We start from the raw sequence: 144,179 nt of genomic DNA, 5'->3' as shown, positions 1-144,179 counted from the left end.
GCACCTGGCCTTCAAATAACTGAGGATTTGGAAATCAGAATTCTTGTTCAGCCACCAGGGCCAACATACTCAGATGCAGCCTGGGATTCTGACAGCTCTGAGCCCCTACTCCTCAAAGAATTTGGAGATGTGAGCCTGACCCCCAGGCTTTCATGATCTGGATAAATGCTGTTTCTCTTCCCTCCTTTGTCCAAATCTTATTCATGATCCCGAAGGAATTAGGTTTGATGTGGAAAGGCATGCTTTCAAACCCTGATTTTGGTCACTCGTAATATATATGAGGCCTTGGCTGCTGCACTGAACCCCTCAGATCCTCAGTTTCCATATCTGTAAAATGAAGCTAGTGATATGACTTCTCTCCTTGGTTTAGTGTGAGGAGTCATTGAGACAGCTTCTAGAAAGTTCCCTGGGCTCAGGGAATGCGTTCAATCAATGAGAGAGTGGGGGATTCCCTCCTCTCTGTACCTGAGAGACCCCGTTATTTCTTCAACTAGTCCAAAATGTACTTCTCTTTCATCTCTTCGCCAAATCCTTGATGCTGATTTCATGTCTGGAGTCCAGCCTCTTTTGCTTTCCATTGGTCCAAACCACTGCTACTAACGGAGAAGGCAATGGCACCCCACTCCAGTACTCTTGCCTGGAAAATCCCATGGATGGAGGAGCCTAGTGGGCTACAGTCCATGGGGTCGCGAAGAGTTGGACACGACTGAGCGACTTCACTTTCACTTTTCACTTTCATGCCTTGGAGAAGGAAATGGCAACCCACTCCAGTGTTCTTGCCTGGAGAATCCCAGGGACCGGGGAGCCTGGTGGGCTGCTGTCTATGGGGTCACACAGAGTCGGACACGACTGAAGCGACTTAGCAGCAGCAGCAGCTGCTACTAAACCGGGTACATCTTTCTCCCACCTGCGGCTAGGACCTGGCTCCACTGTATAGCCCCTCCCAAACTCATGCCTGACTTCCCTGTCCTTTCCTTTCCATGGAGAACTTTCATTCACTTCGCCATTTCTCCTTTAACATCATTACTGGGACAACCTCCCAGTTTCTATTCACTAAGCCATCTTTCTTCATTTAAATCCCACTCACTTCAGAAGGCTTGCTTAAAAAATAAAACCAGAAAAAAACCTAGTAATCAAACTCAAGCGGATTCTTTACCGGCTGAGCCAGGAGGGAAGTCCAGTCAAACTCAAGGGGTAAGGAAGAAAGTGTTTTTTCCTCTCACTGTCAATCAGAGCATAGTTACCCTGAAAAAAAAAAATCAACATTTTTTTAAAAAGCTGATAGCCTGTGCTGGGAAGGGTGTGATGAAAAAACATTATCACGTGCTGTAGGTCAGAGTATATTATCAGCTCAACCCTTTGGAAAGCAACTGCGCAAGATTTATGGAACCATAAACATGTTCCTGCTCGTTAACCCCGTATTTCAATTTCTAGGAGATGACTTTAAGGAAATAGTAAGAAATTTGAGTGAAAAGGCGCTACACTAATATATATTCATTTCAGTGTTAGTTAAGATAGACTAATGTTGGAAACCACCTAAGGGGCCAACAAGAAAAGTGTAAAGGAAGTGACACGGAATCCCCCAGGTGTATTCCACAGGTATTAAAATAATAATTATGAAGTATCTACCTAGAAAAGTGTATAGTATGAAAAGCAAAGTACAACAAAGTGTGTGTGTAGAAATAAATAGGGAAAGATTTAAAATTTAAAAAACAAAATAGGAAAGTACTACCAGTGTCTGCGTTGAAGTTATTAATACTGAATAGGGAGGGATTTTCTTTTTCTCTGCTTTTCAAAGGTTCTGTCATGTGGTTATATTACTATTATAAATATATAAAAATTACATTATGTTACTTTATATGTTACATTATATTTATAATATATAGCTGAAGCTTCCCTGGAATTAAGGCGTTCAGAACCAGAAGTTCCCAAAAAAGGACCACCACAAACAAACCCGAGCCAGGTTGGTCAAACCACCAAGAAACCAGCCCCCCAAGGGACCCTATTTTGGGCTCCACTAAATCGCAAAGTCAGAGCCTGGAAGATGAGCTAGGTCTGTGCTTTCCTCAACGGGAAACACTTGCTACATCTTGGGCTTTGCAAACAGACACCTGGAGGACGGGGAATAGGAGGCCGAGAGGAGCTCAGCCCCGGGGCTGTCCCTTCCCCGCCCCCTTCCCAACGCCTGGGGGCAGGGAATTCCAAGTGGAGTCAGAGAAGAAAAAGCGGTGACTCCACACTCTTAAGAGATGGTGAATTGGGGCAAATACTTCCCAGGAAGAAAGTTTTAGTGGCCATTTGTAAAACTGAAAGAAGCAATTCAGGTGTGTGTGCTCCCGCAGTGATTGGGAATTAGGGCTTTTTCCAAGCCATGGACTGGATTTGGAAGACAAAGGAACTGGATCGGAGCCAGAGTGTTTTAGGGCTGGAAGGGACTTATGCCAGAAAGGAACAAAAGTTTCCTGAATGCTGGCTACTATGTGCCAGACACTTTAAAAACAGTATCTCTTGAATCCTCAGGATAGCTCAGTCAGGAAGCTATTATGGTCCTTGAGTTTCCAGGCAAGGGAACTGAGGCTCAGAGAATGTCCAAGGTTAGGCATCGGCCAGTGGCCAAGCCAAGAGGAGACCTGCAGCTGTCTGACTCCAGAGCCGTGCCCTTTCCTCTAGGTCTAGGCCAACCCCTTTCTTTTGAAGATGAGGAACCTGAAAGTCAGGGAGGGAAAGTGATTATACCTTGTTGGAGAGCTCATCAGAAGGAGAGCAGGACTTGAAGCCCAGTCTTGTGATCCCCGGCTGGCCGGGCACTCTCCACTCCCCCACCCAGGGCTGCCACCCACCTCTGCCCTTAGGCTTCTGCCCAACCTGCTACTTCTATCCACTTCCCCTTTCCAGGACAATTCCTCCTTGATTGGGAAGCCCAGGTTGACACAATCTCTGGGATCTTTGCAATTTGGGACTTATTAACATTACTATTATTTTTATTTCATTTGATTGTCCACTTCTGTATTTTCTCCTGAGTCGGGAGTATTTGTGGCAAAACATTATCTGAGAAGTAAAGAACATGTAACTGAATACAGAAAAGCTGTTTGCCCTGGGGCTTTATGTTTGAAACCAAAGGCAGCACGACCATTGAGTGTATTATCTGGATGATATCTAATACCACTGCTTTAGAGTGTGAGAATGAACCCTTTTCTTAACAGAAAAAAAAATCAGAAAAGAATATTGACCTTCCTAATGTTTCCCAGCACAAAGAAATCCATCTACTGTAGATTCCAAGACAGACCAGACCAATATGTCGACATGCTGGGCTCAGATTTCATTCCTGAAAATCTGGAACCTTATGCTGTATAAATAACATGATCTTTTCCTTCGTTCGAATCACGGGGGAAAACAATTGCTGGCAGATCTCAGAGTTCGCCCTCCCCGCTAACTGTCCCCACAAGTCCTAACTTGCTACCCGCAAGTCATGACTCGCATATTTTCATTTGAAGAGTTTTGAAACGTTCTGGAAACCATAGGGGGAAAGAGAACCAAATCCTCCTGAGACATAGAGTAAGGGGCAAATTTTTTTAAGAAAAAAAAAAACATAAAAGGAAATGTCTTGCATATATAAGGGTATATTAAAACAGTTCATGGGACTTTATGGTACATTTTCTGGCATTGCCTGGTCAGATACAGAAGCACTGTTAGATCTGTCCTTATTTTCCAGAAGAACAAACTGGTGTGCAGAGAGGGGATATGTCCAAAGAACTGGCTAACTTTGACTTCTGGTCACATTCTCAGTTCTCTGTGCCAATCAGAAGAGCTAAATACCATATTTTAGTCTTTGTAGAAGAAATTTCTGCCTAAACCAGTATCATTTCCTGGTTAAAGATTTTTATATTACCAAAGTGATTATTAGAAGTTGTTATCACTCTAAACCTATTTACATGTCTCAGTGTTACATTTGTTCCTGTTTGAATTACAGCCATGGGGATTCCCTGGTGATCCAGTGCTTCCAAAGCAGGTGGCACAAGTTGGATCCCTGGCTGAGGAAATAAAGTCCCACATGCCGTTGGGCATGGCCAAAAGTAAAATAAAATAATAACAAAATAAATTAAAAGTTACAGTCAAACCCTCTGACAAATTTCTAGATTATTCAAATAGCAGAAGAGTTGAGGGGCACTGGCCATGTCTTATTCTTCTCTATAGTCCCAGAGTGCTTAAATAAGGCTTAGTACTGTGCCTTGCACTTCGGGTCATTCATAAAAAATCAGTTGAATGAATGGAAATTAGCTTATTGGCCCATTCCTAGGCTGTTACCTGTGGTACATTTTCAGAGACTATGGAATATACTGTAGAGAGAGAATTTGGTTGGAAGCTGAGTGACCCTGAGTGAGCGATTCCAATAAATATCTTGGGAGTGGAAGCAAGGTCTTTGACGCTCTACTGATTTATTCCATGCACACTTACTCCCCTCTAGTCCATTCTCACCAGTATGTCTTCCAGTGTGTTCCCCTGGTCATCAAGTCCAGACTCCTAAGGTGCTCTGTGGCCTATCATGACAAGTCCATCACCCAGGTGATGGGTCACCCAACTCCTGCCCACCTCTGCCCTGTGCTGAAGCCACAGCTAACTGCTTTTAGTCTTTTCTCCCCTACCCCCACCATCCAAGGCCAGACTTTTCAACGCCTCAATGCTTCTCCCCTAAACACCCAACTCTCCACTGTTCTTAGCTAGCGAACTTCTACTCATCCTTTATTTCTTGTGTCATCTCCAGGAATCTCCCCTTATGTCTGCATTCAAAGTGCAGCATTCCCTTTCCTGTACTCTCATAGCACCTGCCCACTGACTTGAAATACACTGTTTAGATGTCTGTTGCCCCTGTGAAAGTATGATTTTTTGAGGGCAGAGACCAGATCTTGCTCATTTCTGAGTCCTTGGTGCCTAGCACATGAACCTGGTCAGAGGAGCTTGGACCATTTAATGATGTCTAAACTTGCCTGAGGAGTTTTAGTGGGTGAGACCTCAGCAAGAGTGCAGTAAGGGAGGGAAAAGAGTAGCATTTCTGGGGCCTCCCCATCTCCTTATAAGGACGATATTTTAATTTTCTTGAAGTGTTAAGACAATAGTCAAATGTCACTGTGCCATTTGGTCCATGGGAACTGAGTTCTCAGACCAAGGATTGAACCTGGCCCATAGCAATGAAAGCCTGGAATCCTAACCATTAGGCCACCAGGGAACTCCCTAAGGCCTAGTTTTCTGTGAGGTGTGAGGGCAATAACTAGCTTTTAAAATCTTATCAGACATTTCAAGATCTGGGATGGGAGACCTCATCTGTCCTACAAAACCTCAGATGGACCAGTTGTCTTATTGAATGATGGGGGAAGCTGGATCTTTCCATGAGTCATGGTCAGTTACTACCTTAAAAGTGGTAAGAGCATGCTTTCAGGAAATAAAACCTATTACTTTTGACCAGATAGTAACAGTAAGAAAGCGTTCCCCAAAGAGGATAGGTTCCCCGTTTTAAATGAAAAGAAGGAAGTAAAGTGAAACAATCAGGTTACCATAAGCAAAGGATTCTAAGTAGGTGCTTTCAAGACATTTGGTCTCTTTAGTAGGGCTGGGTACCATTAGCACACATTGGATATGACTTTGACTTTCAACCGTATTTTCATAGATGTTCCAAAGCAGCACTATCCAGTAGAACTTTCAGAAATGATGGGAATATTCTATATTTGTCCAAAATGGCAGTCACTAGCACAAGTGGCTGCTAGGCACTTGAAACGTGGCTGGTGCAACTAAACTGAATTTTAAATTTTTCTTAATTCCAATTAATTTTATTTCTAAATAACTATGCTTAACTAGTGGGTAGCATATTGGACAGTACAATTCCAAAGTAAATCTCAGCCCAATGAAGGCCCCAATCACCTTGCCACCTGTAGATCAAGATCAGTTTGCTTCTGGCAAACTTACTTTTAACAAAGCAATTTTTATTTTTATTTTTTTGGCTGTGCCACACAGCTTGTGGGATCTTAGTTCCCACAAGGGGTTTAACCCGGGCCCAGGCAGTGAAAGCACTGAGTCCTAACCACTGGACACCAGGGAATTTCTGTAACAAAGCAATTTTTAGAACCATTAATATAAACGCTTTCCTGAAAATTTAGAAAATAAGGAAAAGGGGAAAACTTCTTATCCCTAATCTCAGCATTTTGGTACATATTTTTCCCACTTTGCCCAGCTTGCTCATTAGCACCTTGAGCCTTTTGGCAGTCAGAAGGTGTGCTCTTCCGTGGAACCTAGGGACCCTTGGGGGCAGCCATGACTGGTAGCCTCACACAAGTACTTCCGGAGGGGTAAGCAGAGGGGCCACGGCTGTTGCCTGTGGCAGCAGCAACCATCATGGTGTCCTGGTTTTGACTCTCCAGGTAGGAAGGTCTTCTGTGTGTTCCAGACTCATGTTCTGTCCTATCCAGGTAAACACTGGAATATTGGAGCTTCAAGGCAATGGCGAGCCACTCCAGTACTCTTGCCTAGAAAATCCCATGGATGGAGGAGCCTGGTGGGCTGCATTCCATGGGGTCACTACCAGTCGGTTGCGACTGAGCGACTTCACTTTCACTTTTCACTTTCACACAACGGAGAAGGAAATGGCAACCCACTCCAGTGTTCTTGCCTGGAGAATCCCAGGGACGGCGGAGGCTGGTGGGCTGCTGTCTATGGGGTCGCACAGAGTCGGACACGACTGAAGCGACTTAGCAGCAGCAAGGTCCCTAGCAATTAGCTAGTCCAACCTATTTAGAGTGTAGATAAAATAGACACAGGACAGAGACTGAAAGAGATTGGATCCCTGACTCTTGATTCCAGTCCAGTGTTCCTTCCTCTCAATCGCCAGTCTTTACAGCAGCTTCCCAAGTCCAGTGACCAGGGCCTCCTCCTCCTCCTCCTGGTACTGCCTTACCACAGCTGCTGAGGAGAAGCAGGAGAAAAACTGAATGTGAGGCACTTGTCTTCTCCCAGATCTCCTCTGTTTTCATTTGCTTGGCAAAGTAGGAGGAATTGCCTGTAACGACACCTGGCCTCTGTCCTTTGGGTAGCCCCAATCAGATAGCAAGGCCACCGTCACATCTCCTCCAGGCCTGCCGTCATTGCCATCATGAAATAAAGCCTTGGTCGCCTGTTCCCACCATCCCCTTCTCTCCAGGCCTTCTCAGAATGGCCTGCTTGAAACCTGAGCCCAGTTCTTTCCCACACAGGAAAGAAAGGTTCCCACGACGGAGGCCATCTTTTCCAAGACTTCCCTGGCACAGCAGAGGAAGGGCCACATTCCTCCAGAAGGCCAGTCCTGGCCTCAGGGAGGGTGATTTGCAGGAGTTGTCCTGCCTCTTAGGGGGAGTCCGTGAAGCTAAGGCACACATTCACCACTCTCTCTATGCCCTCAGAGTTTCTCCACGAGCCCTGGCCATCATGCAGCCTCTAGTAGCTTGGAAGTCGGGACCCCATTGCTACCTTCCAAATCCCCTAGCCCCATTTGCTCCCAGTAAATTTAAACAACTGCATGAGTGGGTCTAAACTCCCCTTTGTGCTATAATTAGGCTGGAACAAGGCTCACCCCAGGACAGAAATACTGTATGGGGCAGGTTATAGACTGCTGCTGGTCCCCACAGTAGGGAAGGAGCGACCTTCTGAATAGGAGGATTAACACATTAGCACATAGATTCCTGCTTCCGGGGAGGGTTGAATTCTAGGATAAGAGCTCCAGTTTGTAGAGAGGGGGAGGGGAAGGGGAAGACAGCACACTACAGACTGTGTGTTTCCTTCTCGGGGTACCTGGGGAGTCGGCTCAGGAATAGACCGACAGGCACCAGTCAGAGGAGCAGAGCCTCCCCAGGTCCTCCCCAGTTCGGGGTTGCACCTGGAAAATGCAGAAATCCAGGAGAGAAAAGTCTTTCCTGCCAGTGCCCCTTTCTCCTTCCCTGTCAGGTAGTGCTGGGGCAGCTGGAAGGCTGTAGAGAAGCTGAGAAAACAGGCACACTGAAGCTAGCCACACAGGAGTACTCGGAGGAGCAGCTGTGTGGTGGAGGAGCAGCTGTGTGGTCTCGGGCAGGTGCGGCACCCATCTGGGCATCGTTTCTTCATCCACACAAAAGGGGATATTAACATTCATCTCACAAGGTTGTTAGGAAGATTACATGAGATAACATAAGAAAGCACCTAGAAATGAATAAGTAACACCTAGCAGGCCCTCAACAAATGATAAGGGCTCCCTCTCCAACATCCTCTCTGCCACCCACATGGGCAAGAATTTCCTCAGCAGATTTCCCACTGAGTCTTCTGTTTGACTCAGTTTTCAGCTATGCCCCAAGACAATCGTCCCATGCCTGTCCCCTCTCTTTGCCCATGAGTGCACAGGGCAGAGTAGAGGTGGTCGTGTCCACCCTCATAGCTCTCCTTCAAAGGGCTCAGCCCTGGAACATGGTCAGCCCAAGTTGGTGATAAGCTCTGCCTTGCTTCTCTTCACAAGAACTCATAGAAAGGAAGCTCTTGATATCTTCAAGGGCCATAAGGGAGGTGATGGTAGCTGGGAGGGCCCACAGAGTGTCTACAGCCATTTATGACAATGCATTGAAGTGGGCTCCAAGCCAGCAACAGACAAAACCAACAATCAAGGAGCCTTAAAAAAAGTAAAATAATTTTTTTAAATTAAAAATATTTAAAAAAAAAAAAAAACAAATAATCAAGGGGCCTAGGTAACAGGTTCATTTAAATGAGAGAGAAGTTGGGACATTACCAGCTTTCCACTTGTCCCTCTTAAGAAAGATGGAAAAAATAAGAGAAAAAAACTTAAAAAAAAAAAAAAAAAAAAAGCTCTGGAAAACTTTTGAAAACCAGAGAACCTGCTAATGAAGTTTTTCTCAAATCTAACAAAAACAGCAAAGAAACTTGGCAAAGAAATGCCTAGGTTGTTGAGTTACTAAAATAATGAAAAGCTTTTCCTTTACCTCTAGTGTAAGATTTGAAGGGAGCTAAAGATGTTTCTGTCCCCAGACCTGCTGGACAGCCACAACTCTGCAGCTTAGATGTAAAGGAAGGTGCAGAACAGCATAAAGGTTGGTAACAAAGCACCACTTGCCTGCAGAAGATTTGCCTTCCCCAGAACAGCACGGGGTCAGTACATTTTCATGGCTTCTGCTTGCCCTGCTTAGCTCAAGACTGAGATGGTTGGATGGCACCACTGACTTGATGGACATGAGTTTGAGCAAGCTTTGGGAGTTGGCGATGGACTGGGAAGCCTGGCGTGCTGCAGTCCATGGGGTTGCAAAGTGTCACAAAGAGTCAGACATGACTGAAAGGAACTGACTGGCAGATGAGGCCAGAGAATAACCCACTTAATGTCTGTAAGTCTCAGTTTCCTCATCTGTAACTGAGAGTGGGTGACCCTAATCTACCTTTACCCCAGTGGAGCTCTGACATCCAAGTTTTCATCTGAGATCTTAACATTCAGGGAGTGCATATGTTCCTGTGGTAGGCTGAGGCTTTGAAGTCCAGGAAATGAAATGTTTTGTAAACTATAAATTAATACCCACACCCCCCGCTTCCCCCATAAAGTATCATGATTGAAAATAGTACTCAAGAGTCTTGAATGCTTTCTTTAAACTGAATATTCATGTAAGGGCTGAATACACTTAAAACTTAGATGGAACTCAACATACAGGCTCTAAATCTGCCTCTCCGAGTGCACATCTCCAGATTGAGTCTATCAGGCCTGAATGGCTGAATTCTGCCTGTGAAAAACCACTCTTTCAGAGAATGATGATTTGTGTAGGATCAAAGGTCAAGAATGCTAATTTCACATCTTTTACTCTTAGAGTACCTTTAAGGCATTGGCAAACTGGTGGAAAATGGTTTGGAGTTTGTAAACATCTTGTATTTACTTGCCAAGCTTGCTTGGTGGTAGCTCTTCATTGGGACAGAAGAATGGACTTGGCTTGGAGAGCGACTGAACAGGTGGGATGCTAGAGCCAGAGGGCCTGCCTGGCGCCCAGAAAGCCCAATAACAGAAGGAAGGTCCAACACCTGGAGGGCCCAGCTCCCTGAGGGTCAAAGCAGGAGCATCTCAACTCACTCCAGGAAGTATTAATACTTGGTCTAGAGCCATGCCCCCTACAGGAGGCAGACTTGGGGGACCCTATTTACATTTCTAAGGGAAGAAATCCTCATTTTACCAGCTGGCACTGGCATTGGCCCTGGACTCAACAGCCACCAAAGTCAGCATGCCAAGATCTCATCTTTAGTCACTTTGAATCATGGGCAGTTAGGGCTTTGGTTTTGCAAATTTGGGCAGAGAAGCAGGATATGTGGTTAGGAGGACTAAATCAGAAACTTAAACACTTACCCACATGGAGAACTCATTACCTTAGCAGGCAACCCATTTAGATTTTAACAGCTCTAGTGGGTTAGAAATCTCTTCCTTATATAGCATTGAAATCTGCATCCTTGTAACTTCCACCCTTTGTTCCCAGTTTCTCATTCAGAAACCACATGGACTAAATCTGTTCTCTTCCCCCAAGAGGCCTTAAGAACATTGTTCCTTGACTCTCAGATTTAGCTGGGCATTGGCTATAGTGATAGGCAGTTGGTTAGATAGATGCCTTTCCATCCTTATGATTCTATGTGGGAAGGAAATAAGGAAATTGATCCTAAAAGGAGACATGACAGTTCCTAAGTTACAAAATTTCTCAGTGGTTTCACTAGGAATCCTTCCTGACTCCAGGTATGCACTCCTCTACACCCACCCCTCCCCACCCACAATAAAAAGGCTCCCCTGAATTTCTATTATCAACCAGAATGTCCTGCTCTGGCTAGTATGATCAATGACTCCTTAGCCAACAGAAGCAAATATCACACAAATCCCTTTACTGTGGTGGAAGTAGTAGCAGGCAGAAGATATCCGAAGTTTACAGTATTAAACATACCTTAAAAAGTCAGGCTTTTCAATATAGACATCCCAGTCTCCCTACCCCTACCCCTCCTTCCCCTTTCCCACTCCCTTTTGCTTTACCATTTTTTAAATTTTTTAATTTTCTTTTTAATTAGAGGATAATTACAATATTTTGATGGTTTCCATCATACATCAACATGAATCAGCCTTAGATATACAGACTTTTAATAGGCAATTTGGAGACTTCCAAATGGAAGTGGTCCACCGGTTTTAAGACTTGGTGCTTCCACTTCAAAGAGGTGTGGTTTCGATCCTTGGTTGGGGAACCAAGATCCTGGATGCCACACGGTGTGGCCAAAAGTCAAAAATAAATAAATAAAACTTAATTTTAAAAAAATAGGCAGTTTGCTGTCAAAGACTCAATTCCACAGAAGGTAATCTGGGCTCATGTTGGAGAAGTAAGCATATACAATCTACTGAAGGAGATGACTGAGCCATCACGCTGTGCCGCACACTGACCCCCGCTCCCGCCCATCTGCTCATAGGCTGGCTTTCTGAACCAGATTGCCCTTGGCATACTTGCACTTTGTGGTTCCTTGTGCCTTGTCTGAGCCAGCCAGGGTCACCAGTGAATGCCACTTAACACTACTTTCGCTGGGGCTTCTAACTAGCGTGTTGATCAAGTCCCCAAAGTCAGACAGTCAGTAACTTCTATTGAGCCTCTGCCCTTTGCTGAGTACAGTTCTAGTCGCCTTGAGAGGGAAACAAAAGAAGTAAAAGCCAGGGCCCTTGTCTCGGATGGATTTACAGGCCCATTAGCGACTCTCTTGAGAAGAGACTTAAGGACACTTAAAATACAACATACAAATGGGTATAATAGGGACGAGAGTGAGCCAAGCAGAGATTCTAAGTTCCTTGAGGGAAGGGCTCTGCCTTTGTGTCCCCCCAGGAAGGGCCTCTCCACTTCCTCATTAACCTTTTGTTTGGAGCAATTAAATAGACCTCAAGGCTGGTCAGCCTCCACTTTCTCTCTGGTCTCAGGTTCAATGATCAAGTTAATAACACTGGGACTTCACTGACTTCAGATGGGGGTATTTCAATATCTTGGTGAGATGGCTGAATAGGCCTTTGGTGTCTTGTATATCCACGTGGATCTTGGCATTCCATCGAGGAGAGGAATGATAAAGCTTTCCCCTGGAGTATCTTCCCCTACTGGCTCCTGCTTTATAATAGCAGCTGCTAATTATTGAATACCTACCCTATCCCACTTTACATATGATATTTCATTTAATACAATAGAAAGGATTATTATTAAGTTTAATGAAAGCAGTACTATCAGTATTTCACTTGTTCAGAAATATTAATCTGCAAAAATAAGAAAGCCTGGGTCCAACCTGGAGTTCTTACGCAGAGCAGTGAAAAATAAATCTGAAGAGGACACAGAAAAAAAAACTAACCACAGAAATAAAACATGCTGAGTATACAGATAAGATTCTCCTATAAAATAAGTCATCCCAGCCACATTTCCCTGTAGCAAAGTGCTGGTTAAAACTCTAGGCAGTGGTACATTTATTAAAGTAATATTTAGATCAACAGAAATTGACATAGATCTTTCATGTTGTTTTGAAATGGATTTGTAAAAAATCGATATGGCGCACTGATGTAAAAACTGAAGGGAGCTAATACTTGTCATCTGTATATTATGTTCAAGACACTTTCAAGCTTCACAACCTTTCTTTGAGGAATGCCTCATTTTTATTCCCATTTTTCAGATGAGGAAACTGAAGCCCAAAAGATTAAATATCTCTTCTGAGATCATGTATGAACAAAATGGCAGAGCAAGGATTCAAACACAAGTTTACCTAATCCCAAAAATATCAATAGGATTCTTACCTCTACATCATGTTGCTTCCTAGCAATGAATGAGTTAACCCAGATAATGAGACAACAGGAGAAGAAACTCAGTTGCATCCATCCAGCCCCAGGCTAAGTGCTAAGTGGCTCTCTGCCTCCCTTCAGTCCAAGAAGTGCCCCTAGCCCTGAACTGCAGCCAGAGGGATGGCCCATCTCTGAGTCTCACCCCACTGAAAGGCAAGTGATTGAATGTCCAGGCTTCGGTTGGGGCTGAAAAGGAAGCCAGGAAAGCCACCAGGCTCCCTGTGGCCTCTGTGTGGGCCAGGCCCGCCCTTCCTCCAGGCCTCTGCCCCCTGCAGCCCCTGCCACTAGCCACAGACCAGGGCACGGGGACGCCCTCCTCCCTGTTGGGTCTGGGAAGCACTTCCTTCCTGTCAGGCCAGTTCACCTCTGTGCCAGGTGCCCAGCTGTGCTGGTGGCCTCTCTCTGGACACCTGTTGTCACCTGTCAGGGTGGTCCAGTCCCAGACAGCAGGCCTGGCAGCAGGCCCTGGTGGACAGGGCTTCCTGGGACGGAATGGATGGATACGAGCCCAGGAGGCGGTGCTGGAGGATTGGTGCAGCCAGAACAGAGGGGCACCGTCTATACTGCATCTCTTTATGCCTAATGGATCATAATTATAATACTTGGAATGTATGTGGGGCCTGCTTTCCAGAAGCGCAAAGCCCAGTAGAGTACTTTCCTTTCCCAGTCAGTCTCTCACACACAGAGGCAGGCATGCAAGCACACTTTAAAGAGCAGGCCAAAAAGTGTTATAAATAAAATTCTAGAACATGAGTGGGAGGAATAAACAGGAAAATTTCACTGTAAGAGATGAGAACGCACCAACTACTTGTAGGATGGCTTTGCTCCAACAGCCCACAATTGTGCTGTTAACCAGAAAGCAGGAGAGATCTCTCTCGTTGCTTTGCTCAGGTTTTTTCTCCTTCTCCTTGTCAATACACATTAGAGATGGTGTAAATATCATTGTTCTTCAGGGTTAAGCTAACAGTAAGAAAAAGAAGGCAGTCTTCATTGGTGCGGTGACAGAACAGAACCTGATGGGTCACACTGACATTACAGAGCATCCTTCCCACCCAGCCAGTCTGGACTCCTGGCTGCCAACCCCATGGGCTCAGCTCCCTTGCTCCTCTCCACCTGTATCCACTCTTCCCGCAAGCTGAAATGTCCCTCACAGCCCTCCCTCTGCTCATTCCCAAAGCCTCCACATCCTCTAGCCCTTTGTTCAGGATATTCTGATGATGTGACAAGCCTTCCCCCATCTTTCCATCCCTTTAGGGGTCTTGCTGGTGTGGATAACTAAATCCAGCCCTGGAAGGCCCAGCCACCTGACCCCTCCTCTGACCATGAGGACCACAGGCTATCTGGATCTAATACATGGCCTGTTTTGTGAGTTAATAGCTCAGTCCTCACCAAAAGTGGATGCTCCCAGAGGCCAGGCCAGGGCTGTGGCTTATTCCCTCTTCATAATATATACTTGACTTTTTTCAAAACTTGAAAAACAGAGAAGTTGTCCAGGGCATGGTCCCTATTTTGATCTCTTTCATCAAAGCATAACTTACTAAATGGCTGCATATATGATTCATAACTCTCCTGACAATTCCTCTATCAGTTCATTCTTCTCTTGCTCACAAAACCCCTCCTCTGCCCCAACCCTGGCCTTTGGCTCAGTGGTTGTGATGGGCCAGTAGTTCATATTTTTCAGGCCAGGGTAGTATTTTCAAAATAACACAAGAGCCAGCTCCATAGCACTAGAACTTCTTTCAATTCTTATATTGTACAAGCCCAGGAAATACACATACGGAGGTTGCTAGGAAGTAAGAGAGATTTTTTTTTCCTTTGGGCCTCCATGAATTAGAAATAAAAGAGCCCATGGGGAAAGACGGGTTCTGGAAGGCTCAGAAGAACTTTTAGAAAATCTGCTAAATAATATTTCTGTCTGCTGTTTGTAGACGTGACTCGCTTTGAAACCATCTGTCATGCAGTCCTTTGGAGAGAGCTGAGAAGTATTTAAATCTGTGAAAATGAGTATATTTTGGTATATACCAAAGCAGTGTTTTAATGGGTGCCTGCTGCACATTGTCCAGTGCATTCTTTCAAATGTGCTTTTTATCCAGTTGTCAAGTAACATTTAGAAGAGAGTTGAAAGAAGGGAGAGGGCAAGGAACGGCCAGGTCGCAGGGCAGTCTATAGCTGTGCTTCTTTGCGGAATGGGCGGAGAGGCTGCCATGCAGGTGGGAGAGCCATATTCCTCAGGGGTCTGGGGTGGAGCTAGAGTGTTCACTGCTTTTCCTTCTGCTTAGTGAAGGGGGAGGGCTATGGTCAGCTGCTCCTCTTTCCTAGTAAAGGGTTAGCTTTGTGCAGCCAGAATGGGGCATGCTGACAGCCCAGCACTTCAACCTTTGTAACATTTCTGTTTTCACTGCTGCCCTTGGTCCCTCTGGGTAATATCCCAACTTAGAAGTACCCAAGATGTCTAAATTTCTGGCAGCAGCAGCAGCAGCTGTTGCAATTAAAAAAATATTAATAATTGAAAATCATTATTAATGATTTTAATTAATCATTAAAAGGTTTCTTCATGTTGAGTGGAGAAGGTAGATGGAAATAAAACTCCTTTCTCCCAACACCAGGAAGAGTAATTCTTAGTGTTTCACATATGCTGTGGCCTTGTTTGCCCAGTTAAATTGAAAATTTCTTGGGGGCTAGAATCTTGTTTAGAGCAAAAATCAAGCATCAGAACCAGAAGGAACTCCAGAGCTCACATATCAGAGATGAGAAAATTGAAGTTAAAAAAGTGGGCAGTGGATTTCCCTGGCGGTCCAGTGGCTAAGACTCTGCATTCCCAATGCAGGGGCACAGGTGTGATCCCTGATCAGGGAGCTAGACCCCACATGCCACAACTAAAGATCCTACATACCACAGTGAAGACCAAAGAGCCCATGTGCCACAACTAAGACCCTGAACAGCCAAATAAATAAATAAATTCTTTTTTAAAAACGGGGCAAAACTGACATAAAAAAAGAAAGTGGGAAGTAGCAAGTTAGGACTTATCAGAGATGTCCAGATTCACGGTGCAATGGCTTCTTACTGTGGCATTCTCCAAAATCTGCCAAATACAGACTCCTCAACTGCTGTGCCACAGAGGGCAGCAGGCTAGAAACTTCTCTTATAATAGCTGGATACAATCCATGATAAAGAAAGTATGTCAATACCCCAAAGAATTGGAAATTGGTATTCAAATACATGTGTGTGCATGTTCATAGCAAAGGATGAATGGATTAACAAATTGCAGTACATATACACAATGGTGCTGCTAAGTTGCTTCAGTCGTGTCTGACTCTATGCGACCCCATAGACGGCAGCCCACCAGGCTCCCCCGTCCCTGGGATTCTCCAGGCAAAAACACTGGAGTGGGTTGCCATTTCCTTCCCCAATGCATGAAAGTGAAAAGAGAAAGTGAAGTCGCTCAGTTGTGTCCGACTCTAGCAACCCCATGGACTGCAGCCTACCAGGCTCCTCCGTCCATGGGATTTTCTAGGCAAAAGTACTGGAGTGGGGTGCCATTGCCTTCTCCAATATACACAATAAATACCCTTATAAAAATCTCTTTATGCATCTCCCTGGTTATTTATTTAGAATAAATACCTGGGCATGCAAAAATAAATAAAATGTGCATATTCATATGATGGAATATTATTCAGCCATAAAAAAGGAATGAAATACTGACACATGCTACAGCATGCATAAACCTCAAAAAAATTATGCTAAATTAAATGAGCCAGATAAAAGAACCAATATTGTATGGTCCCATTTATATGAACTGTGGGGGTCACAAAGAGTTGGACATGACTTAGGGACTGAACAACAGCTTATATGAAATGTCCAGAATAGGAAAATTAATAGAGGGAGTAGATGAGAAGTTATTAGGGCCTAGCAGGAGGGAGAGATGAGGAGTTATTACTTAATGGGTAAAGAGTTTCTTTGTGGGGTGATGAAAAGGACTGGACCTAATTAGAGGTGGTCCTTGTACAACACTGTGAATGCACCATGTCACTCAGCTCTTCACTTTAAAATGGTTAATTTGGGGCTCCCCTGGTGGTCCAGTGGTTAAGAATCTGCCTTGCAATCAAGGTCCACTGATTTGATCCCTGGTCTGGGAAGATCCCATAGGCAATTAAGCTCATGTGCTACAACTTCTGAGCCCGAGCTCTAAAGACTGAAAGCCTCAACTACTGACCCACTCGCTGCAGCTACTGAAGCCCACATGCCTAGAGCCTGTGCTCTGCAGTAAGAGAAAGCACCACAATGAAGTCCATGCACCACAATGAAGAGTAGCCCCCGCTTGCCGCCAACTAGAAAAAGTCCACACGCAGCAACAAAGACCCACCACAGTCAAAAAATAATCATAAAATAATAATAATAGATGGATAATTTTATGTTACGTGAATTCCAAGTCAGTTGAAACAAAAAAGGAGGGGGGAAAAAAGCATGTCAGCATCTTAGCTCATAAGTCTAGGCCATGTCTGACTGCTGGCTGCCCCCAGCACTGCACATGGTCTCACTGCTATGTAAATAATTTTGTAAGGATAGCCTGGCAGTCAAGGGCAGGGCTTTACTATCAGAATCAGGTATAGTTCTCAGCTCTGCCACAGGCCATCTGGGTGCCCTCGGGCAAGTGATTTAATCTCCCTGAGCCTTAGTTTACTTATATGTAAAATGAAGATTCAGAACCTACCTCATGGAGTTGCCACAAAGTCTAAATAACACAGAGCAGGTGCTCAAAAGGTGGTAAATTATATTTTTATGGAGGCTGTAGAGATGAGAAGAGTTCAATAAAGAGTAGCTGTTAGCTAGGGTAGGACAGTAACCTCTTCCACCAGCCTGAAAGAAACAACAAAGGAGCCAAATGAGTATTGGATCTTAAAAGTGCAACATCTAACAGTATTCAGCTCAGAGGATGTGACCATCCTAATATATGTTTAATATTTTTGAGACTGTAAAAGTCACACATATTTACTGTAAAATAAGGAGAAGTTTCCAAATTTTATGTATACACACACACACACCTCAACCCATCCACTGAAAAAAATTATAGTTGTGGCTTGTATTCCCCTCTTGCATAACATACATCTGCAATGTATATATAGCCTGATGAATTTTTACATGTATATACACTCATGTAATCAGCACATGGATCAAGATATAGAACATTCTGGCACTCCCAGGTTTTCTTGAAACCCTTTTTTCATAAATACTGCCTGTGATGCCTGCTCAGTTGCTTCAGTTGTGTCTGACTCTTTGGGACCCTATGGACTGCAGTCCACCAGGCTCCTGTGGCATGAGATTCTCCAGGCAAGAATTCTCTTGGAGTGGGTTGGCATACTCTCCTTCAGGGGATCTTCCTGACCCAGGGATCGAACCCATGTTTCCTGCATCTCCTGAGTTGCAGGTGGATCCTTTACTGCTGAGCCACTGGGGCGGGGAAGTCCCAAATATTGGCTAACACCAGCAAATTTTAAAAACCATATCATTTGCATATATGTATTAAAAGTAAAAACATGTACAAATCCATCTCCTTGTGAACCGTATGTCATGTTTACTTGGACCTGAGGGAGGAAAAATCCATTAAATGTATTCTATTCTTGTATACATTAAAATATAAACACATGCTCGAACATAAATACACACATATAGTATAGACAGAGGTCTATGTATTTTAAAAGCATGTACTGTCCTTCATCTCATTTCTGTTTTATAATAAAGAAACTTATAAAATATAAAAAAAAAATAAAAGTGGACAATGAATCTGTACTTCAAAGGAAGTAAAGTTAGGAGTCAGAGACATGAGAGCATTTATTTGTAAGTAAATTATTTATTTATTTACTTATCTTTGGCTGTGCTGGGTTTTCATGACTGCGTGTGGGCTTTTCTCTAGTTGAGGCAAGCCGGGGCTACTCTCTAGTTGCGGTGCTCAGGCTTCTCATTATGGTGGCTTCTCTTATGGCAGAGCAACGGCTCTGGACACATGGGCTTCAACAGTTGCAGCTCCCGGGCTATAGAGCACAGGCTCAATAGTTGTGGTGCACGGGCTTAGTTGGTCCACGGCATGTGAGATCTTCTAGGACCAGGGATTGAACCCATGTCCCCTGCACTGGCAGGCAGATTCTTAACCACTGGATCACCAGGGAAGTCCCACGTGAGTGCATTTAAATTGGAGATTTGACATGAAAATAAATTTCTCTTGATACATTGTGTAGCTGCCTCCTTACCTTGACCCTGAAGAGTCAAGGGCAGAAAGGACAGGTTCTCTTGGAGGCAGTGGAAGTGGAAGTGCAGGCAAGGGCCTCTTTATCATTTCTACCAGTTCCTGTGCGTCCTCCCCCGACCCCCACCCACCAAGCTGCATGCATGCTGTGTACTCGGAGAATTAAGAAAACGGCCTGGCCGTCTGAATTCTGGAAAGTCAGTCTGGGTGAGGGAAGATGTCAGCAGAGAGGGACATGGGAAAGGCCAACCCCCTGCGCTGCCTGTGCAGCCTGGATTCAGCGAGGGGCTCGGAATGTCTGTCCAGGTTTAATGGTTTCCTTGCTCATTTGAATGCGTTATTGTTAGAGCAGCAGCAACAGCAGCCGTTCTGTAGACTTTACCCATCACTGGTTAGAAAATGACAAATGTCAAACTATGTCTGACCCTGACTCTCTTCAGCTCTTTTTATCTGTGGTATCTCTTTGGAATAAAAATGCCTGCTCCCTGCTGGGTCTTCTTAAAAATGCACATTGTCTCTTCACATAAAAGCAGGGATGATGGTGCTAGGGAAAAAGAAGAGGAGGAGAAAAAAAAAAAGAAAGAAAAGAAAAGGCATTCATTCAGACTTCTCAGGTTTGAAGTGCAAGTCCAAAAACCTGTTGGGCTAAACTGACACTTCATTAAGAATTTCCTTCTGTCCCTTTAAAACATTCTGCAGCTTTCTAATGGGGCCTTGGTTTTGTCGCTCAGTGTCCTGATCCTCACACAGAAGGAACTGGTTTTAGAATGTTCAGGGCCAGCATTGGGGAGAGTGCCCTTCAGCACCAGATGCCCTCTCTGTTTCTCCAAACAAGGTGGAGAATGAATATAAAATGCACTAGGCAGGGTCACATGTCCCTGGGTGTCCTTCTCGCCACGCTGAGCCACAGTGTTCCCTATACCTAGGAGCCTGTGTTCTCAGGTGAATCCTGAGTAGAAGCAGGCAGCTTGGACAAACATCATTACTATGACCGCTGTTCTAGTCAGAACCTTTGTTTTTGCCTCTGACAGTCTGTTGCTGGCTTGAAACTTCAAACCCAAAAGGAAAGGTCAAGTTTGAGGTGGATTGACTAAACAAATGCCAAGGTCCCTTCCAGATCTCACAGTCTAGAAGCCTCTGCTCAGCCGAGAAGCCTCTGCTGGTTTCCTGCTTCCACGCTACCTTTTTGTCTGTGCAATTTTCTCATCAGCTAGGTGAGATGTGGAAGTTATAGAAACAATTTTGAAAAACAAATGTTTCAGAATGCTTTCACAATCTAAGTACCAAACACCGAGTTATTAGTATTTTTATTTAATCAAAGCGATATGAAGAAATAATTTTCTTTCCATGTATGAACCATTTATGTCCAGTGAGTAAATTAGAGACATAACTCTCCCAATTATATTGAAATACACATTTTATATCTAAAGCTGTAGGTCAACTCATGGTCAACAAGCTAGAGTAATGATTATCTATGGCAACAATTTTGCCATCACATGGAAATGTACCCACTGAAAAATGTACCCACATTTCCCCCAGTAATTAGAAATCCCCTTTATAAATTAGACTATAAACAAGAGCTTAGGTGTACAGAACACCAATACCAGAGACCAAAGATCTCTTTCCCATACAACTCCTGGTTTTTGTTCTTCTACAAGCATGAGACATTAGTTGGAATTTATACAGAAGCTACAGACTTTATGAAACTTTTGCCCCAGTAATAAAGTATGAGAAAATATCAATACCAGTGAATATGTGATTATTGCCTAAAAATGTCCATGTTACTCTCTGGGCCTCAGTTGTCTCATCAGGAAAATGGGAATAAGAAGAAACATCTTCCCTATAGTGAGAGGGTACTGTATGAAAGTAACTCAGATCCCTCTCTGCTCTACAACTTGTATAATTCAATGCTAATTATGGACCAGTACAGTGGTAATTCATGTGTCACAATACTAAATTATTAGACCAATTTATTGCCATGCTAAACAACATTCAATGCTGATAGGGCTGGATCAGAGCAAACTGTGAAGCAGATGGAATTTATAATAACCATTGGGCTTCCCAGGTGACTCAGTGGTAAAGAATCTGCCTGCCAATGCAGAAGACACAGGTTCGAAGCCTGGGTCAGGAAGATCCCCTGGAGAAGGAAATGGCAACCCACTCCAATATTCTTGCCTGGGAAATCCCATGGACAGAGGAGCCTATTGGGCGGTAGTCCATAGGGTCGCAAAGAGTCAGACATGAGTGACTGAGCAAACACATAATAACCATAATAACAACAATATTAGCTCATGTTGATTGAGCCCCAACTTTTAGGCTCCATGAGAGAAGAGATGCTGTTTTATTCAAAAAAAATATTCCCCAAGACTTAGTGTTGATCTTCTAAAAATGGGTTGAATGAAGGAATGACTGAATGGACAAATAAACAAACGCTTTATACCAGGCTATGCTAAGTGCTTTCTGATTACTTCAATATATTTGTATTTTATCCTTCATGCCTGGAGCTGAGGGCACTGAAAGGAATCCGACATGCTCCAGGCCAAGAGGAATGCTTTTCATATGTTTTGGTGTTTTTTTTTTTTTTTTTTGTACTCATATGTTTTACTGGCTTTATTCATAATCACCAAAACCTGGAAACAATCTAAATGTCAACTAGGGAATAGGTTAACAAACTGCGGTACATCTACACAAAGGAAGAGTACTCAGCTCTACAAAGGAACACATGATGGTTACGGGCAACTGCATGGAGGCATCCCAAATGCAGTTTCCCGCTGTAATCCTCACAGAGTAGGCGTGACACATGAGAAAAGGGAGCCCTGAAGAGGGTAAGTTACTTATCTAGGGACACACAAACAGGCGATAGCAGAGCCAGGATTTAGCTCTCGGGCTGCCTGAACCTTTAGCCTCACCTTCTTCACTGGGCAACACTATCTTTCTTCTGTCTTATATTTCTTTTCTGCCCTTCATACAGAATACCCAGATGAGAATTGTTGGGACTTCATCACTTGGTTGAAAAGACTGCCAGGGCCTAACCTGCCTTTTTTCAGTCCATTCTATGCCTCCTCACTTCCTCATTTCAGTCTTTTGAATGCACTACTTGAACCTTTTGACTCAACTTACATTATCTTTTCCCAGGGTATTGTGCCGCCATTATCTGGCACTGTATTTCATGACAGTCATTCAGATGAGCCTGTACTTGGTCAAAATGTTGTCATCACTGGCCTCAAAATTCCCACTCCTGGGCTTCCCTGGTGGTCCAGTGGTTAAGAGTCCACCTTGCAATGCAGGGGACACCGGTTTGATCCCTGGTTCAGGAAGATCCCACGTGCCACCAGGCAACTAAGCACTGCAACAAAGACCAAACAGAGCCCCCCAAATAAAAATAAATAAATCTTAAAAAAAAAAAAATTCCCACTCCTCTCTGCCTAGTGATTCTTCCCCATCCTTCATGGTCCAAAGGGAGGCCTACCTTCTCTACTCATTTGCACATCAGCCTTGCACTGTCTTGGAAGTTTTCCTGGGCATATTTTGGGCTTGGGGCATAGTGAGAAGTGACTGTGTCATTGAACATGGACTCAGAGGGCCTTGATTGAATACTCAGAACCAGTTTCCTCACCCATAAATTATGGAAAATAATGCAGGCTTCACAATAGAGTTCAATATCTGAACTCTGCTGCATTAAACAAATGTGTTATTAGCATGAGATTGCCTTCCCATGGAATTCTTTTTTCACCAAAGAGTGTGACACTTGGAAATCATGCTATAGGAAGGTTAATTTTGTGATAGTCCCTGGATGGATGGAGGGAGGGAGAGGTTGGAGATCTCTTAGGCATTGGCTCTACAGTGCAGACAAGACGTAATGGAACTTGGACAAGAGTTGATGGAGCCTGACTGGAAAGCAAGACTCAGTTTGGGTTTTTAATGAAGAGAGAAAAAGTGTGGCAACTATGGCCCTGGGATAACAGTAGGCAACACTGGCACAAACAGGGAAGTATGGAGAGGTACCTGGAGCTGGTGATTCAATCTGTAAACACAAATGAGCTCTCAGAGAGAAGACAGACTAAGGCGAACTTCAGAGAAGGCAATGGCATCCCACTCCAGTACTCTTGCCTGGAAAATCCCATGGACAGAGGGGCCTGGTGGGCTGCAGTCCATGGGGTCGCTAAGAGTCGGACACGACTGAGTGACTTCACTTTCACTTTTCACTTTCATGCATTGGAGAAGGAAATGGCAACCCACTCCAGTGTTCTTGCCTGGAGAATCCCAGGGACGGGGGAGCCTGGTGGGCTGCCGTCTGTGGGGTCACACAGAGTTGGACACAACTGAAGCGACTTAGCAGCAGTAGCAGCAGCAAGGCGAACTTCAGGCACTAGAGAAAGAATACCGAAGGGAGGTAAGGAATAAGGAGACAGGAACAGAGCACACCCATCAGCTTCTTCAAAGTCACTGATCCTTCTATTGCTGGCACTTCTGTAAATTTGCAGAGGGACCAAGAGGAAGAGTGGCATCCATGGAACAAACAGCAAACTGGGATGAGTGTCCTAAGGGCTGTGCGTTGTCTTGTGTGTTTTTTGTTAGTGTCTTTCTCCACATGGATATGGATCCTACCTCCCCAAGCAGGGTGCTAGCTTCACAAAAGTCTCTGGTCTTTGGAGTTTCTAGGGCCTTTGCAGAACCAACTTTTGCACACAGGAAGTAGTCAGAATACAGACCTCGGTTGGCTGCTTTCTTTTTTTCTTCAAGTTTTCATTCTTTTTAAAAAATTAATTAATTTATTTATGACTGTGCTGGGTCTTTGCTGCTGAAGGGGCTCTTCTCTAGTTGCAGCACATGGACTCAGCTGCTCCACGGTACGTGGGGTCTTCTCAGATCAGGGATTGAACCTGTGTCTCCTGCACTGCAGGCAGATTCTTTACCACTGAGCCACCCAGGAAGTCCACTTGGTTGCTTGAAAAGGGGCAAGGGAGGAAAGTTTCCTGGTGAGATCTAGGCTGAGGACAGGCTTAATTTGTCTAGTAAACTTTTAAGAGTTCTGAAGTAATCATTAACATTTAAGCAACAGGAGATTTCTGGAAATTCCCTAGTGGGAATCCCTAGTGGTCCAGCAGTTAGGATCTGACACTTTCACTGCCGTGGCCCAGATTCAATCCCTGGTCAGGGAACTGAGATACTGCAAGCTGCACTATGTGCCCAAAAACAAAAAATAAGATTTCAGATACAATTCTAGGTCTCTTTTCCCCCTGGAAAACTGCCCATCGGGCAAGAGGCATTCAAATGAAAAGCCTAAAGACCTTTTGGAGGCTGCTGGGGGTGGGGTCAAAGAATCCTGAGAGAAATCAGGACCTCTGCTAAGGCGCAAGTGTGGTAGTCATTTTGTATAGACAGGGCTCTGGAAGCCTAGAAGCAGGAGCCATCAGCTCTTTTGTGTGGGGGGATGCAGATCCATGAAGGTTTTCCAAGAAGAGGTGCTATCTCAGCTGAGTTCTGTTTTTATTTTTTAATATTTATTTGGTTGCACCGGGTCTCAGTTGCTGCATGCGGGATCTTTAGTTGTGGCATGCGAACTCTTAAGTTTTGGCATGTGGGATCTAGTTCCCTGACCAGGAATTGAACCTGGACTCCCTGCATTGGGAGTGAGGAGTCTTAGCCACTGGACCATCAGGGAAGTCTCCTCAGCTGAATTTTTTTTCTTAGCTGAATTTTGATGGAAAATTATGAACGACTTTCCAAGGAATGGAGGGGAATGAAAAGTATTCCCAGCAGGGGCAGGGTGAAGATGCAGGCATGATGGAGAATGGTGATGCATTCTTGTGGGGCCAAGCACTAGATACAGGGTAGGGAAAGGCCAGTGAGAAAGCTGGTAATGGAGACTCTGGCCCAATAGCAAAAATCCAGAGCTGTTGAGTGACTTGGCAATTGATCTGGAAAGCAATACGGTACCGATGGGGGGAGAGGTGCAAGGTTAAGCAGGGGAGGGACATTGTTCAAGTGATGTGAAAGGCTCACTGTGATGGCTGTGGGATGGCTGGGTATGGTAGGGGAGAAACTGGAGGGCTGCAGGACAATCAAGTATTAAGGAAGGAAGCCACATCCTACTCCTTATCCGCATATTTGGCAACCAAAGCAGCTCCTCAGCGGGCCATCTCTTGGCCATCTCATCCCAAAGCTGAGAGAGTGAACGGGGTTTGTGTAGTTTCTGGCTTGGAAGCCAGCAGCAGTGAGCATATACTTTGTTCTCTCTGCCTGCCAGCGAGCGACCCCAGTGCCACCTCAGGAGAAATGCCTCACCTGGAAAAACCAACTCTACCAAATACAAGCCAAAACATTTTGGCTTGTATATCTCTCCTCCCTCTCAGGCTGGGTAGCATCTGGCATGTAGTAGGTGCTCAATGAGCATTTATTAATCTGAAATAGGAACATTCATATGGGATTCGGGCTTCCCAGGTGACGCTAGTGGGAAAAAACCCATCTGCCAACACAGGAGACATAAGAGATAAGGATTCAATCCCTGGGTCAAGAAGATCCCCTGGGGTAGGGAATGGCAACCCACTCCAGTACTCTTGCCTGGAGAATCCCAAGGACAGAGGAGCCTGGTGGGCTACTGTCCATAGGGTTGCAAAGAGTCAGACATGACTGAAGCGACTTAGCATGCACGCACGCATATGACTATAAAAGCTGGCTTAAAACCCAACATTAAAAAAACTAAGATCATTGCATCCAGTCCCATCGCTTCATGGCAAATAGATGGGGAAACAGTGGAAACAGTGGCAAACTTTATTTTCTGGGGCTCCAAAATCACTGCAGATGGTGACTGCAGCCATGAAATTAAAAGATGCTTGCTCCTTGGAAGAAAAGCTATGAACAACCTGGAGAGCATGTTAAAAAGCAGAGACATTACTTTGCCGACAAAGGTCCGTCTAGTCAAAGCTATGGTTTTTCCAGTAGTCATGTATGGATGTGAGAGTTGGACTAAAAAGAAAGCTGAGCACTGAAGAACTGATGTTTTTGAACTGTGGTGTTAGAGAAGACTCTTGAGTCCCTTGGACAGCAAGGAGATCAAACCAGTCAATCCCAAAGAAAATCAGTCCTGAATATTCATTGGAAGGACTGATGCTGAAGCTCTAATACTTGTGGCCACCTGATACAAAGAACTGACTCATTGGGAAAGATCCTGATGCTGGGAAAGATTGAAGGCAGGAGAAGGGGACGACAGAGGATGAGATGGTTGGATGACATCACTGACTCGATGGACATGAGTTTGCGCCAGGAGTTGATGATGATCCGGGAGTTGATGATGGACAGGGAAGCCTGCCATGTTCATGGGGTCGCAAAGAGTCAGACACGACTGAGTGACTGAACTGAACACACATGGGATTCAGTCAAAGGCCTTACATTTTTTTCAGTCTTGGTTCAGCTACTTAAGAGCTCTGCGGCTGTGGATAAGCCACATAACTTCAGTGAGACTTAGTTTGCTGATCTATTTTCAAAATCACTAAAATTTTCTATGAGAGTGTGCCTAGAAGCACTTTGCAAACTCTGAAGTACTCTATGACCCAAAGTTGGAGAAGGCAATGGCAATCCACTCCAGTACTCTTGCCTGGAAAATCCCATGGACGGAGGAGCCTGGTAGGCTGCAGTCCATGGGGTCGCTAGGAGTTGGACACGACTGAGTGACTTCACTTTCACTTTTCACTTTCATGCACTGAAGAAGGAAATGGCAACCCACTCCAGTGTTCTTGCCTGGAGAATCCCAGGGACGGCGGAGCCTGCTGGGCTGCCACCTATGGGGTCACACAGAGTCGGACACGACTGAAGCGAAAGTGGTGTATCCATAAAATGGGGTACTATCCATCCACAAAAAGGAAATGCTGACACATGCCACTACATGGGTGGATCTTAAAAAAAAAAAGCATAATGCTAGACACAAATGGCCACATATGACATGATTCCTTTTATGCAAAATGTCCAGAATTGGCAAATCTATAGAGACAGAAAGAAGATGAGTGGTTGCTAGGGGTTAGGGGGGAGAAGTGAATGGACTTTAATTGCTTAATGTGTTTTCTTTTGAGATGCTGAAAATATTCTGGAACTAGTTAGTGGTGATGGCTGCACACCATGGTGAATGAATTAAATGCCACCATTTTGTACACCTTTTTTTTTGGCCACACTAGGTGACTTGCAGGATCATATTTGCCTGACCTGGGATGGAACCCAGCCCCATGAGTAAAAGCAAAAGTCCTAATCACTGGACCACCAGGCAATTCCTGGTTAGTGTATTTTATCTCAATTTAAAAACCAAACCCAAAAGGCAATATGAAAGTTGATCATCCTGAGAAGTTGTTGATTCCTGCGCTCTACCTGCAGCCCCCAGTCCATTTTTTGGCATTCAGAGAACTTACAGAGTAGGTGCATCTCCACTAAGGAGTGCAGAAAAACTGGAATGAGAGTGAGGGGGATGGGGAGGAGGAGAGCTACAGGCCATCAGAAAAGGGAAGCTAGATGGTATTTGTTTCACAGATTGCCAGTTGTTCACCCTGTTTGTATTTAAATGAAAGGAGGCTTTGAAGTGGGAGCTGCCTCTGAGCAGGGTTTGGGGTTCCTGACTTGTGTGGTAAAGTTCAGACTTGTCCAGATTCGTTTCTAGCCAGAGGTTACTGTTTCTGGTGGAAAAGGCTCAGGTTTTGGTTAATAATATATGAACAGGAAGAGCTGGAGTAAAATGGGGGACAAGGAATGAGTTCACCCTGTACTTGATGTGAAAGGAAGTTTTCTCTGATTTGGGCTGCATAGTTTGGGAGTATCTTTTTCTCATTTAAGGAGGTTGGGTTTCATTTTATTATTAACGTTGGTCCCATCTCAGATCGTATTCTCTTTGGGAAAGAACATCTTTAAGCAAATGCATCAGTGAATGAAAGTTAAAATTGCTGGGCTAAGTTCTAGCAATGCCTTGAGGACCTGATGATTATCAGTTTAAGGAAAACCTGGACCATTTGAAAGTCCCTCGAAAATGGCAGGAAATTCATTTGTACTGGAGTTTGCATGTTTAGAAAGAGTCCTCTCACAGTTGCAGAGTTAACCATTCTGCCAACCCACAGAAACTGAAGTCCCACTTACAGATGGGTCACAATCCGTCTGTTTATGCTGATGATCTCCAAGAGTTAATAAAATGTAGAAGAGTCTATAGTGAGCTTTCAAAACAACAGCTAGCTACTTTCTACAGCTCCTCACAGCCAACCACATCAACCAGGTTTACAAACAACAGTGTGTGTGTGGGGGGGAGTCTCAACAAACCCTATGAGGGTGATAATTGTAATGATGGTTCATATCTTCACCCTATGTAATTTTATGGGAATTGAGAGTCTAGCCAAATAATAAGTTCCAGCCCCTTTTATCTGCCCAGTTCCCAGCACACTCCCGAGGTGTCTGAGGCACTTCTCACCCTAACCTCTTACAGCAGATTGTAACAATAACAAGGGTAATGACAAGTTCCCAATCTGCACAATTCCCTTCATTAAGGAGCCCTGGGAGCTTCAAAAACATTCATTAATGGAATCTGACGAAGCTTAGAAGGTGGGAAGACTCACCCATTTCCAGTTTTCAGGTGGCTACGTGGAGACGGGGTCCTAGAGAGGTCTGAGTTTCTGTCAAGAGGCTTAGGGGGTCCTTGGCTACCTTTATTCCATGTGACCTGGGAGTTATCTCTGGATCTGGGGGCACCCCCCAGCCGCATGCCAAGTGACTGTCCTTCTCTGGGCCTCAGTTTCCCTTTGTGCAGAAGGAGATTTGGGGCCAGAAAGTGAGTTTGGGCCAGAAGATTTCCAAGGTCAACCCTGAATCTGCCAGCGCGCCCCTCCCCCGCCCCGCCCACGCGGCAGTTGGGGCTGGGGGGGGGGTCCAGAACCTTCCGGTTTAGGGTTTGATTAGACTTGTAGCAGAACCAGCTTGGGGGTGTGGGGGTGTGGGTGGGCTGAGAATGCCTGCCACGTTTCCAAACAGGTGAGCACCGTTTGATGGAAAGCAGGTCTGAGGAGGCCAGGTGAGGCTCTAGGGCCAGCTCGTACTCTGCCTGCAGCAAACAATGAGATTAATGCCAGCGTTTTCCATTCCCAGCCCAGGAGCTGGGCGGTGAGGAGCGTCCTCTTGGCTGCGGGGCGGCAGCGGCAGGGGTGGGGTAGGGGGGATGGATTGCCGGGGTAGGTATCGAGACCAGAGGGCTCCGTCCGGCTTTGGCCCGCGGGCAGCGGGTCAGGGGGCGGCGCGCAGAAGGCCTAGGACTCGGACGTGGGTTTCAAGTCCCAGCCTCCCGGCCCGGTCCCCAGGGACTTGGGCCTTTCAAGCCGGAGAAGTTAGCCGGTCCTCTCCGGGTGGGGGGCGGCGGGCAGGCTCCCCGCCTCCCGGGAGGAGGGGAGGAGGGAGGAGTCCTGTGGGGCGTGTCGCGCGAGGGAGCGCCGCGCGCCCGGTGCGGCCCCCTAGGAAGTGGATTTGGTTGCTCCGGATCCAACCCCGCTTCCAGGTTTTCTCCCGTCCCGGCCCTGCGTGCTCCCGCCCGTCTCCGGCACCCCCCCCCACCCCGCCGCCCGCCCCCCGCCCCCTCCCCCTGAGTGCCGCCCGCTGGGCCAAGTTTGTCGAGCGTCGCCGCGCACGCCGGCCAGTCAATCAGCGGTAAAGCTGAAGAGGGCACAGCCGCGCGGCCGAGGGCAGAGCGAGCCGAGCCGAGTCGAGCCAGCGGAGCGGACCAGCGCCGGGCAGCCCGAGCCGCGCGCCGCGAGCGCCCGCCGCCGCCCACGCCCTCCTCGGCCCCCGCGGCGCCTGCCACCTTCCCCTCCTTCCCCGCGCCCCTGTCCCGCCGCCGAGCAGCTCGCCCGGGTCGCTGCCCCCGCGGAGCCCGGAGGTCACCGGCCCGCGCCTCCGCTCCCTCTGGGCCGCGCAGCGCCTCCACGCATTCCTCCTCCTCCTGCTCCCCGGGCCGGGCTCCTGGCACCGGGGACCGTTGCCTGACGCGCGAGGCCCAGCTCCACTTTTCGCCCCGCGTCTCCTCCTCCTGTTCTCCTTCTCCAACTCCTCCAACTCCTTCGCCCTCTGGCTCCGCTCTCGAGCCCCTGTCTCCGAGCCCGCCCGCCCGCCACTTTCCGTCCGGTCCTAAAGGTGGGAGCGCGTCCGCCCCGGCCCGCACCATGGCACGGTTCGGCTTGCCCGCGCTGTTCTGCACCCTGGCCGCGCTCAGCGCCGCACTGCTGGCTGCCGAGCCCAAGTCGAAAAGTTGCTCGGAAGTGCGACGTCTCTACGTGTCCAAAGGCTTCGACAAGAACGATGCCCCCATGCACGAGATCAACGGTAGGTGGGAACCCCCGGGAGGCGAGCTCCAAGACGGGCACCCCGGAGAAGGGGCCGCGGCAGCTCCCTTGCCCCGCCGGTCTCCGCGCTGCCGGACGCAGGTAGCCGAGACGGAGAAATGGACGGGCGCGCTGGAGCGAGCCCCGGCGCAGAGCGTGCCCTGCGGCGCGGCGGCCCCCGGTGCGCCGCGGGCGGAGGGGCATCCCGGAGTTGTCCGGTGTCACTTTCGCGCTCTGCTTTCATCCCCCAACCCCCTCCCACGGTCTCCCGGGTCCCAGGAAGCCCCAGAGGACTCTGGCCCGCAAAGTGCGTGTCACCGGCTCCCTCGCCTTTTCCGGGTTGAACTCCTTACTGGGCTCCCCGCTTTGTTGTCGGGGTGACTAGAGGTCGGGTGGGGGTGGGGGCCGCCAGTGAGGGGGTTTCTAGAACTTGCCAGATTCCCGGGGGCGCGAAACGTGGAATTTGAGTTGATGTTTCATTGATTTTCTTTAAAATCTCCCCGCCTCTCTCCACTCTCCGCCTCTCCCACCCCTGACATGGATTAGGACTTTTAGTAGCTCCAGCGGCTTTAGAAGTGGCCTTTAAAAAGAAAAACGACTCTCCAGCCCTCCAAACCCTGACTTTTGGGAACTCTCCTGCTTTCCGGAAGGTGTTGGACAAGAAGGGTATCCCCCCCCCCTTTCTTTTTTTCTCACCTCATTTTAAGGGTTAATTGCACTTTCAATTACAAACCTTTGAAAGGACTGATTACAGGAAACCTGAATCTCAGTTTGGATATGGTTATGCAAATAGAGACGGTTTAGCCGGTGAAAAAGTTACCCGGATTTCGGCGCTGGGGATGAGTGGGGTGTTTGTGAAAGCCCGTCTCCGAGCGCCGGGGAGGCAGCTTTGCGTCGGGTGCCCTTCGGCCCTCCTCGCCAGGCGAGCGGCGGTGGCCGGGCCGGTCCCCTCTGGGTGGCACTCAAGCATTCGCAGAGAGGCCAACTGTTCCGCGCAGCCCCGCGGGCCGCGCCGGGGCAGGTAGCCTGTTCGCCCTGAGGATTCAGAAAGAATCACGAATCTAGCTGGCCGATGGCCAGCTTAACCTAACGGAGAAGTGAGCGATTCGAGCCCCGGGGGCCAAGCTCCATTCCGAACCTTTCATGGAAGTGAGCAGAGCGCGCCTTTGCCTCGCGGTGTTGGTCACACGGGTGGGGCGTGCAGGGGGGCGGCAGCCCCAGAGGAAATACTGTAATTTCAACCAGGCGCTTCCAAAGGCTTAGGAAGACTCGGGGGTCATTTTTTGGAAAGGGCTATTAATACCCTTGGAGATTAAGTGCAGTCATCAATTACACATAAATTACAAAGGTAATTGAGGGAAGTTGCTGGGCACTTTTTAAGAGTGTGACCGGCATCTATCTAGAAATAGAACCCAAGAAATCGGTGGAGCAGCCTAGGAGCCCACGGCACCTGGGCAGTTATCAAGTAACTCGCACATTACTGATTAGAGACTGTTTGCCCTTGAGCTGCTTGTCTTTGGGGGAGGTCAAGTCGGTCTTCTTAGCGGCACGAGTTTATTGGCTGGAGTGTCCTAAAAAAGCCCTCTTTCTTTCCCCTCTCCCTTCCGCCCCTCCTGAAAAAGTAAAGTTAAGCCAGCAGCCACTGAAGCTGGGAGGCTCCACAGGTCAGACCTAGGGTCTTTGTGCCCTGCGCGGTTTGGGCCCCGGGGCCCAGCGGAGATGATTGGCGTGAAGGTTACAGTTGTCATTCCCACGTTTTGAAGGGATAGATGCAGCGATGCACTTAATGGGAATGTGACAAGTTTTCATCTTCTGCCCATGCAAAACAGTATGTGCCTTTGAGGTGCACTGGAGGCGTTGGGGGAGTGGGTGCTGAAATTGCCCTCCCCACCTTCTCCAGCTTTGCTCTGTGCAGCCTTGCCAGGGAGGGACATCTTTCCCAGCCAGCATCTCAGGAAAAAGGACGTTTTCAGGGTGCTCAAGGACAGTGCTAGGTGTTCCCTTCGATTGTCATGGTCCCCAGAAAACACCTGAGGAATATTTTTGCATAAATGTTCCTCTGGACATATCCCCCCCTAAAGATAGGAGCGTTATTAGTGACCAGCAGCAGGAAATGGAAGCTAATGTGCTCACACCCAAAACATTTTATTCTTTTTGTCTTGTCCTTCATCTCCCTCCCAGGGCTGCTGCTTTTATTTCCCCTTTTGAATGACCTACTGGACTGCATTCTCCCGAGGAACAAAGGAAGTGCCTTTTTAGCTGGAATCCTTGGAAGACCACCAAGGACTTTAGCTCATGCAGTGCAATTTCGCACCACTTTCAACAATAACAAAAATGCATGACTGAATGGCTCAAAAATGTGGAGTGTTAGAGGCATTCATTTGAGTCTAGGACACTGTCACAACACAGACAGACCCAAGTAAATACCTTTAGATGGTCAGTATAGAAACAGGGGTAATCTTTACTATCACCCTGGCCTCTCCAGATGCCTACATTGTCCTTGTGTCCCCTATGCTCCACTCAGATAATTTTGGTCATTTGGGAGAGCATAGTCAATGGGGTGATTTGAATGAATTAATTGCCAGGCACTTTCCTTGGTTGAGGCGGGAGGTGTGTGTATTTTCTGAAGCGCAAAAAGTCCGCGATTGTTTTCCAGGCAAAGGGTCACGGCGTCTGAGTGCCTAGCCCCAGGCTTAGCCCAAGTTGAAGGTTTGATTCCCAACGGCCTTGCACTTGCCTTCTAGAGGTTTGAACAGGCTTTGAGACTACTCCACGTTCTTAAGGACTCTCAGTCTTTTAAGATCATAATTAAGATAATTTGATGTGCTCTCAAGGGTGTCAGGGAATACACCAGGCTGACAGGGCCTCCAACCGAGGTCTTTCTTGCACTGCCTATCCACTTGACCCCTGTACTTACCAAATAATGGGCAGCTCAGATGCCATGATCAAAAGGCATCTTTAACACAAAATATAGATTTTTACTCAGCTTTCAATGGGCATACCTTCTGGAACACGTAGTATGTGCAATTTTCCTGGAGGCACTCAGCATCGTGGAGGCAGCAAAGAGGACAGGAGGGCTCTGCCACTAGGAACTTACCAGGTAATAGGGAGATAAGCTGTGTATACACATGATGGGAATACAACATGGTGTGTGATAAGTACCATATGAGTGGTGCAGGTGAGGAGAAAGGAGGGCCTGGGGAGTTCAGGGGAGAAGGGATTTGGGACTAGGGTATTAACTCACTAATGGTAGTTCAATAGTTAAAAAAGAAAATAATATTTATGGTGAAAAATTGTAAAATCTTAGCATTCTCATTGTGCCTCCCTCCAGAAGGACAGGATAAAGGACATGCAACAGTTGGCATTTTATTACTCATCTAATCTTTGCTTCAAATTATCTTGAGGAGTGAGCCAGTTTGGTTAGAAACCTTAAGCTTGCCAAGGTGAGATGGAAGGCTACCAAGGAGAACTTGGCATCATAGTTGTGATTTGGGAGTTTGTTTTCCTGTTCCCATTTACGTTTATGACCAGTGCACCTGTGAGTGTGCTTGCACACTCATGTGTATATCTCCAAGGGAATCGCATAAGCTATGCTAGGATTACATGGGAGAATGTGTGTGGGAGAAGTAGGAATACTTTCTGCTATTGCATTGATTATTACATGTAAGACACACAGCATGTCTTCAAGGTTGTATTCCCTCTTACATACTTTAACTCTGTGGGTTAGATTTTGCTGAGAACTTGTGATTTTTCTCACCTGTCAGTATAGAAATTGTCCCAAGTTTCCTGGACATGCTCAGAAAAGAATTTAGGAAAAGTTCTAGCTTACGCAGCCCAGTCTCTAGTTAGAACATACAAATATAAAATGTTTGATTCAGCATAATTACTATTTTCCTTTTTGATTTGACTCACATTGGGTTGCATGCAATTTCAGGATTAGCTGGAGACTAGACTGAGGAATGAAAAAGGAAGTTTTCTTTTGTTGTCTCAACAAGGGAAACAGCATCAGTGTTCATCTAAGTCAGTTGGCTCCTGAATAACATCATCTGTTTTAGCACTGAATTGTTTGGCAGTATATGTTTTCCAAAAATGCATTTTGGTCTCAGTGAAAGATGGGTGGCTATTAAGTGCTTTCTCTGGGCCTGGTCCTAAACATGATCATCCCAACTCCCATAGAGGGCTGGTTTTGGAAACATAGGCTATGAGAGAACCTGTACTTGTGCACTCAGTGGTGTTTAACTCTCTGTGACCCCATGGGCTGTAGCCCACTAGGCTCCTCTGTCCATGAGATTATCCCAGCAAGAATACTGAAGTGGGTTTCCGTGCCCCCCTCCAGGATATCTTCCTGATCCAGGGATCAAACCTGTGTCTCCTGCATTGGCAGGCAGATTCTTTACCCCTGAACCACCTGGGAAGCCCATGAAAGAACCAGTAACTAACTAAAGACCATCATCACAGCACTATGCTGATGCTGTACCCTAATGGAGACAATCTAATGTTAACTGTAAATTGTATTTCCTGGGCCATGGGGAGCCAAAGATAGCTTCTGAGGAGGGGAATGTTATTAGTCATACTGTTTCTGGAAGATAACTAGTGGCGCACTGGGAGTTCAGGGTTGGTGAGGCAAGGGGGATAAAGGTAGGTAGGCTGTTTTAAATAGTTCTTAACTGGTCTACCTGCCTCTTGTCTGTCCCCCTTCCCCATTCCATCCTGAGTATCACCAGCTTCCTTTCCCTTCAGCAGTGCTGTGAGTGGAGTCATTCCTCCGCTTTGAGCTTCCCTGGCTTCAAGCATCTCAAATGATAGTTTCATTGAGTCACTCCTGAACCCCCCCAGGGTTATGTGCCTCCTTCTGAAACCCAGGCTTGAATCAGATCCATGGTCTTTGCACCCAGCTGTCTTGTATCATAGTTCATCGTGTGCGCAGGCACACGTGTGTCGTCTTGCCTCAGCTGTAAGTAAACCGAGGGCACGAGCTCCTGGTGTGTTGCGTGCCCAGTGGTCCCAGGTACAGGAGCGCAGTGCAGTATTTGTTAAACGTGTGTGTATGGTGGGAGGGGGAAGGAGTCACACAGACAATTAGATCACGTTGTCTGGCAGGACACCAGTGCTATCTCGGATTATGCTGCCTTGATAATAGATCGTCATCCCATGGTCTCTTGCTCTTCTGGGAAACTTTTAGGTCTAAACATTCTGAAAAGCAGTAAATTTAGAGTAAACCTCCTAGAAATGTTATTATAACTTGGAGACTGTTTTTATTCTTTGATGGGACTACTCGTCTTTACCACTTCATTAATAACTGAGTGTCATACGAATTTTTCAGAAGGATTTGGAATTCTGATTTTCTTCCTGGTTTCTTTAAGAAACAAACCATTGAGACTTTTGTGATTAGGCAATTTAAAGCAAATGGAGAAGAGTAACACCTTAGATTTCAGCATATAGAGCTGTTTGATGTACATCAAGGACCTTTTAAAAAAATCTTGTTTGTTGTCTTTACCAAGGTGAACAACACAGGCTTCAGGATATCGCTAGTTTATATAAGCAGGGACTTCCCTGGCGGGCCAGTGGTTAGGACTCCATGCTTTCATTGCCAAGGGCCTGGGTTCAATCCCTGGTCAGGGCACTAAGATCCCACAAGCAATGCAGTGTGACCCCCCCCCAAAAAATGTTTTTTTATATAAGCAGACACACTAAAATGTGAACAGGTAAAAACTAGCATTTTCAATTCCACTTGGTTAAACATCTGTTTCTTACTATAGAGAACATGAAAGTGCAGAAAATTCATGAAGCGATTCCATCCTGGAGGTAATTTGAAATATTATATTTAATTTCTGATGCATTTAATTCAGCAATCTGGTGGGAGAGAAAAATCAAAGAGATCCATCAGCCAGGTATTCAACTTTTGAAAAAGAAACTCTAACAAATGTTAGAAATTAGGGAAAAAATTGAATGGAAGAGTTAAAAAAAAAAGTCAATAACCTCCAGGAAGCCTGGAAACTATGTAAAAACATCTTATTGGAAGCCCAGATAAATGTGTGCCAAACATCAAAAAGACCAGCTGCTTGGGGGAAGAAAAAAAGAACCCGGCATGACTAACTGGCAGAGTAAAAGAGGCTGCTTCAGGGAAAAAGGCATCTTTCACAAAATGGGAAGAGTTTAGGAAGTCCGTGAGGTATAGCAGGGCAGGTACAAACTAGAAATTAAGTGAGCCGAAAGAGAATCGGAGGTGAGCCTTGCCAGGGACTTGAAAGAGGGCCCAGGTGATGGTAATGGTGAAAAGGGTGGGCTTGGTGAGTCCAGCCTCTCCGAGGAAAAGCAATATGGCTTCTTTAAGGGGCAGCCATGCCTGATTAACCTCCCAGAGTTCTTTGAGAGAAAAGAACCAAGTGCATACAGGGAAACAGACCTCGTTTAGACTGTCAAGAATTAGGCAATGGGATTCCAAGGCAGAGTATATTCAGGAAATTCATTTACTTTGGGATAGGTGAGAATGTTTGTTTATTGCAGAAAGGAAAAGGGAAGGGAGGGGGAGAGGGAAGAAACCCCACTGTCCTAGGTGGAGTAGTTGACATGGAAAGACCATGGTTTCTTAGAAAGAGCGGGTCTAGCCCAGCTCTGTGACAAAGTAGTTATTTGATCCCTTTGGTCAGGTTCTTTCACCTCCATTTGAAAAATGGGTGTGGGGTTGTTAGAAGACTGGATTACATCAGGGATTCTCAACCCTGGCCATGCTTTAGAACCACCTGGAGAGCTTTTAAAATCTACTAGTGCCTGGGGTACTACCCCCCAGGCCAATTAAATCATACTTTTTGGCAGTAGGGCTAGGTAAGTTTTCAATTTTTCTTTTCTTTTCTTCCTTTGGCCATGCTGCCCGGCACGTGGGATCTTAGTTCCCCTACCAGGGGTTGAACCCTCACCCCCTGCGTTTGAAGTCCCTTGTAATTTTTTCAAAGCTCCTCAGTGGTTCTGATGAGCAGCCATGGTTGAGAAACAGTGCCCTAGATGATCTGAGGTCCCTTTCACCTCAGATTCTGTGATACTGAATAAATAAATTTCATCACAAACTTATCTCAGAAGAATGCTTTGATTGAGATCCAGTGCATGCTTGTTTTGATTTTGGTTAACTTGGTTTTAAGAGAAGGATCTGTTAAACTTGGGAAAAATATTTTGTAGTCAAGATGCAAGTACATGCCATCACCAGTGATGCTTTGCTGATGGTTGAGAAATAAAGACTAGGACACTGAAAGTACTTTGGAGAGATTTAGACAGGAATCCAGCCTTGCTGTTGTTTATTGATTAAGTGTCAGTGTGCTGGGTGATACTTCTTCCCTTTATCTTTATTGGTAAAATAAAAAAAAATCTCTTTATCCCTTACTTTAATGTCCTCTTTGCCATGTGTTTATTCTCTTCAAGTATCTTATCAAGAAATAGAAGTACAGTAAATCCCTAGGCTTCTGGCCGGCATAGTCATCCAGAACGCAGCTGGGAATGTGGAAGTAAGCAGAAAAGCTAAATGATGGAAACAGCTGTCATAAAGCCAATGCATTCTACTTGGAGAAAAAGGCCTTCGGAAATTTATCATCCCCAATCATTGATTGAATGCCTTTTGTATCAAGCAGAATGCTAGGTGCTTGGAATTCAAAGATTTTGTTCAAAACCAGAATCCAGCTTTTTGGAGGCTGCTGCTGCTGCTAAGTCACTTCAGTCGTGTCCGACTCTGTGTGACCCCATAGACGGCAGCCCACCAGGCTCCCCTGTCCCTGGGATCCTCCAGGCAAGAACACTGCAGTGGGTTGCCATTTCCTTCTCCAATGCATGAAAGTGAAAAGTGAAAGTGAAGTTGCTCAGTCGTGTCCGACTCTTAGAGACCCCATGGATGGAGGCCCACCAGGCTCCTCCGTGCATGGGATTTTCCAGGCAAGAGTACTGGAGTGGGGTGCCATTGCCTTCTCCATTTTTGGAGGCACTTATATTCAAATTTGGTAGATAGGGTTTATAGGTAAGAAGATAAAAACCTTAAGTCACCTGGCTTCCCAGTCCAAAACTGACTAGGAGTAGGCATAGGAGTAGCCAGTAGTGCCGGTTGGAGAATGGATGGATCAGAGGAACGGGTAGATTCAGAGGCTTGACATCTGGGAGGAGTGAGAGATGATTGTGAAACAGGTTGGGTGGCCGGAGGCTGAATAGTAGACCCAGAACTTGCTGATCATTGGCAGTTGGAGCCCTATTAGGATGGGTGAATACTCAGAGACACCTCTCTAACCATTGAGGGCACTGGTATATTTCAGGGCAGTATTAAATAATTGTGTTTGGAATATTCTGATTTAAAGCTTAAGAAAGTGTGTGTGTGTGTGTGTGTGTGTGTGTGTGTGTGTGTGTGTGTGTTTGACTATACCGCATAGCTTATGGAATCTTAGTTACCTGACCAGGGATCGAACCCACATCTCCCTGCAGTAAAAGCACAGTCTTAATCACTGGACTGCCAAAAAAGTCCCAGAAAGTAGATTTTAGAAAAAGTGGACGCCTTCAAAATACAGACATTGCCCTTGAAGGCATATTGCCTTTTTAGAGCACCTAGTTTCCCAACAGTGCTGGGTCAATAAGGAGTCAATTCTGTGTGTCACTTTGTCGTTTTCTAGGGGGGGAAAAAAAGTTAAAGGCTGTGTATCTTTCTGACCCAGGGATCAAACCTGGGTCTTCTGCATGGCACACAGATTCTTTACCATCTCAGCCACCAGGGAAGCCCATTAATAATTCAGGGGTTTACTCATGGTCAGAACTTTTGGTTGGTGATTTTGTTGCTCTGAACTTTGTCTTATAAGCTCCCTAGAACGTCCCAGGTAGATTTTGTTCTTATACTCTCACCACCTGCTAAACTCACCTTGGGAAACTGACATTCTGACCTGAAGTCATCAAAGGCAAGGGTTGGTTTTGAGTTAGAGGTGACAGGTTTTTGTTTTTTTTTTTTAATTGAGTGTGATATTCCTTTTTCATCAGTCAGGTTTTCTTTCTTTCTTTTAACAGATTTATTCTTATTTATTTATTTTTGGCTGCGCTGGGTCTTCATTGCTGCACAGACTTTCTGTAGTTGGGGCGATCGGGGGCTACTCTTTAGTTGTGGAGTTCAGGCTCCAGGGCACGTAGGCTTCTGTAGTTGTGACACACCAGCTTAGTTGCCCCCATGGCATATAAGATCTTCCCAGACCAGGGATCGAGCTCACGTCCCCTGCATTGGCAGGTGGATTCTTAACCACTGGACCACCAAGGAAACCCGTGACAGGTTTAAATATGTGTATGTTGGTTTCCCTTGAAAACATTTACCAAACTAAGTAAATGGATAATCATATATAAAGACACAGTAGAAGTTAAGGACAGGGGTACTGTATTAAAAGTGAGGACACATTTGAGGATTCCCATCTCTGATGAGGTGGCTGTTTGAACCTTTAAAGAAAAAGAAGCCATTCTTGACAGCTCACACATGCTCTGAGAGGCTGTGTAGCTCCAGGTTCTATCACACTGCCTGGCACATGATAGGTGTTAGAAATGTTTGTGGTTGACGAATAAGTTCAAGCATGATTTGTGACTTTGGTAAATTCCTTCGAGGAATGAATATTTCTATTTATCCATCCCTTTTAATTCAATAAATTTTAACTATAAAATTTCAAATATATTCAGTACTAGATGCTTAAGTTAGAAAAATAACCTTTTTTTAAAAAAAACAAAAACCAACTTGTAGTGTTTATTTTTCAGTTTGTCCAGAGATGGGAGCTAAGTATTTCACGTGCTTTGTCTTCATCCTGGTGAACAAATGGTTGCTGCTTCTTACATTGTCTGTTTCAGACGTTAACAGCAACTCCACTGTACCTGCTGAGGTGCTTCTAGAGAAAAAGAACCATTGCTCCTGTTCCTTGCTTTGGCTTCTCAGCCTGGTGTTGATGTCCTTCCCCTTCTTCAGGCAGCTCAGGTTGGGCCCCAGGCAGGATCGCCTGTCTTTGTCTAGTCTAGCTCAAGGTCACCTGGTTCCCGCCAACCCCGCGGCCATTCTTTTCATGCCGGTCCTTTCTCCTCCCAGCTACTTTGTCCGTTGGCTTTTGCAAGCCTCTTTAAGCCTGGCTTCTTCTTGATGTTGGGCTTCTGTCTACAGGAGCAGCCTAGGAAGTGGTTTCTCTTGGACTGCAAAGGTTTCCTTAGTTCTCCAAACCCTTGACGTCGGCATCCCAGCAAGCATTAAGCCACAGAAAAAATTTTTTCCCTTCAGTTATTGTTTCTATTCCACCACCCGGGTTTGTCTCCATTGAGTTTTCAGTCTGGTGTTTGGTTAGAGATGAAAACAAAGCACTGTGTCCTTGCAAACTGCAGTGTGAAGCATGTGGTTAACAGTTACTACTTGCAATGGTCCAGCCTGAGTGGGAGTATCGTTTTTCTTGGCAGTCACTTCACAGAAAGTCCTGCCTCTTTGGTGCCAGAATAAGCAGTCATTACATTCCTTACAATTTATAGTCAAATTATTATCTACTATTGTTAAAATTGCCTTAATTATAGAATATTTCCCCATGCAAAGATTTTAAAAAGCAATGCAAGACAACTTTTCACTGGTGTACTTCAGAAATGGTCCTTAAAAATCACTCGCTGACTAGGATGTCAGAAGCTATGATGAGGAATAGTTTTTTTGTGTGTTTATAGGGAGACATTTTTTTTAAGGGGAGGTGTGTGGTGGGTTCATTTTAAACTGAATCTGAGCTAAATGCCCCCAGCTGGCTGGTTTGTTAATATTCTGCCTTGTTTATCCTCAGTTTGGAACTAATTTTTTTTTCCCCCTGCCCCTTCAGGTCCCATGGGCCTGAATACATTCTGGGAAGAAGGCTCTACTGGTGGGAGGTGGATTTATCATTAAGCCGTGTGGTGATGGGAGAAGATGGTCTTGTATCTTTCAGTTCGGAGGGCAAATGAAGAAACCAGAACCTTCCAAAATAAGAGACTGTCCATTTTCTTGTGATCAGCACACAGATTGAGATGACTGTGGGAAATGTTTGTTTAGATTCTTCCAGAAGCTCTGCCTTTGGGCTCTGCTTTCAAGATGTATCCAAGAATCTGTCTTCCTCTTTACCACCCCGATAACTACAGTCCTGATCTCATCCCCCATCACTTCTTCCCTGGATTATCACAGTTGGCTCTGACACATCTCTGCTCTGGCTCTCACTCCCTCCTCTTCCCCATCAGTGTATTCCCAGCACATCAGCCAGTGTGATACTATTCTGTTAAACCTCACTGGGATCTTATCACTTTTGCTCAAAGAGCTCCAGTGACTCCCCTTGCCACCCAGACGGAAAGCCAGAGCTTAGGGAGCCTTACAGGGTCTGCCTCTTGCCCCCTCCCATGCCAGATGGTACTGTCTTCTTTATGTTTTTTATTGTTGTCTCCACATGCTGGTCTATCTTCCTTCTGGGTTTTGCTTACCTGTCACCTTCATGGGGAAGTCTTTCCTGACTTCTGTGTGAACTAGAATGCCCACCTCCACATAAACTTTGTCTCTCTCCCTCACTGCTCTATTCGGATCTCACAATCTGACCCGAGGGCAGGGACTTTGCCTCTTTAGTCACTGTCCTATCTACACCTGGTGTCTAGCGCATTGCCTGGTACTCGGGTGTTCACTGAATGAATGAATGCATGAGTGAGTACTCCTGGCAAGTAGCATGTGGTTTACCCTCCAAAAGCCTTTTCCTAAGAACATCCTACTTGTCAGTGTGAGGCTACATACCTTACCCTCCCTCTGTAGAAAGAGGGTGCCTAGGCTGAAGGTTTATTTAGCAACTGTTTACCAAGTGCCTCTGAATTGAGGGGCATCATCCTGGGCACTGGGGGTAAGGCAGCCTTACTAGTGCCTTATACAGGCCTGGCCTCAACATGCATGGGGCTTACGGTCTCAATGAGGAGACTGATACTGACTTGACAAATCTCCAAATCAGTATTTAGTGACAGCTGTGATAACTTCTTCCAAGGAGAAGCCCTTGAGCTTGGGTGAATGATAATCAGAGTGAAGCACGGTGTTTTGGGACTTTAGAACCTGTACTTAGGCCCATAGGGCTCTTCTCACTTCCTAGGAGGTGTGCGTTTTACACCATCACACCCCGCCCCCCACATACACTTGAATGGCAGGGTCTTGAAATGTAAGTCTGCAGCACTTGGGGCAGCACAGGGGAGATGGGCCTGCATTAGCACTCTTCTCTCGTTTTGTCCCTTGGCCATCACTTTAGAGTCGGGGCTTCCGTAGGCACCGGGAAATGCAGAGAACTCTTGTTGTCACTTTGCAGCATTGTCTTCTGTCCTCGGAGTGCTCTGCAGAGGAACCACTAGACACTCTTGAGTCCTGAACCCTCCAGGTTTCTGTGAAAGCTCAATGTCCATTCTTAATCCTGTAGAGACCACAGAAGTGCAAGTTAAAAACATTTATTGAAGTATAGTTGATTTACAATGTTGTATTTAATTTGTGTTGTGCGGCAAAGTGACTCAGTTATACATATTCTTTCCCAGTATGGATTATCACAGGATGTTGAATCTAGTTCCCTGTGCTATACAGTAGGACCTTGTTGTTTATCCATCCTACATATAATAGTTTGCATCTTGTTTTTGTGGTTCAGTCTCTCAGTTGTGTCCGACTCTGACTCCGTGTACTCCACCACACCAGGCTTCCCTGTCCTTCACCATCACCCAGAGTTTGCTCAAACTCATGTCCATTGAGTCAGTGATGGTATGTAACCACCTCATCCTCTGTCGTCCCCTTCTCCTCCTGCCTTCAATCTTTCCCAGCATCAGGGTCTTTCCCAATAAGTTGGCTCTTCACATCAGGTGGCCAAAGTATTGGAGCTTCAGCCTCAGTCTTTCTAATGAATATTCAGGGTTGGCTTCCTTTAGGATTGACTGGTTTGATATTATCTAAGCTTTTTTGACATTATCTGTGTCTCATTGTGCCTCCATCACGTCTGACTCTTTGCGACCCCATGGACTGCAGCTTGCCAGGATTCCCTGTCCTTCACTATCAGAGTTTTCTCAGATTCATGTCCATTGAGTCAATGATGCCATCCAACCATCTGCTAATCCCCAACTCCCAATTCTTCCCTCAGCCATCCCTCCTCCTCGACTCCCAATTCTTCCCTCAGAAACCCCTCCCCGCTGACAAGTCTATTCTCTATATTTGTGTTTGCTTTTGTTTTGCATATATGTTCGTTTGTGTTGTACTTTAGATTCTACATGTAAGTGATATCTTATGGTATTTGTCTTTGTCTGGCTTATCTCAGTATGATAACCTCTAGGTCCGTCCATGTTGCTGCCAATGGCATTATTTCATTCTTTTTAATGGTTGAGAAATATTCTGTGTGTGTGTGGGCAGGGGGGGTGGTGCTTCCCTCGTGGTTCAGTTGGTAAAGAATCCTTCTGCCAAGCAGGAGACGTAGGTTTGATCCCTGGGTCAGGAAGATTCCCTGGAGAAAGAAATGGCAATCCACTCCAGTATTCTTGCCTGGGAAATTCCATGGACAGAGGGACCTGGTGGGCTACAGTCCATGGGGTTGCAAAAGAGTTGGACATGACTTAACTAAAGCAACAACAAATGTGTGTATGTGTGTACATGTATGTGTATACAGCACATCTTCTTTATCCATTCATCTCTTGATGGACGTTTAGGTTGGTTAGATATCTTGGCTATTGTAAATGGTGCTGCAGTGAATATAGGGGTACATGTATCTTTTCAAATTAGTATACTGTTGTCTGGGTATATGCCCAGGCATGGCATTATAGGATTATATGGCAACTCTGGGGCTTCCCTGGTAGCTTAGATGGTAAAGAACCTGCCTACAATGTGAGAGACCCAGGTTCGATCCCTAGGTCGGGAAGATCTCCTGGAGAAGAAAATGGCAGCCCACCCCAGTATTCTCGCCTGAAGAATTCCATGGACTGGCCATGGGATTGCAAAGAGTCAGACACCACTGAGCGACTAACACTTTTCACTTTTTCATGGCAACTCTACTAATTTAAGGAACCTCCAGACTGTTTTTCCATAGTGGCTGCACCAATTTACATTCCAGTCAACAGTGTATGTGGGTTCCCTTTTTTCCACATCCTCCCCAGTATTTATTATTTGTAGACTTTTAAATGATGGCCATTCTGGCTGGTGTGAGGTGGTGCCTCATTTTAGTTTTGAATTGCCTTTCTGTAGTAATTGAAATGCTAGGGGTTTTTTTTGACCAAGTGGCTCAGAACAAAGCCCTCTGGCCCTGTGGTGACTGTTCCAGTAGAATTCTGGTTCAGCAGAAATGGATCTGATGCTCCTGCCAGTCGGCAGCAGGATTCCTTACCTCTCCAAGCTTTTATGAATGGCAACCAAGTGTGCATGTCTCCCTGGCTGTGTGTGTGTGTGTGGAGGGGGGGCGGTGAGCATGGAGGCTGGCCAGGAAGATGGGATTGTAAGCAAATGCAATCTGAGTGATAAGTGTTCCCGCAGTTATCAAGGGAACAGAATGGGAAAGAGCCTTTCCTGCCATACACTGTGCCCCTCAGAACAGGGTTGACTCCATTTCAGAGTTTGATACTATTTTATTTTTTAAAAAATTGCAATAGGATTGATAGTTTTCAGAATTTTGGATGAGTGCTCTGGATAAAAATAGGGCCTTATTTTTGTTAGTATGTTCAGAAATTCCAGGCTCTAATGAGCGACCCTGAGGCTGAATTATGCATAGGCACCACCTTGCATGCTTGGCAGTTTTACATACTGGTACACAAGTAGTCATGAGATCCCAGGATTGCCAGTGCTTTGCAGTGTTGAAGGCTGAAGTCCCAAGTTCTTGATTTAATGCAGTGAACTGACTGCATCTGTAGTAAATAGGTTGTATGCAAGGACTAAATCTTGTTTAGATATGCAGATTTACGTGTGCCCTAATTTATATATGGATTAAAATGGGAAGCTTTTGGTATATGTCCTATTTTAAATAATATAGGCTTGCACTGTCATTGTATAAGGATAAGTTGCCTGATTAAAAATAAACATAAGCGTTTTGTTTCTTGTTGTCCAAACAAGCAAATGGTTCATATGCTATGAAGTACTCATGGTGAGGACTAAGATATGTAGGTTCATGCTGAGGCAAACCAATCATTAGCTCTCTAAGCATAGCTTTACCTTTAGAGAGAAGTGATTAATTGTCTCTGCTTTTATTTTAAAACAGACACAGCATGGACCGTTTTCGCCAATAACCTAGTGTTTCTCTTGGAGCCCGGAGATTTTCTCTTCGTTCCTTCTAAGTTTTAGAATGAGAGATTCTGGGATGAAGGAAGCTGAGGCTAAGCTTGTTTATCTCTGCTGGGTCTGTAATAAAAGGGTTTGCTAAGCAAATGAATAAGTACATTAGGAGATGTTTGACACCTGCATAGGGGAAGGGAGTTATCACCAAACACCTCAAGGACAGCCATTTTGATTGAGACCATTGTGTTCATTACAAATATGTCTGTTTATTGAAGTAGGTCTCTAAATTGCTTTAAAACTTTGGCGGGGGGTGTGGGGAGAAGTCACTTTGTGTTTAAAAAGTGATAAGCCTGCGTTTCTTTAAAATATTGTATAATTCAACCCATATTCCCTCCAATTAGTCAAATTTATAGAAGGCATTTCTATAATTGACCATAGCAACATGAGTGACTAATGGCAGTTCTGCTGTTAGGGTAGGATATTTGTTTTCTTTCTTGAAATCCCAGCAGCTGTTGTATCCTCAGAGTTTGCAGGAGGGAAAAACAGCCCCCCAAATTGAGATGTGTTTTTCATGTGAGAGGAATGCAAGCTGATCACTAAGAATAAAGGGAAATGATTGCATTGGCATAGTTATTAATTTCAGAAATGTCTTTGAATCTGTGCTATATGCTGGAGTGCTATGCCAGTGCTTTGTGGCTTCCTGGGGTGACATTTCAGAAATGTAAGACTTAGATTGTGTATCTTGCCAAAAAAAAATTGCCTCTAATATTAAGTGTTTTTCTTAACAAAAATTGGTTGTAAAGGAATTTTTCACCGTTTTCAATTTACTTAATGTGTGATCAAACCCTCAATTTTCATCATAGTGTATATTTAGTACTGGACACTCTTGTGGGAGAAAGAATGCCAACTGTAGACAGCCTCCTTAAGGTGTGTCACTTAGGAGAGTCATTCTTGGAAATGAAGGACAGTCTTGATTGTTAATTTTAAAAAGGAAGAATAGGGACTGCCCTGGTAGTCCAGTGGTTAGGACTTTGCTTCTGCTGCAGGGGGCATGGGTTCAATCCCTGGTTGGGAAACTAAGATCCTGCAATGCTGCACAGAGTGGCCAAATAAATAAATAAAAACTTTAAAAAAAGGAAGTATAGGGCATTTTACTCCAGCTAAATGTAAAATGCTGTCAGTTTCTTTAGATACCACATCACTCTAGTATGTTTCTCGGTTATATTGGATTCTGTCCACTGAAGCAGTTGGCTTTGTGCTTTTGTTCCTTTTTAAACAGTTTATTATAACCTTGATGGGACCTTTCTGACCTCCTTTCTCTTCTCTTCCTTTCCTAATATTTGTTTTGTTTAATCAGTCAATATTGATATATTTTTCCCATTAAAAAAAAAAAAAAAAACAGCCGAGAAGAGGCTAACATGATTTCATCAGCTTTCTAATTGCTTTACTAATGGGAATCTGTTGGTCCCTTCAGCATCAAGGGTGCAGTTTTAAAAGGAGCTGGTGACCGATTCTTCAGCATATGTCTTTAATTTTTAAAAATCTGGCAGGGCCTGAAATTTTGAGAAGTCACGTCATTTTCTTCCAAGGCTTTAAAATTTTAATTGTAAAATAAACCCTACCTACTTAAGATCATTAATCCATATTCAGTAAGATTCCTACAAGCATAGTGATCATTATTATTTTAGTTACAATAGATAGCATATACTGAGTACTCGCCTTGGGTCTTTTTGGAAAGCATTATGTAGAGTAACCCATTTTATATAAACAAAATAAAAAGACACATGGAAGGAGAGGGGAATGAGGAATTCTAAAAGAGAGGCTTATGCCAGTGAATGGGCAAGCCAGTAGGCTTTCTAGGTAGCTTTTATCAGCCAATGGGAATTTGCTGTATGACTCAGGGAGCTGAAACCCGGGCTCTGTGACAACTTAGAGGAGTGGGATGGGGTGGGAGGTGGGAAGGAGATTCAAGAGGGAGGGGACAGATGTATACCTATGGCTGATTCATGTTGATGTGTGGCAGAAACCAACACACATTACGAAGCAATTGTCCTGCAATTAAAAATAAATAAATTAAAAACAAGAAAAGAAAAAATATAAATCAAATCACATTGAAAAAAAGAAACCTGACAGTTCTTAAGATAAGACATTTCCTTGTTACTAAACCTAGAAAGAATTTATGATATAGGTTCTTAAGTAAAAGACATCAAACAGTGTAATAATCAATGTCGTCAACATGATTTCATTTCTTGTACTGATCTCCCATAAAACCCCAAGAAACAGCATTTGAGAAATTCAGTCTGGCTTTTGATCCATGGGATTATCTTTAGTCGAAAGAATTCAACTCTTCTATCATTCTAGATAACTGCTTCCTTTTCGTGTATGAATTGATATCTCTTGGTTTCTGAGTCAGAGCTCTCCTGTAATGGCCCCCTGATAGCAGCCATTACAGCCACCTGCAATGTTCAGAAAACCAGGAAGAGTTACACACCAAGGGAAGTGAGAGCCTGTGGGCTGAAGCCACTTTAGATCTAGGGATTGAAACCATTTGAGGGAAGCTGGACAGCATCTTTGATTCTTCAGCCATTTTCCTTCTCCCTGTCCTGATTAACTCTGCTCTCAGGACTTTGTACCTGGCCCTCAGAATTGTCACAGTGTCATTTGGTCTCCAGAAGTGAAAGTGGTAGTCACTCAGATGTGACTGACTCTTTGTGACACCATGGACTGTAGCCTGCCAGGCTTCCCCTGTCCATAGGCTTCTCCAGGCAAGAATACTGGAGTGGGTTGCCATGCCCTCCTCCTCCAGGGAATCTTCCCAACCCAGGGATTGAACCCAGGTCTCCCTCATTGCGGGCAGATTCTTTACTGTCTGAGCCACCATGGAAGCCCGTTGGTCTCCAGAGATACTGTTTATAGTAGGCTAAATTTTTTCCAATTGAAAAGATGATATGACAATAATAAAGAGTAACTTTTATGTCCTTTTCACATCATAGTTCAAACCCTATTCACATGAACACATTTTTATGTGATTGAAATTATAGTGCTTAGTGTATCTGCTGTTTTTCTTCCAGTTTTATTGAGGTATCTTTGACATACAGCATAATGATGTGATTTACATATACCATGAAGTGATTATCACAAGTTTAGTGAACATTCATCATCTCATGTAGATATAACATTAAAGAAATAGAAAAGAACTTTTTCTTATAATGAGAACACTTAGGATTCACTCTTTTAACAACTTTTATATATAACATACAGCTATCATGCTGTATTACATCTTTAGTACTTACCTTATAACTGGACATTTGTACATTTTGACCACCTTCATCCAATTCCTCCTGTATCTGCTATTTGAAACAGAACGTGAAGAGTGCTTCTGTAGTTCTGTACAGTGCAGATTTTCTAATGGCCACATAGATGTCTGAAGTTGATGCACTAGAATCTATTTTACCTATGCCATATGACTGTGTAGTTACTTTTGGTGGTTTGTGGATGCACGTGTTTATGTGTGTTGGGTACTACATTGAGCGCAACAGTGATCATCTACACACCTATGTGTTTGGCTTCTGTCGAAGAACTTCCTTCAGTTCAATTTTATGTAAATCTGTTTTTTAAAAAAAAAACTTTCAGAAAGCTTGGGGGAAAAAACCCCGACACATTCCTCTGGTGTTTAAAGCCTATTGGCGGCACACACCAGACTCCTCTGTTTCAGGTGTGCAGGGAACAGAGAGGAAATCTGAGGTTTAACCTAGGGACTTGGTCAGCTCTAAGAGTTCAGTTTTTTCCAGCATTTCCCACATGCACTCTCTCTCAGCTCTTGCCAGGAACCTACATGTACTTTGCTTCCTAAGAACGTAGTTCAGCAATATTTTGAGAAACAGCTCAAATGTTGGCTGGTGGGGGGATGGCGATTAAACCTGAAGGAGAGTATGGATTTTTTGCTTGCAGGGCCTTTTTCTGTGGTTCTTATGCCTTTTGGAGGAAAGTTTCCCACATGTTTGTGTGTCCTATTTAAAAAAAAAGGTGTGTGTGGGGGAACCCGAACAAAACATGTCCTAAAAACATTTGTCATCTAAACAGAACTTCCTAGAAAGCAGTGCCATTGTTTCTCAAAGGAGGGGCTCGTAATAACCCTCCTTCTCACTCCTCTCTGTTTTTGACAATGAAAAGATTTTATGACTATTAGTTGTGAAATGGCTTAATTCAGCTTCTTATTCTTTATGGAAAATAACTTTGCTATGCCTAGTGTCTGTCTCTGGTCAAAGGGCGTTTCCTCTGTCATTGGCTTCCACGGTTTGTCTGCTTTCAGCTTTGTGATCGGGAGGGTACAGTCTCGCCTTTTAAATTGTCCGCTTCATCTTTTATCTTTCAACAGGTCCTGGAAGAAAAATCATCCAATGGCTTCTTTCCAGGGTCAGTTTTTGAAAGATCCGGGGCTTGCTTTATTTTGACAGGTGGCTGGTGAAAGAGGCGCTTACAGGGTGGGGTAAAGAAGGAGGGACATCTGAGTGCAGGAAGAGGAGAATGGTTGGCTGTTGCTTCTGGGGCTTTCTGACACAACGGCAAGTAATTATGATGCTCTTTCTCCTCAATGGGGTGTTGAAGGAGGAGTTTGCCAACAAGTCCTCCAGTTGGAAGATAGCTGTACCCTTTTTAGAACCATTTTGGGGTTTTGGGGAACAGAATTAAGATCTGTAGAAGATGCAACTGTGTAGATTAATTGGCTGCAATGATGCACAGGAGTGATGAATCATTCAAAAGGTGTCCTTCTCCCAAGGACCTGTCACTTTGGATCAGTCCCAGAGGCCAGGCCAGCGTGGTATCTCAGGTGGTCTCAACGACCCTGGTGTTCTAGGATATCTTCCAGCAGTCCTGACTTGCTTTAGCCATGGTTGCTTTAGTTTATAGCACCCCTGGGGATGGCTAATTACTGACTGCCTACTGGATAAGGTAGTTCCTCTTTGTTATAACTGAAGCAACTCTCGAGGTCATTTAAATTTGGGTTATTTTTAGCTTCCAGAGATTGCCACTTGTAGGGTTCATGGGTCTTTGTGATGTTTGAAGCGTTAGAACAACATGTGGATTCCTTACATCTTCTCTCCTGTACCAGACTGCCCTCACCCCTCTTCCCACTCTACATCCGACTCTTTATCACTTCAGCTTCTCTTTCCTGAGCTGTTGGTTCAGTTTATGTCTTGTTTCATTCGCACAACTCAGAATTATACAACAATATTCCAGGTGGTTGGAAGAAAAGGAGGAGAATATTTTCTTTTTTGATTCCTACAGCCTCCCTTAGGTTCAGGAAGTTTTATTTATGGTGTTTTTGACTACATTTAATAGATTAAGTCCTGTTAATAATTAAGAACAAGATGTAAGATGTAAACCGGTCTAAAAAATTTACTAGTAAAACAAGTGAAGCTCAGACAGTTCAGAACTGAAAGGATTCCAGATCCAGGAGGTTCTTTTTCAGACCCCCTTTTCTTGCTCTAGGCCAGTTCGGGCTTCCAAGTGCCTTCGTGGGAGGATACAGAGTGATCAGTTAGGGTGAAAGCAGGGGGCAGAAGATGGTCCGTGTTGCCTTTTTGTACTAGAATACTGTGATAACAAAGGCCTCTTGGAAAGAGGGCCATCTGCTGAGGCAGCACAAGCCTTCTATCATGAAGGAGGATGCTTGTTACCTGGGGTTTTAGGAATTCACTGTAAATTAAAGAGCCTTGATAGCAAAGAAGATGGCTCAGTTTCCTAAGTGAAGGCAGGTGCTGGCAACAGTAATTTATTAATTTTTTTATGGAGGGGTTTCAAGAAACTTGACAGTATGCTTTTAATAGCTTTTAATTCCTTTGCTGATCTTTTCCGAAGTTCTGAGGTATTTCATTATGCTATTCAATTTCAATGTTTACATTAGGCTTTAAGCCAATTTGTTTGGTTTGGTTTTTCCCCTAAGTGGACACAAGCTATAACATAAGCACAGAAATATAGCACTGCCAGGCAGGAGAGAGCCTTCCTTGGACCATGTGTGACTCAGGAAGCCTGGGTCCTGTGCCCTGTTTGGCCCCTGACCAGCAGGGTGATGGGCATTCAATAACTCATCATATCAGGGCCTTGTTTGTCCCTGGTGTTCATTAAAGGAGGGCATTTAACTAGATCATCCCTAAGATCCTTTCCAGCTCTGATACTCTATATTTCACTGCAAATGTGTTGAGAGCTGATGAGATGATCTGGAAAGATGAGAGGAATATGAGGAAAGCCCTTTCCTCATTGCATATGTATTCTTGAGTACAATAAAACCTTGAAATGAGCAGTTCTGGGTAACTGAGCTTTCTGAATGGTTTTTGTCTCCTTGCTCGCTGTCAGCTGTCATTCTGTACCGTTGTCAGCATGCCTGCTTTTAGCAACTCCTGTCCATCCCCCCCCCCACCCACCCCAACCCCCGTCTTGGCTGCTTCCCTTGTGGTCTTAGGAACCGTAGCATTATGCTCATCAGGACTCTGTGCCAAGTAAGCATACAGAAGCCATGGGGGGAGGGCCTCTCCTATGACCCTTTGGCCGATCAGAGCCTTTGGAGGCTTATTTTTAGGTTCCAGATAGGCTGTGTGTCACTCTATCCCTGTTTGTCTCAGGCTAGACATTAGTGTAGTTAATAATAAGCACATTGCTTCTCTAAGCTAACTAGTAAGAGTAGGTGGATGAGAGGAGGCTAGGATGCACTGAGACTGGAAAGGGGCTGGGAAGGCACTGTGTATCCCAGGGCCTAGCCAGACAGCTCATCTTGTAAAAGATCAAGAAAGTGGTTTGGAGAGTGAAGTAAGTCACAAAGAGAAAAATAAATTGTGTATATAAACACATATATATGGAATCTAGAAAAATAGTACTGATAAACCTGTTTACAGGGCAGGAATAGAGACGCAGACGTCGAGAACTGACTTGTGGCAAGACACACAGCAGGGGAAGGAGAGGGTGGGACGAACTGAGAGATTAGCAGTGATATATATATATACTACAATGTGTAAAATAGATAGCTGCTATATAGGTTGGAAGTTGCTGTATAGTGCTCTGTGATGACCTGGGGTGGGGGCGATGGAGAGGTAGGAAGGAGGCTCAAAAGGGAGGGTATATATGTATGTGTGAGTGTGTGCTAAGTTGCTTCAGTTGCGTCTGCCTCTGTGACCCTATGGACTGTAGCTTGCCAGGCTCCACTGTGCATTGATATTCTCCAGGCAAGGATTCTGGAGTGGGTTGCCGTGCTCTCCTCCAGGGGACCTTCCTGACCCAGGGATTGAACACTGTATATCCTGCAGCTCCTGCATTGCAGGCAGATTCTTTACTGCTGATTCACTGGGAAGCCCTGTAAAGTAATTACCCTCCAATTAAAAAACTTAAAAAATTTTTTTAAAAGACAAAAAAAGTGGTTTGGGGTGAAGAGCTAGGCTAAGGAGCTATTTGAGAAAGTTGGAGTCGCATTGTAGCTTGGATGCTTGGATTCTAAAGAGAAACGTGCCCCGGGCGTGCCTCTCTGCTTGAAGCAGGATGCTGGCAAGCGCAGGCTGCCCCAGCAGATGTGTGTGTTCAGGGTTTGCTTGTCTGGTTGGTGCCTGGAATGTTTCATGCGAGCTTCTGAAAGGCCACAGATATCTTGCTCCCTGTGACTCAGGGCGTAGTCCCAGAGTGGGAATTTGAATCAAGTTAACCCTTCAGCAAGGGAGAAGGAAATGGCAACCCACTCCAGTGTTCTTGCCTGGAGAATCCCATGGACGGAGAAACCTGGTAGGCTGCAGTCCATGGGGTCGTACAGAGTCGGACACGACTGAAGCGACTTAGCAGCAACCCTTCAGCAAGTTCAATGGCTAGGCATTAACATCCCGATATGCTTCCTTATTCTGAAGTCAAAGGATTCATCATTATGGCACAGTAGTCTCTGGCCATCAGGCCAATAAGCAGTACATAACCAACAGTCGAGGGCGCTGGCCACACAGTGTATTTTGTGGTCACTGTTTCTGCCCAATGAAGTCTCTGCATCTCTCTCAGACCTTTGCATCCATTTTCTCTGATACCCACAGTTGGACAGCTCTTCTGCTTACCCGTAGCATTTTGCGAGGAAGGAATAGAAGGACGAATGAGTGGACATTAGAATAATGAATATTCATTCACTTATTCTGTGTTTATGCAACATCATCTATGTGCCCAACTAAGTGGCAGTTACTAGGAATATAAAAAGACCCTGTCTCAGTCCTCAAGGAAATAATCCTCACCTATTAAAACTGGCTATCAGTTTTATTACTTCTCCAGGTCTGGAAGCTCCTTGAAGTCAGACACCCTGTCTTGCTCAGGTCTGTAATCCCCCACATCATGCCTTGCACACAGTACAGGGGCTCCATAAGTGTTTATTAGCTTGATCTGAAAAACACCCAACTTTCTGCCCATGAAAAAAAAAAAAAAAAAAACAGGCTTACATTCCCAGAAGCTTTTTCCAGACCATCATCTTTGGCTCGAAGCTTTCTTTGATCTAACAACAGCAGGCATGTTAGTCTTTGAAGCATGCACTGCCCTCGACATCAAGTGGACTGAAAACGCTGGTCACTGTCGGCCAGGTACTGAAAGGGTCTTCTTTTTATTGTGAAGCCTTCAAAGAAAGGACTTGTGCCCATTCGTACTCCTGGATAAGTGCACATTCCAGCCCACCACCAATCTTGTTATGCCCAGAGTTTCTAAAGTGCTTTAGCTACAAATATGTGCATCTATTGAAAAGATTTGATGCCATCTACTCAGCTGTAGGAAAGCCCAGCAGAAGATTTGTCCCAGGAAGAATAAGGCTTTTAGACCACACAGCAGTGTTGGAAAAAACAACGTCTAATCATCTAGTTCTTGAGCTTAAGTCTAGCGTGAAAATAATATAGCTAGGGATAATTTATGCTGAGGGTAAATGGGTGTTCAGAGTTAGCAACTGAAGAACTTACTGGGGGAATTCAGTTCAAGCACTGGAGCCCTTTAATTCAAGCATAAGTGCTGCATGGAATTTGAAGGGCTGCTACCTCACAGGTCACATGATTAATAATCAGCAAGCCTTTCGAAGTACAACGATAAAATTAAATCCAGCTCTCATTTACAGGAAATGCTGCCTCTAGTACAGATTATAGACTTATTAGGTTTATCTGGCAAGGCCTGTCCTTTAAGTGCTATATAATTATTCCTAAACCTTTCAGGAAAGAATTTGAGAAATAATATTTGAAACCCATAAGCTATAATTCACTAACAAGGTGGAAATTTCATTTAGTCGTCTGTGCTTGCTTGCTTATTTATTTATTTTATTGTTCAAAAATTAACCTTTACTCACCAGAATTGCTTCCAGTTCTCTGCTGTTTCCATTCTGGCAGACAACTATAAATAACACAGAATTAATATCATTACAAAATGCTTTATTCGCAGCATATAATTGAAACCCACTGCTGTTTGCACAGGGCATGACTGCAATAACAGGAAATGCTGGGAGACCAAAGGAGACATGCTCAGCCCACCCCAAGGATAACTGGTGGCCTTCTCCCATAAAGCTACTTGGCCCTCGTGAATGGAGGCCGGTGTGTTTTGGCCAAGGATGATTTAGCAGACATCTGTGCAAACAGGCTCCTGTCAGGACACAGTTGGTCAGAAGTCACATAGCAGACTGGAACAGCCCTTTGGCCAGCCGCGCAGGTATCTGCCTTTGTGGGCTGCAGGTCCCAACCTCTGCTACCACTAGCAGGCCGGGGTGCATGAAATTTCTTGATTGAGCCCTCAGAGGGAGGCGCTGGGGTCTTCTGGCTGCTGCCCCCCTTCAAGGCTTACAACAGAATCTGCTCTCTAATCGCCATGAGAATTAGCTTGGGGTCCAGAAGCACCGGGTGTGAGTTCTTTCTTCCTAAAATCAAATTTCTGCATAAAACGAGCCCTCCTCTGAAACACATAAACTAAACGGAGTAGAAACTGGGCGGGGGGGCGGGGGGTGTCCTTTGTACTCAGAGAATAGGTACTTTTACTTCAAATGTGTCAGCGTGAATTAGCACTATTAATGCTTTCACAACTCAGCTAGTTATTGAGCCGGCCCTTAAAACAAGGGAGGCGAGGGGGATTTGAATAGACAGATCTCTGACTTAATAGCCACTTCTCAGGTTGTTCTTTAGGCTCTGAGCATGTGCACCTGCCTCCCATTTCCATTAACGTCATTAAGAGCTGCGTATCGTGTGTAATACAGGACCATCAGGGTTCTTTATGGCTGTTCTTTGAAAGGGAATAAAATCATGTTCTTTTCATTCTCCCTAAAACATGACGTGTTAAAATTAAGAGCCGTGGTGCTTTTGCCCAATTACTTTTGCAGATAAAGTTTCTTGATAATCGCCTAGAAGTGAATTTTAATTTAAACAAGCAAGTTGTGTATTCTTTGGTTAAACATTTTCCAATTCCATTTGTGTCCCTGGTAGAATCCTCTGAAAGAACTGCTGAGATTTAGGGGGAAAAAAAAAATTTAAAGAACACCCCTCCACCACCAAACACAAGTAAAATGGATGCCGGTGCCCTTACTGCTGTTTCACAGCCCACTACCTCCCCATGGGGCCCCCATATCGAAAAGCTGCTGCACAAAGCTGAAACCCCCATCCTATCCCCTCTGCCCAACTATTATTTTAGAAATAGCCCTTAATTTTAGCATTAGCTTAATAAGATAAGCCAGCCACAAATCAAACATGAGGGAGTTTTGGTTCCCTCACTTTTGGACATGTAGGTCAGAGCAGCAGCAGGACCTCAGCAGTTAAATGACCTGCATTATGACTAGTACTGAGCACCTGTTCTGGGATAAGCTTCAGGAAATCTTTCATCAACTTCATAAGCATCTTAGAAGATGATTATTTTTTTCTTCATTTTTCTGATCAGAAACTGAGCCTCAGTTTTTCTAACTGTAAAATAGGATACTACTTTCAGGGCTTCTGGTGATGACAGAATAAAACAATATATGGAAAGATGCTTCAAGAACCATATGAACCATACCAGGCGCCATTATTGAGACAGCTACTTCTGATTACGCATAGGTGCTTGGAGTAAAAAATGAAGCAGGGCAAAGGCTAACAGTTTTTTCAAGAGAACACACTGGTTATAGCAAAACCCTCTTCCAACAACACAAGAGATGACTCTGTACATGGACATCTCCAGATGGTCAATACCAAAATCAGATTGATTATATTCTTTGCAGCCAAAGATGGAGAAGCTCTATACAGTCAGCAAAAAACAAGACCAGGAGCTGACTGTGGCTCAGACCATGAGCTCTTTATTGCCAAATTCAGACTTAAATTGAAGAAAGTAGGGGAACCACTAGGCCATTCAGGTATGACTTTAGGATTATACAGTGGAGGTGACAAATAGATTCAAGGGATTATATCTGGTAGATAGAATACCTGAAGAACTATGGACAGAGGTTTGTAGCATTGTATGGAAGACAGGGACCAAAACTATCCCAAAGCAAAAGGCAAGATGGCAAAGTGGTTGTCTAAAGAGGAAAATAGCTGAGGAAAGAGGAAAGGCAAGGGAGGAAGGAAAGACATGCTTAACTGAATGCAGAGTTCCAGAGATTAGCAGGGAGAGATGTGGTTGAGTTGCTAAGTTATGTATGACTCTTGCAACCCCATGGACCATAGCCTGCCAGGCTCCTCTGTCCATGGGATTTCCCAGACAGGAATACTGGAGTGAGTTGCCATTTCCTCAAGGAGAGATAAGAAAACCTTATTAAGTGAACAATGCAAAGAAATAGAGGAAAACAATAGAATGGGAAAGACTAGAGATCCCTTTAAGAAAATGGGAGATACCAAGGAAACATTTCATGTAAGGATGGGCATGATAAAGGACAGAAATGGTAAGGACAGAAGTTGAAGAGATTAAAGAAGAGGCGGCAAGAATACACAGAAGAACTATACAGAAAAGGTCTTAATGTCCTGGAGAACCATGATGGTGTCCCATTACTTTATGGCAATAGAAAGGGACAAAAGTGGAAGCAGTGACAGATTTTATTTTCTTGGGCTCCAGAATCACTAGGGACGGTTGGTGACAGCAGCCATGAAATTAAAAGACACTTGCTCCTTGGAAGGAAAGCTATGACAAACCTAGACAGCGTATTAAAAAGCAGTGACATCACTTTGCCAACAAAGGTCCATATAGTCAAAGCTATGGTTTTTCCAGTAATCATGCAGGGATGTGAGAATTGGACCTTCAAGAAGACTGAGCGCTGAAGAATTGGTGGTTTTGAAGTGTGGTGCTCGAGAAGACTTTCAGAGTCCCTTGGACTGCAAAGAGATCAAACCAGCCAATCCTAAAGGAAATCAACCCTGAATATTCATTGGAAGGACTGATGCTGAAGCTCTAATACTTTGGCCAACTGATGTGAAGAGCTGACTCATTGGAAAAGACCCTGATCCTGGGAAAGATTGTGGGCAGGAGAAGGGGACAACAGAGGATGAGGTGGTTAGATAGCATCACTGACTCAGTGGAGATGAATCTGAGCAAACTGTGGGAGGTAGTGAGGGACAGAGGAGCCTGGCGTGCTACAGTTCATGGAGTCACAAAGAGTCGGACATGACTTAGCAGCTGAACAGCAACTTTCAAGTAAAAGGTCACAACCAAATGAGCCCAATCTTTTGACTGTTTCTGATATTTAACAACAGAATTAAATTTTTTAAATCATTTCTGACATTTCTCCTAAGACCACCTTGATTACATTTTTAGACTCCTTTTCCCCAACCTGCCACCCCAGAAAAATTGATTTGTAAATGTCACTGCAGGTCACCCTATTTGTGAGCAATATTGAGTCCTTAAATGAAATGCTCTACTACAAAGTCAAAAAGGACATATTCCTGTGAGGCAGAGGTTGTGTCACCCCTAAATACATTTTGTTTATTCACTTACAAGTTGGAAAGGTGCAGGGACTTGGTAAGGAAGTAATCCTAGGCTCTTGGAGGCATCAAATTACCTGTATTAAGGTACATTCTGATACTGTTTTGCACACAGATGTGCATCTGTTATGAGTCCTGGCTTAGGGTTCTTTGGCCCTGATCTGGGTTCAGAAGGGCGGCTAAGGGGATCCTCAAGGGCAGTGCCTCCCAAGAGGCTCTTAGAGACTAGAGAGAGAGGGACTTAGTCTTTTCAAGCTGGATCCAGTTAGTCTTCCTGTTGGGGTTATACCCCTGTGCCCAAGATCTGACATCTGTGCTAGGAGCTTCTTAAAATGAAAGTGAAACTCGCTCAGTCATGTCCAACTCCTTGCGAGATCATGGGCTATACAGTCCATGGAATTTTCCAGGCCAGAATACTGGAGTGGGTAGCCTATCCCTTCTCCAGCTGATCTTCCTGACCCAGGAATCGAACCAGGGTCTCCTGCATTGTAGGTGGATTCTTTCCCAGCTGAGCTACCAGGGAATCCCAGGATCTTCTTAGGGCTCCTGGTTACTGGTAAGGTCTTTGATGACACCCCCGGGGAGTGATGTCTGACCTAGGACCTTTCAAGGTTCCTGCTTGTACATGTAGCCCAAGGTCTCAAGCCTTCCAGAAACGCTTTACATGTGCCAAAGACAAGGGCCAGAGTCTGCTGTTGGCTTGGGCTCTCCCTCCCACTCAGGTAATTGTGCATCCTTAAGTAACCTTTCAAACTGAACACTGAGACATTTATAGCAACCCTAAAGTTCCTCTCATCTCATCCTCTGTCTTTCCCCTTTCAAAGTTTGAACTTTGAGATCCAGGGTAGGGGTGGGGTTGTGTGTGTGTGTGTGTGTGTGTTTTTAAGAAATGAGTTTAATTCACTGAAGATTTAACAACTTGGTATGGCTCTGCTCCCAGCTTCAGCTGAAGGACATGGCCTTTGTTTGACAAAGATCCTTAAGACTTATTAACTTGTAAAAAACTGATAGCATGATCCCTTCCAGGAAAAAGGAGAAAGATTGTATGGGTCCTTCTCATAAAGGAGTCAGAATTGTCCCAATCAGTTAGGGCTTTTTTATTTTGTGCATGGCCATTTGCTGTAGGTGGTGGGTTCCTATGGACACATTAAAGTGCAATTCTTTGTGCATTTTTAGTTCTCTGAAGAAAATTCTCATGTTGCATGATCACAATAATAAGCTACATGTTTTTGAAAGGGCTTTTTAACTTTAAGAGCACCTCATAATATTTTTAATGGACTTTGTTTTTTAGAGCAAGTTTAGAGCAAATTTGAGCACAGAGTACAAAGAGTTCCCATATAGCTCCTGCCTGCCCACATGCCCACCTCCCCCACTATCAACATCTTGCACCAGGGTCATGCATCTGTTGCAGTCTGAACCTACGTTGCTATATCAGTGAGCCTGCATCATCAGCCAAAGCCCATCCTTTCTTTACATTAGGGTTCTCTGGTACATTCTGTGGGTTTTTGACAAATGTATAATGACAGGGATCCACCGTTACAATATCACATGGAATAGTGTCACTGCCCTAAAAATCCTCTGTGCTCTGCGTATTCATCCTTCCCTCCTCCCGGCCACCCACCTACCCCACCCACCATCTCCTGGCAAGCCCTGATCTTCCAGCTGTCTCCATAGTTTCGCTTTTTCCAGAATGTCCTATAATTGGCATCAGATAGTATGTGGTCTTTTGAGATTGGCTTCTTTCAGTTAGTAACATGCATTTAAGCTTCCTTCATGTCTTTTCATGGCTTGATAGCTCATTTCTTTTTAGCACTGAGTAATATTTCGTTGTCTGGATGGACCACAGTTTGCTTATCCGTCCACCTACCAAAGGATGTGTTGGCTACTTCTAGATTTTGGTAATCATGAATAAATCTATAAATGTCCTTGTGCAGGCTTTTGAGTGGACATAGTTTCCAGCTCACGGATAAATACCATCTAGCATGTTTAGTTTTATAGGAAACGTCCAAACTGTTCCCGAGTGACTGTGCTGTTCTGTATTCCTATCAGCAATGAATGAGTTATTTTTGTTCCACATCCTCACCAGCATTTGGTGTTGTCAGCGTTTTGGATTTTAGCCATTCTATTAGGTGTGTAGTGGTATCTCATTGTTGTTTTAATTTGCAGTTCTCCAGTGATGACATGGAACATTTTTTCAAATGTGTTTTCGCCATCTGTGTGCCTTTGGTGAGGTGTCTTCTTAGGTCTCATGTTTTGAATCAGGTTGTTCATTTTCTGATTAATATTTTTTCATCCTATGATGTTCATTTGTTCTCTTCTAACTGTCAGCTGGGCATTTTGATTTTGGTTACATATCTCACCTAAGATATGTAGATTTTAAGGCAGATCATGCCTGGTAAATGTTCCCCCTGGGTTTGCTGAAGGATTCACTTTTATTACCACGAATCTGGTGAAAGGGCAAGTAAAAAGTTAGTGATCAACTCAGTGTGCAGCTGGCAGTTAACCTGTTGAATGTATAAACTTGTTGAATGTATAAGCCCAGTTGGTTCTGCTATATATAACACAATGTATTCCTCCTTAAAAATCACTGTGCTATGCAAAATCGTGCAGTAAAACCAGAGGCCTTAATGGGAATATTGGGGTTAGGGTATAACACTAAGTATCTTCACCAGTGGCACATTTAAATGGCAAGAAACCTAATAAAAACAATAACCTAGTTTTGTACATTCTAAGTGGTCTAAAAATATATTACAAACTACAATAAATATGACACTTTAAAGAACCACCTCAAGTTTGCATGGGGGTTCAGAAGGGTTCAGCCTGTGAGTTATGGTAAAGTGGTGAATGGAAGGTTATCTGAAATCAGATGGTAAATGAATGTGAATGGGTGTGACTCAGCACAGTGAACTGAGGGAACGGGTCGATGTTTGTGTGTTTATGTGTGTGCTTCCATACACGTTTTGTGGATTCCTACATGATTTGTTTCAGCTGGTGGAATTGTTTGCTTTCTTTTGTTTTTTTTTTTACCTAGGGTTTCTTGATGAAATCACCAGTGAAGGAACCATGTGGGAGCTGTGAAATTCACATTATGCCCAAATTGTTTCCTAATATAACAGTGGCAGTAGAAGAAATGTACATTTTCAAAATAAGCATTGTGCCCTATTAGACTAGTCAGTTTCTTGAACAGGGTGTGTGTGGGGGGTTAATTTCATCCTCAGAGTAACTGCTCACATATGACCTTCTTTGTCCAGCTGCTCTTGAGGGCCCACCGACCAGGGCTCTTATCACCAGTCAGTCCCTCCATGAGGGGCCTCTTGTGCTGCCTGGGGAAGCTGGTTAGCATGCAAAGAGTGATTTCTGGTTTTATATTGATTGGAGAATGCTAGGTTGTTTAAGACCTCTAGCTTACTCAAATTGCTGGTGTGGATGAGGCATTGGCCAGCACTGAGTGGCGAACAGGCTTTGCTGGAGCTGGTCTAAGTAAGGCTGGCTGCATATTTGATCCCTCAAATGGACTGTCTTCCTAGAGTAATTAAAAGCATATTGAAAGTTGGTCTTCTTTGCAGTCTCTGGCATGGATTGTAACAGGACTGAATTCCAAGTGTCTTTTTTCTGTGCACTGTCCCTCTTATGGATTATAGAAACCATCTCTTGCTAAGCAGAACTTTCAGTCATGTCAAAACCTCGTTTTCCAAGGGAAAACAACACCGTAGAGAGGAATTTATTTTCAAAAATAGACATTCACTTTGCATATAGACAAGTGCTCTAACAACAACACCATGTTGCCCTTCTGTTCTGGGGAATAAATACATTATTGTTAGTTTGGAGGGAGGGATTCTCCACAAAAGACAGATGCTCTGCTCTATGTATATTTCCAATGATCCCCCTCACTAAAGATGCCATGGCTCTATCATTCTTGGGAAGCTTTGGGGTTTCCTGTACATTGGCTGAGACAGATAGGTCCATAGCCTTAAAACTTCTTGCTACCTGGGATCTACATCAGAGGTATGGCACTGCTCTGCTTGATTGGGAATGGGTCCTTGGAATTAGGAGCTAACATTTTAAAAAGGTTTTGTGAACAAAATTCAGGACCATCCCATCTCCGGGTCAAAGCTATGTAGTTCTCCTGGAGCCCCATATTTCTCTGTTATTACTTGCTCTTTAGAACCACTCTCTTCTCTACAGAAGCTCCATTTCAGCATTGCTTTTCATGTGTTTCTCCTTTCATCCTCACAAAACATTGTAAAGTTACTCTTCTCTCCACAATTTTCCACTTATGGGACTTAGCTCCAGGTCCCTTGCACTGGATCAAGCAACATGCAGTTTGAACCCCAAACTTTTGTTTTTAACTCTTTGTTGTTGTTGTGTTAGATTTCATATAATAGAGAATCTACTATTTTTCACCCATTTCCTTCTTTTTTTCTATTTTGGCCATACCACGAGGCTTGTGGGATTTTAGTTCCCTAACCAGGGATCATGGAGAAGGCAATGGCAACCCACTCCAGTACTCTTGCCTGGAGAATCCCATGGACGGACGACCCTGGTAGGCTGCAGTCCGTGGGGTCGCTAAGAGTCGGACACGACTGAGCGACTTCACTTTCACTTTTCACTTTCATGCATTGGAGAAGGAAATGGCAACCCACTCCAGTGTTCTTGCCTAGAGAATCCCAGAGACGGGGGAGCCTGGTGGGCTGCCATCTCTGGGATCACACAGAGTCAGACACGACTGAAGTGACTTAGCAGCAGAAACCAGGGATCAAACCCACACCCTCAGCAATAAAAACGCAGAGTTCTAACCACTTCACCATTTTAAAATGTCACAGTTCAGTGACATTTAGTACATTCCACAATGTCGTGCAACAGTCAACACTCTAATTCTTTTCTCACGTCAAAAATTCTTCATCTGCCGGGTGCCCCCCAACCCTTGGCAGTCATTAATCTGCCTTCTGTCTGTAAGCATCTTGTCTATTCTGGATATTTCCTATAAATGAAGTCATACAGTGTTGGAACTTTTGTGTCCAACTTCTTCACTTAGCAAAGTTTATCCACACGGTTGCATCTATTGGTATTTTGTTCTTTATACAGCCAAATAATAGTCCGTTGTACAGACGTACCACATTTGTAATCCATTCCTCGTTTGATAGATGACCTGTGGGTTTATTGTACCTGTGGGTTTATTGTACCTTTTGGCAATTTCAATAGTGTTACTGTGAACATTCATGTACATGTTTCTGTCTGAACACCTGTTTTCATTTTTCTTGAGTCTATATGGAGGAGTGGAGTTTCAGGTCATATGGTAATTCTATGTTTCACTTTTTGTGGAGCTGCCAAACTTTTCCACAGTGGCTGCGTTGTTTCACACTCCCACCAGCAGGTGTGAGGTGCATGCAGGTCTTTCTGAAGCCGGAGGCTGTGTTCATTTTCTTAGGCCATACCATCTCATAATAAGTCCCCAAAGGTTCCAGCAGCCCCTTGCCAGGTGTCCCCTCCAGCCAACAACAGAAGCAGGTTTCAGGAGGTCTTGTGTTGTGAGGGGAAGTTGTTGGTAATTACAGCTTGGGCTTGGGGAAAAGAACAGGTGTTTGCCATCCTCCTCTTCCTCCGTGTCAGATAGTGAAGAGTGTAGGTGCTGGAACCACACACTGTGTGAGCTGCCAGGGAAGCCCAAGAAATACCCAGAATGGGCAAATCAGTTACTACCTAGGATTTAGGGAGTGATAACTGTGGTATCTTCCCTGGTGGCTTAGATGGTAAAGAATCTTCCTGTAATGTGGGAGACCCGAGTTCAGTCCCTGGGTGGGGAAGATCCCCTGGAGAGGGAAATAGCAACCCACTCCAGTATTCTTGCCTAGAGAACTCCATGGACTGAGGAGCCTGGTGGGCTACAGTCCATGGGATCACAGAGAGTCAGACACGACTGAGCGACTAACTAACTGAGTGACAACAGTTGTATGGAGTTTTTAGGAGTCACAAAAATATTTTAATCTTGGCTGTGCTGATGGTTGCAGTAATTATACTAAAAACCATTGTGTTTCCTGGCTATTATAAACAGTACTGCGATGAACATTGGGGTACATGTGTCTCTTTCAATTCTGGTTTCCTTGGCGTGTATGCCCAGCAGTGGGATTGCTGGGTCATAAGGCAGTTCTATGGAGAAGGCAATGGCACCCCACTCCAGTACTGTTGCCCAGAAAATCCCATGGATGGAGGAGCCTGGTGGGCTGCAGTCCATGGGGTCGCTGGGAGTGGACATGACTGAGCGACTTCACTTTCACTTTCCACTTTCATGCATTGGAGAAGGAAATGGCAACCCGCTCCAGTGTTCTTGCCTGGAGAATCCCATGGATGGAGAAGCCTGGTGGGCTGTAGTCCATGGGGTCACACACAGTCGGACACGACTGAAGCGACTTAGTAGTAGTAGTAGTAGTAGTAGTAGTAGTAGTAAGGCAGTTCTATTTCCAGTTTTTTAAGGAATCTCCACAAAACGAATCGCCAGTCCAGGTTTGATGCAGGATACAGGATGCTTGGGGCTGGTGCACTGGGATGACCCAGAGGGATGGTGCGGGGAGGGAGGTGGGAGGGGGGTTCAGGATGGGGAGCATGTGTACACCCGTGGCGGATGCATGTTGATGTATGGCAAAACCAATACAATATTATAAAGTAATTAACCTCCAATTAAAATAAATAAATTTAATTAAAAAAGCAAAAAAAAAAAAAAAAAAACCCAAAACCATTGTGTGGTATATATTTTTTTTTTGCCACACTATTCAGCTTGGTTCCCTGAGCAGGGATTGAACCTGCATTCACAGCAGTGAAAGCACTGGACCACCAGCGAATTCCCTGTGTTTTACTTTAAATGGATACATATTATATTAACATCTCATTAAAACATTAAAAACCAGAGTTGGCTCTGGAGCCTTACTGCTGCTTATTAGCTCTGGCCTGGGACAAGTTCATTAGTGCCTCTGTTCCAGGGTTCATATGTGTAAAAGGTGGTAAAATAATAGGTTGTACCTACCTCATAGAGTTGTGAAGATCAAAGAGGCTAATATACATAATACAGTGCTTGGCATGGTGCCTGACACATAACCAGTGCTCGGTGCATGCTGGTAATTATTAATATTAGCATCATAAAATAGTTTCTGAAGATCCAACTGATAGATGGTGTTCATGATGGGACAATGAGGACAGGAAATAGGTAAAATTCCTCTTAAAATTTGAATTCTTAGTTCAACCCTACTGCTGAGGGCAATCAGCAACACAGGACCGTGTAATGAGGCAATAATTCGGATAGTAATGGGAGATGAGGTCATGTGGCAGGGGGTGTTGGGTAGACCTAAGGGCTAGAAAAAGAATATTGGTACTGATGTGGGAGAGGAAATTGTATTAAAAAGGCTGCTCTGCCTTCACTGACAACAGATGTTGGGAGGTCTCGGGCTCTGGGCTCCAGGGCCTCTGACCCCCTTGGAATTCTCTCCAGTTCCTTTGGAGGTCACAATCTGATAGTTGGAGGAGTCGTCGTGTGGAGGAGTCATGGTATAGAGTAGCTCCCTTGGATAGGTTTTCCTCTTGCTTCGCCTAATGTATCCCATCCCCAGGAACCTAGCAAAGAAAGCAGCCACTTTTCAAGAGCAACGGAGGAAAAGGCTGGAATGGGATGGAAGGCAGGCACCTAAAGGATAGAGAAGGACCTGTGAGTGAAAAAGAAAGCTGAACAAAATGCCGAGCTGCTCCTGCTGGTCCAGTTGCTCTCAGGCTGAAGGGCCTCCAGAGAGAGCCGAGCCATCATCTGTGTTCACACACGCAGACTCCATGCATGGGACAGCCTCCCGCAGGAGGGGCACACAAGAGCCAAGACAGCCACCCTCCCCCCAGTACTTGAGAGAGACTCAGAGTAAAGGGACTGAAGATCATGTCCAGAAAACAAGCTCACAAGTGCCACAGGCTGGCCGTAACCGAGTGTATCAAGTGCCCAGAGAGCCAGTATGGTTGTGTTTAGGTTCACTGGGTGCTTTTCTTCTATTTCTGTGCCTCCTTTCCATAACCCGGTGTCCTACATGGACTGATCATGTTTTACAGCTGGGAACACCCTGGGTTCCCGACCCGCCAAGTGATTTGTCACCAAGAGATGGTTCAGCATTGCTGTCTGCTTCTGCGAGGGTATTTGTGTTGGATTCCATCATCGGGGTAGATTGCCTCTGCCAGCTGAAGCCACACACGCACACACCGTGCCCGAGCCCAGGCCCTGGGCTGTCACGGCAGCTACATTGCCAGGATGCCGGCAAGTGTGAAATGCCATTGGCAAGGACCAGGGGCTGGAGCGTGCAGCCCTGTTCCCCTGGGGGAGGTGGTTGTGGGCTCAGATGTACAGCTTCTTCCTGCCTGCTCGCCAGCCCCTCCCCAGTCTGCTGTCTGTCCGTCAGCTGCAGGACCGCCAGCCGGTGCCCGCGGGCTGTTCCTTGGCACCAAGCCAGTGGCGAGCTAGGAGCCTGTGACTTTGAGACTTGGCCCTTTTCAGTTCTCTTTGTTCCGAAAGAAGTTTCATCCTGGCTCTCTTCAGTGGCTGCAGAGGATTAGGAGAACCCCGGGGAGACTTGGCTATAGGACAGCTCTCAATGCTGTGCTGGGAAATTTGAAGAGGGGCCATCTCTCTCTGTCTTAGTTCAAGTGACATTCTTCTCTACTTTCCTAAATGGGTTTTTACTGTTGCAAACCCTATAGCATAATCCCCGCGTGTACTTTTGTGATTTTGCAGCTATGGAGGGGATTAGACCAGTATCTGGACCAGTAAAATATGGTAAGGACTGTTGAAATGGACAATATGAAGGAAAATTAAAATCTCAGTACTTGTTTTTATTTAACAGTTGGACTAGTAAGAATCAGTGCTAACTTTTCCAGGTTAGGATTTCTCTCTCTTTTTTTTTTAAAGAAAACAAGAAGTCTGCTTTTCAGTGCCTTGATAAAAGAAGGGAGGTTTTGCTCCTCTGAACAGAGCTTGACAATCGGATCACTAAATGGCCAAAGGCTATGGTATCCCCAAGTACAAGTGGGCCATTTTCCAGAATGTGTAACTACTTGTACTTTTCCCGGTTTAATATTCGTAAGAAATGAAAATAGCCTCAGTTGTAAAGAGGTTTCGTATTAAGCTTTTTTATTAGTGTTAATGGCTTTTAGCTTTTTTAAAAAAAATGCTATTTACTCCATGACTATGAATAACTTGTTTTCTGAGCATCTGATTATTAAAATAGATGGACAGATCTTTCCATTTTCCATAAACTGCCCTTTGGTGTAAATATGAGATAAATGCCTCTATCCATCTTATTAACCATGTTTCTTTTGGTATCTTGGGGAGAACTTAACTGTGAGCTGCTTCTGTTAGATTTATTACCTTGAGGACACATTAACAAATCAAAAAGCTATAACCGACTGCATATATACATACCAGAGGTGTGGAGTTCAGTTTCTGTAATCCCACAATACACAAATGTTGGCAGAATTTCCATGATTGTATTAATCCTGTGAGCTACTCTGTCATGCATGGTAGCTGATATTTACAAATTGAGGTCTGGAATGGTCAGAAGCTTTGAAGATGTTTTATTATGCAGTATGTGAAAGTGGAAGTGTTTTAGACTCTATTGGCTAACCGGGCAGCAAAAAATACAGCCTCCTAATAGGCTGCAGCAATCTCCTAACAAACCTGAAGGCTCCTGGAGAGTTTTTATAGCCTAAACCAACAATGTTTTGTCAAAGGTTTCACCAAGGTCTTACTCCCTGTGGATGGGTTTTTGATATCTGCTGTGAAATGTTAGTTCATTTCTGTCATCCACCTACCTGTTGACTGACTTGCTTAGTCAGTTTCTGTATTGTGGAATAGGATAGCCCTGCTACAAGGAGCTCCTGGGTCTTTAAGGGCTCCTCTTGATTAATGGGAGAGGATTTGAGCATAATTAGGAATCACATTGTGTTTGAAGACTGGAAGTGGAAGCCCAAGAAGGGTCACTGATTTGTCCTCAAGGTCATAGAGTTAGATTGAGTCAGCCTTGCTTCCTTGCAACATATGTAACAGTCTGTATAGAAGTTGCTTTTGCCCGCGGCCTTTCACCCTTTTGAAGGTTTCTGTGATCAAAGAACGCCTTGGCTCACCCTGGCCACCTTCTTTGTGACTTCCCACATTTCTCTTTCCTCCATTCACCTTCCACCAGTTGTCTTTTTCTCCCATCTGCCTTCTCCCTTCTTGTTCCTTTCATTTTGTTGTTGTTGCCCTTCTCTAGAAAGTCTCTGGGTAGTGTTCAGTAGTTTCAGAACAGCAGATGATATTCCAGGAACAAATGAATTACCCTTTGGTTTGTCTAAAGAGTAGGACTTTCTTTTTCCTTTGGTGGCTATGAGGGGAGTGTTTGTTTTGGTTTCTCAAAGCCTTCCCCAACCACAGCAGTCTCATGGATTAGAGTATTTTTCCCCAGCTCTACTAGTCATACTATGAAAGTCACCATGTTAGAGTGTGCAATTCAGTGGATTTTAATATAGTCACAGAGTTGTGCGACCATCACTAACTATTTTAGAACATTTTTGTCACCCTCCCCAAAGAAACCCCTTTAGCAATCAGTCTCCCTTTAGCCCCTGCTTAGTCCTAGGTAACCACACATCTGCTTTCTGTGGACAGAGCGGCGTCCTGAGAGCCCTGTCTCCGGTCCTTTCCCTGTGCTGAGAGGAGTCGTGGACAGTGGCCTTCCTGATTTTTGCCCGTTTTCCCTCAATAACTTCGAGATGAGTGTGCTCTGTATTCCAATTCCTATTCTATAGGCTCCACAGTTGGACTTTGCAGAGCCTCCCTTTCTGATGTCTGACTTCCTGCAATCTTGTTGTCAGATGATGGCGTCCCCTTTGCCTCGGAGCCCTGGTAATGGGAAAGCCCAAGACTGGAAGCTTCCTTAAGGCAGGGACTTCCCCGGCTCTGAGCCCAGTGCATGCCTGCCACATGGGAGATGCTCAGTGTTGGCTGAATAAGTGAACATGGCACCCCACTCCAGTACTCTTGCCTGGAAAATCCCATGGACCGAGGAGCCTGGTAGGCTGCAGTCCATGGTGTCGCTAGAGTCGGACACGACTGAGCGACTTCCCTTTCACTTTTCACTTTCATGCACTGGAGAAGGAAATGGCAACCCACTCCAGTGTTCTTGCTTGGAGAACCCCAGGGATGGGGGAGCCTGGTGGGCTGCCGTCTATGGGATCGCACAGAGTCGGACACGACTGAAGTGACTTAGCATGCGCTGATATTAATGAAGATGAATGCCATTGTGTGTGTGTGTGTTTTCTTTAAATAACCCAATTTTGGAATAATTTTTAAAATAGCATGTAAAGCTGTTGTCAGAACAAATTTGAAATGTATCTCATTTTGTGTATTAGTGAGACATGGGTGCTTTTCTCTCAGCCATTTTGTGTATTGTTGTGAGTCTGGTGCTCTGTCTGTCTGAAGGGGAAAAACAGAAGGTTTAGAGGATACAGTCAGACTAGTGCTATAGACATACTCCATGTAGCTAGTGCTATACTCCATGTAGCTGCTTTGGTTCCTTTTAGCATTGTTCTCCTTTATCTGAGGAAGAGCATCTGGTAAGGAATGCTTTTACTTGCCATTGAGGACATGCATGTTGTGCATTCAGAAAATAAGTGGTATTCAGAGATTCTATCTCAAATTCCTTTGAGTACCGTAACAGGGGGCCTGGCGTCCAAGTTGGGGCGTCGATAAAACATTACTGGGGAGAGTGCAGGAGTTCAGGGCATTTTGAAGCTCAGCACATGTTCACATCCCTCTACAATTGGTGAAGACTCCAAAGTGAAACCTGTAGGATCATGTGGTTTTAATGTTGTCCTGCAATAAGATAGGAAAAGCCACACACTACGGAGCACAATATTGAAAATTGCTTTGAACTTGCAAACCCTGCTATCTCAGCTGTCCCAGCAGCTTTCAAAACGTGATAAGCAGGAATGTAGCAGTTCCAAAGACATGTGCTTGCTCTTAAGCAAACGCCTCAAATGCTCCTAATTTGTACCAGAGACCTTATCAAAGGCCTTGGCAAAACTTCCAGTTTTGCAATTATGAGTATTAGTTGAGCTTAACCTCTGAGGCGTGGGGTAAGGGTGGGGAATGAGCATTTCATGTAACTCTCATCAAATCAGGTGGACAGAGAGTGGAAAAGAAGTTGAGAAGCATAGGGGCAGGAATTTGAGAGGACCCTCTTTTTTGAGCCACCAGAACTTTCCCTCCAAGAGCACTGTCCCCACCGGGCAGGCTGTGAGAACTCATAATTTATGAATAACAATGTTAACCCCATCGGTGAACACTTGGCTTCATGTTAAGCTTTGGATTGTTGCTGCTCCACCTTTAGGCTCCATTTAGGAGCCTGATAACGCTAGGAATCAAGCCTTTCTAAAGAAATTGCTTTCATTGTTCATTCTTATTAAAGACTTTTTAACAGTCCAGAAGACAAATTTTGTGTTAGGAAAATAAATGACGCATATCTGGGTGTCTGTGACCTTGAAGTAATGACTGGTTTTCCTAGAATTAGGATCTGTATTTCTTGAGAAGCTTTTAAGTAGATTGTAAAAGAGCAGGTCAGAGGATATTTTTAGAGATGCGAAGTATCTATAACTTTGCAAATACAATGGTCAGCAACAAGAATTTTGAAATAACTCCATCTTCCTCAGGAAGGCTGAACAAATAGTGTTTATCAGTAAATGGAGGCCACAGCTGTTTTTCTCTAACATGTGATGGGGAATAAAAATCTTTTACTATATTTTGGCATTTAGGAAAATGTTATAATTTGCTTTTTGGGGGAGTGTGTGTGTGTGCATGTGTGTGTGTGAGGAGGGGGAACACATTTTCCTTTATATACCGTGTGTTTCAATCTTTATTCATTTTCAGAAAATGCAAGAAACGGGAAGAATTTTGAAGGAACTAGTAAGTTAGGTGTTACTATTGAACCAGAAACCACATTTGCTGATATTTTCTCCATGAACATCTGAGAGTTTTGGTTGTCAGGAGTAGTCCTGAAGCTGGCTGACTCTTGGTGGGGGGACAGGTCATTGGTCATAAGTAGGGGTAGATGACTTGGAAGAGAGGGGCCCGAGTGTTAAGCTTGAGAATGGTTCAGGAGGTTTCGTTCCAGAAAATGAACACCAGCATGTTATGATTGCCCTTAATTTATACCCTTAGGGCTTCCTTAAAAAACAAAAAGACATAAATTGAAAAGCCAAAGTTGGGCTTCGTGGAGACGCCTCAAACTGTTGAGCCAGGGTCTGGGTGGAGTGGCTTGGTATTGGCCTTGGGTGTTGAAGGAATGGAGGTGCTTATTTAGGGTAGGTGGCCTCATTCATTGCTTTGAAAACACAGAATGACTTTTAGAATGTCCTAGAAAGCAAATTATCTTGCAGCCTCAGTTTCTGTTGGGTCGGTGAATTGCCTCTCCCTGTGAGAAACCTTGTAACTCATATAATGGCCTAAAGGTTTTCTTATATTTATATGAACCAATTTGGAAAAAGAGAAATCAACTCAAGCTTGGTTTTTTTTCTATCAAAGAAAGGGTATGCCCATTAAAGACAAGCTTTGTGTATGAAGATGGCTTTATTTATATTTAGAAATGATGGCTACAGGCTTCTCTTTGAGTTTATTTAGATTCCAAAACCTGAGCATGTTTCAGAACTGGGGTAGGGAGGACACTGACACTTCCCCGCAAAAGACAGTAGTGATTTGAGTAAAGCAGAAGTTTGAGTAGTGTGTGTGTGTGTGTGAGAGAGAGAGAGAGTTTTTAGTCCTGCAACTGAAAGTTATTTAAAATAATGAACACCGTGATTCAAAGGACTGCATATTTGCCTTAAGAATATCAGTGAGTATGAGTTGCTTCTTAGCAATTTTTGTAGTTCTGCCCTGTCTTGTTTGTTGTGGGGGTCATGATAGACTCTGAGAGAAGAAATATCGAGGCTAGTTTAGGCCTGGAAGTCAAGAATAAAGTAGGCTTTTAATGAACAGTTTCAAAATTTGCCATAGTTTCCAATTACATTTATTATTTGAACATGAAGATGGCTTAGGACTTTTAAGAAAAATGATGTTCATAAAACACACTGAAGGGGAACTTGCTGAAAGATTAATTTCATATATGTGTGTACACACACAGCAGCTAAATTGGGATGCCACAGCTTGATGAATTTTTCAAATATTTTAGCAAAGGTTTCAGAGCACTCATGAAACAAGCTAAGGATTGCTTGTCATAGCTAATAAAGTTTGCTTGGATCTCACTTAATTTTTCTGCTTGACTTCACAAAGTAATTGAAACTTCCTTTTTGCTTCGAAACCCCCGCCCCCCGCCCCAAGAGCTAGTCTTAAAAGAACCTCTCTTTTGGTTAGCAATTCTGTGGAGTTTTTCTGAATGTAGGACTAGGTCCTTAAATAGTTACTGAGCTAGTGGTCATTCAGTCCTCAAAAGGGAAATTAGTTGAATCTGTACGTGGCTTCTGGAGGCTGAAGAACATCCGAGGAGGAAAGAATGGCTTATTACAACTGGAGCATTTAAAGCATCTCTTGGGGAAGACTGGAAGTATGACCCAAGTCGAAAAGTGGAGAAGGAACTGTCCACCTGGAACAATGAAGGTATGAAGAAGGATCTCCAAGCAACCTGAAGAACTTAGGTGTGGGAACTCTGAATTGATGCAGATGAGTCCAGATGATGAGCTTTCCCAATGTTCCAGCGTCTGCTTGTTGGCGTCTTTATTTCAAGTGGTTCTCTAGAAAATTGCTTTTTTCCATCAAATAAACCAACCCAGAACCCTTAGCCAACTCTTGCAAAATAGCTTCTCCCTCCCTCCCTTCCACCCATGGTTTGTTTTGGGTTGACCGTAAAAGACAAGACAGACTGTTAACTTTACCAGAAAATTGGGCCGGGGGGAGCACTGCAGACAGGTTTTGCTGCTGTAGCTGTGAGGTGAACAAAAACCTCAGATTGCATGTCCCATATTCTCAGGGCAAAAACACTTATTTTGGGAGCAATGTGGGTGGGTTTTGAGGCACTTTTCTGTTTTTGTTTTAAAGCATTTGGTAAGAAGACACTTGACTTTGAAATTTTATTTTCATATGTACTGGCTTGAGAACTCTGACCTCCCACCTCTGCTCAATCCACCGTGTCAGCTTTCATTTTTAACTAAGTAATCAACTGGTCGACATAACTTGCTTATTTTAAAAGCAATCATATGGGAGTAATTTGGCCTTTTTTTTTTTTTTTATCAAGTCGAGTGTTAATTATTTTGATCTGCCTCTTGAATGGTGGGTTGTTAATAGTAATATTAGTCACAGCTGGGCTGTGAGTGCTTGATTCCAGATTCCTTGGTTGAATGTTTCATAGGTCACTAAACAATTTTATGATGAAAATGATTTATTTAAAGCCTAATTCTTGACCTCTCTTTTCCCCCAGTGCCTCAGGATAATTAAATGCTCAGTACTGTACCTCTAGTTACTTGCTGTTCAAGAATTCCTCATTTCAGTGTTCATATCATATGCAGAAAGAATTATGTATCCTGGAAGGAAAGCTTTGTAAATACTGGGGTGTTTAATTCAATTTAAATTCATTTAGGAGAGACTAGTACCATGGATGGAGTGACTGCATTATAATTCACCATGCAAACGAAGCATTTGAAAAAAATTGACATTCTTGACTAGGTTTCTTGTCATTCATACTAGTATATTCGGTTTCTTAGCTTAGCTCCAATGGTCTAATGTGTATACATTTAATATCGTTTAAGACAGACTCTGGTTATCTCATGTAAGTGACAGTGGCTCTGTGAGAACTATAACTTCACAGAAATATAAGAAAAAAACAGGAACTAGGGTCAGAAGCCCCACAGGGTATAAAAAGGTCATAACCTTTCTCAGAGGAGGCAAACGTGACTGATACACTAGTGTGTTTTTTGTTTTTTTTTTTTTTTGATACACTAGTTTTTGAAGAGCACTTTATTGCATGAAGGAATGTAGTAACAGGGCTGAAAGCAAACATGGCAGTAGTGAAGGTGAAATCAGCTGTGTGTCCTGCTTTGGGGGGAGATTAAAGGATGCAGATTTATGTAAAATTATTGAATTATAAGTAGGCTAAAAATGTCCTGTTTTTGCATATCAAAAGGTACAGATCTTCTCAATCTAGTTGAAAATGGATTGAGTGCACCTAACCTACAGAGCATCATAGCTTAGCCTAGTCTTAACACGCTCAGAACACTTAAAAATAGCCTGTAGCTGGGCAAAATCATCTAGCACAAAGCCTATTTTATGATAGTGCTGGAAAAATCATGTAGTTTATTAAATACTGTCCCCAAAGTGGAAAAGAGAATGGTGGTCTGGGTACAGTGGTGTATGGATGGTTTCCCTCGTGAATGCCTGGCTGACAGAGCTTCAGTGGCAGCCACCGCCCAGCATTACCTTCCACATATCCCTAGCCCAGGAAAAGATCAACATTTGAAGTTTGAAGTGTGGTTTCAAGTGGAAGAATGGTAAGTTGAACCACTGTCAGTTGGGAACGGTCTTTACTGTATTTGATGACATCTTGCACGTATACATCTATGTATAAGTAGGATTTGGGCTTCCCTGGTAGCTTCTCAAGGAAGAAGAAAGGACAAGCTTTTTTTCTTTCTCCACATTCCTTAAGATTATATAACAATAATGTATCCTGCCTAAGGACAGTCTCTGGATTAAACCTTCTGTTATCTTAAAATGTAAATTACGGGAGTAGACCTGGTCTTTACAAGGATGTGGAGAAGGCAATGGCACCCCACTCCAGTACTCTTGCCTGGAAAATCCCATAGATGGAGGAGCCCGGTGGGCTGCCGTCCGTGGGGTCGCTAAGACTCGGACACGACTGAGCGACTTCACTTTCACTTTTCACTTTCACCCATTGGAGAAGGAAATGGCAACCCACTCCAGTGTTCTTGCCTGGAGAATCCCAGGGACGGGAGAGCCTGGTGGGCTGCCATCTCTGGGGTCACACAGAGTCGGACATGACTGAAGTGACTTAGCAGGTAGCTCAGATCGTAAAGAATCCGCCTGCAATGCAGAAGACCCCGGTTGGATCCCTGGGTCGGCAAGATCCCCTGGAGAAGGGAATGGCTACTCACTCCAGTATTCTTGCCTGGAGAATTCCATGGACAGAGGAGCCTGGTGGGCTGCAGTCCCTGGGTCGCAGAGAGTCAGACACGACTGAGCAACTAAGCACACGTAAGTAGGATTTACACTTGGATATGTGAGCAAAATCAAGAAGCCATGTCAAAGTCTAAAGATCCAGTTTTTTTTTTTCTTGCCACACCAGTTCTCCAGACCAGAGCTCGAACCCCTGCCCCCTGCATTGGAAGCTCAGAGTCTTAACCACTAGCTTGCCATGGAAGTTTTCTCTTCTATCCCTTAATATTGAAGTAATGTTGTCAATATTTTCTTAGATGACAAAATTACCATCTTCTTGAAGATCTTGAGAATGAAGCTCTAAGTGAATCAATAAAGTCTTTTAGATGATAAGTAATGAGAGGACAAAAGATGTTGAAACGTGAATACTTTTCTTAATAGTGCTTTTGTGAAATAAAGACATTCCGTTAGACTTTGGTGTGGTGGCTGGAGAGAATGTGATGTATTCAGCATGGATGTTGGAAGTTCTGCAACTTCCAAAATATGCTGCATCACTGGCCCCGGGGCTTCCAGGTGGCCCATTGGTGAACGCCTGCAATGCAGGAGATGCCTGTTTGATCCCTGAGTCAGGAAGATGTCTTAGAGAAGGAAATGACAACCCGCTCCAGTATTTTTGCCTGGAAAATTCCATGGACAGAGGAGCCTGGTGGGCAGTCCATGGGGTGATAAAGAGTCAGACATGACTTAGTGACTGAGCACACACGCATCCTTATCAAAGGGTTTGGTTTGACCATTCAGATAATTGAGATTGAAAGATGGTTTGGCCATCCAGATAATTGAGATAATTGAGATTAAATTAAGACTTCAGATGCTGCCAGGAAAAGTAATAGCATATACATTTCATCCCCAGTTCCATTTCAAGATGATTCACAGTTGGAAGATAGACAGCATAGAGTTTAACCACTAGGCATATTTTTACCCCTTTTATTTGAAAATCTCAGCAAATACTTTACTTGAAATAGTATAGGTGAGGGAGGGGCTCATTTTTCCTGTTTGCCCAACACAGTCCAGCCAGGTTTACACCTGTTGCCAGCGTGATTGTTGATAGTACCTCTTTTCACTCTCTCAATGTGTCCTGGTGTGGGCTGTAATTTACGGTCACCTTAAGGACAGGAAATGGTATATTCACAAAAAGAACTCGATAATTTAAAATGATTTAAGAGAGTCTTGCTCAAAAAAAAAAAAAGTGGGTAAGTGAACTTGCAAATCTTTTCTAGGTATGACTTAGCGTAAGGTTGAGGAATGAAGCAGCAGCAGATTGATGTCCTGGGGGTTCTGTGTATGTAGGAAGAGCACTAGAGGCAAGAAAGCCATCTAGATGACGCCTAGAAAGAATCACTCAGAATTGATTCTGATGACATTCCAAGGCCACCATTGTGAATAGCACTCTGTCGCTGGTTGCACACACAGGTGCAGTGGGCGCAGAACAGTCAGGGCTTCTGTCCTGGGAGGGGTGTTGTGGGCTCTCAAGTGTCTTCCTCCCTCCTTGGTGCTTCTGCCTGAGAGTTCAATATGCAACTGCCTTCCTCCAGGGCTTGCCAGTGTTTTTGTTTTTGAAATGACCAATAAAGGGAATCTTTTCTTCTTTGTGAACCTCTTTCCAGGGAATAACAAAGAATGGCAAAGAAGTGCTCTTTGCTGTTTTGTTTGTGCATTAAAAAAAAAAAAAAACTGGTTACAATAGTATAGGGCGAAACTATGAATTATGGTTTTGTGCCCAGTGATCAAATATCCTCAGCCTAGGGAACACCATAATACCCAAGTTGTACAGAAATATCCAAACAGTGCAGAGGAGGTGTTTTTTGGATCAGATTTATGTGTTTTTTATGATGGCATGTAGTTTAGTGGACTTCGAGCTGGGAGACTGATTTCCAGGCTACATTGGATGACCTTGGATAAGTCACTTAATCCCTCTGTGCTTTAGGTCCCTTTTCTATTTCTTGAGGCTTAACAAGGCTACAGAAATCCTCTTCTGGGGTTGAAGGAGTGAAGTGCTGGCTTCCAGTAGATGGATTCACTCACTCAGCCTTGTGTCTCACTTGCTAAAACAGGAGAGGTCATGGAGGGCTTTATAAGTGCCTTCAGCTCTAACCCTTGCCCCAAGCAGAATGAGATTCCGAATGCGGAAAGTTCCCTGGACAGGAATGTGCAACCTAAGTGCGGTGGGAGGTAAGAGGGCCTGGAACTGGCCTGCTTGCAGGACTATTTTTAGTTCTGGGGCACTAGGGTGGGTCAGCTCCTTTTCCAGGGCAGTGTTTTAAACTAGAGCCTTGAGTGGCAGGCCCCTCTGGGGAAGCTTTAAATTGGGCCAGGATGGGGTCCCAGTCCAGCCCTGGCTGACGATAGGAAAACTTAGTTTGGTAGGCAGTGGTAGGGCAGTTAAGAAGTTATTTACAAGTAGAGTATCTCAGTTGAGAAACCTGGATTACCTTGGAGCAGTCAGAGAGTGCTGCTTAAGCAGCGTGGTTCAGAGAGACATGACAGAGAGAATAGGGCAAGGAGCAAAGACAGACCCACAGATCCCCATGTTTTAAAAGCACCTTCGTTCATTAAGTCCAGATTCGGACCATCTCAGCCTGCTTTCTGTGGAGCCCTGTCCCCTTGGAGTTCATTGTCAGAGAGCTTCAGCTGTGGACCTTTATGGTCATAGGCACAGGTTATGTTTATCCTGCTGACTGTCAGTGGTGATTAGAACATTTTTTAGGCTTTTCTTACCTTAATCAATTGTAAGCGATTTGGCCTCGATTCTTTTCAATATTAAATAGAGGAAGACCGTAGTATATTAGACCTGGAGCTAGCCCCAAACTTAAAGTTTGTTGCTTGGACACAGTTTATGAAGTTGGTCCTAGGGACTTACCTCTGTCCTGCTAGGCTGGCAGTGAGAGTAGATTAGTCTGGCAGTGTTCCTGGGAGGAATGTTTTGCTTTAGTTTACTACCGTTTAATTCATCACTGCTTTTCAGTCCTCTACCCTTTGATAGAATGGGAATCATTTTCTGTTTGTCTGTGGTAGAAGTTTAAAATTCGTTTCCAAAGCACAAGTCTGCAAAGGGGCTCCATTTATTTGTCTAGAAATGTCCCCCCATTAGCCTTGGCAGGCCTCCAGCCTTGCAGACGTAATGGACCGAAAACTCTGCTAGTTCCCAGATTTTGGCATTCATACATTGGAATGTACGAACTGAACCACCCCCACAGAGGTAGACAAAACTGTAGTCTCATAATTTACAAAAATACAGCTACTCTGTTTGGCCTGCTACTATATGCAGAATGTAGAAGTTGCCTTTGAACTCTAGGGCTTGGAGAAGAGAAAGTACACTGCAGAAGGAACTCAAAGTGATCAGGAGATCTACCTAAGAACCTCTAAGGGCTTCTGTTGACTAAGAAATCAGAGGTTTAGTCTGAAGGCCGTTTCCAGCCCTCCTATTCATTCACACATTTATTGAGAACTCAGCCAGGTACTGTGGCCCTAAGGACACTCAGGAAAATAAAAGAAACTGTTGACTGCAAGAGGAGCATTAAGTCTAGGAGCTCATTTGGGGGCCGATGTTCCTCAGCTCTGCCCTCCACTGGAAGTCTCCGAGTGCCCCTGAGAAGCAGAATCGTGGGAACATAAGATCTTAGAGCTCTTTTGAACGTTAGAGCCAGAGGGGAGGTCAAAAGTCATTTAACATACGAGGTCATTGAGACTAAGACAGCCAGTTTTGCCACACTTCATCCAGCTGCCTTGTTGCAGAGCCAGGTCTCTTGTTGACAGACCAAGGCTTCTCATCTTTGTTGCTCTTTAAATGATACTGTGCTACTTGTGCTCTCTTTTTGGCCTCAATAGAACTTGGGAGACTTATAAATCCATAGATGTTTGGGAATGTCTCTTAAGACCAACAGGTTGGGAACCACTGAACTGAACCATTGAAAGCATGTGTGTGTGCTTGAACCTAATGATAACGTTTGGCGCTTTGGTCTTGGGACTTGATGTTATGATCTGAAATGCTTTTAAACTTGAGTCACCTCAGTGCATACCTGATCCATGCATGCCTTCATTACATACTTTTGCCCTGAAATACATAAAGCTGATAAGGACTTGAGAAGGCTGCTCTGATGCATGTAAACACTTGGAGGGCTGATGAATGTCCTGCTGCATCCTTGTTGTCCAGCTCTTGAGGGATTGCTTCTTAACATTTCATCAGCCAGTCATTTGCCATTTCTGATCTTACTGTCTAAAAAGCACACCCTCTAACCTAACATCCAGTAGAGGATGTTGCTCCATCTTTTTGCAGGGAAAAAGCATGTGAAACAGCTGCAACTATTTAGGAAAGATGAGTAATGCAGAAAATAGTGCATATTTGCAGGTTTTAACAGACTTGTTTCTTTTTCTAACAAAAAATAAAGGAAAATAATCAGTCTGTAGGTTTGGAGGACTTTTGAAAATAAAATCACTCTAACTTTGGTTTGTTAAATGATGGAAATGCTTAAGACTTTCATGTTCTGAAGAGATTTACCACTCAGTGTTTCTATTGAACATCAGAATAAATATAGAGTAATGTGAGTGTGAGAGATCAGGAAGTCAGAGGATATTCTGGCAAGAAACCTCAAATTCAACAGGCTTTCTAACAGATGGTTTTGACATGGAATCTTGGTAGGATATTGTTATAACTGCAATGGAAATGGGTGGGGTGGGTTGGTGGGATAATCCATACTAGACTCTGAGCTCCTTTAGGGCAGAGAGTATGCTCATTTTTTTTCCTCACCATCTGGCACCATGCCTGACATATACTGGGTCCCCAATAAATGTTCATTGAGTGACTAGAGAAAGAAAACTGGTGGAGATAGGTACAGCAAGCAAGGTAGTAGTAAATCACTAATGATACCAGGATCAAAAAGGGAAGTTTTAAAAATTAGGTGGAAGCCACAGGTTGTATCTATAGGCAGTCACCAAAACTACAGTTGAAATAGAATGAAAGATTAAGAAAAAACAAGTTGGAGGTGTTGAAAAAAGTACTTAGTTGTCTTTGGGCATAAAATTCTACAGCTGTGATCAGAGGAAAAGCTCAGCTCAGCAGCCTGAGTAATGAATAAAAAGAATTTTTCTGAATGAAAATAAATAAACAAGCTCTGTGACTCTCAACTGAAAGGCCAATTGCTGCCTCCCAGCATCTTTAAGAATGACATTTTACCATACATCAACATGAATCCGCCAAAAATCAATACAATACTGTAAAGTAATTAACCTCCAATTAAATAAATTTATATTTTTTTAAAAAATGACATTTTACCCACCCAAGCCATTCTCCTCTAAAATGAATTGATAATGTTTGCTTTAGTAGTATCTTTTGTTAGAGAATGAGACGGTCTTAAATTTCTTACTCAGGTTTTAGCTGTGTCAGAAGCAGTGGATATTCTTAGATTTTCAACAGCATTTATATCTGGATATCTTTGGGATAATTTGTTGTGTTCTGATCCAGAAAGTTGATTATGTGTTCCTTTTACCATTTCTGAAAGATGTGATTCACATAAGAGTTATTAAAAAACGAGGAGAGTGTTATCTGATTCTTATTTACTATTTCATTGCAGTTTTACAAGTGTGTGCGTGTGTGTGTGTGTGTGTGTATGGAAGTTCAGAATGCTCTGGCTAAATTCTAGGATGAAAACAGGAAGTAGTGACTATATTTAAGTGTTTTCTTATTTGAGGGATTAAAACCCATGTTTTGGAGTTTGTTTTGGTCATCACTCCCAATTTAAATGGCATTGTTGTTTTCTGGTGGCCAGAGCAGCTTGTGAAGACCAATAACTTGTGTTAAACTTGTATGTGAGGCCATTTCAGATGGTATTCTTAACTCTTAACATGTCCCTGGGTGGCATTCAGCATACTCTTTGGCCTATCTGATTGACTCCATAATTCCACTCCTAGGTACATACTTAAGAGAAATGAAGCCTTTTGGGCAGAAAAAAGAAAAACAAAACATGTAAATTTGGGGATTACTGAGATTTTAGTAAAGATGGCTTCCTATTTAATGTTTGTATCCAGTATCAAAAGAAAAACCTAATATTAATGTTTGTGACAACACTACCCACAGTTGGTTGTCAGCAGGTGGAAGCAAGCTGAATGTCCATCAGCTGATGAATGCAGAAACAAAATACAGGCCTGCCTCAGTTTATTGTGCTTTACTTTATTACACTTCACGGATACTTGCGCGTGCGCTTGTATGTGTTTTAAACAAATTGAAGGTTTGTGGCAATCCCGCATGTTGACTAATGTGTCAGTGTCATTCTCTTGACGTTAGTTGCTCACTCCATGTCTCTGTGTCCCATTTGGTAATTCTCACAATATTTCAGACTTTATATTTGTTATGCTCGGGAGTCTTTGTTACTATTGTAATTGGTTCTGGCATTTTTTAGCAGTAAAGTATTTTAAAATTAAGGTCTGTACTAAAGAAGGAATGTAAAATTAAGGCGTAGTACAGTGTAAACATGGGGTTCCTGGTGGCTCAGGCGGTAATTCAGTTTATTGTGGTGGTCTGGCACCAAACCTGCAGTATTTCTGAGATATTCTTCTTTGCTATGTCCATACAATGAAAATTATATAGCCACAAAGAGGAATGAAGCACTGATACATGTTATAACACAGATGAACCTTGAAATCTTCATGCTTTGTGAGAAAAGCCAGTACAGAAAGACTGTATATCGTATGATTCCTTCCGTATGAAATGTCCAGAATAGGTAGATCCATAGAGTCAGAAAATAGATGACTGGTTGCCTGGGGCTTCCCTGGTGGCTCAGACGGTAAAGCGTCTGCCCGCAATGCGGGAGACCCGGGTTCAATTCCTGAGTCGGGAAGATCCCCTGGAGAAGGAAATGGCAATCCACTCCAGCACTCTTGCCTGGAAAATCTCATGGACGGAGGAGCCTGATAGGCTACAGTCCATGGGGTCGCAAAGAGTCGGACACGACTGAGCGACTTCACTTCACTGCCTGGGGCTGATGTGTGTAGGCAGTTGGACGGGGGAGAGTGATGGTGACTGCTAATAGGCATGAGATTTCTCTTGGGGGCGAGGGAAATGTTTTAGAATTAGATAGTTGTGATGGTTGCAAAACTCTATGAACATACCAGAACCCAGTGAATTGTACACTTTAAATGGGCAAAGTGTATAGTATGTGAATTATATTAGGATTTTTAGAAGTTGGTGGGATGGGTATGGAAAGAAGCATGTTAGTGTCATTTCTGATGTCTGGTTCTCAAATGGCTAATGTCAGGGTTCACCTGACTGATAGGATTCAAGAATTACAACCTGGACCGCAAGAGACCAGAGTTCTGCTGCTGCTGCTGCTGCTAAGTTGCTTCAGTCATGTTCGACTCTGTGCGACCCCAGAGACGGCAGCCCACCAGGCTCCCCCATAACCAAATAAATTGTGCCACCTTGCACAAATTCATCCACATTGGCAGGGAACTTCATTTCCTCTTCTATAGACTGAGGAAACGCGATCTCAAGATCATTAAGTCCCTTCTGGGTTTTAGTACTTGTAAACTTTGATGGCATTACTAACATACAAGCTTATTTCATCGTTTTCCATTCCCAGAGAATGAAGGGTGATGTTGGGAAATGAGCAGTGGGAAAAACAGCATATCCTTTTTCATAACAAAAGGATTGAGGATGTCTGGAGAAGGGTGAAAGAAAGAAAAAGAACTTGGCTTAGTCTCTTTGAGCTGCTATAACAAAAATGCCATAGATTCAGTGACTTAACAGAATTTTTTTCTCACAGTTCTGGAGTCCAGACCAGCAGAGTCTAGTGAGTGTCTAGAGGCAGTGTCTTGGAGAAGGAAATGGCAGCCCACTCCAGTACTCTTGCCTGGAGAATCCTGTGGATGGAGCAGCCTGGTGGGCTGCTGTCCAGAGGGTGGCACAGAGTCAGACATGACAGAGGCGACTTAGCATGCATGCATGCATTGAAGAAGGAAATGGCAACCCACTCCAATGTTCTTGCCTGGGGATTCCCAGGGACGGAGGAGCCTGGTGGGCTGCCGTCTATGGGGTCGCATGGAGTCGGACGCGACTGAAACGACTTAACAGCAGCAGAGTCACTGTCTAGTGAGAGCCCCTGGAGTATTTTTATAAGGTCCCTTATCCCATTCACGAGGGTTCCACCCTCATGACCTAATCACCTCCCAAAGGCCCCACCTCCAGATACCATCACACTGGGGGGTTAGGTTTCAACATAGGAGTTTGGGAGGTGGAGGTACACAAACATTCAGCCGATAGCAGAGCTTTAGGTTTAAAAAAACAAATATGGTTTTTCAGACTGTTAGGCAAGGGCACGAATGTCAGGGTAATTCATATTAGTGATCCAGGCCAGGAATTGACAATAATTTACCCATGCACCCCTTGGCCTCTCTGTCATGGCATTCTCAGCTCTCAGTCATTCCTCAGTTTTCTGTCCCTCATCACCATTTGTTTTTACCAATAGGAGCATCGTCTCTGGGACCCCACCTCCCCTAGACTCCTTCTGTCCTTAGGCTGGCTTGCCTGACTTGACTTACCTGTTATTTGTTTTATTTATTTATTTTTGGCCAAGGGGCCTGTGGGATCTTAGTTCCCCCACCAGGAATGGAACCCGCACCCCCTGCAGTGGAAGCACAGAGTCTTAACCACTGGACTGCCAGAGAAGTCCCTGACTTACCTGTACTTCGTAGTGGGAGGCAGCTGTGCAGATCCACAGCAGCACCCATTCATGGCTCTGAGAGGAAGCAAGGAGTGTACAAGCTTTTTCTGAAAAGTCATCATCGTGGAGGTTTTCAGGAAATAAAGCTTGTGTGCGCGAGCCATCCCAGAGGAGTGTTTTCAGGACATCTCTCATCGAGGAGGCTCGTTCCCCTCAGAAAAGCTGGCAGCATGTAGGCTTTCCATACCTTCTTTAGCAAGGCATTAACTCAGTATCCAAATCAGGGTCCTTGAAAATTGTAAAACCGTTCTGAACTTGTTCTTACCAGTGTAGAACGTTTGTATTGTGTTTGTGTTACATGTAGGGTACAGCTATGGCAAGTGACATTTGGTCCTGGCAGTTTTAGAATGAGAAATAGTTACTGTTTGCTCCAGCTTCTTCCCTTCTCTGTCCTTTTTCTTCATGGTTTTGGTTTCTGTTTTGTTTCCCTTGTGGTTCAGCTGGTAAAGAATCCACCTGCAATGCAGGAGACCTGGGTTCCATCCCTGGGTTGGGAAGATCCCCTGGAGAAGGGAAAGGCTACCCACTCCAGTATTCTGGCCTGGAAAATTCCATGGACTGTATAGTCCATGGGGTCAACTGAGTGACTTTCAAATTGTATTTAATTTGTTTAGGGGTCTTGTCCTTGCTGAGTCCTGCCTTGTTGCTTGTTCTCTTTGGGGAGAGATGAGCGACTTTTGCATGGGTACTGTAAAATGAATAAATGAGAAAACTTATGCAATTTTGTTTTCCAGAAACTTTGGTTATTTTGGTCTTAGATATTACCCAGGTTTTCTTCCATTTCATTTCCCCGGAGAACTTCAGACAGCAGTGGTGTTTTTCCTGATGTGTTCTTCTTCTAAAGGCATGTGGTTTGAGAGATTACTCCACTTCAGGATCTTATTTTTGCTTTCTTCTTGGATGTTTCAGATCGATTTCCTTCACTAAGATCGGGTTGCCTTGAGAGAAATAGAGAACAATCTGAAGTGCAGATAGCAGAGTGTCTCTCCCCAAATGAGAAAGTAGGTGTTTGAAGAAGTAAGCCCACTTTGAGAAATAAACCTTATTTTCATGTTTAATTAACTCTTCTCTCTTAAATCTTCTGGGATTAATTTTTTTGGTAATATGAATCAGCCGTTTGATGTGCTTTTGAAAGGAAAAAACAGCACTCTGGTCAGTTGTATCTCTGGTATGGACACCACACTCAGGTGAGAGGAAGAGGAATGTTTTGTTGAAGCAAAAAAATCATCTAAGGATTTAAATGTATACGAAAGAAGCCAGTTTTCCCTAATGAATTGCCCCATTGATCTCTCTCTGAACACATCTAGAACTTTTTGTGAAGCTCTTGAGTTGTAGCCTCACACAACCGTTGACCTAACCCTTGTGACATTAAGATGTTATGTGTTGGTTGTGTTGCTTCCTCTGAAAAGGAAACATTTGGGGTAACAGATTTTTCTAGATAATTATTCTTTTACAGATCAAACAAACTTATAAAATGTTCTAAACATCTCTGTGAACATATCTTGGAAATATTTATTCTCTTGCCTAATTAAATAGAATGATAAAAAATCATAAGAACTAGTTAAAGAAGACCCAGGGCCATCATGAAAATCATTTGATAAATGATTCTCTAACGTGGTCCTGTCCTTAGGGCTTTTTGAAGGACGGGAAACTCTTTGCCCCTAAGCTAAATGGCCCCATACTGTTCTGCCTCTGTTGCTTCTGCCTCCCTTTTCAGCCGTCACTTGAGCTGTCATTGATTTGGGTTCACTCTTTGTCCTTTTTCACCCAAGGCAGAACTGAATGTCTAGAAATCAGACAGCAGCAGCAGAGTGGGTTAAATAGGCAACTGGAATATTTGTGTGCAAAATAAAGGCTATGTCCCAGAGGGTGGCTCCAATATTCTACAGTAAATTGCACAGACTTTGTCCCTGTACCCCACCTCCACCCCCCGTTGTTGTTGTTAAGGTCAGGCTTCTCTTGCTCATTGGGTTGTCTCAGAAGTTGAAGCAGTGTGTAAGTGAGAGGTCGCTATGCTTCTGGGCTTGTTTATTGAATGAGTTTAATATATGAGGAGTCAATAAAAAGAATAGTCTTAAAGCCTCTTTTAAAACTTTGAAATTCTGCTTATCTCTTTTGTATCTTTTAAGGTTCAGTGGCAGTATATGGGAGCACGGGTACACGATATTGCTTTCTGTTAGCACCCTCCGTAAATTGTATATTCAGGGTCCCATTTATTCAAATACGTATTCTCCTTGCCTCACCAACCCGGCAAGCTCTGGTTTATTAGATGAACAGGAGTTTTCTCCTTTGCCAAAATATTTGGTGTTCTGTCTCCTCCATAGGGTTTATTTCTGTAAATATGCAGTGATTTCACCTTTATCATAAAATTGGCCAGCCTACTTGATTTGGAGATGAGCCCTACTGGTTTCTACTTCCCAGGGTCCCCTTCGGAACCCTTCTTATGAACAGGAATTGCATTGACAAGCACCAGTTTCTCGGGCAGCGGCTGTTTGTAAAGATGGCCTACACATGTTGGTCAAAACAGTTTCACCCTTGAGTTACTTCAAAACTGACTGGTGGATACCATCTGGTCCCAGTGATTTATCTACTCCTGGTTTGTGATTAGATGCATAGCATCGTGTTTACCACTATTTGATCTAGTACCTCTGACCTGCCGAGTTCAGTGTTCTGGTTTGGTAATGCGAACCTCCAAGACAAAGAATTCATTCAGTCTCTCGACCCGTCTCCTTTTTAGCTCTGTGACTGTGATTAAGTGAGTCCTTGGATGCTCTAAATGGCTTCCTCCCTTTGATAGAGAGAAAGAGCCTCTTACTGTGTTGACTTGGCAATCTCTTGCAAGTTGCTCCTGCCTAATTTTGATTTTGTGTCTAACCTGCATGCCTTTTGGGCTTTTCTTTATACCCAGTCTGGGATTAGCTTTTTATTTCATCAAAGATACCTTCACTTCTTTTTCACTCTGGCCTTTTAGCTGTGCTGAAGTTTCTCTCTTCTCTCTCTGTCCCCAGCTCTCTTTCAAAATATAAGTGCTTGGGAGCACTTATCTCTGAAGTAACAGGTAAAGGACTCTTCCCCTCACCCCCGATTTTCAAACTAGTCTCCAGATATCTTGCATGCTGTTTACTTTTTGAACCCTTTTTTCCCTCCCTCAATGATGCCTGGTTTGTCATAGCTTCTTACTCTAAAATGGGGGGCGGGGGGTGGACATCCATGCATTGTGTTTTGCACTTTTCTTTTCCTCCCCCAGGGAGTTGCTGAATTGCACAGGGCCATGCTCCCCAATACATACTCTCTATCCTGTTCCTCAGTGCCTGAGTTCTGTATACCACTCAGGATCAAGGCCAGGGCATCTCAGGCCCTTGTTCTCCCCTCCCTCCCTGCACACCACCCCCCCCCCCAACTCCATAAAAACACTTGTTCAGGAAGCATTTTTTGTCTCTCCAAACTTTGCCTACACATCCTGGCAAGTAAGTATTATGGTGATTAATTTTCCTTTTCTCACTCATGTCCATAAATCTTAGGCACAATTGTGAGGCGTAATGGAGGGAAATCTATGGTCCCAGTCTAAAACCTGGTAGAGGAAGACCTGTTTGACAGAAATAGCAAAGAAATAAAGCAAGTAGAAGGAGGTGATCAGGTGATAAACTGACAGACGCTCTGAGGTCAATATACTCTCATCAGCAACATCAAAAAATCAGCACTTAAATGCACCACAATTGTGCAGGGAGCTGTCATTTCAATCTTTGTTCTCCCTTTCTTTGATGTGATAGGGAACGAATTCCCTTCATCTCAGGGTGAGTGGTTTTTTTTTCTGGTTTTTATTTGACACACATTTATTCTTAGATATTCTAAATTTCTGAATCATCCACCTTTATCTTATAGAGCAGAGTGTTCTTTCAACAAAATGATTGGCTAGTAAGAAAGAATTGATCATTTGTCAGCATAGTGCAGTTAACATGGTACGTACTCAAGACATGTGTATGCTTTTTTTAAAGTAAGATGCTTATTTAAGTAAGTAAATAGGAGTGTCTTATTTCAACCTTTTGTATTTGTGAGTGCAGGAGTCTTAGAATGCAAATGCTTCATACTTTACATGTAAGAATACTTAGATATTGATGCAGAGTTGATTCCTCAAAATATTAGCTAGGCTGTTGCTGGTATTTCACCCTTTTGACTTGAAATAACCACAGCTTCATGTGAATCAACCTTTCTTCTTCTTATTATTATTTTTAATCTCCCAAAAGTATAACAGAGTCATTTTAAAACTAAAGAAAAGGTTCTCTAACCTGTAATCCCAAAGTGATATTGCTGTAGCCTGAATTTTTACCAAGGGACAGTCTGTGTTTTGGCTAAATAAAGCTAAATTGCTGTTTTTTTCCTGTAATTTTTAGAAATAATGGTTCCTAAGCCTAATAATAGTACCTGTAGTAGTAGTAGCAGCAGTAATAATCACAACAGGAAAATACTCTTCCTTTAATTAAATATAGTTGAACCCCAAGGCATAGAAAGGATCCCCCTTCTGAGAAATATACAGCCATTCCTTGGGGTGGGGGGTTTATGGTTACAAGATCCTCCAGGAAACTAAAATCCACAACACATTCTAGCACATCGTTCCATATGCTTTAACTCATCTGTAGATTATTTATAATACCTAACACAATGTAAATATTCTATAAATCGTTGCTGGACATTGAGTGGGCTTCAGCTATTGAAATGGGCTTTCCTCACTACGTTGAAATCGATTCCAGAATATGATTGAAAATCTTGAACTGTGGCAATGCAGAAACTGAAGCTCCAGTACTTTGGCCACCTGATGTGAAGAGCTGACCCATTGGAAAACACCCTGATGCTGGGAAAGATTGAGGGCAGGAGAGAAGGGGGCAACAGAGGATGAGATGGTTGGATGGCATCACCAACTCAGTGGACATGGGTTTGGGCAAGCTCTGGGAGATGGTGAAGTACAGGGAAGCCTGGCGTGCTGCAGTCCTTGGGGTTGCAAAGAGTCGGACATGACTTAGCGAATGAACAACAACAATACATGTGCTTCTGTAACATTAGCTGTAGTTTGGGATCACGCTACCTTGACTCAGAACGTAAGGTTAAATAGATTTTATTTTTCAAGTGAAAAGTAAAAATAAAATCTTTCAAGTGCACAATTTATGGTTCAATGAAAAGGGACAAAGAAAGCTATTTTCTGTTCATTATTTCTAGTTACCAATACTCATTTAAGTACACTAAAATGTTTTCTAATTCAAACAGATAAGTGTAGTGTTATCTTTAAAAGAGGTGGACATTTAATGTCATTTGGCATTTGTTTTCATCCTCAAAGACAGTTTTAAAAATTGCCTCTCGGGTTCCTATGGGATCTGGAAAAACTATGAACTTGCACAAATATATGTGTGTCTGCAAGGAGAAGGTTACTTTAGTTTTATTTTCCTTTGAAGTACCTTTAAGTATATTCTTAAAATATGTCCTGAACCACATACCGTTGTTCGTTCTTCACATAGGATAAAACATCTTCAAGGAGAGGAGCCAAAAACAAGTATATTAAAGTGACATACTCTTTTCTGGCAGAAAGTCCCAGTATGAAACTGGGTCCTTGAATTTTCCAAAGGAGACTGTATTTATTGCCCTTCTTTTCTAAGAGGAGCCATTTTAATAATTTTGCTATCACTTCAAAGACTTTTCACAATAATTATAGTCAATAATTGCAGTAGTAATGCAGTATGCCATCTGCAGGCTCTGTGTAATGGAAACTAAAGAGAAAAACATGTCCCTCTGCTTGATGGGAGTTGCCGTGAACTTGAGGCCCTGGTGCCAGATTGCCACTAGCATCAGCTTTAGGTGGCCCTCCCAGTCCTCAGCCCTGGGTCCTCTAGCAGTTTCCTTTTCTTTGTCTTTCCCTGGACCCATTTCTCTTTAGTTCTTACTGTCTCTCTCTCCCTCCCCCTGCCACCAGCACCTCCCTCATCCCCCTAAGCTGATAGGTCACCTTCTCAGACTGGAGGAGTAATTGGAACTTCTTTAGGACAGGTATTTGACCAGATCATTTGCTTTATGAGTGAGTAGTTGGCCCATGGCCCCAAAGATTTATGGAAAGCAAGTTGGATATTGAAATAATGAAACAGATGCTTACGCTCCCATTGCTCCAAGCCGTGGAAAGCTGTTTGATGATTTGAATTTGTGAACATCAGGCCTCCAGACTGTGTCCTGGCCAGATTCAGGTTCTGGTGCTCTGGTGGCTCTCTTAGGTCCTGTGACAGTGGCTCCAATGGCAGCTTTAGGGCAAGAACCTTCCTATCTTCTTTGAGGCTCAAACCAGAACGGCCTCTCTCCTTTTATCCCCACCCAAAGCAAAAAATGGGAACAGGAAACCCCTTTATACCTAGTTTTCTGACAGTTCTACAGGAAACAGGGCCAGGCCACCTCCAATGTACTAGTTGCTTTCTGGAACATTCATATCTATCTCTGTGGCCTTGGATCTGGCAGGCCTATATCTGAGGATGGTCAGGAATTGAATAGGCCTGTGGGGACTTGAACACAGAGCAAACGACTGGTTTTTCTCTTTTCCTTGTCACTTGCTGGCAAGGGCAATCACTTTTCCATCTTCTTCTGTAAGGAAGTAAATTTTTGTTTGTGTCATAAATAAGTAATCACGTTAATCCGTTAATTTAGTGCCCAAGATCTGCCCTTATTTTTCCCTTCTCTGTGATACTTAAACCAGAGGAAAATGGTAGGTGACTGGCATGGCAGCCCAGCCGAAAAATTTCCTAATTGATTCCTTACATTTTAAGTACCTTTTTATTGGAGTTTCAGAGCCCAGAACAAACAGGGATTTTTCCTAGCATAGTAGAAAGAAACTGTGTACTATCTCAGTTCCTTTGCTGTTTGGTGCATCAGTCACTTGAGGGCATAGAAGCTCCTCTCCTGAGACCACAGCAGCAAAACTTGAATGGGGTGTCACACCAGTGATTTACTGACTGTTGGATATTAAGTTTAGGGAAGTTCATCATCAAGGATCAGGTTTAGATTCACAGACTTTTCAAAAATCAAAGCATGAACATTGTCTGAAAGATGGGGTTTTAAAATTAATTTGAGTGGTTAGTGACCTGATTTGGCAAGCCGAATAGCTAAAGCATTTGTGTGAAGCTTTTCCTTTGTGGATTTTGCTTTATTGACCAAGAAAGGCAGCAGAACTATATCCTTAAGGAATTTGCTCATTGCAAGATTTTGCTTTGAGTCTAAACTAATACCTTCTGTTACTGTTGAGGACTCAAAAAAAATGGCCACAGCATATCTGGCAATGTATTATATATGAGTATGTAACTTTCTCCCAGCTTGTCCAAAGGACCTACTATAAGGCACATCTCTTGAAGCCTCAGTGTAAGATGCATGAGTTGTGGTGGATTTACCTGGGATAGAATCACCTCTTCTCCTGTCTTTTGAACTTGAGTTGTTTCGAGATAAGATCAGAAGACCACAGAGTTCTTTTGGGGAGGGGATGGAGGAGTGGAGTAATTCAGAATATACAGTAAGAGGGAGAGAGAAAAAGCCTATAGAACAGCAATAAAGTCCACGTCAGATTATCTTGTCATTTTCAAGAGGGTGGAGCCCAAGCATTTTGCCTTCTCTGCACTGAGTGGCATCTAGCATGTAAGACACACTGGGTAAAAATACTAGATTAAGCACCCCAAATTTTTTGTGTTGCCAAATTTGGCCAAAAGTTAGTTTTGGAGAAGTGAATTAATACTTCGATATAGACTTGGGAAAAATTTTAGGACAGGGTTTCATCTCTTGAGGTGGACTGGTTGAAGTAGTAAACACACTGAATTTCCTAATTCTAATGAACAAACAAAATATAATTGATCAACAAGTCTGAGCCTAAAGGAGAGATTCTGAAAAGTGAGATTGGGGAATTGGATGGTATCGAGGAGACAGTCATTAGAATAAATAGGGAGATGGCCATTAAATCCCAGTTAGACCTGGGATGCCTCACTTATAAAGACAAGCAGGTAGAAGATATAGTAAAGAATGGGACCATGGAAAGTTAAGCAGATTTAATCTTCTAGGAAGGCCAAGATCATTTCTATAAGTGGAGTCTCTGCTTGACTAATGACCTTGTGTTTTACCAGAGACTAAAGCATATGTGGATGAAGGGAAACCAGTGAACTTGATCTATCTAGGCTTTCAAAAAGCTTCTCCTGGGGTTGCACGGCAAGCCAAGGCAACGTAAAGTAACTGGCATCACCATACAATTGTGAGACTGTTTCACCAACTACTACGTTTGGCTTAGAGGCAGGATGCAGAGGGTGAGGGATAATAAGTCAAGTCTCTGTATAGCTACATTAAAGTGGCATTCTCTCCAAAATTAGGATGGAGAAAATTTTGCGTAAAACTCGAGTAAATGGCCTAGGAAAGGAAGTGTACTTTACTTTTGGCAACAAAATGGTAATGAATTCTAGGGGTCTGTCCCAGGGGTGGCAGGCCCAGGTGTTAGGATACTAGATAATGGTGAAGAGAGCTTTTTTGAGGGTTGGGGAAAACCCTCAAAACGAGGGCTCTGCCTTTCTTCCATCTGTCTGTGCTAAGATGTGCTGAGGCTGAGTTTTTCTCTCATGTTATAAAAATGAACCCCTATTGAACTGTGGTCCATGGACCTGGGCATCTGTAGTGTTGTTCAGTCGCTCAGGCATGTCTGACTCTTTGCGACCCCATGGACTGCAGCTTGCCAGGCTTCCCTGTCCATCACCATCTCCTGGAGCTTGCTCAAACTCATGTCCATTGAGTCGGTGATGCTATCCAACCGTCTCATTCTCTGTCAGCCCCTTCTCCTCCTGTCCTCAATCTTTTCCAGCATCAGGGTCTTTTCCAATGAGTTGGCTCTTCATACCAGGTAGCCAAAGTATTGGAGCTTCAGCATCAGTCTTTCCAATGAATATTCAGGGTTGATTTCCTTTAGCATTGATGGGTTTGATCTCCTTGCTGTCCAAAAGACTCTCAAGAGTCTTCTCCAGTATCACAGTCTGAAAGCATCAATTCTGTATTAGGGTAACCTGTAACTTACTGTGACCCTTAACAAGAATTTTGTGGAAGTGGATTTTAAGGGTTGTAATGAAGTGCAAACTAATGAATTTCATTGATATCTGGCTAGAATTTTCAATTTATTTATTTATTTATTTGCCTGCATCAGGTCTTAGTTCTGGCATGTGGGATCAATTTTCCTGGCCAGGGATTGAACCTGGCCCCCCTTCACTGGGGAGAGTCTCCTGGCTAGAATTTTAAAGACTGGTTCATGTGGCTTGAAATCTGTTGTTAGAGAATCATTTTTCTTTATGTGAGTCAGTGAACTTTGTTATCATTCAAAGTAAAAGCATTCTAAATAGCCATTTGGAGAAATATCTTTGGGAGAATTTCTAATGAATGACCATGTTGTTCTTTAGGTATATTTTCACTAGAAAGTAGATTCACTGAAAACCTATTCTCACACTATTCTGGAGAGAGGAATTTTAGGTATGTCTTGAAAGGGGGTGAGTAAAGAGAAGCTTAGGAGGGTTTTTATTTTTCTAGTTACCAAAGCTGAAAAGAAGCATGGAAAAAAAAAGAGAAAATAATGTTAAAAATATTCATGACCCACACAACCTGTGACATGTCTATAAAACAAAAGGTATTAATATTTGTATTAGATCAAGTGTCTGGTATTGATAAGCCTCCCCACCAACTACATTTTTAAAATAAACTTTTAATTTTGTATTGGGGTATAGCTGATCAGGGTTTCCCAGGTGGCTCTAGTGGTAAAGAATCCACCTGCCAGTGCAGGAGACAAGAGAGACATGGGTTCAATCCTGGGTCCAGAAGATCCCTGGAGGAGAGCATGGCAACCCTCTCCAGTATTCTTGCCTGGAGAATCCCACGGACAGAGGAGCCTGGCGGGCTTCACAGTCCATAGTGTCGCACAGAGTTGTATACGACTGAAGTGACTTAGCGCGCGCATGCGCGCACACACACACACAGCTGATCAACAAACAATGTTGTGATAGTTTCAGGTGAACAGTGAAGGGACTCAGCCATATATATACATGTATCCATTCTCCTCCAAACCCCCTTCCTATCCAGGCTGCCACATAACATTGAGTGCTATACAGTAGGTAATTGTTGGTTATCCATTTTACATATAGCAGTGTGTACCTGTCCATCCCAAACTGCCTAACTATCCATTCCCCCCATCTTTCCCGCCAGCAACCATAAGTTCAGTCTCTAAGTCTGAGTCTCTTTCTGTTTTGTAAGTAAGTTCATTTGTATCATTTCTTTTTAGATCCCACCATATAAGGGATGCCCACCAACTGCATTTTTCTCCTACACATGGAATAAAGTTGGTACCCACATGTTGACCCTTTCTCATCTTGCTGTGAAACCTCAATGGCTGTGGCAGATTATTTTAGAATGAGGCTCTTGGGGGTTTCTTTAGAGATGAGTGGGAAATAATAAGGAAAATAGCTCCCTATTAGAAGTGTGGCGTTCAATCAGTCCCTGGGAGGAGGGGGAAAGGAACATAGCCAGTGTTTTTTCTGAGGATGCCTTCTTCCTTGCCTTTCTCTGAGGTCTGATGTGCTTGCCTGCAGGAGACTGCTCACAGAGACCATCTTAAGACTTACACTAGGGGTGCAGAGAAAGGACAAAATGCTGGTGGCCAGCATGGCCCCATCCTGAGAATCCCATCCTGAGACTCCTCTGAGCCTGGTCTTAGAGATGTTTGAGACCTTTGAACTGTCTTAGAAATGGCCCTCCTGAGGCCTTGGTCTACCAGGAATTCGGACACATGGCGTGGGTACATAGGTTCCAGAAAGAAGTACCATTGGGCACCAAAGAAAAAAATGTTCTAGCCAGTAGTGTTTCCTCTCTAGGCTACTTTTTATTTGTAGTTGAATATGAAATAGACATATTTGGTCTCAGGCATTCTGTTAAATGATGAGCCCAATGGAAATCATAGATCAGTATTTGCAAGAAACTCTGAAATGATGCTACCCTCGGTATGTGCACCTGACTCATTGACATGAAAGTTCTTTGTTACTTGCAAAACGAGTGAGAGACCTTCTTTTCCTGCCTCCTGCTCCCCCTCCCCTGATCCAAGATCCCCAATACATTTCAGTGAGCCTTTTATTAGACGACTGTTTATGTGGTATTTACTGGATCCTCAGAATTGTTGAAGAGATTTGGGTTAATTGCCAGTATTATTATTGCTGTTGAGTCCTAGATCTGGATGAAGTGGTTGGAAATGTGCAAAATAGATGCAGTCACTCTGGCTGCTCTAAAGTAATGGTAACATAAGGTCAAAGTATGCATTTCAGGCCATTCACTCAGTTTGGTTGATGTGCCTTACTTTAGTAAACCTTTGGTACAGTTAAAATGGGGTTTTAAGATTGTCGGATAAAACCTTAGGTTCATAATTTGCTTATCAGTATAAAGCAACAAAAAGCCCTGCTTGATTTCAATCTGGAGTGGGTTTTAAAGCTGTTGCAAGCTCCCTGAAATGAAGTGTGGAGTTTGAAAGTAGCAACCCTAAGTCTTCCAACTACACTTACATGAAGTATTCTTAGAAAAATATAATAAAACTGACATTTGAAATGTATGTGTTTCTGATTGGCCTTCTAGAGTACCTTGCAGGATTAGTGGACCTAAAAATAATTGGCAGCTAAGCCCTCCAGAGCTATATTTTGGCAAGGTTTTGCAAAATGCTCACTAGCTGCATTTCTTCTACTGATTGGTAGGTGATCTCAAATCATACATCTCCATAATGACTATAATTTATGTGCTTTATTATTAAGGTTTAGGCCAAGTGACTTCAGGCTTTGGATGTGCACAGCACTTTACTTGCAGTCATTTCACTGCTGCTTTGCAAGGGAGGAAGGATGGATTAATATATACATTCCCCCACCCCCCTGGGATTATTAAAACCTTTAGAGATTTTGTTTCTTTGTTCCCATGAAGCAGAGCATTGTATATTCCTCCTGGGGTTCTTAGGTAGCCTGGAGGGGCTGGAGTTATACAGCAACCTGTGTTTTAGCTCACTTTGTGGCTCCATGGATTTAGATCAAGAAAGTGAACAGAAACTATTTTGGTAACCCTTGAGACCAATGGCTAGGAATTGTTTACTTCAGAACAAATAAAAATTAGGAAAAGAGTAAAGTAGCAATTGAGGGATTAGGAAAATTACCCCAGCAAATAATAGCTTGATGTGATTCCCCAATATTAGGATTAAATCAAGTGTTTGATGTAATACTGATGAAAGGCAACTCCCCCACATATTTATCCTTTTTACTTTGAAAACTGAAGCTTGCTTTTTTAAAAAAAAAAAAAAAAACAACTTTATCCTAGAAGTGTTAGATTTACAGAATTTGGGAAGATAGAGCCCAGAGTTTTCCTGTACCCCACATCCAGTTTCTCCCATTATTAACACCGTATGTTTCTGTGGTACCTTGACACAATTGATAAACCAATATTGATGCATTATTAGCAAGCAGCACATTTTTTACATTAATGGTTTCATTGAGATATGATTTATTACCCAAACAATTCACCCATTTAAAGTATACAATGGCTTTTAATATACTCACAGAATTGTGTTTATCACCAACATCAATTAGAACATTTTCATTATCCCAGAGAGAAATCATACCTTTAAGCTTTAACCCCTTCCTTACTTCTCACCCCTGACCGCCACCATCCCACCTCAGCTCCATGCAACCACTTTCTGTCTCTATAGATTGACCTAGGCTGGACATTTCATGTAAATGGCATCATACACTATATGGACTTTTGCAAGTGGCTCATTCACTTAATATAGTATTTTCAAGAGTTCACCATATTGAAACACATTTCAGAACTTCTTTCCTTCTTGTGGCTGAATAATATTTCATTGTTCAGATACATCCCATTGTGTTTATCCATCCGTTGTTGGACATTTGGCAATTATGAATAATGCTGCTTTTAACATTTGCATGTAAGTCTTTGTATTATTGCACTGTATTCGTAATGCTTCCTTCTTTACAAAGGGCTCAGCCTCCAGGGGGTAAGTGATTTTTCCTAGAGCTTACAGTGAATCAGGTAGGTCTGAGATTCAAACCCATATTTCCAACTCCCTATATCAGTCTTCTTATCCCCAGACTACCATTAGACCTGAAGAATGAAAGACTCAGATAGTATCAAGTATTTGGAAGTTTTTAAAATTCACTTCTTTAAAACTGCTTGTCAAGAGCTAAGTTTTCATAAGCCTCACCAAGGAGGTGAAAGAATTATACACTGAGAAATATAAAACATTAGTAAAGGAAATTGAAGATGATTCAAAGAATTGGAAAGATATTCCATGCTCTCGGATTTAAAAAATTAATGTTGTTAAACTGGCCAAAAAGCGATCTATAGATTTAATGCAATCGCTATCAAATTACCCATGAAATTTTTCACAGAACTAGAACAAATAATCTTAAAATTTATATGGAAGCACAAAAGATCCAGAATTGCCAGTGGAATTCTGAGGAAAATGCACAAAGCAGGAGGCGTAACCCTTTCAGACTTCAGACAATTCTGCAAAGCTACACCTATCAAAACAGTGTGGTATTGGCACAAAAGCAGACATCTAGATCAGTGGAACAGAATAGAGAGCCCGGAAATAAACCCACACACTTAGAGACAATTAATCTTCAACAAGGGAGGCAAGAATACACAGTGGGGAAAAGATTCTCTTCGGTGGTGCTGGGGAAGTTGGGCAGTACATTGTAAATCAGTGAAGCTAGAATACACTCTTACAACATACACAAAAATGACAAGATACCATAAAACGCCTGTAAGAAAATATAGGCAAAAGATTGTCTGTCATAAATTGTGCCATTGTTAGATCACTCTACCAAGGCAATAGAAATAAAGAAAAAATAAACACACGGGATCTAATCAAATTTACAAGCTTTTGTACAGCAAAAGAAACCATAAACAAAACAAAAAGACAACCTACAGACTGGGATGTAATATTTGCAAATGATGCAACCTACAAGGGCCTAATTTTCAAAATATACAAATAGCTCCCACAATTCAATAACAAAACCCCCAAACAACCAAAGTTTTTTAAAAATGGACACAATACCTAAATAGACATTTCTTCAAAGAAGACATACAGATGGCCAATATGTACATGAAAAGGTAGTCCACATTGCTAATTATTGGGTAAATGCAAATCAAAATTACAATGAGGTCTCACCCCACACCAGTCAGAATGGCCATCATCAAAAAATCTACAAACAATAAATGCTGGAGAGGGTGTGGAGAAAAGGGAACCCTCCTACACTATTGGTGGGAATGTAAATTGTTACAGCTACTATGGAGAATAGTATGAGGGTTCCTCAAAAAACTAAAAAAACTACCATATAACCCAGCACACCTACTCCTGGGCATATATTCAGAAAAGATTAAAAACTCCTAAAATGATACATGCACCCCAATGTTTATTGCACCATTATTTACAATAGCCAAGACATGGAAGCAAAGTGAGCATCAATAGACTGTTGGTTTAAGAAGTTGTGGTATTTATATATAATGAAATATTACTCAGCCATTAAAAAGAATGAAGCAATGCCATTAGCCACAAATGGACCTAGAGATTAATACACTAAGCCAGAAAGAGAAAGTTAAATACCATATGATGTCACTTATATGTGGAGTCTTAATACAGTACACATGAACGTATCTGTGAAACAAAAAGAGACCCAGATGGACAACAAACTTGTTGTATTCAAGGGGGAAGGAAGGACTGGGAATTTGGGATTAGCAGATGTGAACTATTACATGTAAAATGGATAAATAACAAGATTGTTCCCTATGTTGCACGGGGAACTATACTCGGTGTCCTGTGATAAATTATAATGGAAAAGAATATACATGTATGTTTGAGTGTGTGTGTGTGTAACTGAGTCACTTTGCTCAATAGCAGAAATTAAAAAGAACATTGTAAACTAACCATACTTCAATAAAATTAATAAAGCAAAAACCCAGAAACAAAGCTGAGTTTTCTCCAAAGTCCTTTCTGCTTGAAAGGCTTTTGCAAAATCAGAACCTCTTACCTTGGCAGTTTTTCTAAGGACTTTCCAGTCAGTTCTTCTCAAATGCTCCTCACTGCAGTGCTCACCCTTAGGGTGCAGTTTGTATATTTGTTATTTACCAAACGCATTTGGTTTGCATTTTGAGTAAAATCAGTTGGGCATCAGAGAATGTCTGCCTTCAAATTGTGCCGGCACAGGCAAGCCTGAGTTTTCTGCATTGTGTCCCATACACTGGCTGCTGTTTCCTCCATTTAGGACTCTGACAGAGGAATCCTGAATAGACTTATTCTGTCTCCTACAGGTATAGAAAGCTGACACCCTAGTAGTAATTACAAGTATTCCTGTATAACCATCTCCCTTCAAATGTGTGAGAATCTGAGAGACCTTTTCTTGCCTTCTAGTTGGAGTTCAAAATGAAATTATAATTAGCAGTAGTTAGGTTTGTAGTAAATAGGCTGGGAGCTGGCTAATGAAACTAACCATCATTTTTAACACTTTAACATAACATTTGGGTTATGAGTAATTAGAAGTAAATGGACGTTAGCTGCACCTTGTCTGTACATCAGAGCCAGCTTTGGTGGGAGGAGTAAATGAAATAAAATGAGAAAGCCCAGTTCTGCAGATTGCCCACTGCAGAGCCGTGTTAAAGGATGGACTGGATTCCTCATATTCAATGCCTACTTCTTTAACCATTGATTTGAAGTGCTACAGGAAAAAAAAAAAAAAAAGAGCCAATCCACACTCAGGACTGAGTAGTAATTTATTGTGATTGTCTTTGTTCAGCTTTGAAAAACGAAGGCATTGATATTAGGACTAAGGAGAAATTACATCGAGCTGGTGTGATTGAAAAAAGTTTGGCTCTTTCGAGTGATTTTTTTGTTTTTAATGCCGCAGAGTTAGGCTTTAAAAGCACGCTTCATTGACTCTCATCCAAGCCTCTGAGGACAAGGCTAAGGGACCTTTTTTCTTTTGAGGGCCACTGACCCACAAAGAAAAAAACCTAATCAAGGGCCATGTACAAAAAGCAACTTAATTTAGGTGCTTCCTTAGAAATCCATAAAGCCTTCAATACACCTGCTTTTGAACTTAAGAACAGGGAACTCTCAACAAGTATAACAAATACAAAAAGTCCTTTAGTTTCTCATTATGTGCTGTTAAAAGAGGCGGAGTGGGTTAAGAGAGAATAGGATGAGAAGAGTGAAAAGGGGTGAAAAGGTAAGGGACCCGAAGAAGGCTATGAAGAACGCAGCCAGGGTCCCAGAAGCAGGAGGTTGAGTTAGGGACGTAGAGGAGGCAGATGACGTTTGTAGAGCATAACCATGTTTACTTGAACTGTTGGGTTCTAATGCTTCAGGCTTTGAAGCTAGAATTCTTCAGAAAGGGCATGTGTCAGAAGCTCCTCGCATGCCCTCACCCCCAGCCCCAGCAGTGGCTGTTGTCTACCTGTCCCACATTGGATCCTTTGTGCCTGTACTCTGCTCTTTCAGCCTAAAGACCAAATTGTGACATCCTTCTTAAATGAGAAGTACATAGGATCACCAAGTTTAGAGGAAATCTCCAGAAACAAAAGGCATTTCTCATTCAGACCCAGCGTTTTAGAAGCAATCTCCAACAAAGTGGAATGTCTTTCCATCGATACGTATGGCCTGGCTTTGAATCATAGAAATCATTTTTTGGTGTTAAAGTAGAACTATTTATGTTTTAAAAATCAAACGAGTTGCTTGAGTTCTTACCAGTGTGCAGGGTCGTAATTTCTTCTTCAGATGCACCAAGACTTGTCCCTTGTCCTCCCTTTGAACTTCTCATCAGCCAGAACTGGTTATGGCACCAAATCCGTAGTAGCCCAAGTATGGTTTGGGATTTAATTCACAAGTGTGTCTTGGACAGGGCTTCTGGCAAGAATGTCACATTACATTTTCAAGTAACACTTTTTAGAAATGCAGACAGATTACGTGGTGTAGTCAGGGCTCAAATGAGCAGAAGTGGCTCTGTGATGATTTTTAGCCTGTGAAAATCTTAAAAAGTAGCTACTCTCTTATTATAATTCATTTATGTAGTTTTGTACATCCTAAGTTCTCATTGTATTTCAGTTCATTTTCTATGTGGGGTATGAGTGTGATATGGATTTCTTTTTAAACACAGTTACAGCAAGTACTGTAACTTGTACTTGCTGTAGTAGTTGGGGACCTTCGCATTATTTTTTGCGTGAAGATTGTGTTGAGGGAGGAATCCTCCACCCTGAAACCAGGAGACAACTGGGTATCTCTTTGCTAATTAGATGTCTCAGTACCAAAAGACCTGCTGTGAACTTGATAAGCCAGTGAGGAGGCAGTTTTGTTTTTGGTTGTAACAAGGTGTTTCCAGAAAACTGGGCTTCTTCCACAAATGAGATCTAAGATGTTCGGCAACCTCACAGCTCTAAACTCTTTCACATCCTTCCTTAGCCCCCACCCCACCCCATCCCCACCCCAAAGATTTCAAAGTGGCAAAAGAAGCATTTTTTAGTTTGTGGATGAGGAAGTTATTTGAAGATTGTTTCCCTTCTCCTTTTCTTTAAATAGCCCTTTACTGCTGCAAACCCATTTTTGTCTGGCAGTAACACTCCCCCTACTTTTTAATTGCCAGGAAGGAAGAATGATCAGGAATATATCTGATTATGTAATTATTTGCATCTGTGCAGTTGACAACACTAGTGTTAGTCAAATAAATTGCCAACACCATGTTATCTGAAGTCTGCCCCTGCCACAAGGCTACTTTGCCATCTGTCCGAGGTGAAGACTTATTTCTTCTAAGCACCCACAGCCAAGAAGCAGCAGTGGTCGGCTCCTGGCCCAGTTCATGTCCACGATTAGTGTTGTTACACAGATTTTACTCTTCATTCCTCATCCCTTGATTTATTAGTCACACTTAACCATTGAAAGGTTCATATGTCTTCAGCATATGCCTTCCTGAGTTCCTGAGACCTTAGATCTTTTCAGAACCCTTTTGTCTATCATGGAACATGAACTGCAACAACAGGAGGAACAGTGAAGGTAGATCCTTGTAAACATCAGTAGAAAATTATACAAGGGTACCTATACTAAACAATTAATATTGGCAGAACTAATGTGATGGTACCTGGTAGGATTTTTTTTGAGTGGTGCTGTATCTCTTGGTCATTATAAGAGAAAGGCATGGTCTGTTCGAAGGGTAAATTTTGGTCTGTGACAGAGGAGGAACAAGGCGGGAGTGAAGTTTGGGGTTTATAAAAAAGAAGCTTTCTAGACTCTGATGTCAAAACCACAAACAGAATACTTTTGGTGTAGGGGAGGCAGATGGTTTGTGCATTGAGCTGCTGTGGAGTGAATGTGTCTTGGACATTTTCCTTGACTCTGAGCTACCTGAAGATTATGTTTCTTGAGAGCCATTAGTCTATTTGGATGAATGAGTGACTATACCACACACAGTCATAAAGTCAATCTTCTAGTGTCTTAACACCTGTACAGAAAATGCTGGACAAGAAAATCTTGACATCTGGGCTTTTGCAGGAATATCACAGACAGAGATAAAGCCAAGCATGGGCACCTAAATCAACCTCTTCCCTCTTGAACTTGATGACTTATGGTGGAGATTGATTGTCGTTCATTTTGTCTTCTAGGTGATCATTTGAAAATCTGTTTCCAGGGTTATACCTGCTGCTCTCAAGAGATGGAGGAAAAGTACAGCCTCCAGAGTAAGGAGGATTTCAAAAGTGTGGTCAGTGAACAGTGCAATCATTTACAAGCTGTCTTTGCCTCCCGCTACAAGAAGTTTGATGGTATGTATTAGAACTTTGGTCTCAGTAAGTGTAGTCATTTGCTTAGTTATTTATTTTTCGCCGTGTTGCTTGTAGGATCTTATTTCCCTGACCAGGCATTGAACCTGGACCACGGCAGCGAAGTGCTGAGTCCTAACCACTGGATGGCCAGGGAACTCCCTTGAATTCATTTTATACCTTTTAGTCAAGTCACATCCATGAGCTGCCAGTGAAATTTGTACAGTTGCTTCTCCCTGAGCGCCCTTCTCTCAGTGCTCGTTTTCTCTCAAGATGCTCTCCTTCCTGGATCCCAGGGGCAAGTGAGCCTTACAGCTTTAGTGCTAGAATCCTTCCAGATACACTAGGATCTGTGTGGTCTGGTAGCCATTATGGAAATATGGTCACAAGAAGCCAAGGAAGAGATTGAAGTAGTTTAAATGCTTTCGTTTATTTTCTTGGGTGAACACACAATAGTGTTGTTGACGCAAGTCACTTAAAAAAAAGCTTTCTAATAAAAAACAGGCATTTGAAAACTTAGCCAAAATAGCCATAGATATTCTGCAGATGCTGGACTTCAAATTTAATTTCAAAATGGCTCCCCCAAAGCCAACCAGAATTCCTAGAAACCCTGTAGAACACAGGAATAAAGCTCAGCTCTCGAGTGTCCATCCAGCGGCGACCCAAGAGATAGCTCCTGGGCTCTAGTCTTCAGTATACTGGGCTCCATCCAGAGCCTCATTTTACCTGGAGCTTCAGTAGCTCAGATGGTAAAGAATCTGCCTGCAGTGCAGGAGACCTGGGTTTGATCCCTGGGTTGGGAAATCCCCTGGAGTAGGACATGGCAGCCCACTCCAGTGTTCTGCCTGGAGAATCCCCATAGACAGAGGAGCCCGGTGGGCTGTAGTCCATGGGGTCGCAAAGAGCTGGACACGACTGAGTGACTAACACTTTCAATTTCACACTTGGTCTATCTATGTGACACTTGATCTTAGCCAAAAGGCCAAGAAGCAATGGTCTATCCATGTTAAAGTCACAAATGAACCCATTTCATAATGTCCCCTGTGCCAAATACGGATTCTCAGATGCACACTTCATCTTTTCAGAGTGAAGAAATAGCCAATCTGAGTTAGATGAGACTTCAACATATCTGAAGCAATGTAATAGATAACAGACTTTCAAAACTAGAGTTATGTGGTCCCAAACACCTCAGGCTTCCTTTCTCTGGTGCTGTTCACTCAATCTGAAGATTGTTGTGAAGTAGATTTAATTTTAATAGAAATGATTTCCTTTGTGCCTGTTGTAAAGGCCATTCTAATTACATAGTACCTTTGAAGCATGCTTTTCCTGACATTCTGTGTGGTGAAGAAGTACAAGGCAAATTTTCAAGATGTGAAATGTCTTTGAGCATTTCTGCAAAGGGCTCATTACCATGGTGAGAAGTGGGACTAAATTAGATTTGATCTAGCTGATAAGGCAGCCCCCAGTTAGAACAGGTTGTATTTCAAATGCTGGCTTTGAGATTCGTTATTTGAAACTGATAACTGATTTAATAAGTGTTAGTAGGTTCCCAGGCTACATGACAAATGGATAATTAAACTGTAATGTAGGTGAACTAAATTTTTCTATGTACCAATTTTTGTGCCCACTTTCCCCAACACTTTGTATGAGGAATTATGCTTAGTCTGTATCTCCTTTCTCTAAATAGATGGAAATAATTTATATATTTCTGTATCCTGTTGACACCACGTGAAGATGAGTGTTATTGGCAAAAGACATCATTAGACCACCTGTGTCTCCTGGTCACTAAATTTATCAGTATGATCATTGAAAAGAATGGTATTCCCTTGACTATGGCATTTCCCATTCAAGACAACAACTGAGAAAAACTTAGGAAGATAGTCAGATGGTCATCTTTCAAAACATGAGATGCTGATAATTAAAAATTACTACTTGGGGGTTTACTATGGGACTTAAAAGGGAAAATTCCAGCTCTTTAGCAGTGGCTAGAAAAGGCAATGGCACCCCACTCCAGTACTCTTGCCTGGAAAATCCCATGGATGGAGGAGCCTGGTAGGCTGAAGTCCATGGGGTCGCTAAGAGTCGGACACGACTGAGTGACTTCACATTCACTTTTCACTTTCATGCATTGGAGAAGGAAATGGCAACCCACTCCAGTGTTCTTGCCTGGAGAATCCCAGGGACGGGGGAGCCTGGTGGGCTGCCGTCTATGGGGTCGCACAGAGTCGGACACGACTGAAGGGACTTAGCAGCAGCAGCCTGTTTGTAGCCTGCTGGAGTGGAGATGAGGCTGTTAACTTCCAAGGTCACCACCTCCAGATCACCCCATTTCTTATTAGACATGTGTCCTCCTGCTGTGGAGCACAGACATAGTGATTTCTCTTGCCGATGGGCCTGCTGGTTTTCCTATTCTCTCCCCTTCACATTCCCCATGGTTTTATAGCATAATTCGTATGACTCCAGTGTGTAGTTTTTAAAAAGCCATACAAAGAAACTTTATCAGTAAGTGTTAACATATGTTTTTTAAAAAGGTAGAGAAAAACAGTTTCTCTTGCCCATCCCTACCAGGCTTCACCTTCAATATATGTGTTTAGCACTGTTGCTTTATCAGTTTCAAAACTGGCCATGAAAAATTATTATGAAACTCCAGCTTGTTTTTTCTGACTTCACATTAGAGTATGGCATAGACAATAAAGGTAGGCAGCATAGATTTAAATTATTTTGAAGGTGTAGTAGCTAAAATGTGTTTGACCTGCAAATCAGAACAGAGCTTGGATACTTTGCTTCCCCCCCACCCCCAAGTTAGGTTTTCTGAGACAATTAACTGCTTCTATATGGTAAAAATTGAATGGTAGCCAAGAAACCATCATCCGCTGGTGGGTGCTGCATTTATTGATTGATTTTTAAGGTTGGCAATTATGACCTGCCAGTACTCCACAAGGCCTAAAGATGATGTTGAGTGAAGTTGTACAGGGGCTGTTGTGACTCTCAGAAATTCAAGGGTGGGGTGATTTGGTCACCACCTTTGTAAAAGCCGAACCAAGGGTTATTGATGTGAATGGAAGGCAGGAAGTTGAGCAGAGTAACAAGATGGCAACTGGAGAGAGAAAATGGGTCAGCAAGGTGGCACAAAGAAGGCTAGCGATAAGTACTGAGAAAACAGTGAGGGACACATGGGAACAGAGGAGGTCAGACTACTTCAAAGAAGCATCTTTGGCCATCTCCAAGCTTATAGTATAAATGCAAAGTGGCTATCCTGAGCTCAGGCAACTTCCTCTATCATCAAAACCTCAGTCATGTTTATGAGATACCATGTTTTTCTAAGGCAGGAACAAGTACTTTTTTTAAAAATAAAATTTCAAATAAAAACAAGGTTTTTTGAGGCTTTTCAGAAATTCCCCCTTTTTAACCAGAAAGCATCCCATATCACACTGCCTCAATGAGCTCTGGGCAGAGTCTGAGCGCCAGCTCTGGCGTTTTGGAATCAGTTAGTCCCCTTATCTCTAAGGTCCATTGTTCTACACGTTTAATTTTCTGTTCTTTGCACCTGTACAGTGTATAAACCAGTTTTTAAGTTGTGAAACACGTGTGTGTTTTGAGACCTGACTGAAGTATAGAACTTCCTTAGGCATCAGTCCCCCCAACCACACCTCTCATTCTCAGATATCCCATATATTAAAGCCATACCTCTGAATTTAGGACTCACCTTTGTATTCTCCTATGCTTTAATCTACTCTTTGACTTAGAATGTTCAATACCAAAAATCTACTATCCTGGGCTAGAGACATGGAGCCAGACAGAGTTAGCTGCTCCCCCTCTTGGTCAGTCCTGGGAATTTTTCTTTCTTTCTTTCTGTTTTTGAAGTCTAGAACTGCTAATTAACATAGCTGAATCAGTTGTCTCATAAATATGCTAATCAGATACTCCGTTAAGGGGGCTTTGAAAGAATTGCTTGGCAAAAGGACTTGAAATAATAGAAGTAGGGCATAATCCGTGTTTGGGGACCACAACATAAAGACCCGCCCCCAAATGTCACATTTTGTGAGGCTAGTTGTTTTTAAAAGAATCAGAGCTAAATCAAACAACCCAAATAGATTAAGAAGATTAGAGCTGCCATGTTAAGTGCATTTCCAAATGACATAGTAAAAATGATGGTAACAACCACAAAGATAGATTCTTGCTTACAGACTCTCCAAATCAAATTATTTGCACGTTGTTTTGCAGGTTCAAAAAGACTTTTTAAGGAAATTGCAGTGTTGTCCGATGGTAGTCCATTGGGGAAACTGCTTTCATTTGCCATTGTGGGAGCAAATGTAGCAACTTTGGGCAGGAGGTGGAGCCTACCGCGTTATCAGCCTGCTTCTGCTGTGAACCCACTGTGACCTGGGGCAATTAACTGGTCTCAGTTTTCCCATCCATAAAATGAAGGGGTTGAGTTGGATGCTCTCTAAAGACCCTTTCAATTCTACAAATTCTGTGAATCTTCTAAACATGTGACCAGACCAGCTGCTTCAGTGAAAGGTCTTACAAGATGTTAATTAGGCGTCTGCATGGTCCCCTCTGTTTTCCTCCTATCATTTCTTAACCCTCTGCTACTTTCACCAGGTCTTTGAAAACCCTCTCATGGGCCTGAAGCTTGTTAACTCGAATAATAGTAGAAATGTTCTGAATTAGCTTAAAACGCACATAAAAGAAATAATTGTCTGTCCCATCTATCTGAAGAGTGCTTCATGTCCTGCTTTTGTGAAATGATAGAAAACAAGAGGGCTGGAGAGCTTAAGTGAGGGGTGGCCACTCTTCAGATTGAGCCAAATTTGTGTTTTAATCACTGACTAAAAATTTTCATGGTTCATCCTGGCCATTACTTCATTAGGCCAATAGGCAAAGCAATGTGGAGATTCAGCGAGTTGAAGGCATTCGAATTCACATGCCCATGAAAAACAAATGTATAGCCAACTAAACTTCATGGCCATTAGCTAAGCTGAAGTTTCTGGAATTTTCTTGACCCCTGACCATAAGTATTTTTCAACTGTATAGTTCTCTTACTGTCCTTTGCAAGGCCATACCAACTTACTAAAGACTTCCTGGGTCTTTAGTTTAAGTCTTAGACATCCTTAAGATACACGTGTCATAGAAATGTGTAACATACACAAAACATAGTGTTGTTTTTAAGCCTTACCTCAGGTTTCATTCATTAAGATGTCTTTTTAAAATTTGTTGCTTCTTAAAACTTCTAGAAAAGCACAGCAGGCAAGATGTAGCCACAAAAAGTATAGAAAAAGACATGAGGCCTCTGGCTTTCCTGCAAATGCAGGGTTCCTTTCAGATCATACTGTGCTTGGAAAGCACTGCTACTCTATGTTTTACAATTCTATTTTCTTTCTTTTGTTTTTTCCCTCCATGCAAAAGAGACTAAAAAGCTGGGTATTTTTTCTAATTCTTTGATAATCTCCCTGTGAAACGTGACTAGAACGAGCCACTACCAGTTTACTGTAATCAAATCAAGAGCTCAGACAAAACACACACGTTCCTGTATTGACAAAGGTTTTCTGCCTTTTGAGTTGTTATCTCAGGTGTGACCAATTGTGACTGTGGTGTTGGCTCTCTCATTGAAAATGCCTGTGCAGCTTTCAGCGTGCCCTGAGCACTCTCTCTTTGGGCCTCTGCTATTAGCTGTGGCTTCAAGAAGCAGCTGATCTGTTTGGAGGCGAGTAAATACACAGAAGAGCTTGAGCCAAACTGCTTTTATCTGTTTTTGTTGGTTCATTGTGCTTTGAGCCTGGGAGTTGAGAACCTTGTTGATCATCTCTGCTCACCCTTTTTTTCCATGCGTCTGTCTGTCCTGGCAAAGAAAAGGGCTTATTTGATCCAGCAGTTACTCTGATTGACTGAGAGAATTCCCAAGCCATTCAGGCCTTTCTTGTTCATTGTCCTGGCCCATCTCCACCTCTCTCTCTCTGTCTCTCTCATAATAAAGGGGACTCAAGCAGGGAGTGCTACATGGGCACACCTTTTCTGTAGGTCACTTTGGCAGTATGTCAGACGTGTCACATAGGCTCATTCTTACCCTTTGATTCAATAATTCCGCTTCTAGGTATTGATCACCAGGAAAGAAAAATCTGCATACAGGTTTATGTACAGGAATGTGCAGCACAGTGTTATCTGTCATTAATGAAAAATAGGAAATCAATCTAAACATCCCATAGTGATTACATTATGATTTGGCCATATAGTGTCATAGTATGCAGTTGCTAAAAATGATATTTCTGGAAGATTTTAAATCAAATCGGAAGTGCTAACCATACAATGTTACATTAGAACAGGGTATAAATACCGTATGACTTCAACCGTGTGACAACACATTCCTTCATAGAAAAGACAGGAAAGAAATTCAATAAACCATTGTTGTCTCTTAAAGGTGGGATTATGGGTAATTTTTATTTTCTTCATACCTTGCCATATTTTCCACATTGCTACGACTTCAAAGGAATAGTTTGTAGGGAAAAACAGTATTTTTTAACAAAAAATGTAAGAACTGCTTTGGTGTTTTGCCACTTTTGGGTTATTTTCAGCATCATGATACTCACTGTAGACAATTAGGAAAAAGTAGAAAAAAATGCATTGAAGCATTTAAATTGGATGAATATGATAAGGGGAAAAGTCATTTTTGAAAGCATGAGATGGATTACTTTTCTGATTATGTCACTGCAAAATTGGAGTGAACAAAATTGAGAATCATATTGAAAAACATCACGCTGATTCCCCAATACCCCACCATCACCACTGTATGCCTCATCCTTTTTTGCTCAGGTAGATAATGTATATATGTACATAGAAATCAGAATCATAACTGATTATGCTACTGTGCATCCTCATTTTTCATTTTATATTAGATCATGAACAGATAGACTGTATATGAGGTTTGTGTATAAGGTCATTTCATATAATAGATAGACGTGGAGGTTAGCATATGGAGCACTTGGAACACTACTCGAGCCTCTTTCTTTTTTTTGTTGGAGGTTTCTTACACCTGCCCCCATGGGCCATTCTCAGCAAGAAGGGATACAGCTGTGCTAAGGGGACTTGGCTAGCTGGTGCTGGGAGGATCATTACTAGAAATGGAACAAGGTCCAGGGGAAGGGCTTACAGCAGTGAGCCTTGTGTCCTGGGCCAAGTTATCCGGGAGAGAGAAAGGAAAGGAGCTTTAGCATTCAACGTGCATTAACCACTGAAAGCAACCTTGGGAAGAAAGGGCTGCTCCTACTGTGGCTGGATCCCACAGCCCCTTTCATATGTTAACAGCCCCTAATAAGGGCCGCAGCTGGCAATGGCCTTGTCAGCCTAGGAGAGGTCCATTGTTGGGCGATAGCTGAGGAACATTAGTCAAGTACAAGTCCTTTTAGTGCACCATGCCCTCCCTAGCAGGCACTCCTGAGGAGGGACATTATGCCAAGCTGGAGGACAGTGCCTGTTAAAAACTTAACATGGATTTGGCCAGAAAAGCAAGACAGAGGAGACAGTCAGAAGCCCAAGTTTCAGTTTGGTTTGGTCAGTAAAATGCTTGTTTAATTTCCTCCCCCCCGCCTCCATTTGTAGATGCCTATGTTAGCTGTTCTTCATCAAATACTTAAGACCTTGGGTGAAAGCATGGATAGCTATAATTCTCTGAGTTTTCTTAACTGTGAGAAGTATGATTTGTAGCATTTACCAGGAGGTTTCTTTCTCAGGAATTTTGTGGATGTGGTAACTTACTGTTTGCACACCACACCAGGGCTGTGAAATAAGGCCTTTACAGTAAAGAGGAAATTAATCCTTATATTTAAAAGGCAGCTTCCTAATAACATAAATACAAGGGGGTAGTTTATAGCGCCAAGCAAATGGATTGAATAGAAAGGGCTCCCAGTCTCTTCAGGTCACGGGTTAATTCTAGAATGCATTCTAACTCATTAATCAATAGCCAGTCGATTGTTTATAAAGTAGTAACTAATGGCATTTAATAGCAGAACTGAAGGCCTTTTGACCCATTTCAAGAATTTTGAATGTTTATTTGATGCAAGACAAGTGGCAGTGGATAGAAGTTCCAAAAGCACATGATGTTCTTTTTGTAAAAGACAGGATATTTACATAGAAAACTTTTATATGGAAAAGTTTTGCCTTTTCACTCTGGTAGTTTTTCCCATCTTGAATGGGTACTACTGACAAGAAGAATAATCACCTTTACAAAAAGGAATAATCACATGTTAAAGGTGGAAAATAGTCCCAGTCTCTTAGCTCAACCCTTGCATTGAGCTGCTTCTGGCAAAGAACGTAGGTGAAACACATGGGAGTGGAGCACTGACCTGCTGTTCTGAATTCCTCATTTTCCTTTCCCTAATTCTTTGCCTTGATCTTTTTGTATTGGGTTAACCAAAAAATTTATTCAGGTCTCTCCATACTGTCTTACAGGAAAACCTGAATGGCCTTTTTGGCCAACGCAATATATATATATGTGTGTGTGCTATATATGATATTCTGTTGTAATATCATGTGTAATCTCTTCCTTGGATTTCTCCATCCCATGTTTTTCACTCAGGAGTTGCTCCACCCTTGTGGATGTCTGGGACATTTTACAGCATTGGAAGCTACAGCCATTATGCATCTTTATCTTTGGCTAAATTGTTCCCAGTTTTATAAGGTCTTGGGTCTTAACTGTTCTCCAGCAGCTTTGGCTTAATTTATGTTCGCCCAAGATCGATAATATTTGACTCTGCCAAGAAAGATAAAAACCAGCCTTGAAAGGTTTTTTTTTTTTTTATGATTATATATATAAAGAAACTCTAAAGGTGACAGTATCATTTCATGTATCACGTATGGTGTGCATTTATTGAGCAGCTATTATGCGTGAGGCATGATCCATAATGAGGGGAGCAGTGATAGTCCCATTTAATGGAGGAAGAAGCAACAGAGGCTCGCTGAGGTTTAGATCCTCTGTCCCATCAAGGTCACATAGCTCATAAATGAGAGGTCTCATGCCTTTCCCACTGTGTGATGCTGCTTTAGATCCTGGCATGTTACACTGTTTATTTCCATTGCTATGTTAAGTGGTCATTCATGAGCCCTAGGTGTAGCAGCTGTTTGATCCTTAGAACATAAACCCTTAAGCCCCCAAACTGAAAATTGAAAGAGAAATAAACCCTGATCAGAGACACCATATTTCAAATACTTATAAACTGTCTCCTCTCTGATTCTTCTTTCAGACACCAATGGCATCACTTAAAACTGACTCCCTGAACAGCATTTTTCATGAACACGAGCAGTTCCTACAAGGGAGATCTGATTTCCAATTAATTCAGCTTCTGATTGTGGTGGAACTCTGGTTGACACTGCCCCTGACTGGTTCTGTTTTAGCCACCAACTGTCTTATAATTAACTTTAGGCATAATGTTTATGAAGGAATGATTGCTAGGTATCTCAGGCCCACTCAGTTTTTCTTCGGGAATTAAGATCTGATTTTGAATAGTGGGGTAGAAAGTAGAGATGAGCTTTGCAGCAATGAATGAAGTTGCTATTGATGGCTGGGGACCATGTCCTGAATGTCTAGTTTGTGTTCTGTACCCCACTGTAGAAGGAAATGTAGGAAGAGGGGGGGATGGGGATGTGAAGGAATCTACAAGAACATATGAGAGCTGCCAGTTTGGTAAGAGGAACAGATGCAAAAGCTTTCCTCCCCCCTTTTTTCCTTACAGCAAATTGTTATGCTTTGATTGGTATTGTATCCAATTGGTATGGATTTTAGAATCTAAGTTATGTCTGCCATATCCTTAAAAGATCTCTTTGAGACAAAAAACATAGGTGGAATAGTCCCATTTACCAGGCTGATAAGAACGTGTCAGGGGCGGCCCAGGTGGTGCTGGTGATAAAGAACCTGCCTGCCAATGCAGGAGACGTAAGAGGTGCAGGTTCCATCACTGAGTCGGGAAGATTCCCTGGAGGAGGACACCGCAACCCGCTCCAGTATTCTTGCCTAAAGAATCCCTTGGACAGAGGAGCCTGATGGGGCTCCTCCATGGGGTCGTAAAGAGTCAGACACGACTAAAACGACTGATCAAGAGCATGTCTAAGGAAGGACCCCTGGTGGTCCAGTGGCTAAGACTCCATACTAACAATCCTGCATTTGATCCCTGGTCAGGGCACTCGATCCCACATGTTCATCTAAAGAGCCCACATGCCACAACTAAGACCAAACACGGCCAGATAAAAAACTAAATGTTTTTTAGAAAAGAACACGTCTAAAGAGAAATGAGGTTGAGTCTCTTGGATCACTTGACTTTTGTTCTGTTGACTTTGTAGGTGAGAAATAGATGAATATTAAAAAAAAAAACTTGCTATATGAAATGAAAGATTAAGGATTTTATAGACGCTTTAAAAATCTGGTGCCTCCATAAAGGCATGTGCGGAAAGTAGCAGGATAGTAAAGGTGAATTGGATGGAGAAAATTCATCTTCCTAGAAATTTTCATTACAGTCTGCTTGGGCAGGAATGTTAAGATGCATGGCAAAACCATGTGCTTTGATTTGAGCACATAGCAACCACTTGGTACATACTTGTGAAATTGCATAGTTTGGAGAGAGAAAATTACCAGATTTCTAACTCCTTATATCAGTGTTATAGAATTTCTATATATAATCCACTCAGCCTTTATATTTGCAAGTTATGGCCGCACTAAAGAATCTTAAAAAATGTGAAGAAAAGGAAATCAATTTTCTGAATGGTTAAATGAATTAGAGCCTAATATATATGTAGCACTAAACTAAACTCTCAAAATATAAGCTAACATCACACACATATGCGCATGCACACACACACACACACACACACACAAAACCTTCCTAGACAGAATTTGAGTCCTGGGAAATAAAGTCCATTGTGGTATTAGGCAGAGAACGTGCTGTGTTAAAATCAGATCTGTTCTTCATTGGATCATTGATCTTGTACCTCAGTGTAGCTATATAAATATATCTATACCGACCCACGGGCTTTTGACACAAATGAGGAAGTCTTGAGTATGTTTTATTTTTACCATAAAATTTGCAGTGTCTTAGTGATTCTTTGACCTCGAACACTTTTAAGCCTAAAAAAATAAACTCTGACCTTTCATAGTGGTATTCAGTTAAAACCAAGCTATCCGTATCATTCCGCCCCCAGCTTTAAAAACCAAGGTTTTAAAACCATTAAAAACCATTCATTAGAAATGTGAGTATTCAGAATTATTTAATGAGTCGTGAAAACACAAGTCAAATCATTCTCAACTTCCCATTTCTACAGTAAATGATGTGTGCCAATTTTATGAGCAATATAGTAAAAATCCAGCATAGGGAAGGATCTATGGTTGTCTTTGCCATCCGCTCTTTTGGATGGTGAAATATTAGTACCACTGGGTTGACACAAGTTTTCCATATTGATATCAGTGACCAGGCTTTATTTTTCCAGTATGTGAGAGCCAGCACCACTTGGCAAGGATGCTAATGACTCAAGGACGGTATGGCAAGTGGACCAGCTGACGTTTAACGTCTTTTCTTACCCCAACTTTCCCCAACTTTGAAGTCTTAGAAAAATGCTACCTCCATCCTGACTCTTAGTTTCAAGATACTTCCACATGAGGAAATTCACCCCCAACCACCTTCAAGAAATGACCCCCAAGAATGCAACAAAAAAAGCTAAAACCCAATTTATTGGAAATGTATTTTCTTCTAATTAAAGCATTAACCCTTAGCCTGAATGCTTCACATTCAGCACAGTTCCTGAACTGATGGTGACTGCTAGTGAGAGACAAAATGGAACAAGTTTCATTGAGAGTCTTTTTTTTTTAATTTTTTAATTGAAGGATAATTGCTCTACAGAATTTTGTTGTTCTCTGTCAAACCTCAACATGAATCAGCCATAGGTATACATATGTCCCCTCCTCCTTGAACCTCCCCCATCTCCCTCCCCATGCCACCCCTCATTGAGAGTCTTGATTCTCAAACTGTAGGGTGTAGCAGAGTCCCAGATGGCTGCCCCCTCCCTCCAGGGTTTCTGACCCAGTAGGTTTAAGGTGGGATCCAGGAACTTATGACCCAGTGATGTCGATGCATGTCTATACCATGGGACCACAGTTGAGAACCACTTGGGATCTTGCTGAGAATGAGAGCCCCTTCCCAGGTACCTGATAACTGTAAGTCTTTTCATATGGTTCCCCTAGCTCCTTCTGTACTTTATGTCCTTTCAGGGAGAGAATTTTGGTAAAAATGCCAGGCTGTACAGTATAATGGGGGTTTCCCTTTCTCTCACTGAAGAAAACTCAGGAAATAAAAGGCAAGCAGTAGAGAAGGGTTTTGTAGCGCTATTCCATTTTGATAACCTCACTCATGTTCTTCTGGCTTTGAAGGAGTTGTCTTATTTGTCTTTCTGCTCCACGTTCACTTGGAGGCAGCTTCTTTCTTGATGCAGTCCTTATATTTTGCTTTGGTATTTATTACATTTCCTGCTTATAAAAGTGATACCGTGAGGTGTTTATTTTTATACCAGACATAGATTCTTTGCTGCTAAGTCACTTCAGTCGTGTCTGACTCTGTGGGACCCCATAGACGGCAGCCCACCAGGCCCCGCCGTCCCTGGGATTCTCCAGGCAAGAACACTGGAGTGGGTTGCCATTTCCTTCTCCAATGCATGAAAGTGAAAACCGAAAGTGAAGACACTCAGTCATATCCAACTTTTAGCGACCCCATGGACTGCAGCCTACCAGGCTCCTCCGTCCATGAGATTTTCCAGGCAAAAGTACTGGAGTGGGGTGCCATTGCCTTCTAAGAATGATTAATGTTGCAGAAGACTGTTAACTTCTCTTTTTTCTTAACTTCTCTTCTCTTCTGTGAACTTCTGAGAAAAGATTCAGGAGAAACTATTTGTATTTAAGAGATTAAGTCTTTAACATTTAGGCTGTGGGAGTATGTGATGCTACTCCAGTACTCTTGCCTGGAAAATCCCATGGGTGGAGGAGCCTGGTGGGCTGCAGTCCATGGGGTTGTGAAGAGTCGGACACGACTGAGCGACTTCACTTTCACTTTTCACTTTCATACATTGGAGAAGGAAATGGCAACCCACTCCAGTGTTCTTGCCTGGAGAATCCCAGGGACGGGGGAGCCTGGTGGGCTGTCATCTATGGGGTCACACAGAGTCGGACATGACTGAAGCGATTTAGCAGCAGCAACAGTATTTGATGGCCAAAAAGTAAATCTGGGTGGCGGGGGGGTGGAACAGGTATTCTTTTTTCCCTATTTATTTTCCTGTGTTGTATGGTTGAATCTGTTATGCATTTCATTTCTGTCTTTCTGGACTGGAAAGAATCTCATGGTGTTACTGTATGAATCCTTTAGGAACCCAAGGCCACCTGGGTTACCCCAATTTATACTGATGTCACAGGGAATACCTTAGAACTTCTTTTCTTGCTTATGTGGGGTGTTTCATTATGTTTCTTGGCCTCAAGCATTTCCCAGGCAGTTTTCTTATATGTCATGTAGATATAAGGAGGAGAAAGGTGGTTAAAATCATGTCTAAGTAAACAGCACATCTTGACAACACCTGTCGCGGTGTCAGGTTACAATGAGGAGGCATTATTCACTTCAGTTTAGATTCTTACAGTAAAAAATTCAGGGAAACTTTATGTTTTCATTTTTGTCCAGTTCTTTATTTACCTTGTGACTGACTGAGAAAAGGAGGGAGGGAGAGATTCAGTTTTATATTGAGTCCTGAGAAATTATTGGTTTAAAGTTTCTTTTTTTATGTAGGTGTCTTTGTGACATAGGTTTCCCTTCAGTGACAAACTATCAGAGATGCCAAATTCCCCCAAAGAAATCCACGCTATATACAAGCATGTTTTCCAATTTAATATCAGGAGGTTTTTTGTTTTTTTTTTTCAGTTTTCAGATTTACCTGAAAAGCACTCCCATTATTTAATTATTGAGAACCCTTTCCGTTTTGGTTTTGTGTTTAGAATTCTTCAAAGAACTACTTGAAAATGCGGAAAAGTCCCTGAATGACATGTTTGTGAAGACATACGGCCACTTGTACATGCAGAATTCTGAGCTATTTAAAGATCTCTTCGAAGAGTTGAAGCGCTACTATGTGGCAGGGAACGTGAACCTGGAGGAAATGCTGAATGACTTCTGGGCCCGCCTCCTGGAGCGCATGTTTCGCCTGGTGAACTCCCAGTACCACTTCACAGACGAATATCTGGAGTGCGTGAGCAAGTACACAGAGCAGCTGAAGCCCTTTGGAGATGTCCCTCGGAAACTGAAGCTCCAGGTCACTCGTGCATTTGTGGCAGCCCGCACTTTTGCTCAGGGCTTAGCAGTTGCAAGAGATGTGGTGAGCAAAGTCTCAGTGGTAAGTACTGTTTACAGTCCATGATCTTGTTTTGTTTCATGTTAAAGTTTGGGAGGTATGGGAAAATAAACGACTATAAATCCATTGTCTTAATAACAGTCATCTTTTCTTTCTCTCCCCTCTTGTCACCTACACTTTGTCCTGATACATGAGCACTGTATTGCTATAAACAATACAGTGATGAACATCTTCATGTATCGTCATCATTCTTTTCATGGTTTTCTTGGTAGCCATTCTTAGAAATGGCACTACCTGCTCTTGACTTAATGGCTTTGCAGAATTATCAGGAAAGAGAATGAAATTGTAGTATTCAGAAAAGAGAATGAAATTGTAGTATGCAGGAAAGAACAGATGCTATGAACCATGTTTTCCTCATTTGTAAATTACAAGAATCAGATGAGACCAGTATTTTTCAGACTGTTCTTTGGAGCCTGCTAAGGGGGTACCTCAGGGGCCTCCTTGACAGGAGACAAGGGAGGCGCAGACTTAGTGGGCAAGACTCTGCATCTGTGCCTTTACCTCCTAGCTGCCCTAGGAAACCTTTGCTCTCCTCAGTTTTATGTAGTAGGGTTTTTTGGTTGGTTGGGTTTTGTTTTTGTTTATTTGTTTTGGCCGCACCAGGTGGAGTCTTCGTTCCTGAATCAGGGATCAAACCCATGACCCCTGCAATTGGAGGCATGGAGGCTTAACCACTGGGCCACCGAAAATCCCTGTAGTAGGATTTTGAGCAAGATTTCAAGGAGGGAAAAATGCTGTGCCTTCTTCACCCATCCCCTCCCCACGGTGAAATTTGAGAATGTTTTGAAGGCCTTTCCGCCTCTACCTTTCTGTGACTCAGTGCCAGTGAAGACGGCCTATTCCAGAGCAAAGTTATCTGTGCAGGACTGATCTTAGTGCTATTACTGTTAGACCCTCAAAGGGTCATACCCAGACAACATGGGCAGACCAGGATTCATGGCCCCCCGATTATAGACGAAACTTAATTTAACAGAGTGAATTATGAATTATGTGTTGTGAAAATTAGGTGCTCATCAGATGTTTTGTTTTAGCGTTGCATGGTGTGTTAGTTGATTGGTTGCATTCATTTTTACGGTTGTGTGTGTTCACATTTCCCAGCCAGAAAATGACAGGAAACAATTCTTTACAGCACATTTTGTTCACTCCTTTTCCTCTTGATATTTTCATCATAAATTGCAAAAAGAAAAAAAAAAAAAAAGAAATGCTGGGGCATAGGAGAGTTGGGTGGGAGCAAGTAGGGAGATGATGGTTATAATTAAAGGAATAGCCTGGTTCCTGAACTTCTGCCCACCCCAGCACCCATTATTAATTTTGGAGATGCTCATGTCAGAGTCCCTAAACAATGCATAGTGAGTCCAGATCAAAGTTATTGACATCATAGTTCCCCTCACACATCTGCCATCTTTCAGCAATTCCTTGCATTTATCCTAAGCTATGGAGAAGGCGATGGCACCCCACTCCAGTACTCTTGCCTGGAAAATCCCATGGACGGAGGAGCCTGGTGGGCCACAGTCCATGGGGTCGCTAAGAGTCGGGCATGACTGAGCGACTTCACTTTCACTTTTCCCTTTCATGCATTGGAGAGGGAAATGGCAACCCACTCCAGTGTTCTTGCCTGGAGAATCCCAGGGATGGGGGAGCCTGGTGGGCTGCCGTCTATGGGGTCGCACAGAGTTGGACACGACTGAAGCGACTTAGCAGCAGCAGCAGCATCCTTGGCTGAGTAGCCAGTAAGGCACTGCTGTGTGATTTTGAATGTCGGTGTGCGTGTGCATGTGCGTGCCAGAGAGAAAAGCAAGGACTAGAAAACCCTTCGCAAGTGTTTTAAACTGGTTTCTTTACATTAACCTCCCCCTTCCCTTTCAGTTTATTCTTGGGAAGAAGGACCAGGCTGACACAAGCCTGCTGTGGTGTTAGCCTCACTTAGCAAGGTTGGGGCCCCTTTAGAGAACTGAGATTCCAGAATCCCTAACTGGAGGAGGAAGGTGGTGATCAGAACAAGGAAGCAGGTTAGAAGCTTGAGGGCTAGAAGGCTAGTCTTCGTCACGCCACCTCCCAGAGGGGAGAGAAATGAACACTTGCAGCTTCCCTGTGTTGCATTCGTCTTGACATAGTTTTCAGAATTAACTGTGGGCAATCAATAAGACTGACCATTCACCCTTACTTACCTATGCAGTAAAGAGTATGTGACCCAAAAGGAAATAATCACAATTTCCAATGTTGCTTTTGATATGAATTTTTTTTAAGCAAGAAAGAAACTTCTGTGTACCTTACTTTTGACAAGTTGTATAAGAAAGTTACTTCCCAAATACGACCCTAGATTTTTTCAGAATTGATCCCTATTCTGTATTGTCATGTCTGCCTAAGAGATATTTGCATCATTATGTGAGAATGCGATGAATACAAGCTATAGAGCTCAGTTTACTTTGAGTAAAACATTACTTGCCAGTTGTTTAGTGGAAAATACTGTTATGACTTAAAACATTTTTAATTAAAACATAGTTTATTTCCAATGTTAGTTTCTCATGTACAACCAAGTGATTCAGTTTTTTAATATATATATATATATACACACACGTATTTTTCATATTGTTTTCCATTATGATTTATCCCAGGATTTGAATATAGTTCCTTGTGCTATACAGTAAGACCTTGTTGTTATATATAGTAGTGTGTATCTGTTAATCCCAAACTCTTAACTTCTCCCTCCCCCATTCCCTTTTCCCTTTGCTAAGCATAATTTTGTTTTCTATGTCTATGAGTCTGTTTCTGTTTTGTAAATACGTTCATTTGCATCATCTTTTAGATTCTATGTATAAATACTACCATATGGTATTTGTCTGACATACTTTACTTAACATGACACTCTCTTGCTCCATCCATGTTGCTGTAAATGGCATTATGTCATTCTTTTTTATAACAGAATAGTATTCCATTGAACAGGTACCACGTGGTCTTTATCCATTTGTCTGTTGATGGGCATTTAGGTTGCTGCCATTTCATGGCTATTGTAAATAATGCTGCTATGAACATTGGAGTGCCTGTATTTTTTCAAATTAGAGTTTTTGCCATAAATAAGCCAAGGAATGAGATTGCAAGATCATGTGGTAACTGTTTTTAGTTTTGTAAGGAACCTCCATATGGGGCTTCCTTGATAGCTCAGTTGGTAAAGAATCTGCCTGCAATGCAGGAGACCCCGGTTCGATTTCTGGGTCAGGAAGATCCGCTGGAGAAGGAAGCGGCTACCCCCTCCAGTATTCTGGCCTGGAGAATTCCATGGACTGTATAGTCCCTGGGCTCGCAAAGAGTCGGACACAACTGAGCGACTTTCACTTTCCATATGGTTCTTCATAGTGGCTGTACCAATTTACACTCTCACCAGCAGTGTAGTAGGGTTCCTTTTTCTCCACATCCTCTCCAGCATTTATTATTTGTAGACTTTTTAACTATGGCCAATCTGACTGGACTGAGGTGGTACCTTATTATAATTTTGATTTGCATTTCTCTTAACAATTATTGAAGGTGAGCATCTTTTCGTGTGCTTATTGGCCATCTGTATGTCTTGCTTAGAGAAATGTGATTATTCTAAATGTTATGTTTATAATTAGAAACCTTAAAAAATAATATTTTGCTTTGCTACTGAGCATCTTCTCAACCTAAGGACTGACTTGAAATCCAACTCTTCAACTAGGTTGAGTTGTATCTAAATTATGTAATAATAAGACACTCAAGTATGAAATCAGTTTCTAAAACTGCCAAAACACAAATTATGTAAAAATCTATCGTCTATGTAATGTTTCTTTTTAGAAGGTTGTAAATTCATTACATTTGTGTTTGGACTATGACTACCAGTTCAACAGATTTTAATTTAAGGTGTAGTGTGTATTTAAAATTAAAGATGCTGAAGAAACTACATTTGATTAATAAAATAAGAAAGCTCTAACAGTTTGGGGACTCAGGGAATGTTTTTTCATATAGATTCCCACCCCTGCCAACTGTTATCCAATTGTACTTTACAGGTGGACATTGTACTTTACAGGTGGACTAGAACAACCCAAGAAATAAATATTTCCTTCTTTTAGTATCCAGTTTCACTTTCATGCATTGGAGAAGGAAATGGCAACCCACTCCAGTGTTCTTGCCTGGAGAATCCCAGGGACGGGGGAGCCTGGTGGGCTGCCGTCTATGGGGTCGCACAGAGTCGGACACGACTGAGGTGACATAGTAGCAGCAGCAGAATTAATTACCTTTTTAAAGAGACCCACCTCACCCACTTCATCTAACAAGAGGTCAGTGAAGTCAAATATGAAGACCATTGCGGTCTTGGGGCTAGTTATTATTTACTTAACTCAGAGATGTTCCCACTTTCTCTTCATGAGCATATGCCCTGCTTTTCCAGTTTACTTGTGCAACAAAAGGGTTGCGGTTACGTGTTGAGCAATGATTTGATTGTCACTAAGCCTTTTAAAGGCCATTAGCACCAGCAGGCTTAACTGACGGCAAGAGAAGTCACTTCTTAAAGTATACTTGCCTTGCTTCAGTTTTTCTGGGCACAGACATCCAGAGATTTCAGCTTACTCCATTGAGCTTTGCAATTCAAACTGCAGAAAAGTTCCTTTAATTAGGAACAGATGGTTCAAGAATACCCCGGTGCTCCACATCTTTGTATTACTTATTCCATTTTTACTTGTCATGGTTCATGATACATTTCTTATTTACCTGCTTGCAGCAGCAGTTTTGCCTGGAAGGGTGAAGTCTGTTGTGGTCTTTCAAAAATGCACAAGTGGTTACATGCACCATGAAAATCAATAGCTCCTATGCCAAAGAGAGTTGCATTCTCATGGTTTCAATTAACACTGACATAATGGGGCTATGTCTACACCCCCACCCCAAACCACGGGGACTATAATTAGAAATCAGTGCCTTAGCATTGTGATGTCTAAATGACTATCCTGCCTTGAAAATGAGATCCATTGATCCCTCTTCCATTTCTGTCTATTTGCAATGCACCAACACCTACAAGAGTACTATACAAATTATTTTTCCGTTTTCCCAAATTGTTATAAATGTCTATTTTAAAAATGAGCAATACAAAAAAGCTTTTGAGCATACATGTATATTCAGCCCTTAAGATTCTTTTTCAGTCACAAAGACTAGAATTGCAAAGAGGAAGGAGGGAGGTATATATATTCTCTACACTATAATATATACAGAGGTAGAGATGAGGAAGGTAGGGGTATGGGAAGTGTCATGGAGTGAAGATTCTCAAAACGGTAATAGAGCCCTCTACAAGGGGGGAATACAAAGATGCTTCAATTTAATCAGTAAGTCATGTCTGACTCTTTGTGACCCCGTGGACTATAGCCTGCCAGGCTCCTCTGTCCGTGGGATTCTCCAGGCAAGATTCCTGGAGTGGGTTGCTGTTTCCTTATCCAGGGGATCTTCCAGACCCCAGAATTGAACCTGCCTGGCAGGCGGATTCTTTAACCACTGAGCCACCTGGGAAGCCCCTTGACTTATCATTAACAAGTCTACTTAAAAACACAGCAACACTTATTTTCAAGCATTTATGTAGTTTCAGTTCTACCTACCATGGCCCTACATACTCCTGAATGAATCCTAGCTTATTTCATGTTTTTGTTACATCTTTGAAATTCTATTATTAGGGAAATAGGAGCGTCTTCGCCTTCTTTCTTTGCACGTGTGCGTATTGAATCCAAAACTAGTTGGGAAATTGTTGAATAAACCCTTCACATCTCACAGTGTGTTTGGGTTCCCTATCTTTTTCTTTAACGGTAATTTGGAAAACGATTTCCTGTTATTTTTATTGGGTGCTTATGTTACCAAGCAACAGATAAAAATCTAGACCCTTTCTGTTTGTTCAGTACTATTGGCAGCACAGGGGAAAAAATGTTGTAGTGAATGTATGTTAGGAACTAGAAGAAACTAGGAGGAAATGTGTTTTTAACTTGAGTGCCGCATGTTGACTGCCATCACTGTGTAATGTGGCTGAAGGCTCGTTCTGAATTACTGAAATGAAATCCAGGCTGTGTGAAGAGCTTGGCTCCAGCATTTCTCTTTTTTCAGGCAGCTTGCAGTAGTTTTTAATGTGGTGTTTTGAAAATGCAGGTTATTTGGTAGAAAGTCCTGATCTATATTAAGAGAATCTTTGCAGAGAAAAGGACATTTCTGCAAAAGCTTTTTATAGCAGAAATGGCATGCAGCTTTCATGTTAAATGTATATTCTGAGGAAGGTAGGAACGAGTATTTTCAAGAGTCTTTACTAAGTTAAAGAGTCTTTACTAGTTAGAAAGGGAAAAGAGGACCCCCCCTGACCCTGATGGACTTTTACCATAAAATAAACTAGCAGCTAAGATCTAAATGCTTGTTTATCTTACCATTTAGAAACACCTTAGTCAGTCTTGAGGGGCTTCCCTGGTAGCTCTGTTGGTAAAGAATCCACATGCAATGCAGGAGACCCTGGATCCATTCCTGGGTCGGGAAGATCCCCTGGAGAAGGGCTAGGCCACCCAGTTCCATATTCCTGGGCTTCCCTGGTGGCTCAGACAGTAAAGAATCTACCTGCAATGCGGGAGACTCAGGTTTGATCTCTGTGTTGGGAAGAGCCTCTGGAGAAGGACATGACACCCCACTCCAGTATTCTTGCCTAGAGAATCCCGTGGAGAGAGGAGCCTGGTGGGCTACAGTCCATGGGGTCACAAAGAGTCAGACACGACTGAGAGACTAAGCACAGCATAGTCAGTCTTGAGGATTTCATAAGGCTATTAATGTATTGTCATTATGCTCAGTAGCTCAAATTGATTTTGATTTGCATTAATAAAGAAATATTGAGTCCAGATGATATTGCCTTTCTATCTTTTAGGTCCCCCAAAGTAAACACACTAAGCCATCCCATTCTTCTATAAATAATGTCCAAAACTTCTTCTTATGCTCAGCCAGTAAAGAATCCACCTGCAATGTAGGGAACCTGGGTTCGATCCCAGGGTTAGGAAGATCCCTGGAGGAGGGCCTGGCAACCCACTCCAGTATTCTTGCCTGGAGAATCCTCATGGACAGAGGAGTCTGATGAGCTACAGCCCACGGGGTCACAAAGAGTTGGGCACGGCTGAGCGACTAAGCACATGTAAATGATATGTCATGTTCTAGTAGAGATTGATCATCTCTGCTACATTTGGCTGCAAGTTTTTCAAAATGTGAAAAGTTCAGCAAAATATATATTGGTTTTTTTAAATTTAAATTTATTTATTTTAATTGGAGGCTAATTACTTTACAATATTGTATTGGTTTTGCCATACATCAACATGCATCCGCCACGGGTGTACACGTGTTTCCCGTCCTGAACCCCCCTCCCACCTCCCTCCCCATACCATCCCTCTGGGTCATCCCAGTGCACCAGCCCCAAGCTTCCTGTATCCTGCATCGAACCTGGACTGGCGATTCGTTTCTTATATGATATTATACATGTTTCAATGCCATTCTCTTGGTTTTGTTCAAGTAACCTCTTTTCTCCCCATGTCTACCAGTGTTTACTTGAGCTTTTGAGTTCTTTGTATCTCTACTGCTGGTGAATATTTTCTTTCTCACCCTGTAGCACCTTGAAGCATTCTAAGGATATAGCATTGAGTGCACGAGTCATTAATCTTTGTTAAAAACTGTCATCTCATCCATAGTTGTCCAATCATATACTGTTCCATGTAGAACAGTTGCATCCTAACTTGCTCTCCCACCTTAAAAACTGGTGAATAAAAAGTAAAAAAAAAATACATAAAAAATAAAAAACCAAACTGGTGAATAAATGTGAAGCCTGAAAATTCTCATTAGAAAATACCCAGCCCCAGAGCTGAGATAGTCACTGTGTGTGGATACCCTATGCTGGATCATGGAGCCGTGGAGAAGGGACAGCCCCGTGGGCTTCCCTCAAGGTTCCTATGCAATCTGTTACTCAAAAGAAACACATTAAGGCAATTCAGTGTACTTCCTCCCAGACAAAACTGCCCGAGTTCAAATCTTGGCTATTTACTGGAACATCTTGTGTCTGTTCCTTAATCTCTTTGGGCCTCTGCTTCCTCATCTGTGAAATGAAATGATAATATTCATCTCCTACAATTATTTTGAAGCTTAAATGAGTTAATATGCATAAAGTACTTTGAACGGACCCTGGCACACATAGTAAGTACTCAATATCATATAAATCTGTGAAATCCAATAAAAGGTATCAGAAAATGAATTCTGACATTGAAGAGAATATTTTTCTCTTGAATGTTCACATCTCAACCTTCATGATCATGGTGGTTTAGTCGCTAAGTGCTGTCTGACTCTTGCCACCCCATGGACTGTAGCCTGTCAGGCTCCTCTGTCTATGGGATTCTTCAGGCAAGAATACTGAAATGGGTTGCCATTTCCTCCTCCAGGGGATCTTCCTGACCCCTGGATCGAACCCAGGTCCTCCTGCATTGCAGGCAGATTCTTTACCAACTAAGCTACAAGGGAAGCCGAACATAAAAAGTGAATTAAGCATTCTCTCTGAGACCTTTAACCCATTCTTTATGTAAGTGGTTCAGAGCAGGAAGAGAGTAGTGTATAGTTTTCCTGTTCCTTCCAAATATCATTTGGAGAAATAACTATTAACTACTAAGAGAGGTCTGAAATATCTGACTTTTATAAAAGCCATCATAACTAACCCCCACCCAACTCCGACCCCAGCCCCAAGGATTCTGGAAGCACCCGTGGACTCAAGAGACCCTTCTAAATAAAAATAAAACATCAAATGTTAGTCAAGAGCTGTGACCCAAAGGAATAATCAGATTGATCATTTTAAGTGGCATGCCATGCCATAGCGAATCAGTACATAAGTGAGGATTAAAGAAAGATTTTAGAGTATGGTTACCCCTTTTGTTAATCCCCACGTGGCATGATCTACCACCCAGCCTTGGGTCTTCTGGAGTAAATTACTTCAGTAAGTAAGTTCTTTGAGGACTTCAGAGGAGTAATTGATTTCGAGTGTTACAAGGGAGTAGAATGTCAAAGAAGTCGATTTTATATTCAAAATTAATAAATCCCCAGAACAAAGTATGACTTAGTCCACTATTATATCTGCCTATGGGCGAAAGGTTTGCCCTTGAAATCTTGGCAAGACCACTGAGAGCTTGTAAGGGAGCATGGTAGTCCAGAGTCAAAAAGTAGAGCTTGTCCTTGGTACTCAGGATTCACCATCCTGAGCTTGGTCTGGTCAGTGAAAGTGGGCACCCAACACCTGAGGTGGAGTAGTTTCATCACTTCTTCTGGGGGAATGAGCATTGCAGGGGATCCCTATTTCTGCAGTTCTCATGACTGAAAGCCTTTGTCTTTTACTGGGGCCTCATCACACACAAGGGGTTTATTTCCCAGGTTCTGAATGCCCTTCATGTGGAATACTGCATGGTGGTCTGAGTAGTGTTTGGGAGAAGAAAGACAGATGTTCTCTAACTTTGGTGTTTCAAATGTCCTTTCTCATCCTAGCTTTCTTATAATTTCCCCATCTCTCTTCTCAGTCTGGTATTTAGTGTTTCCCATAGCATATTATAGCTGAGTTACTTGTGGTCATTTTTAGTAGTTACACAACAAATCATGTGCAGAACATGAGCCAATACTTAGCCAAAGTATGAAATGGAAAAACTCTGCCAAACCCAGCTTCATAATCTTCCTTTCATAAAACTCTACTGTGTCACTTGGTTTGATCTCTCTTTTTAAAACTTAAGCCTCCATCAACCTATTTAAGGAAAGGATAGTACTACAAGGCCTGCTGCCTAAATGATTTAGTTTATAGTTGAACCAAGGATACGGTGAACTCATCCTAGAGTTATCTTTGACCAAAGTGTTTCTTGAGCATGGTTACGGAGTTTAAATTTTTGCCTATTTCCTAATGGTCTATACCATTTTGAAATTTCTTTTGTGTTTTCTAGAACAAGTCTCATAGTCTAGAAATTCTTACTTGTCTTGCTACCTAATCAGAAATGCATTCCAGAAAAATCTCTGGCCCATAGTAGGTGCCCAGTAACTACTTGTTGACATTTTAACTCTTTCTACCTTGTTTTCTGCTCCAAGTCCTTTTTTTCCCTAATAAGCATTGTAATGAAAACATGTCATGCACTAGCCTGCTTTTCACAGACATTTTTTATAATAATTCTTTACCTCTCCAAAATCCAGCCGTTTTAGCAGTCTCACCAGTGTGGAACCTAATTAAAGATCAGAAAACAAGCAATGTTTAACATTTAAGCTTCATATTGTTCTCTTTAAAGAGGCAGCGACATGACACGTGTGGAAAATGCTTTCAGTGTTTGCTGAGGTGCAGTGCTAGAGTCAGGTGCGGCGAAGTGGCAAGTCCACAAGTCAGTTGTTCTCTCTGGCTTTGGTTTTTTCATCTCTTAAATGTGAGAGCTATACTTGGTGATCTCTAGGGTCTCCTCCAACTCTAAGACTTCTATGATTCTCTGACCACCTTCTCTCCTCCCTCCAGGCCTGTTTGTTCCTCTGTCAAATGAGAGGGTGAGAAAGTATCAAAGTCCTAAGTCTCTGTAACTTTAAAGGTGTGCTCTTGTTTTTTTTTGTCCAGAAAACCTAGCTTTCCAGCATGGCTATTCCTTAAGGGTGTTGGTTAGCCAAGATTTTACTGTACATTAATACGTGGTTAAAAGGACCAGTTTAGTGCCTAGGAAAACATTTGGCACTGGTTAAAACTGTGGAAAAGTCCTAATTCTTCCTAGGGAACCTTGACTTCAGTGTATACAATTACATCCTGTTGGACAGTCGTCCCCCTTTACACTTGAGTTCTGTTTGAGATAAGAGAGTGTGTGTACATCAGATAGGAGCCTAACAGTGCGAAGTTTTTCTCCTGACAGTGTTAATCCCCCATTCCTGTTCCTAAGGCTACTGTTGATAAGTGGTATCCAAAGTTACACTCCAGAGCAGGTGATGCACATTGCTGCACTGCCCTGTGTCCCAGCATCTGTTCCCTGCGGTGGTATCTGCTTTCACAAGTCTGTTTGCAGAACTGGTCGGTACTGATAGAAAGGAATGCAGTAATCCTCTGATACTGACTCCAAAAGGGGAGGGTGGGGCCGAGAGACTGAGAAGACAGGACCTCTTGGGGAGCTGCTGGCTCGTGATCCTGGCCATGATCCTTTCTAAGCATTGATGGAAATGAATGGCAGGATGGGATCAGCTCTTCTATGCCCAAGACAGTTGCATTCTATAGAAGTAGAAAGATGAAACTAAGTCTCATTTATCTGCAGAGGCCGTCGAGCCGCATCTGACTTCGGTGCCGCCTTCATCCTTGCTGCTTCCCTTGCTCATGAACTTTTAGTAGCTCTCTGTGTCCTGCCATATGGTGTCTTGGTTTCTGCCTGGTGTCTAAGCCCCTTAATAGCCTGGTCACATACGCAGTCCATCTTATATGCGGGCAACTTTATTTCCCAGAATTCCTCAACCCCATCCACAGTCTGCTCTGTACCATGTATGCTTTTGTTGATTTCATTCTCCCTTAACTGTGTGTTCTCCCTTCATTTGATCATTTCAATCTAAACCGCTTGTGATCAGCAGATGCAAACTGTTGTATATAGAATGGATAAACAACAAGGTCCTACTGTATGGCATAGGGAACTATATTCAACACCCTGTTATAAAACATAATGGAAAAGAATCTGAAAAATATAAATACATGCAAAACTGAGTCCCGCTTCTGTACAACAGAAATGAAGCACAACATGGTAAATCAACTGTACATCAATAAAATTTAAGATATAAATAAATCAACCCCTTCTTTGGAATGTAACTAAGTCCTACATCTTCTATCAAGTGTGCCCTGAGCACCCCATGCTTTGTTGCTCCCAAGCCTCAGACAGCCTTCACATAATCCCAAGTTCAAATTTATTCATATTCTTCCATGTAGGATATATCCATTTTGCCTTCTGTGCAGCTATGGGCACAGAAAGGAGTACACACGAGCTACCCTTCTAAACCTTGACTGGGGGCCTACATTTGAAAGGGCGCTCTAGCAGTTTGCAAAGAAGACGTGCTCAGATTACAGTCTGGCATGGCACACACAGTGATGACCATCTAAAATGAGTGGGAGTAGTTGAGTGTGTGTGTCATATACAGCTGAGTTGCTGAATGTTCATTCCTACCTCCCCATGCCTTCCTAGCATACCCTTTTCCTTTACCTAATCTTGCTGTAATTCACCTCTTTGGTAAGCACGCCAGGCTGTGCTACATGTGATCCATTGTGACTCATAGGTGAAATTCATGGCCAAGCCTTCAAAGTCAAGTTGATAGATTTGCAATAGATATGTAGTTGCTGTCTCTATCTTGGTCCCACCATTGTCTATTTCTTCTTCCAAATTAGGTGAATCCCACAACCCAGTGTACCCATGCCCTGGTGAAGATGATGTACTGCTCCCACTGCCAAGGTCTCGTGACTGTGAAACCCTGTTACAACTATTGCTCCAACATCATGAGAGGCTGTTTGGCCAACCAAGGGGATCTTGATCTCGAGTGGAACAATTTCATAGGTGAGCAGGCGATTAATGTGTTTGTGTCACTCCTGGGCTTCCCAGGTGGCCCACTGGTCAAGAACTCACCTGCCAATGCAGGAGACATGGATTCGACCCCTGGGTTGGGAAGATCCCCTGGAGGACAGCATGGTAACCCACTTTAGTATTCTTGCCTGGGGAATCCCATGGACAGAGGAGCCTTGTGGGCTGCAGTCCATGGGGTTGCCAGAGTCAGACACGACTGAGCGACTAAGCACCCATGCATGCACATCACTCATTAGGGATAGCTCACCTTCCAGCCACAAGAAATGTTTTATATTTTAATTAAGAAAATGTTTTTTTTGGCTGTGCTGCATGGCTTGTGGGATCTTAGTTCCCTGACCAGGGATTGCACCCCTAGCCCCAGTAGTGAACGTGCCAAGTCCTACCCACTGGACCAGCAGGGAATTCCCCAAGGGATGTTTTAATTGTCAGCGATGGAATTTATGTTCATTATATAGTGATTCCTGGAGTTCTGACGATACTCAAAGTTCATACCACTCTACAAGTAAATGTTCCCTTGAACTAATGGTGGCATTTCTGAAGACAGTGGACACCAAGCAAATACCAAGTTTCAATAATGAGAAAGTGCCTTTTTGACATTTTCCCCCAAAGGTTAGTTTTAGTTCTACATCGTAGGCTTGTATCCATGTAAACGCTGGAGTACAGCCATCACTGACCTATGGAAGGAGCTTTTCAAATGTTACATTTGTGACATGGCAACTGAATCTTCTGCGTACCTGCCAGATACCACTTAGATATTTGAATCAAGTGCAATCTGACTGTGGAAATTTAACAGTTATATTTCTATAGAGGATTTGACAATCACAGACTGCTCTGGTGAGAGTGGAAGGACTTTTGCCCTGAGAATTTCAGAGGTCAGTGTTCTCACCTACAACCTGAAACCTAGAAAACCTATTACTGGAACCCAGACAGCAATGGAAGTGACCTAGCCAGCTTCCAAGAGGGTTAAGTATGATTTGTGGGAAATGACAAATTAGGGATAATTGAAATATCCAGTCATCAACTCCCGGGATGCCTGCTTAATGCATATGGGAATCCTGGAATGTTAGTGGCAGGTGTTGAAGCTGCTAGTGGTGTGGCTGCACACACAGACTATCAGGACCCCAAAACAAACTCTCTCCCATCCCCCAGTTGCATTTGCTTAATTGCAGATTTTGAGTGTCTTTGTAAGCACCTATTTTTCACTTATTTGTCCACATCATGGGAACATGTATGCAATTTGCTGAGGGTTTTTTGTGGGGAGGGGAATGGGAGGATTGGAGCTGGGGAATGCTTTTTAGTCTGCATGAGATCTAATTATATTAACTCTGAAAGTGCATCAATAAATTGGCTCCAACAGATTCTTGAGAATACTGACACAAGGAAAAAAGATGTGAATATTAAACACCGCAGCACAATTGTAGGCTAAATAGTTCAAAGCTAGAAGACCTGAAAAAAAGTCCACACGCAGAAAAGCAGAATCCCATGAACGAGAAGGCCTAAGACCAGACACACACACACCAGTACCACATCATGCCCAGAAAGCAGCCATGGGAAAGACTGTTACTTGAAGACATTTCCAGATCTAAATTAAAGTTGATATACTTTTTCTTTTCTATCTTTTTTTTACTCGCCTTCTCACCTCCACCCGCAAATGTCATGTTTGCAATTCACTTTTGCTTAATTCATTTTTAAGAAACAAGATGGTTTGCCTTTTCACGTTTGCCTGTAGCACCGAATGCACTAGTTCTCTGGGCAAAGCAGTAATACCTGCACACTGATCTAGGTTGGCTAACTTTTCTACAGGCACATCATGAATAATATAAACTATTCTGTTATTCTGATGTGTCTGGGAGAGAGTGTAACTCATAAATTTGTCTTAAAATACAAATTCTAGGGACTCCCCTGGTGGTCCAGTGGCTAAGACTCTGAGCTTTCAATGCTCTGGGCCCTGGGTTTGATCCCTGGTTGGGGAACTAGATCCCACATGTCACAGCTGAGACCCTGTGCAGCCAGATAAATTATTAAAAATCAACATTTAAAAAAGCAAATTCTATATATTTTTCCAAGAGCTTACAGGTCCATATCAAAACCATACTCTGGCTTCCTTAATTTACGTCTTCAGCCACATACTCTAAATCAAGGAGGACTTCCATGGCTGCTGTTCTTGCTGTGTGTTTTACAAATGACATTTGTTATCTTTAGAAACAAAATTAAACTCAAGTGGAAATTGGTAGGATTTCAGAATCAATTTTCCTCATTTATTTTAAATATTTTTTTGGAGGGAGGAGGAATATAATTCTATCTAAACTGAATTTTTAATGGGTATTTTATTCTTTATTTCTAATAAGCTGATATAAAAGGCCAGGAGTAACAGACATTGTTAATCTCCAGTGCTTTTTCATGGATTTTCACAAGGGTTTAATTAATTTGCCCTGTGGTTGTCGAATTCAGTCCCAATTTACATGCCTGTGCCGTAAGTTCAGTGTTTTTTTTGTTGTTGTTGTTCCTTCACAAGGAATTTTTCCTCCTTTAAATGACTGCAGTTAATGAATGGTCAAGGAGGGCTTTTCCCCCCTGCTTCTTTAAATCAGATCACGGGGTTAAGTCGGAAAACTGCCTTTTGTTCATCCAGTCTGGTCGTGAGGCTAAAGATGTGGGTTCGTGATTATCAGCAGCACAGAGCAAAAGGAATCACTTTTTCTAGTGAGAAGGGGCTGCTTTGTTGCAGGGTGGGAGAGAGCTGTCATGAACACTGAAATGCTGCAGTCAGACTCGAACCTTTAAGGAGACTAAGAATGTGTTTTTCAATCTGCCTTACCATTGTGCCCTCCTCTCTCTCTTGAACTGCACCTATTAAATGTCACCCACCTTGATAAAGGTGGATCCAAATAGTTAATACACCTTGGACTTGGTTTATAAGCGGTTATAGGAAACCCTCTTTTTGAAAAATAGTGTCCCCACAACAGAAGTCAATTTCTGGAGAATCATAAATTATGTGTAGGTACAACTTGCTCTCCGTCATATACTACCATTGTGCTAACATTCATTTGACTCCCAGCCAACTTTATTCACAGCACGTGTCGCTGCCGCAGGGGATTTAGTATGAGGGGGTTGGGATTGCTGGCTAGGCCGTCAGCCAGTTCCTGGCAGGAGGCAGGAGCTGGTCAGCTATCCTGCAAAGGGAGACCTGCAGCCTAGATTCATCAGAAGCAAGGACACTGGATCTGACATCATCAGATCATGGGGGCGCCCAGTGGATGGCTTAGCAGGACTGTCCCAGGACTGAGCAGAGACTTTGGCTCCCGGGCTGCAGGCTCTGGGCAAAATACAGCCTCACTCACATTGTTCAGCGACACCACACGCAACGCTGGTATGACAGTTCCAGCCCCACTCCCTTCTTAGGCCCTTGTGCGTGGCCAGCCGGCCTGGAGTTGACAGACGCCAAACAGCCAGAAGAATCGGGGTTTGTGTTCCCTTTCACAAGCACGTTCATCATCTGGCCTTTCCTCCCCCGAAGGGAAATAAGTAGTGACGGATGCACTGTTTCCTTCCGATGTAAACCTCTGCATTTGGGGTTTTTCTCTGGAGCTGGCGACTCCTTGGCTCTGAAGGTCTGTGCTCTGCGGACATGGTGGTGCTGATGCTTTGAGAGTGATGAACACGTTTAGGTTTTGCTCCACTTGTTTACAGAACTCCCCTTTCATTAGCACATCAAACGCATTTTTCCTCTTCTGGAAAAATGGTATATTCATGCCAGCAGGCTTTCCTTAGAGGTTGGGAATGTCAGTTTTTGATGATTACCACAATGTGACCTGCAACTTCATTCATTATGACTTTCCCCCCAAATTTGCATTGCTTGGAAGTCTACTCGTGGTTTGTGACATTGGAATTCTGGTTGAGAGAAGTGAGCTCAAGCTTTAAAATGTTGGGCCACATTTGTTCTTGGGGGAGGTGAAAGGTTGCTGACCACCTGCGAGCTTAGGTAGAAGTTCAGCTGTGGCCTGTGCTTTGAGAGGGACTCACTATGTTCTAGAACCTTGCCCTTCTTTCCAGCAGCCGTCCTTGGACTACCTGAAGGCTGTGGAGTATGTGGACCTAACTCTCCTTTAAGGGGAAAGAGCACATGGAAAAGTTCACTGCTTGTCATAAATGAGGCATCCTTTTTCTCATTTGGATATGACCTTTCCAGTTTTCTAATTTTGCACAATGAGTATCAGGGAAAACTACTAACTAAATCCCAAGAACCATGGATGACAAGAAAACCAGTACAGGGGGTGGTTTTCTTTAAGAGATTCAATGTGTCCTAAAAAAGTCTAGACTTTTCCAAAATGTAGAAATGATTTGCTGAGTAGTGAAGGACACACATTGTGAACACACATTTTGTGCCCTGTCTCTGTTTTTTTCATTTGAATAAAAAGTAGCACATGTTTTTTGCTTTAAAATAACTCAGGACCCTTGTATTTGAAATTGGAAGTTTATCTTAATACAAAAATTGGATTTTACAAAATGCCATTATTTGTAAAGTCCTTAGAATTCTTAAGGAGGCACCTAAAATTCCTAGGAACACTTTCATTTATATTTTCTAACTGCATACCCAAGGATCTGAAAGGGTTTCATTTTAAAAAATGAAAGAAAAGAATTGGTATGCCAGGATTTGAGCTGGTTTATGTTTTTGACTCTGGTAAATCGAACATGAAATGGGAAGAGCCATGGAAGTCCCTGGGCGAGCTGGCATGTTATTCTACTCCCAGCCTTAGGTGTGTCAGGCAGGAGCTAGGTCAGAGCTATGCAGTGACAGCTACTGACACGTGGAGAGATGAATTATCAGTGTAATAGAAGGTTTCCGATTGTGTGTTTTCTTGCTGGGGGAATAAAGCCTTCATCTGGCCACTTCCCACTCTAGAGAGCTGGCGGTACATAGCGACTGAATGCAGTTTTGTGTCATAGAAAAAGATATGAAAGTATGAATTAATGATGATCATGTCTTCCCCTCCAACACCCCCCCAACAAGGGAAACAAAGACAGTAAAATAATCAGACTGATCACTCAAGGCCAAGCTAATGATTTACTTTGTATGCTGTATTGTTCTGCCCCAAACCTCATGTTAGATGCTATGCTGATGGTGGCTGAGAGGCTGGAGGGTCCTTTCAACATTGAGTCCGTCATGGATCCCATCGACGTGAAGATATCAGATGCTATTATGAACATGCAGGAGAACAGTGTGCAGGTATCTCAGAAGGTAAGGAAGGCAGGTCCTGGATTGGAGAGGTGGGGCCCACTCTAGCCTGCTATGCCTCATGTGGCCACATTTATGCCCATGCAGGTTTTCCAGGGATGTGGACCCCCCAAGCCCCTCCCAGCTGGTCGGATTTCCCGTTCCATCTCAGAAGGCACCTTCAGTGCCCGCTTCAGGCCCTTCCATCCCGAGGAGCGCCCCACCACAGCAGCTGGCACCAGTTTGGACCGATTGGTGAGCCCTGGGGCAGCAATGGCTATTTTTAAGGGCAAAAACCTGAAAACATTTGCTCAAAATGCAGTTTGATTTGGAGGATTCCAAGCACAGGGTCTTTTCAGGTGAAACTTCTCCAGCAAATTGCACAGCGATGTCAGTGAACCTGCTTCTCTGATTTCCTCGCTCAGAAAGTTCATCCATAGAGCTAGGAAGTGGGGTGCTCGGAGGCTTATCTGAATGCCTACCTTTTATGTCACTGTGCGGGTAACTCATAGGCTGGGTTCTGAGTCATCAAAGCCCTGCCAGAAGATACTGTGTTTTTCCAGTGTATCTCTGGGGCGTGGGACCCGGTAGGCCCCAGATGGTAGTTCTAATGAAGAACAGGAATGGACAGTGGGTGTAGGCACTAGGCAGCTTTTGTTTTAAATGGCAACTTAATCCAGAGCTTGCATTTCATCTGTTAATTCTTGTGGTGATTTTATACATTTTACATAGAAGTATTGGGGTGACCAGAAAGGTCATTTGGGTTTTCCCACCAATCTGAACAAATTTTTGGCCAAGCCAAAAATCTGCATTTTTCTCTTCAGACTACAGAGAGACTCTGGAGATACTTCAGACATGCTCTGAAGGCACATGTGTAGGTAGTTTGGGGTTTTTACAGAGGTTTTTGTGTTCTCTCTCTCTCTCTCTCTTAATGAGGTTACTGATGTCAAGGAGAAACTGAAGCAGGCCAAGAAGTTCTGGTCCTCTCTTCCTAGCAGTGTCTGCAATGATGAGAGGATGGCTGCAGGGAGCGGCAATGAGGATGATTGCTGGAACGGGAAAGGCCAAAGCAGGTGAGCCGTCGTTGGCCAAGTGTGTGATTTCTCCCTCCATGATGGGGAAGTTTCAGAGAAGGTTTGCTCAGTCGTTTCATCGAGGCATTGTGAAGCCTTTCACAAGCAGGTGGCAACAACGTGGAAGATTTCTAAGCATTCTTAGGAACTGGCGTAGAAGTGTCGGGAAGGCTGCTGGCTACTTGCAGAGAGTCTTGGGGCAAAGGTTTATGCCCGTGGTTATATGATAGCGTTACTGCTGCAACCAAGGATTGAGTTGTTCTAACAGTGTCATTATTTTTCATATTTAATACCTGTGGTCCTGTGCCTGATGGCGTGGCCTCATCAAGTACCAATTCTCAAAAGGTCTCATTGTCTTCCTTGATGATGCTCTGTGTCCCTCCCCTACATACCCAGTAACTTAGACAAGTGTCCACTTAACTCTGCCCCACCAACCTCCACAAAATGGGTAGTTTTCAAAAAGGTCCCAGAGTGGAGGAACATGTGTATCCCCAGGAAGAGGAGAGATTCCGAGTTATTCAAAAGGCAAGCACTTGCAGTTCACTGCAAGTGGCCAATACCAGAACCTAGCAAGAATCTTTGCCAATCTTCGGCAGCTTTTGTTTTACTGATCCTCTTAACGAGGTCATTTCTCATTGCAGGTACTTGTTTGCTGTGACAGGAAATGGTCTAGCCAACCAGGGCAATAATCCAGAGGTGCAGGTTGACACCAGCAAGCCGGACATACTGATCCTTCGTCAAGTCATGGCTCTTCGAGTTATGACCAGTAAGATGAAGAATGCTTACAATGGGAACGATGTGGACTTCTTTGATATCAGTAAGCATGTGTGCTTCTAAAGAACAAATTGTTATATGTTTGTTTGTACACCTTGACATGAGAAAGAGCACAATAAACATTCCTTTTTTTTTTTTTTTTCCCAAAAAAATAGGTGACGAAAGCAGTGGAGAAGGAAGTGGTAGCGGATGTGAGTCTCAGCAGTGTCCTTCGGAGTTTGAGTATAATGCAACTGACCACTCTGGGAAGAGTGCCAATGATAAAGCCAGCAGCGCTGGGGTCCCCGCTGCGGCCTGGCCCTACCTCCTCCCTGTCTTCTGCATCTTATCCCTGGTTATGCAGAGAGAGTGGAGATAATTCTCAACCTTAGAGAACAAGTGTTCATCGTCAGTTACAAAGGCACTGGTTATCACTTTTATACCATCCTAGTGACTTTGCTTTTTAAATGAATGGACAACAATGTACAGTTTTTACTATGTGGCCACTGGTTTAAAAGATGCTGACTTTGTTTTTGCATTCAGTTTTGTGGGAGAAGGGGATTGTATGTAAGGTCAGTCCGGCCTCCTCAGTCATGTTAAATGTGGCTAACAGTGTAGGTACAGAGCGTAGTTAGTTGTGCATTTGTGATTTTTATCACTCTGTCTGTTTGTTTTCTTTCTGTTTGTGGGGTTTTTTTCCTTTCAATATGATCTCACCTTGTTTCTTACAAGAAAACCAGGGTCCTTTCTTGGCATGTAACATGTACGTATTTCTGAAATATTAAATAGCTGTACAGAAGCAGGTTTTATTTATCACGTTATCTTATTAAAAGAAAAAGCCCAACAAGCAGTAAAATTGCCATCTATCCCTGTTGTTTTAGTTGCCTTATCTGGAGAGAAGAGGAGGTGTTGTATCTTTTTTTCTGCAATGTGAAGGCACAAGGGGGCTTCTGAGCCACTTGTCAGGTTGTGTTCAGGCATCAATACCAGAAGAAGGTTATACTTCATTTATAGCTGGTGACTGGAGGAGGCTGCAGACTACCCATTTTGGTTGAGCTGGGTTGTATAAACTTCCATCACAGATCAGTCCATTTCTGGAAGCTGCTTATCCGTCGAAGATTCTTGATCTCCCTCGAAAGATATAAGGCATTCAGGCTATCCCAGGGTATCACACTTAATTTGGGGGTGGGTTTGGTTTGGTGGTTTTTTTTTTTTTTTTTTTCATACAGGCACGTTAGCAAGCCACTGTGCTGGTCTTCGTGTCCACACTTGACCCTCTTTGACAAGATCAGGTGTGTTCAGGGTGGTATGGCCATAGACCACCCTCTTTGAAGTGATATCCCACCAGCAGAAGTAAGTGGCTAGCAATCTCACTTGGTCCCTCTTGGTTCAGATTCCAAACCCAATCATAGCCATCTGGGGGGCTAGCCAGAATTGGGGTACAGCCTGGGCTCAGGCAGTAAGTATCAATACTCAAAGTTTTTGTCCATGCATGTGTATTTGCATTTATTTGGTTTTGGATCCAGTGTTTTGTTTTGTTTTTAAAAAAAGAGATTCTAAAGTGTCTTATTGAGTCTTTTTCTTGCCCAGTCCTGCCCCATCTGAAAGCCAAAGGTCTTGCCATGGTTCACAGCTGTGTGCTACCCTATCAGCCAAGCACCCCAGTTGGGGAGCTCTGAGTGTCCAGATTTTTCTTCTCATGTTGTTGGGCGTTTGAGTGGGGGGCAGGGAGGAATGGGAGTAGGTAAAACTGAGAAGATCACATCTTCGGGGTGACCTTTAACCACGCAGGTGAACTGACAAAGGCCATTAACTCTTGTCCCAGACCAAAGAGTAACCACTGCCTTGGCCCCTTTGGGGCCGTTTCCTTGTGTCTTTACCAAATGACAGCTCATAAAACTGTGAGAATGTAACAAATCACATTAAAAGGAGTTCCAGAAGTCTTCAGAAAGAATCACTCTGCAAAGTCTCTTCTTGCTTTAGACAGCCATTCAGATCCCAACCAATTCCCCAAAAGCTGAAACCCACAGAGAGGTTGTTTGTGTTACTGTTCAATCTTCAGTTATAAGAGTAATTCTCTATTTTTATATTGAAACATAATTACTTGATAGCTCAGGGTCTACATTTCATTCAGCTTTTTACACCAAATTCTGCAGAATGGACAAAATGAATATTGGGGCTGTTATAAACAGAGGCTTAATTTTATTAGAAGTAGCCAGTTATTTATTGAAGCATGATGTTAATAAAATAGGCATATTCTGGCTCATGTGTATAAGTTTTGTTTCTTTTAAACAAATCACAGAAGACGTAAAATTGAGAAGGCGCTCCATTTATGTATGAGGAAAAATTGATTGTAAATAGCTAAGCTGCCTTGTGAGAACTTGGAATATGTGCTGATACTTAGTAACTACCTCAGTTTTGAGGAATTTCCTTTTTAGCTTAGACTGCTATTACTTTTACTTGGTAGAAATGAATCTGGTCTCCAAAATGTGGCTCAGAGAGTTATCCCCATAGACCTTGTTAGATTGTTTTTAATTTAAAACCTTGATCTCTGCCCAGCTGTTTTCTTTCAGTCAAGTTCTCGAAACCAATAACATTTTCCGAATTAAATATTCTTGAAGGTTCTTCTGGAGTCTAAATGATTTGTTTTCTTTCTTTGCAATTTTTCCTGTTACTCTTTTATTATTTAAATTGTCTCTTGCCTTTGAACTTGAACTATGAAATAAACAAATCATAGATTTTTCCATTCAGGTCTGACTGGATAACTGTTGGCTTCCAACCAGCTGGCAGGCTCACACCCCTACTCTCCCCAAAACAGAAATAAAGGCAAGTTGAATATTTTAAAAATCTTAAGAGTTCCGTATATGAGGTAGAAGGAAAGCTTTGTGAGGAGACCTTACTTTTCCAAAGCCTCAGTTAATAGCATGTGAAGAGTTTGTGCTTTACAAAGTCATTAATTAATTACTGGTTACTTTCAAACACTTCACCCACTCTGTACCTTAAGAAACATGTTAGGACTCTTAGATTGTATTTTCTTTCAAAACTAGTAATTAGCACCTATTATTTTGCTAAAACTGTACAAACAATGGACTTAGATTTTTGAACTTTAGTTTCCTGGGTGTTAGAAACCTAACAATATACACATAATTTTTTACGAAAATTAACAGTTAACATCTTTAAAGTAAAACTTACTGTATGTGATTACAAAACCACAATAAAAATAGGTATAGATGGTGCTATACAAAATTCTACTTCCCCTTTTGTGTTGGCAGAATATGTCTATTTGCATAGCTAAAAGGTAGTATGTTAATAACAGTGTCTATTACAGGAAGCCTCCGTGTGTGTGTGTGTGTGTGTGTGTGTGTGTGTGCACTCGCTCTCAAGCAAATACCACACTATCAAATACAACTTTCTTTTTGAAATAAAACACTGAGAAGAATCTTCTAATTAGAACTTAGTGGGAAAAATATAATTTGGCATTCCGTGATATACTTTAAAAATTCAGTTTCTACCTTTAAACTCCTGATTGTTTAACTTTAAAAATCCTTTTTATATGTGTGAAAAATACCTGAAAGAGAACATGGCAATACAGGAATTCAAGCCCACCAGTAAGGCTAATGGCCATGTAAGAATTGCTTGTCTAATTGAGGTTTTAAGTAGGTCGTATATTGACTGGGTTTAAAAACAAAAACCTATACTACAAAAGTACAGAGTGAAAGTTTCTATCCTGTTCCTGCATTCATCTGCTCAGTTATCCCTACACCCTAAATAAACTTATTAGTTATTTCTATATGTCTTCTTCTAAAATTCCTCTATACAAATACAAGCAAATATGAATAGAGGCTTTTCTTTTTTGTCTCTTTACCTGAAATGTAGCATATTATGCCCAATCATCTCATATTTGTTTAGGTTTCTCATAACGTTCAGAAGTATTGAGAGGAAGAGGAGACCCTAAAGGACTCCTGTTCAAAAGGCATGGCTTCTCTGTGCCACCACAATTTGCATTTTTACTGTACTTTGGCCCAGATTAATCTGAGTAATTTTTTGAGAAATAAACATGGAGTTGATGAGCAGTTTGGCATTGTAGTACTATAATCCCAGAGTGCACAATTAGGATGCTCTCTGTGCTTCATTAAGGTTCATTTTTGGCACTTTGTTTCTGTATCATCACCAGCAAAGAAGACCTTGGGCAACGCGACTGGATAGATCCTCTTAGAGCACAGCACATTAATACCACTGTTAATGCTTGGAAATGGTTCAAGAAGGAAATGTCATGGCCTAGAGTGGACTCATATTCTATTAAAGTACTCTTAATGTTTCCTCAAGCTCAAATGCCTTGAAATAGCATCAGCCACCACACAGGAAGGAGATGAGAGTGTTAGGAAAATGTGTAACTAGATTGTCTGGGATACCACATGAATTATCTGTCTCGTGGTCAAGGAATCATTAGGATATGCACGTGTCCAAGTTCAGTTTTCATGTAAAATTAAGTTTTTACTCATCAGGGCATGAAGTGATTTCTAAATTCAGAAGTAATCAGAAAAATTTCAAAATTCATTTTTCAGCTTGAGGGTCCATGTGTGGAATTAAATGCCCAATTTTACTCTACTTTTGATATTTCTTAAAGAAATATTAGGAATTCTGGGGGGAAAAGTATAGGATCATTGGAAAGAAAAAAATTTTTGTGCATCAATCATGCCAGATGCACGCTGATAAAAGGTGAAGAAACAACACGTGTGTGATGACACAAGATGCTTTTCTAAAGGGTTCATGGTCTGGGACTTCTCTGGCGGTCCAGTGGTTGGGACTCCTCACAGGAGGCATGGGTTCAGTCCCGAGTCAGGGAACTAAGATCCCATATGCCTCTTTGGCACAGCCAGAAAAAATAAAAATCATTAAAGAAAATAAACAGCTTGTGGTCTTATAGACTGATTAAAGTTCCCTGCACTTTGGGGAAGTTTTGCAACAACTTTCTTGCCCTACTATGTGTTGCTGTTTCTTACCAGAGGGTTGGAAGTCCTGTGTGTTTGTGAGTGTGTATCTACACACAGAGGTGTATCTGTGTATTTTCAAACAATCCCAGTTAGACTTCACCCTGTCACTTAGGGCTGCCTTCTCCCTGCTGGCAGTGGTGTATGCTTGGGGAACGCAGACAAATTTTAATAATAGCCTAAGGGAAACATAATTAGGAAGGTAAGTCTCCTGCCAAGGGGGAAAAAAATACACGCACGTATAAAATGCATTCCAGATAGAATTTCTTAGATTAACCACTGCCTGGGATTTGCTTTTCTGCCTCACCATCGATAGCCTCAAGCTGCCCATAACCCTCTCTTCTTGGTGACTTGCTGCATGGGGCAGTTTGTGCCAAGTTGGCCAGAAGGAAATAAATCATGGTCAGCAGGTGGTTTTCTGAACACACTCTAGGATCTCAACTCTGACTACATTTAAAAGTCTTTAGTGGCCCCGCTCTCACTTCTCTTGTTATTGTTCAGTCACTAAGTTGTGTCCGACTATGACCCCATGGACTGCAGCACACCAGGCTTCTCTGTTCTTCCGCATCTCCCAGAGCTTGCTCATACTCATGTCCATTGAGTCAGGTGGCCAAAGTATTGGAGCATCAGCTTCAGCGTTGCTCCTCCCCATGAATATTAAGAGTTGATTTCCTTTAGGATTGACTGGGTTGATCTCCTTGCAGTCCAAGGGACTCAAGAGTCTTCTACAACACCACAGTTCAAAAGCATCAATTCTTCAGCACTCAACCTTCTTTATGTTCCTACTTACATCCATACGTGACTACTGAAAAAACCATAGCTTTTACTATATGGACCTTTGTCAGCAAAGTAATGTCTTTGCTTTCTAATATGTTGTCTAGGTTTGTCAGAGCTTTCCTTCCAAGGAGCAAACATTCATGGCTGAAGTCACTATCCACAGTGATTTTGGAGTCCCAGAAAATAAAATCTCACTGCTTCTACTTTCTGCCTTTCTATTTGCCATGAAGTGATGGGACCACATGCCATGATCTTAGTTTTTTGAATGCTGGGTTTTCAGCCAGCATTTTTACTTCTCATTTAAGTATAAGGAAAAATTGTTGTTACTCTGTTGTTGGAGTTCTGAATACTTTGCAACAAGTTTTGGCAGCAGCAATGAACAGAAAATCAGCACATTGACTGGAAAAAACAAAGTCATTCCTTTGTATTTCTGTTAATTCACCTGCAGTGAGGCAGGATGAACCTGTATGACTGGCACTAAAGCTGGGCCACAGCCATGATCTCACAGGGTCTTGCAGAGTAGAAACCCTTCCATTTTGCAGATGTGTCAAAGGGATAAGTTGGGTGACTTGTCCAAGGGGTGACAGGTAAGAAATGCAAAAACAAGAGCTGCAACAGGGCTTGGTCTGCCACAAGGGCCTGCTTATCTTGGGCTCTCTTTTTCCTTCTATTACCCTTTCCCCTTTATTTCACGTCTGAATCAGCAGGAAGGGATGGTGCTTGTCAGGCCTGCTGCATGAAGAGCTCTCCCGGTCCTGTGGAAGGGCCAGGGTAAGGGTCATGGCAGACCTTGGCTGCAGACTTTGGCTGGCCTGAGGACAAGGCGAGGAGTCAAGGACCACCTGGAGACAAATCTTGAACATTTTTCTAACCACACACAGTGGCTCCTTGCTCAGCTGACTTCAAATCAGAAAGAGCCTTGATGATAGCGCAAGGGGACCATGTGTTCTTTGCCTTTTGGTTGTACAGAACCGGCATTAAGTCATG

At 43.0% G+C, this 144,179-nt stretch overlaps 1 protein-coding gene across 1 annotated transcript; it reads left to right on the top strand.

Annotated features, from left to right (window-relative positions):
• The first annotated feature begins 29,740 nt into the window (after positions 1–29,740).
• On the top strand, positions 29,741–140,048 carry GPC4 (glypican 4). Its single transcript, XM_019956178.2, has 9 exons — positions 29,741–30,437; positions 103,217–103,375; positions 117,381–117,772; positions 130,191–130,356; positions 135,492–135,622; positions 135,707–135,853; positions 136,535–136,671; positions 137,313–137,488; positions 137,601–140,048. Exons 1-9 carry the CDS (start codon positions 30,278–30,280, stop codon positions 137,801–137,803), a joined length of 1,671 nt encoding a protein of 556 aa, XP_019811737.2. The 5' UTR covers positions 29,741–30,277; the 3' UTR covers positions 137,804–140,048.
• Positions 140,049–144,179: the final 4,131 nt, after the last annotated feature.

This window comes from Bos indicus, chromosome X (assembly GCF_029378745.1).
Source record: "Bos indicus isolate NIAB-ARS_2022 breed Sahiwal x Tharparkar chromosome X, NIAB-ARS_B.indTharparkar_mat_pri_1.0, whole genome shotgun sequence".
Lineage (NCBI taxonomy): Eukaryota > Metazoa > Chordata > Mammalia > Artiodactyla > Bovidae > Bos > Bos indicus.
The sequence above is the reverse complement of the archived record's forward strand: the minus strand, read 5'-3'. Positions and strand labels throughout refer to the sequence as shown.

Bases quoted from the DNA above. Each gene is read 5' to 3' on its own strand.
- GPC4 (XM_019956178.2), top strand. From the start codon at position 30,278: ATGGCACGGTTCGGCTTGCCCGCGCTGTTCTGCACCCTGGCCGCGCTC. The intron at 130,357-135,491 runs GTGAGCAGGCGA...ACCTCATGTTAG, and splicing joins CGAGTGGAACAATTTCATAG to ATGCTATGCTGATGGTGGCT. The intron at 135,854-136,534 runs GTGAGCCCTGGG...TCTCTTAATGAG, and splicing joins GCACCAGTTTGGACCGATTG to GTTACTGATGTCAAGGAGAA.